The sequence below is a fragment of the Vanessa cardui genome, chromosome 10 (genome assembly GCF_905220365.1).
Source record: "Vanessa cardui chromosome 10, ilVanCard2.1, whole genome shotgun sequence".
Classification (NCBI taxonomy): Eukaryota; Metazoa; Arthropoda; class Insecta; order Lepidoptera; family Nymphalidae; genus Vanessa; species Vanessa cardui.
Genome location: NC_061132.1, coordinates 9,123,148 through 9,267,326, shown reverse-complemented (window position 1 = coordinate 9,267,326; position 144,179 = coordinate 9,123,148). Strand labels below are relative to the sequence as shown.

General features: G+C 33.3%; 9 protein-coding genes across 10 annotated transcripts in view; 5 read left to right on the top strand and 4 right to left on the bottom strand.

Moving 5' to 3' along the window:
- Positions 1-3,341, top strand: part of LOC124533259 (peptidoglycan-recognition protein LB-like) — a 5,243-nt gene extending 1,902 nt beyond the window's left edge. The window contains exons 3-5 of the mRNA XM_047108467.1: positions 128-338; positions 1,329-1,447; positions 3,061-3,341. Of these exons, the coding sequence (XP_046964423.1) occupies positions 128-338; positions 1,329-1,447; positions 3,061-3,245 (515 nt within the window). The 3' untranslated portion in view covers positions 3,246-3,341. The remainder of the gene's footprint in view (positions 1-127; positions 339-1,328; positions 1,448-3,060) is intronic.
- Positions 3,342-13,515: 10,174 nt separating this feature from the next.
- LOC124533009 (peptidoglycan-recognition protein LB-like) lies at positions 13,516-17,328 on the top strand. Its single transcript, XM_047108165.1, has 4 exons — positions 13,516-13,797; positions 14,562-14,769; positions 16,260-16,378; positions 16,516-17,328. Exons 1-4 carry the CDS (start codon positions 13,719-13,721, stop codon positions 16,719-16,721), a joined length of 612 nt encoding a protein of 203 aa, XP_046964121.1. The 5' UTR covers positions 13,516-13,718; the 3' UTR covers positions 16,722-17,328.
- Positions 17,329-20,202: 2,874 nt separating this feature from the next.
- Positions 20,203-25,109, top strand: LOC124533008 (peptidoglycan-recognition protein LB-like). The gene is made up of 5 exons (XM_047108163.1): positions 20,203-20,394; positions 21,029-21,140; positions 22,411-22,645; positions 23,386-23,504; positions 24,758-25,109. Exons 2-5 carry the CDS (start codon positions 21,065-21,067, stop codon positions 24,988-24,990), a joined length of 663 nt encoding a protein of 220 aa, XP_046964119.1. The 5' UTR covers positions 20,203-20,394; positions 21,029-21,064; the 3' UTR covers positions 24,991-25,109.
- Positions 25,110-34,280: 9,171 nt separating this feature from the next.
- On the bottom strand, positions 34,281-91,671 carry LOC124533208 (small G protein signaling modulator 2-like). The gene is made up of 23 exons (XM_047108396.1): positions 91,451-91,671; positions 87,491-87,600; positions 84,357-84,509; positions 63,212-63,375; positions 51,564-51,783; positions 51,108-51,225; positions 50,400-50,506; positions 49,097-49,221; positions 47,839-47,955; positions 47,612-47,748; positions 47,285-47,382; positions 47,062-47,200; positions 45,886-46,061; positions 45,268-45,412; positions 44,519-44,678; positions 43,859-44,051; positions 42,928-43,456; positions 41,353-41,507; positions 40,757-40,881; positions 40,110-40,289; positions 39,584-39,710; positions 38,995-39,145; positions 34,281-38,263 (listed from the first exon to the last, which is right to left on the bottom strand). Exons 1-23 carry the CDS (start codon positions 91,467-91,469, stop codon positions 38,175-38,177), a joined length of 3,537 nt encoding a protein of 1,178 aa, XP_046964352.1. The 5' UTR covers positions 91,470-91,671; the 3' UTR covers positions 34,281-38,174.
- Positions 91,672-93,894: 2,223 nt separating this feature from the next.
- LOC124532764 (vacuolar protein sorting-associated protein 33A) lies at positions 93,895-101,547 on the top strand. The gene is made up of 11 exons (XM_047107825.1): positions 93,895-94,107; positions 94,174-94,373; positions 95,004-95,183; positions 95,494-95,614; positions 95,871-96,024; positions 96,459-96,622; positions 97,000-97,170; positions 97,909-98,034; positions 98,951-99,136; positions 100,115-100,238; positions 101,136-101,547. Exons 1-11 carry the CDS (start codon positions 93,991-93,993, stop codon positions 101,417-101,419), a joined length of 1,827 nt encoding a protein of 608 aa, XP_046963781.1. The 5' UTR covers positions 93,895-93,990; the 3' UTR covers positions 101,420-101,547.
- Positions 101,331-104,010, bottom strand: LOC124532763 (exocyst complex component 8). Its single transcript, XM_047107824.1, has one exon. The coding sequence runs from the start codon at positions 103,877-103,879 to the stop codon at positions 101,834-101,836; it is 2,046 nt and encodes a 681-aa protein (XP_046963780.1). The 5' UTR covers positions 103,880-104,010; the 3' UTR covers positions 101,331-101,833.
- A 1,102-nt stretch (positions 104,011-105,112) lies between these two features.
- On the bottom strand, positions 105,113-112,842 carry LOC124533162 (neurogenic locus notch homolog protein 1). Its single transcript, XM_047108330.1, has 11 exons — positions 112,546-112,842; positions 111,656-111,719; positions 109,488-109,700; positions 109,049-109,140; positions 108,292-108,373; positions 107,828-107,919; positions 107,521-107,685; positions 107,110-107,332; positions 106,694-106,827; positions 106,023-106,170; positions 105,113-105,475 (listed from the first exon to the last, which is right to left on the bottom strand). The coding sequence occupies exons 1-11, from the start codon at positions 112,588-112,590 to the stop codon at positions 105,261-105,263; spliced, it is 1,473 nt and encodes a 490-aa protein (XP_046964286.1). The 5' UTR covers positions 112,591-112,842; the 3' UTR covers positions 105,113-105,260.
- Positions 112,843-117,314: 4,472 nt separating this feature from the next.
- LOC124532686 (protein ABHD18) lies at positions 117,315-126,038 on the top strand. Of its 2 annotated transcripts, XM_047107711.1 has the most exons (10): positions 117,315-117,613; positions 117,734-117,818; positions 118,046-118,228; positions 119,237-119,349; positions 119,806-119,944; positions 120,128-120,217; positions 121,453-121,981; positions 122,560-122,964; positions 123,981-124,116; positions 125,080-126,038. In XM_047107711.1, exons 1-10 carry the CDS (start codon positions 117,522-117,524, stop codon positions 125,141-125,143), a joined length of 1,836 nt encoding a protein of 611 aa, XP_046963667.1. In that variant the 5' UTR covers positions 117,315-117,521; the 3' UTR covers positions 125,144-126,038. The 2 variants fall into 2 exon arrangements, with proteins under 2 accessions (XP_046963667.1, XP_046963668.1); XM_047107712.1 differs by lacking the exon at positions 117,315-117,613 and having other exon boundaries at positions 117,885-118,228.
- A 1,683-nt stretch (positions 126,039-127,721) lies between these two features.
- On the bottom strand, positions 127,722-143,438 carry LOC124532688 (squamous cell carcinoma antigen recognized by T-cells 3-like). Its single transcript, XM_047107713.1, has 18 exons — positions 143,232-143,438; positions 142,338-142,447; positions 141,885-142,060; positions 141,008-141,179; positions 139,908-140,058; positions 139,429-139,505; positions 139,242-139,347; positions 138,407-138,616; positions 137,821-137,994; positions 136,816-136,927; positions 136,593-136,680; positions 134,759-134,891; positions 133,571-133,862; positions 133,000-133,096; positions 132,806-132,926; positions 131,410-131,642; positions 130,358-130,552; positions 127,722-129,193 (listed from the first exon to the last, which is right to left on the bottom strand). Exons 1-18 carry the CDS (start codon positions 143,334-143,336, stop codon positions 129,049-129,051), a joined length of 2,697 nt encoding a protein of 898 aa, XP_046963669.1. The 5' UTR covers positions 143,337-143,438; the 3' UTR covers positions 127,722-129,048.
- Between the last annotated feature and the right edge of the window lie 741 nt (positions 143,439-144,179).

Sequence of the window (144,179 nt, the reverse complement as noted above, 5' to 3'; positions counted from 1 at the left end):
TAATGTATTCGCCAATTGCCATTTTATTTATCAAAACTATAAAATAGAGCTACCATACCGCTCATGCATTTAAAATAAGCTAAAATTTATTTTAAGTTGTATTCTAAAATTCTGATTGCATTTTCAGTATACGATTTTCCGTTCATATCGCGTGACGAATGGAAGGCAAACCCAGCACAAGGCGCTACAACAGACCTAATCACACCGGTGCCATACGTGGTCATACACCACTCGTATCAGCCCGGAGCTTGCAACAGCACGGACGAATGCTCTCGTGCAATGAGATCCATGCAGAATTTCCATCAATTCGATAACGGCTGGGTTGATATTGGTTATAAGTAAGAAATATATAATATTCACTATATTGTATACGGAATTATTTACATTTACGTCCTTTCAAAACCGAATTAACCATTAAAGAATGTGAATAAGATAAGCAATGATAATAATAATAATTAATAATAATAATAATTACCTTTAAGTAACTTATTGTTCTAGTGGTTCGACCTCTTAGGTCGCAGATTCTGAGTTCAAACCCCAAGTCGTTTCGATAAAAAGCTTTTGAGTTTCCTAACGAAAAAACCGCGGTAAATACTAAGGGTTTTGGCAGTGTGCTCCGGTGTCCCAGAAAGTATAAAAAGTCATCTCTTAAGATTGTTCGCTGTGGTCGAAATCAGTCAGGACATCATTAGCATCCTAATTTCATTTCCGCAAATAAATAATAACTACTTTAAATATATTTATTAGTATAACATAAACAAATTTTAACACAAAAAATATATCAATCAAAAAATGTATTCAATCGTTAAGGTTTATTTCTAACACTTCATGTTCTGAGTTAAAACCGTTGAAGTTAAGGGTATATGTATTGTATATATCAAAACTATATTGTAAAGTAATCCAACTACAACAACAACAACAACAGCCTTTAAATTCCCACTGCTGGGCTAAAGGCCTCCTCTCCGTTTGAGGAGAAGGTTTGAAACATATTCCACCACGCTGTTCCAATGCAACCCGCAGGTGGAATACACATGTGGCAGAATTTCTACGAAATTGGTCACATGCAGGATTACTCACGATGTTTTCCTTCACCGTTGAGCTCGAGATGAATTATAAAGACAAATTAAGCACATGAATCAGCGGTGCTTGCCAGGATTGAACCCGCCATCATCGGTTAAGATGCACGCGTTCTTACCACTGGGCCATCTCGACTCAGTAATTCAGCATTTAGTAATTGATCATCTTTTAAGTGCTCAGCAGAAATGTAAAGTAATTTCATGTCGACGTTATTGAAAAAGACATCAAGAATTTCAATTATTTCTGTTCAGTTTCGCCGTTGGCAGCGATGGACAAGCGTATGAGGGACGAGGATGGGAACTGGTCGGCGCGCATGCGTACGGCGTTAATACCATAAGCATTGGAATTGTACAGATCGGTGACTGGACCGGTAAGCGAGAAAAACATAATTAGATTAAAGTATTAAACACTGATAACGCTCAATAAAAGTCGTCTGATTATTGATAATCATCAACTATCGAATCTTAAATCAGCAACGTTTGGTTGAAGGTTGTGTACGCCAGGGTAAACTATTGATTTTCCAGTGTCATATTATCTTAGTTTTTGAACGATTAGCTAAATTTTTAAAAAATTTCAATGAGTACACTGTGGTGACGAACCATCGATGGGTAAATCATATGCTCGGTTGGCGTTCGAAAAATAATAAAAAAAGACTTAATGATAGGTAAAATTATTGTTTATTCGCAACAGAAGAAGGCATATTCTTTAATACAAGAATATCTAGATGCTAAAAGAGAGTGGAGGTTTTTTATACTCGTTGACTTCTAAGCGATACATATACAAGTATTTAAATAATATAATTTTCTTTTTTTAAATGTTAAAAAAAAATAACTACTGAGTTTCTTGTCAGTTCTTCACGGTAGAATCTGCATTCCGAAACGTAGGGAAGCTTAATACAGTTTATTAATTGACGTCTCAAAGGTACTTGTAAAAAGCCTACTTGAATAAAGTACTACATAATCTCTACCATATTACCCAAGCCTTACCAATGGTTAAATAAAATAAAAGATTATTATCATAAAATTTCACATTTATAGCATTTGTATGTTAATAGAATTGATAATTTTATAAAAAACATTTTTTTGTAAACGGAAACAAACAAAATCCGTCACATAATAAATTGTATACAGTTCATTCTATAGTAGGGGATATACCATTGTCAGTTTTGAGGTGATAAAGCCTCCCTTCCTGGATTCGTTTATTTCATCATGCCACCGATTCACGGAAAACTTTTTAAAACGTTCATGTATTGTTATATCTAAATACAATCATTTATTACTTTTAAAACATTCACAGTTAAAATTGTGTAACCATTTCGTAGTAAATTGACACATTAAAACGTTATGTAAAGTGATTCATTGAACGTATGTATATATATAATATTATTGTATTATAAATATATAAAAATAGAGTTTTAATTATACACGTTATGGTAACTAATAACATATGTATAAAAAGTGTAGAAGTATATGTTTTTCTGTAATTTGAAATGTATAGAAATATCATTTTGTTTCCATTTATATCAAGATTTATATAAAAAAATATAATAATTATATATATTTTAAATAATTTATTACCAGCAAGGAAGTCGTCGACCTCTCATGTAAATAAGGTATTTTTCTTCTTAAACGGTCAATGCGCCATTAACCGATGACGAATTACGAATTTACGTGACAAAATAATTTGAGTCACGATTTTACGTTCCTTGTGCCTATAATTATATATATAAAAAAATAAAAAACCAAATTTTATTGTTTAGCATTAGAACAAGAAATGAGAGAATATATTCAGACGGGCTATGACACTTCTTATAAGGCAAAACATGTATATTGAACAAATTATTTGTTTTTATGTCAGCGAATTAATTAATTTTACATAATAGTCTACAGATACAAATACGATACTCGATGGCGGGTTCATTCTGACAAACTTTGCTTCTTGTATTTTTAACTCTTTGCTGACGATACTCTATTTCCATTGCAGTAAACGTCCCGCCTGAGGAACAACTCCAAACAACGAAACAGCTGATCGCAGCTGGCGTACGAATGGGCATCATCAGTCCTAACTATAAGTTGATCGGCCACAGACAAGTTAAGAGTACAGAGTGTCCCGGGGAAGCGCTTTTTGCAGAGATCTCAACTTGGGATCATTTCGATGCTGAATTTTAGACAAAGATGCACTTAAAACGACGTATGAGATCTCTATGACAATACTTTACATAGTATTTATTAATTGTTATTTATTAAATAAAAGACTATCATGACATCAAACTTTTTTTTAATAAAACAACATACAATAATATGAAATTAAAGACATATTTGTAAACATAAAACAAAAAAAGGAATAAGTATGCTGCGGTTCCTCAGTAAATACCTAAAACAATTTAAGATGAGAATATTTTTTACGAGCTAATTTTAAATTCATACAACCTTATTTAACACCAGATTATTTTAGCATAATTACGTAATTCTATCCATCTGGAAAATTTTTATTAATTCATTTTTAACAAAATGCATAACTCGTCTTTTTACAATACCTACCTTTTTTCAATTCTAATCCATCATTCTCAGCAGTATTTTTAAATCTTGATAAATACTGTAATCATTCTTTTTTCTAGATATCAAATAGACGGATTTTTATTATGTAGGTCTGTAAACTAAGCCAGATTAATTTAAATGTTTTTTTAAGTACGCAATTCTACAAGTTGTTTAAAAAAAATTAAATAGGTAAGTTGTTTCAAATAACAAATAAATTCTCTCTTTTTGATCAGTAAATTTACTTTTGAATTAAAAAACATCGTTTTACCACAAACGTGTATCAAAATAATATATTCTTAATAATAACTTTTTTGCAAAACAGATTAAGCAATTGAAAATGTTCATAAAATTTTCATAGTTGGCTTTTAGTAAAGAAATCGACTTTAATCAGATTTATTAACATAAAAACTCAAAACAAATTATAAATAATAGCAAAACAAAGTCGGGAAGAAAAGCTAGTCCTCTAAAACACGTAATTCAGCTCTTGGCAAGGTTCTTCCCCAGCCTTGTAGCGGTCATACGAAGATTTATCTTGACAAAAATCTGATAATTATTGAATAGAACTGATGGCTTCTGATATAAATTGTAATCGCAATATTTCGCACATATCTCACAGATAAAATATATTTATCGGAATAACAAATTATTATGAAGTCGGATTTAACTGATATATTCAAGAGATACTCATCATAAATATAAATAATGTTATTGATATAATTCTAAATAAAATATTTTGACAAAAGGCGTGTTAGAATCTTTGTGTACATTATAATTTATGACCGCGGTTTTAGTGAAGGGAGATGTTGATACCGTATACTCTTTTCTGTACAGCTAACATGTATGTGGAGTATTACAATGATCAGTTGAGTAATTAATTATATCATACATGAAAACGACTCGATTTGGAAGGACCGATGTTTGGAGCTCAATCACGCCAGAACAGTTGAACGGATCTGGATGAGTTTTGGCACATTTCTAATAATCATATTCTTTAACAATTTATCCGAGAAAGTGAATACTTTTTTAAAAGAAAAAATTTACATTAGCCAAAGTACGACAATGATGTTTTTATTAAACGTTTCAAATAATGTAAAAACAACTATAATTAAATACATAAATATATATATATATATATATATATATATATATATATATATATATACATCCTACAACATTTTTGGCGTCATGCACGTGGTGCATCATTACGACGTCCCCAAGTTCCCCTTACTTTAATTAACATGTCTTAATGAATACTGCTTAGTTTTTTGATTTCCAGGTCCTTGGGATACGTTGTTTTCTGATAAAAAAAAAAATCCGCGATATTCATCTTTCAGTCAGGCCCAAACATTTTTGAACCCCTAACCATGATGATACATTTCAGGCATCCGCGATATATCGATCATAATTAACCTATGGCATCGATTATTTAGCGTCCTCACAGGATGGACTGTATTTGGAAGTGCGACGTTGCCAGCTTTAGGTTTGTTATCTCTTTCTTTTCCTATCGCTGTTCTGTACAAACAGTTCAACGTTTATTTTGTTCCAATATTCGTAAGACTTCTACATGTATACGGATGCCCGATATGTTATAATGTGTAAATACGAATTTACTTGCTATCCTAGATTACGCCGACGACTGTTATACACATCTGACGGAGGATCAGCGAAAAACTTGGGCGATTTCAAAATGGGATTCATATTTGGTTTGCGTAAATATGATCGTGTCTCTCATTTTCGCTCTTAGCACAAGTGGCTCTGCCCATAAAACTTCATCGGAATAATTATGTCCTCTCTATCACATTATTTTGTTGTTGTATTTGTTATCTCCTGTGTTTTATTTTTCCTGTATGTCATAAAAATCTACCTACCAATTTTCATATTTACAATAATAAAATTATAGTATTTATAATAAAATGAATTTACTGGGAACAGTGCTTTCATTTTATAGTTGGTAGCTTGCAGCCACATATACCACCTCAAATAATACTGTATGCCTCAAGATTACTATCGCTCTGCTATTGTACAAGGTTCAATTTTGGGTCCCTTTCTATTTCTGGTATATATAAATGATCTTTCTTTCTATATTAAAGGTATTTGTGATATAGTGTTGTTTGCTGACGATACTTCACAGATTTTAAAGGTTGACAAAAAAAACTGACTATGACGACGTTAACGGTGCATTATCACAGATACACAATTGGTTTACAGTATATAATTTAGTTTTGAATGCTCAAAAAACAAAATGTCTAGTTATTACCCTACCCAATGTTGACCGTCTTGATGTAGCCGATACTACGGTGTTCTCAGGAATAGAATTGGATTCCAAACTTCAGTGGAGTCCTCATTTATCATCCCTAACAGGAAGACTCAGCTCCGCAACATACGTGGTTAGAAAAGTTAGACAACTAACTGATGTTGATACCGCTCGTCTAGTATATTTTGGTTATTTTCACAGTAATATGTCATATGGCATATTACTATGGGGTAACGCTGCAGATATTGAATCTATCTTTATTTTACAAAAGAGAGCAATCCGGTTTATTTATAATCATGAAGCTAGGGACTCTCTTCGGGGTGTTTTTAATAGAGTAGGAATACTCACTGTTACGTCGCAATATATTTACAACAATATAATGTATATTCACAGTAACATTGATCACTTTGATAAAATCAGTGATAATCATTGTATGTGCACTAGAACTGAAGATAAGCTTATAACGCCAAGTTTCCGACTCCGCAAAGGTAATAAATCCTTCTTGGGCCAAGGTATCCGATTCTATAATAAAATTCTGCAGACATTTTTTAACTTTGCAGTTTCGTTAATTCAAATCGTTTGTAAAAAATACATTGGTAAAAAAAGCATATTTTTCGAAACAAGATTTTATAGATAATAAAAAAGCGTGGAGCGTGTAATACCTGTTGACTTCCTTGCAGGATATATTAATTTATATAATTGTATTAACTAACATGACTTTGTATTTTTATATGTTGAAAAAGAGTAACTACTGAGTTTCGTGCCGGTTCTTCTCGATAGAATCTACTTTCCGAACCGGTGGTAGCTTGATAGCTTCACTTAATTGTAAAATGACGATTCAAAAGTGTTTGTTAAAGTCTACTTGAATAAAGTTTATTTTGATTTTTTATTATGTTTTTTTGATTGGGCGTTCATATACAGCTATTGAGCGTCCGTATACAGCTATTGGGCGTCCGTATACAGCTATTGGGCGTCCGTATACAGCTATTGGGCGTCCGTATACAGCTATTGGGCGTCCGTATACAGCTATTGGGCGTCCGTATAAAGCTAATGGGCGTCCGTATACAGCTATTGGGCGTCCGTATACAGCTATTGGGCGTCCGTATACAGCTATTGGGCGTCCGTATATGGCTATTTAGCGCCTGTACAAAGTACTAAGCTTTACGCCAGTTTGTTTACACAGAAGATTTAACAGTACAGATAGCAATCACGATTGATATAGATGTTGTATAAACTTTCACCCCCTTTTAGTCCCTTAGAGGATGATTTCGTGGATGGAAACTATCCTATCTTTATATCAAATTTAATTTAAATCAGTTAAGCGGATATAGATTCCCTGTACAAACTTCTACTTTCCTTTTTTACCTCGTTAGGGTATGATTTTGGAGACAAAATTATCCTATGTTCTTCTCTACAATGTCTCCATACTAAATTTAATCTAAATCGGTTTATGCGTGAAAAGATAACAGACAGACAGACATACTTTATGTTATTATTATGAATAATTAATATACATATTAATTATTGTAAAATATTTAAAAATTTTCTTCCACGAAGTCCTCGGGAATTCATATATTCATTATTAATATATTTGATACAACATTAAATAAGTTTCAATAACAGTTTATTTCTACACACTGATGTAAAACAAACAATAATCAAGCACCGAATAGGTATTATGCAAGTCGTAAGTGAAATGAGCGAGACGGCAACGTCGCAATTTTGGACGCCAAATAAGCGAATCCGTAGTCAGGAATTCCCTTGATATACTGTGTGCGATATACGCGCTGCGGCAGCGCCTCACCCGCGCGGTGATTTCTTCGGGAACTTTTCAATATTTTATTTCAACTATTTTAAGCGAATTTTAGCTTCCGTCGATTTTTGTACTACGGCTAGCTAGGATGAATAGGACCTCAATGCCACCGGCTAAAAAAGTGGCGTCCGGTATACGGACGCCAAAAGCAGGTGGACGCCAGTTTAAATGCATTTTCGCCTTCAGTGGACGGCCAATTGTTTGCGGGATATATATATATATATATATATATATATATATATATATATATATATATATATAGTACATAAAAATCGAAAACAGATTAAGACGCAATTTTCTTGTTGCTACTTTTTGCGTCGGACATAACTATGTAAATGTTCACAATTTCACATTAAAATATAAAAGTTAAACAGTTTTCTGTATTTTTAGATTCGTAAGCGCCGTAACAATACTTTTTTTTAGACACAAAATATCGATTATTAACATAAGAAATAATAACATCAAAGGCTTAAATATATACAAATATGAACTAAAACTAGTTACTGTATAAATTTTGACCGCGTGGAATGGTGGCAAGAATGCTAGCAGCATTTCTCCGTTGAATCGCAATTCCGATCCTCTGGGCAAAAAACGAACCAGCACTCCTGACACTAGTGGAGGCGATACTTTTGATGAAGCTTTTTGCACCACTACTCAAAGGGCCAAGCGTTTCGACAGCAAATGGAACAAAAAAGTAATTTGATATAAGACACGAATAAATAGATCTTTTTTTTTTGCTTCGGCTTTTACCGCAGCGGCACCGGCTCTTAACATTGTTTCTCGGATATAACAATACTTGGTTCTTTGTACATTGTACGATGTCGGAACTGCGACATGGTTCACTTGCGCACGCTAATAGATCGACGCAAACCGTCGGAACCGAGGACACGATTGTATGCGCAGGATTTAACAATATGACAATATTAGCGAGTTAAAATTTTGGCATTTAGAGAAAATGAAAGTATGGCTTTCAAGGAAGTTTAATACTTATTTAATAACGCATAATAGTACCGGTAGTATCAGTAGTACATCTCATTTTACAAAAAACATGTTACGACTTTGTGTATCGTGGTTGTCAATATTAGAAAAAGACAGTTATTATTCATTTATCAGTATCAATAATTTATTCTATTGTAGGCATATTTCTTACAAATGCGTATTGAAGTTAACTCTATTTTTACAAGACAAGATAAGAATCAAAGATGGCGAAATCAAATCCAGACGATTTTTTTATTATGTGCTTCATTTCTGGTAGTATGGTAAACATAATATACCAATATGCCAAACACATTGTTCTATAGTAAAAACACAGATCGAATCTGTAATATACGCTTATTAATTAAAATTATTAACACACACATATAGATAATTTATCATGTAGCTGAAATCAGCTTAAAGAATGCCACTGTCATCAGTTGATAACGTACTGCACCATGTATTTATATATGCAAAGCATTTTCATCGGCCATTCGCAAACCCTGATAGCCTGATATTTAACCTTTAAGAAATGGCTAAGCTACCTGCCTCCTTTAATATTGACATTTTTTAACACTTTTAATGTGCAAATAAGTGAAAATATAACTGGTATCTCAACGACGATACACGTTACAGAATTACAAGCGATGTAATCACCTTTTAGAATATTTTACAATCTTAGGATAGGATGATGAAAAATTGAACGCCAAAAATGTCGCAGATGTTTCAAAATTTATTTAAATAATATGATACCAACGAATATATTCGCGGGCTAGTATATGTATGTTTGTAAAAATTACCAGAATTACAATACTTAGAATGAAACGACATAATGGCTGTAAAAAATGAAACGTAAAACGGCAACTACAAGGTTCTTCCCCGACCTTGTTTATTTACCTATCGTACGATTGCAATGGATTGACAAAAATCCGATTTGATATCGTTTAATGACATGTTTCATAATAATATGTGGTATCGTAATGAAATATCTAAATTTGTTATCGATTATAACTTATTTAAATCTGATGAGGCCTTATCTGATTTAAAGAAGCTTTTTGTCATCAATAATTGTAATTTCCACATATTATGTATGTTGTTTATTAAACACCTCTAAAAAACAATCGGTCATTTCAAATGCTATATCGCGCTTATTATTTTTGTATTTTTTCGCTAAATCATTGTTAGAACTGAAGCAATACCAACATTAAAAAGATTTATACATAATCTATTCTTATAGATTGAGAGAAAGTGATCGGCAGACTTACGTTATAGTAGCAAGCTCCATATTACTGTCAGGTATACTGCTTTATCTGCTGTTGGTGAAATGGCGGTTCATTAATCCTATCGAGGTTCCTTTGAGCGTGCCATGAGGTCCAAAAACATAAAGATCGACTTTCAAAACGTGATCGCAGCAAATCTGCCCTTTTGATATCTTAAAAATATATATAGAAAACTTCAACGGCCGACACTTACTCCAGCTCCTTCTATATCTTCTATCTATATTTATAAAATTACAAGTCCTGACAGACTGATTAATCATCGCCGAGCGTAAAGTATTAAAATTAGGGACTGAAATTTGGTAAGTAGAATCAATTTACTGAGACACCCACTAAGAAAGGAATTTTTGAAATTCTACCCCTAAAGGGGTGAAATAAAGGTTAAACGTTTGTATGAAATTCCGTCATTTTTAAAGTTAGAAACATGAAATTTCATTTTTTGGATACTGATTAAAAAGAAGTTGATACCCTTTTCATCGTTTTTGGATATTCAGTCCCTAAAGGGGTGCAATAAGGGTTGAACGTTTGTATCGTAGTCCGTCATTTTTTTAGTTAGAGACATACTACTTTTTGGTATACTGCTTAAAAATGAGTCGATACCTCATTATGTATTGACTTTTAATGGGATGATTGTAAATAGTATGAAATTAATGTCTGAGTCTATATTGTGTATCATTCATGATTTATTTTAAAACATAAATTCGGTTTTATTAAGCTGCGGTTATATATTCGCGGTTTTACGCTGTCCAAAATCCCAACGCACCTCCAAAATTATGTGATCTTGTTAATCCAGCAGCAGACCTCTCTCTATTAGAATTATCATTCTATACAACTATAAGAATGCGCTCACATCGGTGCACTACAATCCTACGCATTAAGTCAATGGAAAGACAGCTAAGAGTAATTAAGAGATAATCACAATCTTAAAAAACGAATTATATTATTATATTCTTCAATTTTGATGTCTATCATTTCACAAGTATTCGAATGCTTACGACCCGTGATACGCACATATAACGAGTATGTTTGACGTAATTATGAACGTATAATAAGAGACGATTATTCATGAATCATATACTTTTAAAGTAACGTCAAAAGTACTTTGTAGATAAAATCGTATCTAACGACATATGTATGTCACCTTATCATATAAGCGTTCATTGAAATCGATTGACGCCAAATTACACAAACAATAAACAACTATGATTAGTTATCCTTAATTGAATCATACGTTTTACTAAAAGATGTGGAGATAATGGCAAGCCCCGGATGAGAAACAACAAATGTATATTCATTCATTCCGCTAACTTAACTCATACATTTTCGCCAAACAGCTTTACGTCATACTGTGTTCCAATTTGACGAGTGAGCCAGTGTAAATACAGCGAAAAGGTACGTAGCATCTTAGTTCTCAAAGTTGGTGGCGTTCAATGGAATGATTATAAATTCTTACGGCGCATATTGTCTACTGGTGTTTGATCTCTTAGTATCAAGTGGGTCATTATCCCTTCCGTCCATTTACAAGTATATATAACATACAGTATGAGTGGCACTCATAAATGAAGCCGCAGACAACGGAGTCAGAAAGCATGACCAAATATCACAGCAAATTTTCCATTACGGGTGCGTTGACCTTACCGAAAAGCACACAGATAATTATTTTACATCAAACGTTTTTATGACATGTAAATTGGAACACATTCTAATCTTGATCTGAAATAACAGCTAGGAACAACCACTCATAATTTCTTATTCCACCAAGCCACAATACACATGAAGGTTGAGTGAGCCGTTGCAATTAACGTAACACTTGACGTTAAGTAGTCAACCTTCGTGCACAGACATTGGCGTTGGAGTTTAAACCGTCATTGCGCCGCTAATTATGGTATCTTAAATATGTTTGTATTTAATCTGGCTCGTACATTTTCAAACAGTTTACAGCATAACAAACACCCCCATAGAGTTCTATTGCACAGAAAACTCCCAGCACGTAAGCAGTAAACTGTTTTGAAAAGAATTTTTATTGTTTGTAGAAGGTTTTTTTTAACATGTTCAACGTCTGAATAACGAATGAAACTGAAAATTGAATTTAAAACTTTTATATATATTTTGTGATTTCATACAGAACCACTAGAAATTTGAAAAAAAAAATATTCATTTTATTAATTCCATTCTGGTATTGAAGGACTGAAAAGCAGTATGAACACACGTCATATGGCATCTCAAACTTTGACCGATACTCTTTCAAAAGTTTTAGCGTTATAATTAAAATATATCGTTTGACCTTTCGCATTTTTATTATTTATATATGTTATACGTATGATAATATATGTAGAGTTTATGAGCGATGAGTCACCTAAAAGTCAGTCAATAAAAATCCCTCGTATGGTGACTCATGAAATACAGAAAGCGCCGTCTAAAACACAATTAGCGCCCTTCTAATATTTTTAAGAGCCTCTGGGACGCTTCATTGATGATTTAAGAAATACATATTATAATATAGATTTGACGTACATCAACGTCCACTTTTGTAGCCGGGTATTACATTCCGAGCACCCTATATTAAGACGGATCTGGGAATAAGTCATAATTAGGTACTCTTAAATTATAATCCGGTAGTAACTTGTGTAAGCCTATCTGGGGCCTATTAATCAGATGAATGTAATTATACAATCAATAATACTTAAGATTATTGTATGCGATTTGAAGCGTGAGCGAGCGAGTGTTACTACATGCACTAGGGACATAACATATCTGATAACAAGGGTAGTGGCGCAATGAGGATATAAAGAACAACTGGCTTTGTATCATTTGCCAATATGTGATTCATTTCTTCCATACCTAATCATGTATCATAATCTTAAAAATAAATTAAACTTTTACATAATATCTATATGTATTTTTGAAAGCTATGATTTGGTAAAGTTTGATATCAAAATACTAATGTTTCTTGCTTTCCTAAGATTCGAATATATATATTTTTATAATACGTAGACTGGTGACTCGTCATATACATAAATGATGATTCATAATATTATCAAACATATAACACGTCTAAATAGTAAAAATGTGAAAGGTCAAACGATATAGTAAAATTATGATATGCAATACTAAGTTTGAAAAACATCATATGTTAACTTATTTTGTAGCTTAATGGAATTGAATATAGACTACGTTGTCAATTAACATCCCTAAATGATCCACATTTAGTTACCCTCTGTCCTCTTAAGATAGGTATAGAATTTTATTTAGTAGTATCTGCTCTTTAAGCTAGTCCAGTATGCAGGATTTTTTTTTTTATTTAACACATACCAAAAAACTTATTTTAGCACGAAATTAAATACAAACGTAATATGCACATGACAGCTTAGAACCCGCATTCGGCTGAGCTGAACTCGTTCAATCCACTAAGCTATCTCGGGTCGCAATCGTGACGAAATCAATTTAAAAATAATTAAGACGATTTCGATGAAAAGATAATGTTCCAAAATATTATTGTTGAAATAACCTTTGTAAGTCCTTATACTCGCCTTATCTACAAATATAAATATAAAATTATACGGTTTGCGAATAAAAATTACTTACAATTTCTAACGTAGTACAATAGAGTACTTTTAAGCGTACACGTGGTGACTTGGTGTTTAATTGTTTTAACGGTCTCATCATGGGAAAGTACCGCACTTTGAAATTGATCATATAAGGAAGGTTTTCGTAAACAATCATCAAAGTAAGCTTGGGGGCGAACAAGACTTGGTGTTTATTCCTCTCGAACGAATTTAGTCGAAATGTCAGCTTTTATAATTTATTCAGCTTTAGTGTTATTAGTTAATGTGTATGCTGTTAATAGCCATCCCAAACGAATAGGTAAGTTTTTTTTTAATATTCTTGCCCCGAATCCTAATTATTTGCGTTTAATAATTGAATTAGATTTTTTTAATTTTTAAATATATTCTTGAATTAAAATCACCTACTACCACGGCTATAATCTTTCTGTTTTATATTTATTCATGAGTAACTTTATAGTATTAATATAAATTAAAAAATATATATTTGATTTTTTTTTTCATTGACATTTCATCTTTTCAGTTTCTTAATTATTTTGTTGTGTTATAAAAAAGATAAACTATACAATGCAAATATTTTCGCTGACAATAGAGTGATTCCTAAATTCTACTCACCATCTCTAACTTTCTCATATAATATTTTATCAAAGAAAATAAATTTATTTTATATGTGAATTTTATACACATATAAAAATTCTTCAATATTTGTATTATAAAATAATATAATAATTATTAAAAATTGTTAATGTACAAAGTATGAATGCTTGGAATGGTGGCTGGAATGCTAAAAGCATTTCGGAATTAGCATTATTATTAGATACCTACTTTATAGTCTATGTATATCCAAAACTTTGGATTCATCTATTTCAATTATAATAAGACAGTGTAAAATGTGATGTTTTTAATGTACATTAGACCAGATGTCGTATTTTTTATATTTAGATTTAGACATTAAATCAGAAAGTTATAACATTTTCATTTATTTGTCACAATTCCTAATAAACAAGTATACAACATTATGGCTTTAAATGAACTATGTGTATTTATTCATAGTATCCTTTCTAGGTGAGGAATCATACGTTCTATATTCGAGAGATGACTGGAATGCCAAACCACCAACCAACGTAGAACCATTAAAAACACCAGTACCATATGTGATCATACACCACACGTATATACCGGAGGCCTGTAACACGACACAACAGTGCATGGTTGCGATGCGATCTATGCAAAACTATCATAATTCATTAGATTGGGGCGATATTGGTTACAAGTAAGTTTTCTATAAATAATTTAATGCACACCTAAAAACAAAGAATGAAATAAAAGACAAAACAAAATAGATACTTCAAATGAGTTGCCTTTCTAGAAATTACCATTAAAAAATCTTTAGATAATATCTGAATATGAATTGAAAATTAATTAATCATTCTTAAATTTATCATACAAAAATTATGGAAGCTATTTTGACTACAATGTTTTGTAATTTATTATATTTTAAAGGTCATTATTGCTTACATTTCATCACTTGACTTATAACATTACATAACTATTTAAAAGTATTATAAATGTGCGAATAAAATTACAATAACAATTAGAACACATTCTTCAATTAATTCATTTGTTTTTGTTGAACACTTACGATTATATTTTCAACGACTATTCATATTAGTATACATTTAATAAACAAAAACATCAATAGCGTTTAGAATATACTAAACGGTTCTAAGTACAATGATATTGTAGTAAACAGATATGTTATTAACGCGCAAAAAGTGAAGACTAGAAAACGTCCTAATTGGGACGTTTGCCTTTAGTCTTTTTACGTAGTAATACGTTTTGCGTAATTAAAACATCTAGTTACCCTTTTACTTATTGTTTTTATCAAGCTATCCTTTTTTCTTTTAACGAAATGTAAAAATAAACTAAAATAAACGGTCCCCGGCGCGGCACACTTTTTTCTGTTGTTTAGTATGGATATAACATATCTGTTTATTAGAATATCATTGTCTAAGTACGTATAAAACGAAACGTAATTAGTATAGTCGTAGGGGTCACTGATGTTGTAGTAAAAATTAAACATTTATGAACTTTGATTATTTGTTATGATAATTCGTTTTATAAGTGCAATATTTAGTTAATAATTAATAAACAAGTGGCTTATTTCAACATTGCCTATATGTATTATATATTTAATACTTAAATATTTAACTTATCAAAACAATGTACTGATAAATAATAAATTATAAATTTCAACGTAAAGTATTACGTTGATATTTCGCTCGATCGTAAATTATCTATAATAAAATTGTGTCATAAAAGAGGCATTCCAATATATAATTATATTACTTTAAAAATAAAACATACAAATATTAACGTCCGACCAATAACCGCAAACGGTCAAATATTGCCATTTAAAAATACACACAAATAAACATGCTTTTTTGTAACAACACCAGGTCAAGATGACCTTAATAAAGTTTCTTGGAGTAATAAATTATAATTTAATATTCGAACAATGATTGCAATATTTTTTAAAACAACTCTAATTAATTAAAAAAAAAGGTAAAGGCTTTTTTATGGCAACATTTTTTTTCAGATTCTAGTCCTAGATTTTTTTTCCTACATTAATTTAAAATCGAAATATCTATTAAAAAATTTTAAACAGAATTAATATATGTTTTATAAAATCTCAAATTAATTATGATGCAATATTATTCATAAGTTAGGTGAATAAAATTTAAATGGAATTAATTTTTACAGTTTTTGCGTGGGTAGTGAGGGCGGAGCTTATGAAGGAAGAGGCTGGCACACATTAGGTATACACGCGGGGCCTGCAAATAGCTTTAGCATTGGAATCTGCCTCATTGGAGATTGGAGAGGTAATTGAAATTTATTACATACATAATAAATAAATAAATAATAAGTGTGATAAATAAGTAAGATTTTATCACACATTTTTTTGTTGAAATTACTGATATACAAATATATATATTATCTTAATTATGATTATTTGCAGTCGCACAGCCACCAGAAGAAATGTTAAAGACCACAAAAGCTTTGATAAAAACCGGCGTACTTAACGGTGCAATCAGCCCCGATTATAAGTTAAAGGGGCACAGTCAAATCATGGCTACCGAATGCCCCGGGACAGCGCTACAAAACATCATATCGAAGTGGGATCACTTCTCGGAAGGATCTATGTTTAATAAGGCACAACTTTAAGAAAATAGATTTTAGTTTTACGTACTTATATACCTTTACGGTATAATAAATATTTCGCATATTTTTTTGTAAATAAATATGAAATACTGAACAATCCAAATACGTATAGCTTTTTAAGTTCCAGTTAGTAGTTTTATTAAATAATGTATTATTTAACTTTTGGAATTATTTAAAAACGTTTGTTGTTTCAATAATTTAAATTTTTTTTGACAATTGATGTCCTTGTTAGGTTATAACATGTTTTTATTTTTATATCACACAATAAATTATTCTAGCGTTATTTATATATAAAAAGGATTTTTTTATTAACACTTTCAATGCGGAGCAAGGTCTAATATGCCTCGTATGTTGCTGTGCGGTTAAGAAAAACCTACTTTATTACGAGGTCCTTTTGACCACGTACCGCACACATCACATCGAGTGCTAGTTTCATAAGCGTTACGGGGTCTATTAAGCCTCGTACCGGAATAATGATTGTTTTATACGAGGTCTTAAACGCCCCGTATTCCAGTCCCGGCTCAATTCCGACAGGTAAATATATTGGATGTATTCAGTATATCTTAAACATCAACGAGAGGCTTCAAAACAAAAAAATAAAAAACTGTAAACTGTAAGAACAAATTTTTTTATTCGCTGCGACCTCCTACAGTCTAGCGGCTCATGCTCATTGGTTCAATTAGTATAGCTACGTCACTGAAATACAGGCGTACGAGCTATGCTGTACGTGCTATCCGTGGCACTTACAACATCCAAAGTCCAGGCAGAATTTTTATAACAATCCAATTACTTTTTATTCAATCGTGCCAGCATCTTCTCCCAGGATTCAGATTTGCAGCTTTATAAGGTAACTAAAGCGACGATATTTCTACCACTTTTCATAGGTACACCACTTCGAGGTCTCGGGTTCGATTTCCCGTGTCTATGTAGAAAAAAGATCATTAGTTTTATATGTTGTGGTCCGAATTTTTGTGGTACCATCATTACTTCTAATTTCCCATATAAAACACTTGACTTTACCTACTTGCATTGGAGTCGGAATAATGTATGTGATGTTGTCTAATATTTATTTATTATTTTTGGAATTAATTTATTCTAGAACCATAATGTATTTAAAATGGCAACACTGACGTCGCAATCAATGAGCTAGAATTTCATACTAACTACGATTTAAATACTAGCTTATAACAAATTGCCGCGATGACAAACAAGTATCATAATTATGAAGAGAAATAAAGGTTCGAGTACGGCGGAGTCGAGATGGCCCAGTGGTTAGAACGCGTGCATCTTAACCGATGATTGCGGGTTCAAACCCAGGCAAGCACCGCTGATTCATGTGCTTAATTGGTCTTTATAATTCATCTCGTACTCGGCGGTGAAGGAAAACATCGTGAGGAAACCTACATGTGACAAATTTCATAGAAATTGGAATGGTGGAATATGTTCCAAACCTTCTCCTCTAAGGGAGAGGAGGCCTTTAGCCCAGCAGTGGGAATTTACAGGCTATTGTTGTTGTTGTACCGCGGACTGTAATGGTATAAGTTTTGAACCGAGCTAGTTATGCAGTACTACCGAGTCTACAAGTGATAATTACTGTACGATACATAAATAAACATACTATATTTATTTATATATATTTGAGCATAGATGTGGACGGATATAAAGGTAGAGGACGACCAAGGAAACGATGGATGGATTGTGTGAAAGAGGATATGGTTAGAAAGAATGTTACTTGTGAGATGATGTCTGACAGAGGAGTATGGAAGGAGAAGACATGCTGCGCCGACCCTAAATACTATTGGGATAAGGGCAGGATGATGAGGATGATAAATAAATAGACTAAGATGGCTAATTAACTGAAGCAGCTAAAATAACATGCAGAGCAATTCATCTCGTGCGTAGTGATGAGGAAATATTTGGCGATAAAACCTTTATGTTTGAGCCACATAAAAGCGAGGGCTTATATCGACGAAAGGCAGAAAAATGTATACCTAAAAATATACACTATAATAATAAATTCATATATTAACTTGGTATGGACTTTAGGTTTGTTTCCAAGAACGCAAAGACTGAACTCAAATAGCAAACGAGTCACGAGCCTTATTGTATTCTGCAAAAAAACAAAATACGGTCGAAAAGAAATTAAGAAAGATGCATTAAGACTTAAAACATCGTCCGATGTAATTTGTATTGTTATTGAAATTATAAACTAATCTGCATAATATCAGACATAATAAGCAAACGTACCTTGATATGAGGTCGATCGTTAAGGTTAAATCTCATTAAGCGTCGCATCGGAGTCGAGATGGCCCAGTGGTTAGAACGCGTGCATCTTAACCAATGATTGCGGGTTCAAACCCAGGCAAGAACCGCTGATTCATGTGCTTAATTTGTCTTTATAATTCATCTCGTGCTCAGCGGTGAAGGAAAACGTCGTGAGGAAATCTACATGTGACAAATTTCATTGAAATTCTGCCACATGTGTATTCCACCAACCCGCATTGGAACAGCGTGGTGGAATGTGTTCCAAACCTTCTCCTCAAAGGGAGAGGAGGCCTTTAGCCCAGCAGTGGGAATTTACAGGCTGTTGTAGTTGTTGTTGTTGTTGTTGTTGTTGTCTCATCGGAACGGAATATTACATAAAAATATTCTGTGCGCTTGTATGTCACTGAACTCCTTAACCGATTTCCATGAATTTTTTATGCATTTGTATGGATTCGTAGATGGTTTACATTGGTAACCGCCTAGTAAAGTCTTAGATCATAGCTGTCATATCGGACTCAGAATAATTACATAATAAATAAAACCAGAAGATAAAGAAATTCTTACCCCGAATGAATGGGACAAAGGGAAGCGAATGATGAATGAGCATATTAATATTTAAAAGGTTTTCGTTTATACTTATTGATTTAATACGAATATTTTAGCGAAATATATTGAAATGGTTTCGTACATCATACTTGATATCGTTTTAATTAGTTAATTGAAAGCTTCATATATTCTTATTTCATTCTTATAGAGTTTAATGTTGCACATTCAAAAATATATCGTTATAAATTATAGTTTAGACTTTACACGCTTTAACTTAAAAACATTTTTGTCAAAATGTTTGCATTGTGTTAATTAAATTGTAATTGCAAATTAATTTAACCCGTGACAATCTAAATGCAAATGCTGCAAACGATTAAAAAACAATAACAAAAAAATGAATTAAAACTAAATGACAACAAAAATTCTTAATCAACATAATCAATAACGTCTTAATAATGCTAAAATTTACATTAATTTTATATAGACCGTTTAAAATATTAATTATTGTTAGATTTTAGGAATAATGATACAATACAATTTAGATAAAATTCAATCGATTTTATAATTTAATATTTAATTGTAATAATTATTTTTTCCTACTTTTTATTAAACAGCGGGGATTAACCTACGCGAACAGATGACTATATACATTCCTACCTCAGAATATAATTTGTATAATACGGTCTTTACTGTCAAAGCATGGACCGGTAGTTTAAAACAAACTTTTGCTCAAACTCGTTTCATCGTCTGTGACATTGCTAGTGTTTATTTGTTTTTGTTACACACTGTTATTCGAATTCGCAATTTAAATTATTCCTTTCTCTGATTTTTTTTTCTATTCGTTCCTCCTACTTCTTATATAAAGGTCTGTATCGATTTTAAAATTCATTTCTTTTTTTTAATAATTTGTTATGGCACAAGGGAATATGCAGTTAGGAATTTTGTTTGTAATATATTTATTAGAACAACAGATTACTTGTCAATTTTTTTTTTCTTTTAAATGGAACATTTTCACGAGTTTATTATTTATTGATAGAGCAATTACCTCGATTACAATCATAATTTATATTTTACATTTTTGCTTGATCATTTTACTAATTTATATGTTCATTATACATATTTATTAATTTAATTATTCATAAAACAATCGATCAAAAAAAGGTGCCATCAACTAATCTTCGTGACACGTGTAAAAGTAGAATGGATGGTTAATTCCTCACGTTCGTAATAATTATACAAATTAAGTAAACTGCTTTAATAGTGCGAATTATGAATGACCGATAGCAAATATACTTATGTGTACATGTAGGTATTCCGTGCGTTTGAAACTATGAATAAAATTAAACCATGTTGATGGTGATAAGTTTGTACGTGATATCGTTCGAGTACCTGTATCAGAATAATCTTTTGTAAAACAAAATATCAGAAAATCATATCGTTATACTTGATATAAACTAAACAAAAACAATTTTCGTTTTTTATTTGTGGAATTATTTCAGATTACGGTACCGGTTTTAAGCGTTAAATGTATTGGAATGTTGTCTCTTCTCGCGCTAATGCTGAGTTCACAAGGATTGGCGGCTGTTGTTGGGGCGCCGACTATGTTTACAAGTAAGTGATTATTTCTTTATTTCATATTAAAATACTTACTATTAAGTTGAAGCACCTAATAGAGTAGATATTGGATAGACATACGTACATTTTAAAATAAGACAATATCTCTTTCCCTTAAATGTATCGTAAGGAAAAATCTTGACTTTAATAATAATTATTTAATCTGTATTTTGCTATAGGTCGAAATGAGTATTTAATTTGATTAGAATTAAAAAGTTAAATTATAGTGTGACATCAAAACTACTGAACCAATATTTTAAAAGTTGTTTTTTTTAGACAATTTTTTTTTTGTCTATGCAATGACAGCAAAATGCCGGATATATAATTATAAAACCAGAATGAGGTGAACTCCCATTATTAATATATACATATATAAAAGTTACGTAGGTCGCAAGCGCAGTTGCAATATCATTATCATTACATATTATAAAACAAAGTCGCTCACCGCTGTCTGTCCCTATGTATGTATGCTTAGATCTTTGATGCAGTTTTTTTTAATAAATAGCGTGATTCGAGGAAGGTTTTTGTATATAAAACATGAACAAAATAGTAAAGAAATAAGAAAAATTCTGTACTTGGTATATTTAGCATTATTATCAGCATTGCACGCGTGTGAAAACAAACAAACAAATAATCGCAATACAACACTAACATAGATATAAGTATTTACTTTTATAAAATATGTTAACGTTATAGGAAATAAAAAAGGCTTTATTATTATTATTATTGCACACGTGCGAAGCCGGGGCGGCTAGTAAATTTTAAATATGTGTGATTGCTTGTTACCTAACCAGATCAGTATCCGGTGACACTATGACTATAATATATCTATATATTGTACCTTATTATTGTATATTGTACATATTATTTTGTTGTTGTCTTTGTGCAACTAAAGAGGTTTTATGGAACTCGATGATTGTATAATTTGAAATAAAAAAGGACTATCTTGATATAGACATAGAAATTACTATTGCAGCGCTAACGGGGTAACGAGACGCAGATTAAATAATTGTATTCGAATTTTGTATGTATGTATTGACGTCGAACAAAGTACATATTTTTTGTAACTAGCTGATACCCGCAGCTTTTCTCGCGTAGAATATGAATATCAACTTAATATTACACACACTACAAATTAATTTAAAACATTTTTTTGTACAAAAATTTCATTCAAATCGGTCCAGTAGTTTTGGCGTGAAAGCGAGTCAGACAGGCAGACAGACAGACAGAGTTATTTTCGCACTTATAATATATGTATGGATTTCAGAGGATCTCGTAGGGAACGAAGTGCAAATATACGAGTTCCCCTTTACAACGCGAGCACAATGGCAAGCGCGACCAGCTAAAGAGAAGTTGCCACTATCAGTGCCTGTGCCATTCGTAGTCGTCCATCACTCGTACATACCGCCCGTTTGCCGCGATCACAAACAATGCTGTCAGTCTATGAGGGCAATGCAGAACTTCCACATGGATGACAGGCAATGGTGGGATATTGGATACAAGTGAGTAAAAAATTACATATATTAGAAAGTTATTCCGTTTTTTTTATACATGGCCAGTAGTCGCACGCGGCTTCGCTCAAGGCGGAAAAGATGGTAGGCTCCGCCACTGACCGCTGGTGTAAAACACTTGGGAGGCTCGACTAGCGAGCCCTCCCACTCCCTCCTAGCCAACGAGGCTACTCACATGGTCCGCCCTGACGCCAACCAGGAACGTACCAGGAGCAGCCCCGTGGCGTCCTTCCCACCAGTCTTTGCCGTGGCCGACGAGCAAGCTCAAGCCGGCCCCGTTGTCCAGGGTGCACTACGAGGAAGTTACTGACATGCACCTTACACTATAATGTCCTGCGCAATTTTCTCTCGATAATGAACTTGGTCGAAATCGGATAACAGAACATCGTCGTCAATATCTCCTCTATATATTATTATAAAAACACTAGCGACCCGCCCCGGCTTCCAGGCTTGCAATACTGATACTAAATATACTACAGGATTTATTTATTTACGACATCACATTAGAAACTTCTTAATTTATCAGAATTTCTTCACTATATTGTCAATGTATTATTTTAATATATAATACCAAACCCTTCTTCTCGAATCACTCTTTCTATTAAAAAAATCGCACCAAAATCCATCGCATAAAAAATGAAATTGTGTAATTTTAAAAATCTAAGCATATATAGAGATATACAGCGGTGAGCGACTTTGTTTTATACTATGTAATGATAATGATTTTCCAGTTTTGCCGTGGGCGGAGACGGTGTGGCGTATGAGGGTAGAGGATGGGACGTGTTGGGTGCTCATGCTTTGCATTTCAACAACGTAAGCATTGGAATATGCCTGATCGGAGATTGGTCAAGTGAGTATAGATTTATCGTGTAATCAATCATGAGTCGAGATGGCCCAGTGGTTAGAACGCGTGCATTTTAACGCCGCTGTTACATGTGCTTAATTTGTCTTTATAATTCATCTCGTGCTCAGTGGTGAAGGAAAACATCGTGAGGAAACCAGCATGTGACAAATTTCATAGAAATTCAGCCACATGTGCATTCCACCAATCAGGAACAGCGTGGTGGAATATGTTCCAAACCCTCTCCGTGTCAATCACCATATATATCACCCCGATACCGTGCTTATGAAGTTTGAAATCACAAAACAATACAAATATATAATTACTTCTTCTATATAAATGATATTCTTTATTATTTGTTACAATAAGTAACTTGGTAAAAATTAAATTCTCGCATATTAAAACTATTTGTCACAACGAGTACAATTGGAATCATTCACTGTAACATAATTAGTATTTATAATTTGTCGATCGTCTAATTGCGCTTTTGTAACTGCTTCGCGGTTCACTGATTCACTGATTCATCTTAAAGACAGCGCATCATTCAGAATCATTTGTGAATTATTGCGCTCTTATAAATATAATGGAAATATATAATATAACATTTCATCAAACAATACTTCAGTCATTAATATAGAGTGACAGAAATATTGAATTACATAATCATGACGATGTATTATCGTTGATTCACTGAAGCCAAGTGTTAGAAGTCACGACAACTAAATGCGTCAACGTATTGTGTGATATTATGTCAGTGGATTTGACGATTGTCGGAGTGGCTTCGCTTTTGTATAAATTATTCAATCGAATGCGTCAAATATTAAACACGTAATTTACCTTTATGACCTTTTTTTACAAATAAAATTGACAATCGATACGTAAAAGTCAATTTGAGAGAAAAAATTTAAATATCGAATATGACAGTAATATGACACGTAAGGTTTGAATAATGCAATGCAAACGACAAAGGTTTTATATAATTCGTCTGTAATGAATACTACTGAGTTGTTGTGGATCATTGGATAGAATAGATTTTAAATGAAGATCGAATGGACTGTCAAATTTTTAAATTCTCAATTTTTTGTGATAAAATTTATTTAGTAATCGGATTGAAAGTTTTTTTTAAGTTTCTTTAAAATGTTGCCATTTGCTTTATCTGAACATTATTCATAAAATATTGACCATTATAGAAATATTTATAGATGTTAAACATTATAGACTAAGTTGCACACCATTTAATTTTAATTTTATATTCTTTATAGATTCAATTCCACCGACTGAACAATTAAAAACAGCACAAGCGTTGATCGCAGCGGGAGTTGAAATGGGATACATTAAAAGCGACTACAAATTAGTTGGACACAGGCAAGTTAGAAACACTGAGTGCCCTGGAAATGCCCTGTTCGAAGAAATCCAGAACTGGAATCATTACTCACCATTCCCTTCTTCGGAAAACGATTTACCGATGGTATTTGAACAGTTAGGATCTAGATAACAAGGAGTTACTTATTCTTATCTTTACTTTTTCAATTTATTTTCTTTTGTTAATAATTTATATCAAAGACCTCGTGTTATACTCAAAACTATTTATATTAATCATTAAGAAAAAAATCTCTACCTACGCTTAGTATAAGAAGTATATAAACTATTACATAACTACATTTATGTTTTGTTTATGTTTCAGTACAAGAAAGTAATTAAGAAAGTAATAATTAAAACGTATAATCGAAATTTATATTTAATTTATATGTTAACAATATTTTAATGTTATCTAACATCACTTTTTCTTTATTTATATAGGCATAAGGTAAAATAATTTAAATAACATAGTGTCGTGGGACTCCCGGTTGGAACGAAATTGCTTTCACTATGTATTATGTATTAAATACCAGACGCAATTAAATAAATTAACAACGTTCCAAAACAATTGAATAGTAAGAAATAAAAAAAAGTTTAAATATATCTGTCTCTTTCTGTTCTTTACGTTTTCTAAGACAAAGACAGCGAGAAAGAGATGAATATGTCACCTTGAACATAATGCATTTTCCTTACTCGACGATTTCTGCTAGTTCCATAGTACTTCGTTCCAACAAAATAGGAAGTGTATATTTTTTAGCATAGTAATTTATTTGACCTCATTATTCTGTTCCTATATCGCCTAATGAATTAAACATTATTTATGTTAAGTTGTAATCATTTACTGCGACATGACTATTGTACAAAGTAAATTCATTACTTTAAGTTTAGGGCAACATTAAAAAACTAGTAAAAAAAAGTTGATTTTGTTCTCATATTGATTATTGTTATTAAATAAATTAAAACAATTGCGTTACCTATGTATTTTATTTTATCAAAAATACTAATCTACTTAGTAAAACTTTAACACGCTCTTACTGACTACAAACGCACAACGTGTTGGGCCGATTGTTCTATAATCAAATTTTGTTATTTGTAAACTTTTTCGGTGCCATATTCGATAATAGTTGTCATAAGCCATTTTTTTAATTTATTTAACTGGAGAGGGAACGTTTTTTTATACAAGTTCTTATTTTAACATTACAAATATTGTATTCAAGTCAAGAAATTCAAAGGCTAGTTATTAATATTGCAATAAATATTTAAAATAATGTTTGTTTTTTCGGCCACTTTATCTTATTATTTTGTAGATGATTTTTATAAAAGTTAAAAATTTTCTACAAATGTTGTTCATCGCAATGCTAAAAGCACATCCATCGATATTTATCAGTTATTAGTTAAAATATCATAGATTATTAAAATGTCTTAAAAAAAAAACAATTTAGCAAACTATAACCGGAATTTGAAACAAGTTATAGAATACTGTTATTTTTTATTCCACTACCGTTACTATCTTATATGTTAATAGTATAAGGCGAATGTAGTCCTAGTGATTATGGGAGTTACACATAGAAGATCGGTCATGATCTTATTTTAAAAAGCTTCAGCCGTAGATGTACAGAAAAATAAATTTAATCTTTGATTGTACTCTATGAAATTGTTACAATTCAATAAAGAAATAATTTTCGAGATCGAATAAATGTTAATAGCCGGTTATAGAAAACTAATGTATTTGACATTCAAAATTTCATTTAAAATGGTTTCATCAGCTTTCAATGAATTTAATCAAAACAAAACCTGTCATGGGATTTGGAATACCTAAAAATTCTTTTGAATAAAGGCTACATTTCGCGGGCGACCCACAGTAGTATAATAAACATTGTAAGTAAATTAATAAATGAGTATGACTGTGTATCTAGAGAAACAGTCAAACACTGTGTATTCCACAAGCACAATCCCTTGGTATCGCTATCCATCTTGTGCAATTTATGTATACATAAATAAAAATTTTAACAAAAAGAAAAACCGACTTCAAACAAAACATTATTTTAAAACAAATGAATATGCACGAAAAAGTAATAAAAATAATTGCGTATTCAAAATATTTTTTAGAGTCCTCCTAAGTAAAATGAAATGAAAAATATTAGACTACTTAAAAGTCGATTTACGATTATATAATGTAGTTATAATTATTGGTATATTTGGAGCCGGTGTCAGCTACGGTGCCCTTGCCCCAACAATCAAAATAAAGAAGCGATACGAGCCCCTTGATTGATCCAGTATATTATTGTGTAAAAGGTAATTTGTAAAAAACATATTTGTTAAAGTATTCTCGTATTGTTTTTGATAGATATACTGTGGGGTTTTATTGGCTGACACCGACTCCAAATATAACAATAATTATAACTACATTATATAATCGTAAATCGACTTTTAAGTAGTCTAATATTTTTCATTTCATTTTACTTAGGAGGACTCTAAAAAATATGTTGAATACGCAATTATTTTCATTACTTTTTCGTGCATATTCATTTGTCTTAAAATAATGTTTTGTTTGAAGTCGGTTTTTCTTTTTGTTAAAATTTTTATTTATTTTTTGATTTTAAGTGAAACTGATGTTGACTAACTATTTTTTTTTAATATGGATAGATTAAGCGTTTCGTTTATATGAGTCAGAAACTACTTCGAGGACAATTTCAAAGGAAACTTGCGAATAAAGCAAAAATAGACTTTCGAAAATGCGGATTTAATACGTCATGCGGCGTAAACTACAAGGATCCCTCGAAAGGGCTGTAATCGACCTCAGCAAAAAAACTTTGAAAAAGACCAACTATATTTCGTACATCATATGACATCACATCACATACACAAAAATTGATTAAAGATAGTAAGAAATTCTGCCCCATATCGCACCCTAACTATGAGCCGTATAGGAGTTCCATCACTACATAGTATAAAACAAAGTCGCTTTCTCTGTCCCTATATCTTTAAATCTACGCAACGGATTTTGATGCGATTTTTTTAAAAGATAGTGTGATTCAAAAGGAAGGTTTGTGTATATAATACATGAACAATATAGTAAAGAAACACTGATAATTTTAGAAGTTTGCGATGTGATGTCGTAAATAAACAAATTCTGTAGTATATTTAGTATCAGTATTGCACCCGTGCGAAGCTGGGGTGGGTAGCTAGTTGATTATAATATTCGACAATGATAATTACATAAACATAATCACATTACGGAAGGTGACTCTAATATCCAAATAACCTATAAATAAAAGATTCGACTGAATATCGCTAACGTGCTTCTCAGAATTGTTCCGTTCCCTTCCGTTCCGCTACTTTATCATGGATCCTGTGCTCAGAACCTTACCAAACTTTCACCAAATTACCATTGAAGTATATATTTTATAATAAAAAAAGAATTATCAAAATTGGTTAACGTGACTTTCAGTTATTCACCTATTTGTCGCGCATATACATAATGCAAATGTAAGACTTATGTCGTTTTCATACGGATACCATCATCGGAAAAAAATAAAAAAAAAATGGGACCCCACGGGAAGCACTACCTTTCAAACAAAAAAAAAATAAAAATCGGTCCACCCAGTAAAAAGTTATGAGGTAACAAACATAAAAAAAAAAAAAAAAAAATACAGACGAATTGATAACCTCCTCCTTTTTGAAGTCGGTTGAAAAGCAGAGCCGGCAAAATGTGCTTTCCGTGATGAAGTTGTGAACGTTAACGATGCGCATTTCATGGAGTTACAACCCAGTACCTTATAGTATGCAATCTTATAATTAATAAGATACATATACATAAATTAAATTGATCCACAGATTTGCCTTCAAAGCGCTTCGATGAGCTGCATTCATCGGCCACGTTGAGATTTAACTGTCAATTGTTATAAATACTATATTTTTACTAAGTCATCGATGTGTTGTCCTCTACTAAAACAAAATTGTCTTAATTTATATACAGATAAATTTATTTATTGTAATTTAAAATCAAGCCGTCATGGGGTTCCCCTCGTAAAAGAGAAAACACGTGCGAAATGTCTTACCTAGTTTTGTTATATATCAATGTACAATTAACTTTAGTATCTTAAACTAAGGTTGAACAACTTAATAACCATCATTTCTTTTGTTTTATCGTATAGGTTGGCGGACGAGCAGATGGGCCACCTGATGATAAGTGGTCACCATCACCCATAGACAATGACGCTGTAAGGAATATTAACTATTATTCCTTACATCGTAAATGTGCCACCAACTTTGGGAACTAAGATGTTATGTCCCTTGTGACTGTATTTACACTGGCTTACTCACCCTTCAAAACGGAACACAACAATACTGAGTACTGTTATTTGGCGGTAGAATAACTGATGAGTGGGTGTTACCTACCCAGACGGGCTTGCACAAAGCCCGTCCACCAATCATACAAAAGAAAAGACATACCGAATATAATCACATCACATATTAAGAAATATATTATTATTGACGACCTCCGTGGTCAAGTGGCGAGTACACCGGTTTTCATGGGTACGCCACTCCGAGGTCCCGGGTTCGATTCCCGGCCGAGTCGATGTAGATTATAATTAGTATTCTATGTTGTCTTGGATCTGGGTGTCTGTGGTACCGTCGTTACTTCTGATTTTCCATAACACAAGTGCTTCAGCTACTTACATTGGGATCAGAGTACTGTATGTGATGTTGTCTCATATTTATTTATTATTATTATATTAACGTGCTAGCTACCTATCCCGTCTTTGCATGGCTAATTTGCGTGCTATTATTTGAGCAATAAGATGTAATCAGTCGCTAACCAATTTTTCTTCAATACTGTGTAATAACGTATACCAAAATTTTCTTTAAATAATAATGAAAATCGTATCAAATTCCATTGCATGGTTACCAAGTAAGCTGAGAAACAGTAATGATGAAGACAAGCGCGGATAGTGACCTTGTTTTATACTATTTAGAGATATTTTAAGTGTCTCAGACGCCATACCACATGAAATTTCGTCTTTCGTAAATCCCTTGATTTATATGTCTCTGCTATCCAGAGTCTTTATGTTAAATATCTATAATTATATCAATACAATCAGCTTCGTAGTTTTGTTAGGCAAGCGAACCGAATAGCTATTGCCTTTATAATATGAATTATAATTTGAAAATTAAATAAATATAAATATGAGACAACATCACATACATTACTCTGATCCAAATGTAAGTAGCTGAAGCATTTGTGTTATGGAAATCAAAAGTAACGACGGTACCACATACACCCAGACCCAAGACAACATAGAAAACTAATGGTAATCTACATTGACTCGGCCGGGGTCGAAAACCGGTGTACACACCACTCGACCACGGAGGTCGTCGAAAATCTCAGAAACTTCATTACCAAGTTGTGTTGTGTGTCACTTAACAACAACACAATCTATGGGACTGGCGTACCTGTGCAGGACAAAAGTTCAACAATAAAATAAGATAAAAAAAGGTAAAAAGACCATCCAAGAAAAGAAATCTACTCTACTTTATACTTACCTCAGAATTTGAGCAAATAATATCTATGTGTAATATACACTGAGATATAAAAATAAAAATATCTTCATGTGATTGAATACAAACGTAATCGAGACTTCACGCGGCAGATAAAATAATGTTAAAGTCGAAATTATTAAATGACGTTTCACTGAAATAACAATAAAATAGTAATAATTAATTTTCATAAATAATATTTCATATACTCTATCGCTACTTTATTCATTATTTATAAATATGTTTACGTTATTTGAAAGTACTAAAACACAAAAAAAAGTGTGAGAGCCTCGAATATAAACATTATCGAAGTTCAACCTTCTAAAGTTAGGGCATATTAAAATAATTCCTAATTAGCAATTGATAAAACTTTGTTTTTAAAAAAGTTTTTTTTTATTTTTAATTTATTTTTTACTTTTTAGTAATGAAACTGGCATTCGTGTCCTCAATACGTGATGTCACCTCTGTATGTGATTTATTCTCAGCAAGCCCTTTCTTTTGATACTTAGTTACTTTGTGGTAGGGCTTTGTGCAAGCCCGCCTGGTCAGGTACCACCCACTCATCAGTTATTCAACCGCCAAATAACCGTACTCAGAATTGTTGTGTTCCGGTTTGAAGGGTGAGTGAGCCAGTTTAACTACAGGCACAAGGGACATAACATCTTAGTTCCCAAGGTTGGTGGCGCATTGACGATGTAAGGAATAGTTAATGTTTCTTACAGCGTCATTGTCTATGGGTGATGGTGACCACTTACCATCAGGTGGCCCATACGCTCGTCCGCCAACCTATACCATAAGAAAAAATATCGTAGATGTGCTATAATAATGCAGGATTTAGAATGACTTCACATAGTTAACCATGTATTGTCATCCAAACGGAACGTGTATATAAAATTTCAGTTCAATCGATTAATAATCTCTTTAAAATAATTGTCAAGATTTACCAGTACATACTTACAAGTTAAGTAAAAGCTCGTAAATAATGTTTAAAATTAAGGGGATTTCACCAACTTAAAGTCGATGACACACAAGTGACTAACCAATAAACTAGGTCATTGAATCTTAATCAATCTTGTTATATAATTGAGATGAAGTCACTCAGTCGCGTATCTTGTCAGGAAAGTACCTAAGATAGTTCGAATTATTTCAGAGTTCAAATTATAATAAAAGTGATTAACATATATTTGAATTAAAATTGCATTTTTCTTAAATTACTTTAATTATATAGCTAATATATACAACATTTTTAATATTGATATCTTATACGTACCAACTACATATTAGTTATTATTATTTTGTTCTCATGCATTTTTTTTTTCGATTTTAAAAGTAGCCCATTATTTAGTTGAACTTGGTTCTGAAAAAATAGAGTTTTGTCATTAAGCATGAATTTTACCTGGTGGTAGGGCTTTGTGCAAGCCCGTCTGGATAGGTTAGGTAGAATAACGATGAGTGCGTTATTCTACCGCCAAATAACAGTACTCAGTGTTGTTGTGTTCCGGTTTGAAGGGTGAGTGAGCCAGTGTAACTACAGGCACAAGGGACATAATATCTTAGCTCCCAAGGTTGGTGGCACATTGACGATGTAAGGAATAGTGAATATTTCTTACAGCTTCATTGTCTATGGGTGATGGTGACCACTTACCATCAGGTGGTCCATATGCTCGTCCGCCAACCTATACCATAAAAAAGCCCTTTATAATAGCGATATAAAGACACCAGTTTTACTACTTATCTTTAATACATACTTACTAATTTATCAAACCAATTAGATTTAAAGGCGTAAAAAAACAACAGATACAATGGAATGGATATTTTTAATGATTAGATGATTTCACAAAAATAGTCGTTTATTACAAATCGTTCCAACTATCCATTATACAATTACACTTACAATATCTCATTGTTACTTACACATAGACACATAAGAGACAGGTATGTGTTCACATAGAGTCAGATATCTATTTACGAAGTCAATCAAAATATAACATCTTATTTACTTATGTCAATTCTCAAAAGTTATTTTATGTTGGAATTAAAGTCAAAAATCTTATTCCTTGTACACTTACAAACAGTGTTATTGTGTGAGTTACGATATCGTATGTGTATTGGACAATATAAATCAAACTGTGTTCATAAAAACACTACACGATCAAATTTATTATATTTATTGACAAATTCCTGCACAGTTAATAATTTAATTTAACATATATCTTTACTCGAAAATAAATTTGCGGAAGGAAACAATACTGAAGTGTCATTGGTCAGTTGTTTAGTTGTTTGTTTAAAAACAAACTTCCGGCCAAAACTTAACAGCGGAAAAGATTGTATAAGGAAAATAATCACGACAACGAATAAAAATAACAATCAAAAAATTTTATTCGAAATAAATACACATTAATTATAGAAACTGTTGAAGAAATAAAATTATTTGTATGTTTGATTACGTAAAACAAAGTACAGTCTTTTTTAATCTAAATCTTTCAAAAAATAATCGTAAAGCTTAATGTATGCATACAAATAGCGTTTCTAAATAAAATATGGCCATAAAAATATATATCAGATAACAAATAATAATTCGAAATCCTCCACAGATAAATAATCTTTTTCAATTATGCATTGGACAAAGAGAAATATACCAAAAATTATTAAACATGTGAGTATTGTTTTTTATAAAAAAGCTTAATATAGAACAGTAAACAAAAAAAAAACTTTTGAGAATTTAGACATTTACATTTATTACTAAATGAGCCGTAAGTGTTTATTATATTGATATTATTAATAATCCCGCTATTTTGCTAGGAATGTTCAACAAGTTTTGAGAAGACAAGTCTCTTTAATCGATCAATTCAAATCAAATTGCTCACTGGTAACTGTCACTGTACCTAAGTGTTGAAGAACACTCGAATCTTCCCGAAACTTCTCGAAAATTCCAGGACAACTCACGAAAAGGAAATCGGGACATAATAATAATAATAATATTTGTATGATAGGAGATTCACAGGTTTCAATTTAGTTTATTATAATTAGTAATAAACGTACCCACAGTTTTGTTTCAATACAAAATATTAAAAGAAAACTATTGAAATTTCTATCACTGTACATTACACGAACATCGGTAAATATAATTTTCTTAGATAACAAGTGCGAATTATTAAAAATGTTTATCACATACAAACATTTATTTAAAAACATTCAATATAGTATTTATAATCTAATTTAATAGAAACATTCAAATTTGACACCAGTGTGTTTGTAACACATTCACGATAAATATATATATATGTATATAATATTCATATATATATATAAAGCTTCGCTTGTTTGGACGTAGGCCTGTGTCACACCGTCGTACTAACCGTTATAATTATAGTTACTTAAGCGTATAACAATCACAAATATTTGGAATTAAACATTAAAGCACGGACAATAAAAGCCTTAATTGAATACAATATACATATTTGTATATAAAGACAATTATATAGCAGCCACGAATACGCATTTAATACATAAATAATTATATTATTAATTAAATAATTGCAATTATATTTTGTTATGTGCTTGCGAATTTTGTAATTGTTTAACAGACGAAATTCTATAATAAGATGTTGGAAGCTCTACTTTATACATAAATACTCATGCATTTTTTTTACAAAACTACAATTCATTAGTTTTTTTCGTCTGCAAATTGATTCACATTTATATTTTAGGGCCATGTGGTTTAAAATATAGTATATAATTTTGAAATTAAGTACTCTGTAAGAACTAGCGCGCACTGGTAACTTTTGTCACGGTGACTGTTTCGTCACTCTTGTCGAGTCAATGAATATGCATAGAGTTGCGCGCACATTACGACGTGACATTTGTGTACATATTCACGGACTCGACAAGAGTGACGAAACAGTCACCGTGACAAAAGTAACCAGTGCGCGCTAGTTCTAAGTTTAATCACGTAAATAACATTTTATTTTTTATACCAATTATACACGGCTGAACTTATGAACAATGTTTAGCGAGTATTTGATTAACCACTTTGTCTCTTTCTTCCGTCTTTGATTTAACCTTCGAAAGAGTGAGACAACACTGTTTCACCCAAACGAGCATAAGTCGACAATTGTCTTGAATAATTTAAAAACAAATTTATAAATTTCTATGCCATTCTCATTTGTAGTTTACGCAGAATCATAATTAATTTTATTAACTTTATAGTATATTCTATATGAATTAAATAGTAGTTATATTTATTAACATCAATAATTTGTAAACATGTATTTATACAATTTCAATATATCAAGGATTAGGGTAAATATATTAATTTGGATATTATCTGTGGAAATACAAGGCACGGGGGAAGAAGACGATATGAACATTGGAATAACATTGATATCATAACAAGCTGTTTAGTTTAACTTAAACATATTATATTTTCTATAAATTACATGTAATTTTAATTACGGTGCTTATCAAAAAGAATATATACATTATTTGAAAAAAGAAATGTATATTCTTGATGTACTTTAATTAGAAAAATAACTTGATTTGACAGAATTAGCCAATCCCATATTATCTAGTTTGTAGGCTTTCGACTGGTTAAACCAATAATATTTTATTAGTACCGTAAACATTCGTTTTGAACATAAAGAAATATTGTACAAGACTAATCGTAATGTTTTTAATGTTAATCAGTAATACAACAGTTATTACGGTGTAAATGAGTCCGGTATAGTTTACTTTAGTGAGGCGTGTTTTAAAATTATTCGTATAAAACAATAACTATAATTTAAAAAAAAGACGTATTGATAACCTTCTTTTTGAAGTCGGTTGAAAATGCTGAAGAACTCAACAATGTGTATAATCTATATTCAGAATCGGCGGTAGTTTGATATTTATTCTCGTCTTTGAAATGTGCTTGTACGAAGTTTTTAATAAATAAATAAATTAACATGTCAACAATCGTTTAGCATTCTAATAATTTTATTATGAGAAGACTAAGGATGTCGCATTAAATTATTTCGATTTGAATCAATGTCAATTTCTAAAATTTATTATAGTAGGATTAGTTTCCGAAACATATTCTTGTCCGTAGTTTCGCCAGCATTTAGGGCGGTCGTAGAGCTTAGGTATAAAAAATTGCCTATGTTGTTCTGTGGGATTCTAACTTATTTAATACCAAATTGTATATAGTTTGGTTAAGTGGTTTAACCGTAAAAGCGTAACAGACAGGCAGATACAATTTCGCATTTATAATATTAATATATATAAGGTAAAGTAATTCCCAGGGCATCGCTTAATCTAAATGGATATAAAATATAATAAAATTTGCATATATTTTGTATTTTTTTTTATCGTTTATAAAATATGATAATATAAAATAAATTAAATATCTTAAGATATATCTCAGGATAGGAGCGTCATTTTTTTAATCACAGTTTAAATTTTATATTTTAATATGATAGTTCCTACATTTGAAAGAGGTTTTGTATACGCGCGATTCAAGTTGGCCGGTCAACAAAAGGGGGAAACGTTGAACAAGGATAGATGCATGTACAAATATGATCAACAGAGAAAACTTGATCACATATATTGACAGCCTGAGAAATACATACGTAGAACTCTTATTGGCTAACGCAGGAGCGTCGCCATTAATATTCCAACATCTCCAACCATCATCATACGTCAGCCGAATTACAAAAGACATTAATACAGCAAAACCTTCACTAATTTTTGTATCCGTCCTTTAAATTTACGTACAGACAGACAGGGACAGACAGGGTTTCGTAGTAGTCTAGTGATCGCCCGCGACACTTCTCGCGTTTAGGTTAGGTATTAAGTCTAATAAATTAATATTTATCTTTCCTTGTTCAGGCTTGTTTCATTGCTTGCTTCAATATATTTAATCAAATCCGATACATTGGTTTAAAGCCTACAAATGGAGAGAAAGAGTTACTTATTCATTTTTTTAATATTTTTAACCTGCCAACTTGAATTGCGCGTATTGAAACGTTTAATAAATATTGTGATTTAACTAACAATATATAGAATATAAACGACTTAGACAATATATAATTATGTATATATTTGTTTTACATAGTACTGGAGTACGATGAATTTAATGTAATGTATTCTTTAACCTAACAGGTACAAATTTTGAAAATATCTTAAACTATATTTATGAAGATTCGGTGCAACGACACTACCTATATAAGTCCTGAAACATTATTTATTTGTACCGATAAGATTCCTTTTTTAGTTATATAATATAATATATAAACTTGGAAAAAAAAATTCAAATTCAAAATTAATCCTCAAAAAAAAATTAAGATTTAATTTTTACTAATCCTCAAAGAAAAAATAAGTTCGAGGTTTTATATCTCTAAATTAATTGACATAAAACCTTTTTTGTCGTTAAATCAATAGTTTGAGAATCATTTTATTTGATTTCGAATTTCATAATCATTAAAATATATTTTTAACGATATTTTCAAATACTTATATAATGTCCATGAATGTGTCTTAGTGATGTTTCGTATCAAAATATTATATTACTACAATATCAAATATTTGCGTTGTCCTTTTTTTATATCTTATTGCCTCTTTATAGTTAGGCTCAGTGCACATTGCCAGTTTAATAAAATTAAAAATAAATAAACTTGTCTCTTGAGTGAGTGGCCATTTTAGTACAATATATTCTGTGTGATGTATTTTTGGTTGATACTATATGGCATTACGGATGAGAGAAATGCAATTTGTGTGTTACTTTATTAATGTTCTACGTTCGTTATTAAATAAACAGATAAAAATAGTAACCATTTTACATTTGGGAAGGAAATTATCGCCTTTTTCTATTCATGTTTAGTAAGTGAAAATAACATAATTGTCAGAAAAAGACCCGCTGAGTTTCTTTCGTTCCTCTCAGGGTCAAGGTATTTTCTTTTCCGAACCGGTAGTTGTGGTTGATGTGACTACCAATAAGTAATGCTTCCATATTGAGTAAAAGAATTTGAGTTTGACATTCCAGTAAAAGTATGTGACAATCTTAGAGTTTATGATCGATAGCACACCTTGGGAATGTAACGGTAACCTCCTGGCTATTTCATTTCATATTAAATTGCTTATATAGTATATGAGGCAATAAAAAAAACCCGCTGAGTTTTTTTCGCCGGTTCTTCTTAGGTCAGTGTATTTTCTTTTCCGAACCTGTGGTACTATTTTAATTGACCATCAATAAGAAAGTGTAATACTTATATATTAAATAAAGTAATTTGAGTTTGAGTTGAGTTTAAATTAAAATAGTATTCGAAATCTTTCACCATTATCATTCCATTCTATAAGTCTTAAAAATTAAATGCTTAAAATGTTTCAATTGATTTGAATGATTGACAACATGTGAAATAAAAATAGACGCTAACATATAAAAACATGTATATTACAGAGATCCTTCTAAAAATACAAAATCAATCTTTAAATTTCAAAGCTTAAAGAAATTCATCAACGGCATTTATCATCAACCTAAAGCTTCAAAATTAAATTAAATAAAAGATTTCGATATTAGCAATGTGCACTATGCCTTATTTAAGACTACACAGAGTATAATATTAGAAATAGACGCCGCCACATCGAACATTAGGAATCGTCTAATAGAATCATGTTAACAGTAGAATTGCCTATTCGTTATTTACGATAAGTCTAATAGGACCTAGCCTTCGAAAATTTGTTCTATGAACCGCGACCTATGAATCACTATATTAATGAGATGCTAGTGTCATTATATTTTGAACTTTATTTATTTTCAATTAGAGTTTGAACTTGTAGGACTAAGTCCCTAGCGAGAGATAACACGGCGGAAGCGTCGTGACGCTCGGCCATTTCTGAAATGAAAATGTATTACAAGTTTAGTAAGCTAGTATATGAAGGCCTTCATACATATTTACAATTTACATCCATTTATGCAAGTCCGCCATACTTACTACTGTGTTATACCGTAAAAAGATGAGTGAGCCAGTGTAACTACTGGCACAAGGGACATAACATGTTAGTTTCCAAGTTTCGAGGAGGACTCGTAAAAAAGCTACTAGGTCAGAAGCCTAATCGACAGTCCGCCTACACATGACATATGAAAGGAAAGATAGAGTCTTATTTTACCTTGCTGCTCCAATGCGATGTGATTGGATACATTCATCATCAAATTATCGTCCTACTCATACAAATCCTCACCATGTGTTTTGGTACCAACAACAACGACAACAATAACAGCCTGTAAATTTCCCACTGCTGGCTTCCTCTTCCTTTGAGGAGATTTGTTTTTTTGGAATACACATGCGGCATAATTTCAATGAAATTAGACACATGCAGGTTTCCTCGCGATGTTTTTCTTCACCGCCGAGCACGAGACGAATTATAAACACAATTTAAGCACATGAATATTCAGTTGTGCTTGCCTGGTTCAAACCCAATTATTTATTCATTCATCGGTTAAGATGCATGCGTTCTAACCACTCGGCCATTTCGCCTCTTTCTTTACCTAGCACGAGATGAATTATGAACAAATTAATCAAGGCTAGCTCATAGGATATGTATTTTTATTCTTAAATATACACACCGTTGAAGAACTTGATGATGTCAGTGAAGTCCATGGCGTTAGCGAGTATGACATCGCGGTAGGTCTCGAGCAGAGCGAGCGCTATGAACAATACCATATGCTCGGAGGCCACGTGACGCGCCACCCATATCAACTCCCAGGCCGAGAAAACCTTCCGAAACAACAATCATCAATAAATACCACGTATTTAAAAAGCTTATTGTTTTAGGGTAACGACAATATTATTTAAAAACAGGAAGAATTAAAAAACTAACAAAACGATTGACGATTTAAATAATTGTTTGCTTACATTTAGGTTTCCTAATACTTTTTAACTTGTTAATATTATACCTAGGCCCTTACATGGTATCAATTACAACAACACTTTGATCCCAGTTTTATAACATTTAAACTATTTCATTAAAACTATCAATACCTATTCTATCCTACCTATGAAAAAAAATTAGATTTGAGATCAAAGAAAAGTAAGAAAGATAAATATAAATTGAATTTCGAACTACACAAGAATATAGTTATCTAAATATCATGTAAGCTGTATTCAGAAGCAAATGAAAACGAGTGATCCGCAAATGTAATTTGAAATACTCACATCTTGGTAGACAAGTTCCCTCTTGAAGTCCAGCAGGAACCACCGGTAGCAGAAGTAGAAATGAGTGTAGTCCCCATGCGCGTGCATCAGCTCGTATAGCTCGCAATCCAGGATTTGAATGAGTGACCTAGTGAAACAGATTAGTCTTACTTCGAGATATTTCTTCGAAAAAGTCTTTTGCATCATTCAATCATTCCTTGAATATTCATTGCGCCATCTGTCTTGGAAACTAAGTTAATATATCATGCCAGTTCAAGCCTTGGGTCCCACTCACCCTTCATACCGGAAACTAACAATGCAAAGTATTGCTGCTTGGAATATATGATTGGGTTGTACCTACCTAGATTGTCCTGTACAAAGATCTACCACTAAATATACATATAAAGTAATAAAAAATACGAGGTTGAAAACCTTAGAATTTGTTTGAATCGGCTGAAAATAAAAGGACAAAGAATAGCGTGTACGTTTTGGGTACTTTTTAGAATTTTGATTATATAAAGAAATAAAAATTCCATTTGTCCCTCACCTCATGTCTGCAAAATGTGCATCCATGGCTTGACCAGAAGGAAAATTGTCCCTCGCCCTGTGCATGAGCCTCGAGAACAGCGCATGCGCAACCGCCTCCTCCTTCATGATCACCAGCAGCGGCGCCACCAGGTCGCACATGCCCTGCATGTATCCTGTCTCCAGATGTTCCCAGACATACCTTTTAAAAGTCAAACAAGTGGATAAAAGATAACTGTCCAGTATCCATATATTTAAAAAATCGATACTAATTTTGTAATTCTGCCTCCCTATCAGTTTGTTACGCTTTTACAGCTCAACCGGTTTTGATTAAATTAGGTACCAAGTGATCTTAGACGATAAGGAAGGACATATACGACTTTTAAATTCAACCTTTGAGGAGAAAATTTTAATGAATAGCAAGAGAAAATTGAAATACATACATACAATAAAACATCATTCAGAAGGAATAGTGTATATATTCAAAAAGCAGACTTATCGCTGAGAAAAGGATATGAGATTAAAATGTATAGCGGGAAGGAGACACAGATGGAAAAGTAATAAAATTATAAATAATATTTTTTTTATAAATGAGGAAAGTAACGGTTTTATATAATTGTAGAATAGTAAAAATGATGACTGCATAGTTACTATATGAATAATACTCACGTGCACATAATATTTCTCAGTTTATCCAAATTTTCATCAGTAAAGAATGGGTAGTTCCTGTCGCATCTTTGCACGTCCTTTTCAATTCTATGTAGATTCAGTGCGAAACTCTCTACTAATTCGTTCTAGAACAATACAAATTTTAAATTAAAAAAAAAAACATTTTTATATAATATAATTTATATATATATATATAATATGAGGTATTTTTAATATAACAATAAAATATCTATATATAAACAGATGATACATTTCTTCAGTATAAGTAAGTTTTACTAAAATTATAAAATGTGTGTATTCTGTTTATTTAATATATCATTCAAAAGTATGTTTTGAAGTCATTATAGATTGACTCAAACTATAAATAATTTTTAAATTTGGTACATATAAAGAGAACACAGGCTTTCCTAAAAACTCAGCTAGTATTTATGTATAATAATAATATTTTTCTTAGATTTATAAATAAAATGTAAACTTGATTTACTTGCACATAATAACTTCAATCTGTTCTCACCCTTTCTCTAAGATAAATTTCATAAAATCGCTTTTCATAAAGTCCATAAATGTCCCAATTCGTAATAGAGCAATCAACTCACGGAGTAGACGCCGCCGTTGGAGCTGGCGGGGGACACGCAGTTGGAGCGGTTGTCGGGGCGCGCGTCGCTCGGCTCCAGCGTGTCGAACGACGCGCCCGCCGACTGCGACTCCTCGCGCACCACGCCCAGCGGGCTGCGCGCCGGGCTCACGTTGGCTGCGGGCACACCCACGCTCACACTCAGGCCACTAGAGCCACACCAAAGCCCCTCTAGAGGGCACACCCACGCTCACACTCAGGCTACTAGAGCCACACCAAAGCCCCTCTAGAGGGCACACCCACGCTCACACTCAAGCTACTAGAGCCACACCAAAGCCCCTCTAGAGGGCACACCCACGCTCACACTCAAGCTACTAGAGCCACACCAAAGCCCCTCTAGAGGGCACACCCACGCTCACACTCAGGCTACTAGAGCCACTCCAAAGCCCCTCTAGAGGGCACACCCACGCTCACACTCAGGCTACTAGAGCCACTCCAAAGCCCCTCTAGAGGGCACACCCACGCTCACACTCAGGCTACTAGAGCCACTCCAAAGCCCCTCTAGAGGGCACACCCACGCTCACACTCAGGCTACTAGAGCCACTCCAAAGCCCCTCTAGAGGGCACACCCACGCTCACACTCAGGCTACTAGAGCCACTCCAAAGCCCCTCTAGAGGGCACACCCACGCTCACACTCAGGCTACTAGAGCCACTCCAAAGCCCCTCTAGAGGGCACACCCACGCTCACACTCAGGCTACTAGAGCCACTCCAAAGCCCCTCTAGAGGGCACACCCACGCTCACACTCAGGCTACTAGAGCCGCACCAAAGCCCCTCTAGAGGGCACACCCACGCTCACATTCAGGCTACTAGAGCCGCACCAAAGCCCCTCTAGAGGGCACACCCACGCTCACACTCAGGCTACTAGAGCCGCACCAAAGCCCCTCTAGAGGGCACACCCACGCTCACACTCAGGCTACTAGAGCCACACCAAAGCCCCTCTAGAGGGCACACCCACGCTCACACTCAGGCTACTAGAGCCGCACCAAAGCCCCTCTAGAGGGCACACCCACGCTCACACTCAGGCTACTAGAGCCACACCAAAGCCCCTCTAGAGGGCACTGGCTATAACGAATCCAAGCTGACCTAATCTATTAGTAACAGCCCGTAATAAGCCGATACAATCAGTTTTAAAGACAAGATGACTTAGTGTTGCTAATATTTGGTAAGGATTTGGGTACGAATAATATCCACGACTGAATTAATAGTCAGAAAATAATCTGAAGGGTTTTTTACTAAATTTTCGGTGTAGGGCAATTAATGTACACCATCATACAACAACATAAGTTAGAAAGTAAGTTACACTCAATATTGCACCACAAATTAAAATTGCCTAATTTCAGTTGCCAAGCCGACCGTGTAAATATTTTCGAAACCTACGAAGATTTTAAAGATTAGAGGTATTTTAAATTAACAAATTCTGCAGCTTTTATGGTAATATTTCACCAGTACTCGGCTTGATGAGCTTTCATACTACACACAAAACTCCTATACTACATTTAAGCACTATTCTCCTTTTAAAATTAATGTATTATACCTGTAGTTCCGCCAGATGCTGGAGAACCGGACGGAGCGAGATCAACAGACGGATTCGTTATGATAACGCTCGTGTGCTGCTGATGCGTGCTCGGCTGGTATTCATCTATTGAGGACTTTAAGTCACTCCCATTAAGGTTGACATTGGCACTGTCGACACTGCACAATAATCCTCTTCCTTCACCCTTCTGTACGAATCCCTCCGCGAGTCTCTTGATCTCGGCTATACTCTCCCGCCTCATATCCGGATTTTCAACGACACTCTTAATGTATACTTCGTCGTCGTCGTCCAATTCATTGAGACTGTCTACGTCCCTGCTGTCATTTGTCTCCGTTTCCGTATCTCCGTTGACTTTGGTGGAATCCTTGCCTCTCTCCTCTGAATCCATTTCAATGTTGTCAACTTCATCTATACTCGGTGCTCTTGATAGTATGGGTTTCGATTCTGGTTTCCTTTGTTCGTTATCACTGGGCTCAGGTGAGACGATTGGTGGATTGTCTGATATAACGCTACAGTCATCTTCAAAGACCTGACACATAAAAAATAATATATTAGAAATTTATTAATTTTTTTTATGGAATATTTTGGCGGACGAGCATATGAGCCGCCTGATGATAAGTGGTCACCATCACCCATAGACAATGACGCTGTAAGAAATATTAACTATTCCTTACATCGTCAATGCGCTACCAACCTTGGGAACTAAGATGCTATGTCCTTTGTGCCTGTAGTTACACTGACTCAATCACCCTTCAAACTGGAACACAACAATACTGCGTACTGTTGTTTAGCGGTAGAATATCTGATGAGTCAGTGGTACCTACCCAGGCGGGCTTGCACAAAGCCCTACCACCAAGTAGAAACAAATCGAAATCAGACTGAATCATTCAAAACGTTGTATTTAACAACGTTATCAAATGTTAGCACTCACCTCGCCAGGTTCATTGACCTCAGGTCTTGGTTTTCCTGAAGATTCCGTGAGTCGTGCAATAGACGCAGCGGTAGCCTCTCTGTCTCTCTGTCGCACGATCGCTTCAACGCACAACCACTCTGACATGGTCGTTTCGTACTGTCGTCGGTACGCTACGTCTTGTTCCATTCTTTCCTCGGCCGTTGAGCCAAACCTAACAGAATAATATGAAATAAGTATATACATTGGAAACAGATACAGAAACCTAAGATTCCAATTTCTTTAAGAAATCCTATGAGTTGAGATATTTGAAAATTAAATAAAGTTATTTTCCCAACGAAAGTACGTAGGTGCTACTAATAAGAAAGTTGAAAGATTTTAAAGTTAATATTCGTTCCAGAAAATCCAATAATCTTTCAAAGTCTAAGAAACGTATATATGTATATGTTACAAAGAATAAATAACGAATGAAATCGTTTTTGATATTAGTCTAGCAGGTCTTTAGTATTGAATCCTGTTACTCTCAGTACAAAAAAAAAATTGAAATTAATTATACTACATTATTTTCAAAATATTTTATAACATTTTCAAACCGGGTTAAGATCAATATAAAAATATTTTGCTCTATTAAATCTTTCTAACAGAAAAATTTCTACTCATTTAACAGTACTAATCACTTACTCGTAATATCCTAAGAGGAACGGCCAGACCTCTCTTCTAATGTCGTGTTGAACTCCGCCGTAGTAGACTATCCTATACACCTCGTCCTTGTCAATCACGACACCTCGGTTATCCATCATGGAGCGCCACAACTCTTCGGTTAAACCAGTTTCTATACCTTCTGAAAGAAAAAATACAAATATGTATTTATAACTTTATTTTTAAGTCGAGATGGCCCAGTGATTTTGATAGTGATTTGGCGCATTGGAACAGCGTGGTGGAATATGTTCCAAACCTTCTCCTCAAAGGGAGAGGAGGCCTTTAGCCCAGCAGTGGGAATTTACAGGCTGCTGTTGAATTGAATACTTCTCCTCAAAGGGAGAGGAGGCATTTAGCCCAGCAGTAGGAATTTAAAGGCTGTTGTTGTTTGTTGTTGTTTTATAACTTTATTTTAAATAAGCATTGTGTTTATTTCATCGTTATCAAACAAAAAAAACCATCACGAATTTAATCAAAACGATAATATGACAAGTTTTGTAAAATTCATTTCAAGATAGCTCAGATATTGTTTGGCGGATATTTTTCTCTCTTTCCGTCATCTGTTGTTTCATATTCGTAAGAAGAAGACCCAGCATTTATTACAAATAGTATGTATATAAGTTCAAATTCGTACGGGAAATGCCACAGATATTTAAAGAAAATCAATATAAGGCGAATCTATATTACTATGTTATAGTGAAACGATATTAGTGTCAGTCTGAATATCTTACCTCTTGATACAATATTCGGATTCACTAATCCGCTAAGATGTGTCCGCACTGTGGAAAGATGTCTGCAGTAAGCGAGCCAACCATAAAACGCCCGCGAGATGATCTGTCGACGCATTGTACTACAGACCAATTCGATCGATGCAACCTGAAATTAATCATTGATATTCTATAGAAAAGTAGTTCTTATAAAACAGAAAAAAGTTATCAAAATATATGTACTTTATACAAATGGGCTTTAATAGGAATTTTTAAATCGTCATTTAACAACAATATTAAGTGAAGCTACCACCGGTTCAGTATTTACATTCTTCCGAGAAGTACCGGCAAGAAACACAATAGCTACTCTTTTTCAACATATAAAAAAACAAAGTCATGTAATTATATACCGTAACCTTATTCATGATTCCTCTGTCTGTTTATGAAAACCACATGAAAATCCGGTTAGTAGTTTCGGAGTTTATCGCGAACATACAGACAGGCAGACAAGGCCGGGTGACTTGGTTTAATAATATGTAGTGATAATTAAATAAATTATTCAATAACTGCAGGTATCCATTATTGATGGCACACACACATGATGACAACAATGACAATATTATATCAACAATGGCGCCTTACCTCTTCCACAATAGGGTTCGGTGCGGGCAAAGCCGTGTGTCCGTTGAGTCCGGGCGGGGGAAAGTCCACGGACATGGTGGACGAGTCTGATGACGTGGTGGACGTGGAGGCCAGCGGGCGGCGCGGCGTGCGCGGCGGCGACTGCACCACGCGCTCCAGTAACGAGTAGCGCATAGCTAATAGTGGCGATGAGAACATTCATTCTAGTGTTTATAGGGTCTAAATCAATTACTCTTACTTTTGGTAATTAGAATTGCAAAAAATAATAGACGATGGTCGTTCTGTAATTATACTAGCGACCCGCCCCGGCCACGCACGGATGCAATGCCTATTTCGATCTATCTTGTACGGTACAGGCAGTCGTAAAAAATGTGTTTATTTAGTAACAGCCTGTAAATTTCCTACTGCTGGGCTAATGGCCTCCTCTCCCATTAAGGAGAGGGTTCGGAACATATTCCACCACGCAGTTCCAATGCAGGTTGTGGAATGCACATGTGGCAGAATTTCGATGAAATTAAACACATGCAGGTTTCCTCACGATGTTTTCTTCACCGCCGAGCACGAGATGAATTATAAACACAAATGCAGCACATATACATATAGTGGTGCTTGCCTGGGTTTAAACCCGAAATCAACGGTTAAGATGCACGTGTTCTAACCACTGGGCCATCTCGGCTGTTTATTTACGACATCGACAATTATGAATATCTCTTTACTATATTGTCCTTGTATTCTACACAATAACTTTTCCCTCGAATCACTCTATATATTAAAAAACCCGCATCAAAATCAGTCGCATCATTTTAAAGATCTAAGCATACATAGAGACAGACAGCGGTAAGAGACTTTGTTTTATACTACGTAGTGATGAAGAAATGCCTTTTTTGCGTAACATTTTTAGGATAAGTAATGATAAATTTAAGCCGCTTTAGCATAAATTTGGTTAACGTATTACACAATAAAGCACTTTGAATGTTTTAACCCCAGGGCATTTATCAAGTTACGAATACTTCACTTTACATGATATTTTTCACATGGTAAAAAGTATAAACAAAGTCTTACACCATCAAAGTTGTACGGTGAGATCTAAAATGTTACAATCTTTTTTTTTAATACGGCTATAACCAAAGACAACCTACTACCCATTTAACTTCAAAAACCAACATTAGATAATACCTTCTCTATCAGTGATGGCATTGTTGACTATTCGGAACACGTAGTCTCCCGCCACCTCTTCCCAATCAGGTTCTTCCGTCTCACCACTTTCACATAAGCTCGGCAAAGGTTGCCTGCGGATTTTGCCACGACCGAACACCTTAAAGAATATATTTTTTAAATTTTAATTCTATGCAAAATACTGTAAGCATTAGTGGTAGAATAAATGTAAAATATACTCAACCTTTCCCGTTCCTCGTTGCGACCAAAGTGGTGGATCGAGTTGGCCGTGTGGGAGTAAGCCTGTCTCTAAACTACTCAGAAATGACAGCAAATGTCCTCCTATAAAAGTAATAATAATAAATTTAAATACCCAAACATTCCAAACTTAATTGGATTATTGGCATTGGTATTAAATGGTCTTGTAATTTCTTTCTAAAATAACAACTCAAAATTAAACATGGTACGTAGCTTTGCTATTTGTTGACGAATTCAAATATTTCAGATGTAAGGGATACATAAGTTATCTAATGCTGATGTAACAATAAAATGTAATGTAATCAAAACAAACCTTTTGGAAAATGTATCGGAGGTCGCTGAACTCCATCTTGTCCAACCAAAATGAGAGCATCGCTCTGTTTAGATCGATGGACATGAACATATACCACTTCCCATACACAAACTTGTAGAGACATCGCCCAGTATACGCTGGAAAGGTACCAAAAAATATGTGAAGAAAAGCTCAATATTTAAATATTGTAACAAATACAAGCAAAGACAAATCGAATCTACACATACCAATTGATACAAAGCGAACCAGCACATCTTCGTCTATACACGGTGCAAGGCGCAGCACTGCACAGAATACACTCATGTGGACACGCCGACACATGCACTAGGTGCCAACGAAACTGACTACACATACACAAGCATACACTAAGAGGTTCAAACTTAAAAGGAACACGGTACGCCCAAAAATATAATTTAACTTAAATTTAAATAAACAGTGTATAGCTACGCAGCTACGTCAATGTAGACAACGTGGTCGCACGGACCCCGTCGGGTCACAGGTGATACTTTTATTTCAACATAATTTTTCAAAGACGACCCTTGCAAATGTAAAAGAAAAATCCCCACTGAAAAAGTGCATTATTTTTACGGAAACCCCGTGTAATTGACCGCACCTATGTTATAACAAAATATACATATATCTTAAATGAATTTTAATCCGTAGAGTAAAATATATCAAGCTTTATTTCTTTCTTTCTTTATCAATTACCCATAGTGAGCTTCCTGAGGTTACGAGTTGCACTGTCCATACAGTTTAGCCATTGCGAAACGGCAGAACTATTGACTTGTTACGAAAGGTTCAAGAGGCGAATAACAAATAAAAAATAATGTACCTCTATGAAATACATTAAATACCTACTTACAATAAAATATATAAATGACAATTAGGCACAACAAATTACATTTTGAATATATCATGCTAAGCAAATGATAACAATTTAATATAGAAAAATTTAATCTTGGGAATTCCGTTGACCTCGGCGCACTCGGCGCCCTGGACATCGGAGGGCCCCACATATCCCCCCACTTAGCACCACTGAGGGAAGAGCGTAACGCGTTTTTACAGCGAGGAAAAAAAAGAGAGGGTACGACATAAGCCCAAGGGGTCAGGCTAGATCTAGCAACCTTAGACATCGCTAGGGGGTTTTTAACTATTACTCTATAAAAAAATATATAAATGCTAAAAAACAGTCTTATAAATAATGGTCACCTTTGTTGCATATTATTGCTCTGGAATTATTCCAAGGATTAATTATACGAGCAACGCGAGTTGACAACAGCTCGATATCAGTTCTCTGATAAAGGGACCGTCAAAATATTATATTTGGGCGTAACGCATACCAAACAAAATTATATCTACATTGTGTCAGATTACAAAGTATGACATCACAATAAATTAATAAAAATATACACAATTAATCAAACACCACACAAAGAAATTTAAAGCAACTACAAGTATGATACAAAAATTATTACGTTATTTTACCTTTTATCAATTCCTTCGCTCTCGGCGTAACCGTTCATAAGTTGATTGGGAGTCCACTTAATAACAAGTCCAGCCGCTGTTTGATGTAAGCTCAAGTAGCCAGCCATCGGCTCTTCGACGTCTTTCTAAAATTCAGAAAATTGATTTATATTACTCAAATAGCTGATGAGTCGAGATGGCCCAGTGAGTCGAGATGGCCCAGTGGTTAGAACGCGTGCATCTTAACCGATAATTGCGGGTTCGAACCCAGGCAAGCACCGCTGATTCATGTGCATTCATGTTAATTTGTCTTTATAATTCATCTCGTCTCAGCGGTGAAGGAAAACATCGTGAGGAAACCTGTATGTGACAAATTTCATAAAAATTCTGCCACATGTGTATTCCACCAACCCGCATTAGAATAGCGTGGTGGAATATGTTCCAAACCTTCTCCTCAAAGGGAGAGGAGGCCTTAGGGCAGCGTGGGAATTTACAGGCTGTGGTTGTTGTTGTTGTAAATAGCTGATTCCTTCGTAGTTCTAGAGGCTAATTATCCGTAGATTCCAAAGTCCCAAGTGCCAATATTTCAGGCTAATAAAAATTTTACTAAATAGTTTTGCCGGAAAATCTCAGGAGCAGAAGGGATTGTTTACATCCATGTACTCTTTCCGGACGTGTCGGATTCCCCATTCTCTTGGATTATAAGAGTGAGGGCAATGTTTGCGCATACACTTGTGAAATATAATATGTCCAGCGCAAATGGCTAATTTCTCTTTGGATAGGCGCTTTGATTGAAATCGGTCTAGAGTACATATTATCTAACTTCCCAACTTTACTCTGTAAATTGATTTTATTTAAATCTATCACTTGTTTAAAGCTGTAATTTAGTGACCTTTTCTCTCATCCACTCATCATATTGTACTATATTCTTTGCTATATTCCAAATAGAAGGATGAGTGAGCCAGTTTAATTTCATATATTTTGACGACCTCCATGGTCGAGTGTTGTATACACCGGTTTTCATGGGTACGCCACTTTGAGGTCCTGGGTTCGATTCCCGGCCGAGTCGATGTAGATTACCATTAGTTTTCTATGTTGTTTTGGGTCTGGTGATTGTGGTACCGTCGTTACTTCTGATTTCCATAACACAAGTGCTTCAGCTACTTACATTGGGATCAGAGTAATGTATGTGATGTTGTAAAAAAATAATAAAACAAAGGTCTCCTCTAATTCGAGTATAATCCACAAAGCTTCATAACTTACTAAGCTTCATATCTTCTGCAACAATATGCAACAGATAGAAAAATAGATATTTCACACTAACCGGCTGAACCCGAACATTGTTTTTGCCGTATAGAAGTGTCGCTCTCGAATTCTGATGTAAGCTCTCAACATAATCCTTAGCGTTGGACGCAGTTGCATTCGCTGTTCCTGTACAATTTAATTAGTTACTTCAAAACTCTCAAGATTTTGTAAAACAAGCAGATTTCATAAGATCAAGAACTTTGCTCCTTACAAACTTGTAATACAGAGATTTGTAAAACAAGTTTGAACTAGGAAGTAAATATTAGTAATTCAATACTTTGAGGATTAAATAAGTAATTCTGTAAGAGTAATATTCCAGTGTTTGGAAAAAGTCTCCACTTTTTATGATGGTTGTCTACATCGAGGAATTCGAGAAACATTACAAAAAAGGAACAATAAATTATTTTTTGATATTTTAACCCGTGACCTGCATTGCATCTGAACCAAGACTTTTATCTGCATTTCGATATCAGAGTAGACCTTTTTTATTGTAACTCTATAGGTGACAATATATTACCGGAAAGTACCTCTGTCTGTCTGTCTGTCTATCGCTCTTTCACGACCACACTGCTGAACCGAATTTGATGAAATTTGGTATGAAGAAAACTTGAACTTCAAGAAAGAACATATGTCACTTTTTTTGCCTAACACATGACAACCAACATTACTAGTCATTTATATAGCATGTCTTGCTACCTAGTAGCTCTATATGTAGAAAGTAGTTTACCTGTAGTTACTGTACTGCCGTCATCTGAGGACGCATTGAGACTTCTCCTAAAGTTAAGAATTGGTCTCCTTACAGAAGGCGGCGTTGTCGTACCGGCAGACATCCTATGTCTCTGAACCTTTAAAATAATTTTATAAATGACAAAGAGAAATTCAAAATATTTAATTAATAAAAAAAATAACAAAATAGGAATTGGAAAATTATTTTCATCTCGTGCTCGGCGGTGAAGGAAAACATCACACTGACACATGTGTATTCCACAAACCGACATTGGAACAGCGTGGTGGAATATGTTCCGAACCTTCTCCTAGAAAGGGAGAGGAGGCTTAAACCCAGGGAAATTTACTGGCTGTTGTTGTTGTTTTAGGTAACACCTATAAGTTCGTTAACGACCAAACAGCCACCATAATATTATTGCTTACATGTCAATCAATTTTAAAATATTAATTTACTTACCAGTTCATCAGCGGGAGGATCTGTCCAAAAGCAGGCTGGAGCTTTAGCTTTGGAGTATTCCAAGGCACAAGGACCAACCAGTAAGGAGCTCAGGATACTACCGTAGTCAGGATCTGCTACCAACGCTTCCCTTTCGTAGTATCTACTGGCATTGTTGACTAAATGTTCAATAATTTTAGCCAATTGACGCTCGAATAGAGCTATTCGTATCCATAGGTACCTAGGACAAAATAAACGGTTTAAAAGTAAGATAAAGTTTCAATTCCCTACAAATAATACGTTTTATTTTACTCTAACAGCCAGACACACACAGAGCCAGCCATGTAAAGATAAAAAAGCTGTTAAAGTTGTATATAATGATATTCTGTCATCATTACATAGTCTAAAGTCGTTCAAGGCTAAGCATACCTAGGGGATATTGGATATTTGTCTCTATGTATGCTTACACATCTGATTTTGATGCGGTTTGTTTTTATTAGATAGTGATCCGAGAGAAAGATTTTTGTATGTAACACATGGATAATAAAGAAACATTTATGACGACTGAAAAACTGTGAACGTTATAAGACATTCTGTAGTATATTTACTGCCAGCATTGCACCCGTGCGAAATCGGGATGGGCCGCAACTAGTGAATATACTACAGATTATTTATATTATTTATATACAACGTTCACAGCTTTTTTATTATTAGCAAACAAACCGCTGTGTTTCAATAATATAATAATTTATTTCAATCTGCATTTTGAATCTATCCCATCCATTAATATCTACCCAATTACAGATTACATACCGTAAAGGGCCATGTTGGTCTATATTCCATACACAATGAACTTAAGGATTAATGGTGTGTTGCTTAAAAACGCTTCGTAAATAAGCCATTATTTCTCGTAAAAGTAAAGGATAAAAGATGGTTATTGTAGATTAGCCCTAAGAGATGAACATATACCATTCCGGATTTTTTGTAGACCTTTTTAGGTGTAAAATATTGTTATACATTATTTTGATCTATCTCATAGGGTTCAGCCAGAGTTTGCTATGTGAGCGCAAAAATGTGTTCATTTACGACATCACATTAGAAAACTCTAAAATTATCAATATTTATCTGTTGTGTATATACACATAATATACAAAGATACATGTAATATACATAGATAAATACATACTTAATCTTGAATTGCTCTATCCATTAACAAAATATCAAAAATCGTTGCATTGTTTTAAAGATCTAACCATACACAGGAACAAAAAGATGTCGGGAAGCGACTTTGTTTTATACTATGAAGTTCAAGTGAGGTGTTCCAACTTTGTTTAGAAATATATATTTCGTCATAACTGATACATTGCAAATCATTGAATATATTTTTTTTATGTCTGTACCGTGATATCTAATAGGACAAACTAAAAACTGTTAGCTCAGAAAGTTCTTGAGCCCCAAAATATTTAATCAATGAAATATACGTCATATCCAAGCAAGTGATCATATGTATACAGAGATATTTTTTTATAGTATAGGTTGGCGGACGAGCATATAGGCCACCTGATGGTAATTGGTCACCCATAGACAATGACGCTGTAAGAAATATTAACTATTCACACCCTTCAAACCGGAACATAACAATACTGAGTACTGTTATTTGGCGGTAGAATCACTGATGAGTGGGTGGTACCTACCCAGACGGGCTTGCACAAAGCCCTACCACCAATAATATGTTCACTTAAAATTGTAATTTTGAAATCGTAATTACGGAAAAACTTGATAAAGATAGTTTATTTGACACACAACTTATATATTCACAAACAACGAAGATACAAGAAACAGCTACCAAAGCAAAACGGCAATACATAATAACAAAACACATGCGGCGGTGCTTTGCCCAATTAATTCGATGACTTCCTATATCGCTTTTCCTAATATTTCTACTCTTCATTACGAATCTTCATTATTATGATATATATGATTAGATCTTTAAAATTACGCAACGGATTTTGATGCGGTTTTATTATTAGATTCCAGATGTATGTTTTTGTATGCAAAACATGGACAATAATAGAGAAACACTGATAATTTTGGAAGTTTTTATGTGATGTCGAAAATAAACAAATTCTGTAGTATATTTAGTACCAGTATTGCACCCGTGCGAAGCCGCAGCGAGTCGCTAGTTGTAATATAAATTTTTAAAATCTCTAAATTCTTTTGAAATACTTTAAGTTTACTAGAAACCATGACCTTGATAATCAACTATCATTGTTTTTTAGCATCTTTAGACCGAACAAATAAAAAGTTAATGAAACGTAATGCTCATTATTGTTTTTCATTTACGACTGGTCATAAACTGGCAATAAAGAGGAACAGACTAACAATGTTATCTTGTTTTATTGCTAACGAAAAATCGACTTTATACTGACAAACATAAGGTTTATAGTATCAGAAGCGTTTGTAAGTCTTCGGGGAACGAAACAATCTCATAAAGGACGAGTGTTAAAGAACAAGATTTTTCGCGACAAAAAAGGCTTTTCAATTGAAAAGGTATTGTACAGAAAATAAAACTGTCAGGTATTACAAGGATTCCCATTAACACTGCTTTTATTATTGGGTATAATTAGGTCATTGGTATAAAAATACTTGTTTTATTTTGTTAAATTTTAAGAAAATTACTTTCTTTTGTGGTCTTTGAGCAAACGAATAATTTCACTGCATTGCGATTTTGTAAGAAATCATTTCGTATCTCACTCCTGATATATTGACAACTGACTAACAGACTTACGTCATTTTAAAACGATTATTATAGGCACCGTGCGTAGCGATGACTCTGCCATCTCGTGACTCATATTCAAAACTTTTATCCTCAATGTTAGAAATTTTACTGTCAAACAACGAAAAAAAATTCTGAATTTTCGTGTTAATTTTTGTTAATTTGAGCTATCGAAATGTATTGTTGTAGTTCTGGATGCTGTAATACATCCAAAAACATTTTTAAGGGTGTAAAATTTTACTGTCACTCCTTTATCATAACCCTGTAATTGTCGTACGGTTTGCCCTATTCTTGTGCGTAATTAGTTTTCCATATTATATTCGACCTTCTACAGAATTCACGTAATAAACTAAGGCACTGTCCTGATAGACCTTCCTTGCATTGACAAATTGCAACTTTGATGTTCCTATTGCAATTAAGCTGAAAAGAGAGGGATAAAATAAAAAATAGAAATAATGGTTTTCTAAAGATACTGTATTAACAATTAATTTTAAAAAGTACTTAGTGTTATCTTAACATTATATACATTTGAAATTTTTGTCTGAGCAACAATTTTTCCAATTAATATTGTTTCTTGTTCTTGGCCAACTGTTTCTGTGACATCGAAAACATGTCCTGACTCGAATAGCTTTTGGCTTTTGATACATTTTGACCTTGCTGCCGATCGTTGTTTATTGGTAAAAAAACATATTTTATAATTTTAATCATTGTAAAAACATATTTACAGACTTGACAGCTGCCAGTCTGCACTAATGTGCCTGGGAAGTTTCTGTTTTTACTCGCACGGTGTCTCTACTGTTGAAATTATAACGCCCTCTATTGTTTCTGCACGGTGCCTATAGTCAACGTCGCATATAAAATTCTGACATTTCAAGCTTGGGTGAGTAGCGAGATTCTTGTTACAGAAAAGCCTAATGGTACTTAAAGATTCCGTAACTCTTTCAGAGACAATGTTGACAATCTCAGTATCGATATTTAAAAACTTATAGTGAAATTATATATTAGAACTAATGACATTTTATACAAACTAGTCAAAGTAAAAGTAAGTAGTCTTAAATTGAAATGCGAAGTAAGAAAAGCCACTGAGAGCTTTTGAATTATTTGGCCTTGATAAAAAAATATTTATCACATATCCGTTAACGACCTACTTCTGCCTGAGAGTAATCACTTCTCGTGGAGATCTTGTTTTATCGCGCTGCTCTACTGCGTGAATGACATAATTCGTCAACACTTGTAGGTTTTCTCACGACGCTTTATTTTACCTCCGAACACGAGAGGAATAATAAAAAATCTAGAAATCTACGAAGTACCAACCCATTGTTTGTGTAGTACATACAATTTTGACCATTTAATTTATCACTACACTACACGTGTTATAAAACAAAGTCCGGCCGCGTCTGAACTCCAAAACTATTGATCGGATTTTCATGGGGTTTTCACTACTAGACAGAAGGATTCATTGGGAAGATTTAGCTATATCTCTTATTAAGATTTTTTTGTATATAAGTTGAAAGAGAACGACAATTGTTAAACATGTCGGAAAATAATGTATAAATAAAAGGTAAAAATATAAAAAAACCTTATGTCCATCCGCGCGAATCCGGGGCCGGGGCGCTTAGATAATAAATGAATTAAAATTTTGCAAGCTGAAGCTATAGTTATATTTCAATAATTATTATTCATTCGACCGGACGTTCAATAACCTGCGTATTTTTGGTATTTCAAGACTAGCTAATATTCTCCTGGCCGATTTCGGCTACAGCGGCTGTTCTCAAGGGAGACAAGATATCCGCGCAGGACATATTATATAACATTCTCATACCCTCACTTTCACAATCCAGTGGGCTGATATATCCGACCCAATCGAAAAGAGCTTAGGCAAAAGACGACCTCCGTTACCGAGTAGTGTGTACACCGGTGTTCATGGGTACGCCACTCCGAGGTCTGGGTTCGATTCCCGGCTAAGTCGGGGTAGAGAATTCATTAGTTTTGTATGGTGTCTTCGGTCTGGGTGTTTGTGGTACCGTCACTACTTCTGATTTTCCATAACACAAGTGTTTTAGCTATTTACATTGGGATCAGAGTAATGTATGTGATGTTGTAAAATATTTGAAAAAAAATTAATAAAGCAACTGATTTATGTGCTATCTGGGGCACAAGATTGTATGAAACTATTAATGTCTAGCTTATACACATACATAATAGGTTGGGGAAAAAGTTTCTTCGTATTTTATATAAAAATTCAAAAAGTTTTTTTTATAGTTTATTTATATTTGACTAAAGTATGTAGGTGCTATTTTGTTCCATACCTTTTTGCCATCTTGTTGGTAGTGACATGATCCCATTGCTGTAAAAATTTTGGGGCTTCTGATCGAAAAACTGTGACAAGTGGTTTTGGCAGTCCTCTCGTGATGTTAACCTGACACTGCCTAAGGAATTCTGCAGAGACCGAAACAGATGAAAATCTGAAGGTGCAAGGTCAGGACTATACGGCGGATGCATTAATACCTCCCAGCCAAACTCTCGTAATTTTTGTTGAGTGGCTAAAGATGTGTGAGGTCTAGCGTTGTCATGGTGAAAAACCACACCCCTTCTGTTGATCAATTCTGGCCGCTTTCTCTCAATTTCTTGCTTCAATCTCATCAATTATTCGCAATACAGTTCTGAATCGATGGTCCTGCCGGGCGGTAACAGCTCATAATGAATGGTGCCCTTCCAATCCCACCATACACACAGCATTACCTTATTGCGAGTTAATCCGGGTTTTGCCACAGTCTGTGAAGCTTGACCGGCCTTTGACCACGATCTTTTTCGCACGTTCTTGTCGTATGTGATCCACTTTTCATCACCAGTTATCAGCTTCTTCAAAAATGGTTCGGTTTCGTTACGTCGTAATAAAGAATCACAAATGAGTACACGGTTCATTAGGTTTCTTTCAGTGAGTTCATGAGGCTCCCATATATCGAGCTTTTTTGTGTACCCAGCTTTATTCAAATGAGTCAAAACCGTTTTGTGGTCAATTGCCAGTTCTTCAGCTACATCGTAACTACTAATATGCTGATCTTGCTCCACTTTTTCAAAAATGGCATCAATTTTGTCCGTAACAGGGCGACCAGAGCGAGATGCATCTTTGATATCAAAATTTCCGGCTTGAAAACGCTTAAACCAAACTTGCGCTACTCTCACAGATACTGCATTAGGTCCATAAACATCACAATTTTTTTTCGCGGCTTGAGTTGCATTTTTACCTTTTTTATAGTAAAATTTTAAAATGTATCGAATTTCTTCTTTAGATTCACTCATTTTAACAACAACAAAAACAAATGAAAATCACACAAATTCCTAATTTGAATTTGGAAGTGCCTTCTTTAAAATTAAAACTTTTTAATGATACCAAAACCAGCCAGATACCAATGGTATAGCCAAAGAGATTTTATTACAAGTTCATACATACTATATGCGAAAAGACTTTTTCCCCAACCTAATACATACATTATTTAACAAAGACAACTTATTAACATGTTAAGCTTTATCTAAACTATAGACTAATTGTTTTCTAAAGTAAAATTGTAGTTCACAAGCGACAGACAAATTTAATCAACGCGTTGGTATATACTCGTAGTGAGGGAATGTATGCGGTGTTTTCTAATTAAAACGTCACAGAGTTTCCGAACAGTTTCCAGCGTTCGTAATTGGGTTAGTTTGCTTTAAGGTAAAATATATTTTTTCTCTCATTTACAAATGGATTTTAATGATAAGAGACAAATGCATAGCGTAATACACCAGTGAAATTTTAATAATCAAAATGTTGATTTATTGAAAAATATTACGATATCCAAACATTTAGTAGGTACGTAGCTTCACATAATATAAAAAAAACGTTAAATGACGATTCTTAAGCTTGTAAAAACCTACTCGAATAAATTTTATTATGATTTTTTTTCTGATTAGATACACGGGTTAAATTTTTATCACCGTCGTATTTAATCGCGAGTTTTATCCAATAAACGCTCGGAAACGAGATTTATCATTCCGGTAAATTGATGCAGTTCGCTATAATTTCATAAAACATGCAACACGTAACGCTTCGCTTTCGCGCAATATTTTTCGGAAACAAGTAGTTTATGTCACTTGCCAGTATTTAAATATCTATCCAATAAAAATTATCTCCTGCCACTCTGAAATTCTCGCCCGTAGCCAAAATTCTAGATAACTTACACAGGGAAAATCCACTTATATAATAATAAGTTATGATTTATTTTCCGGGTAAATTCATTACAAATGGATAAGTAAAAGTAATAAAAATATTATACACAATAACTGATAAGAATAAGGTCAAGAATATAATATAGTCTACTTTTTTTCTCTCTGTTTATTGCTTAAATTCCTTAATGGAAACCCGAGCTCTTTGTGACATGCACTCAGGCCACGATCTTTTTGTATTCCTTTCAGTGTATAAAATGTCAGCGTATTTTATCGACTAACCTCGATATATACACGTGGCGGGAGAATATTTCATACAAATCTATGCTAGGCACGAGTGACGAGAGAATTTATTTCCTATAAACTTACCAACTAAATTGAAATAAACCAACAACCCTTTTCCATACATACTACAGTCAAAGACAATTTTTTACCTTTTTATATACAACCTACTTTAATGGCATAAATTAAAAACAATTTCAATAAAATATAGAACATCATAACAGATTAGGTAAAGCTTAAAAAAATACGTCTAAATATATGTTTTGAAACTGTAAATCACACAGGAATAATATTGTGTATTAATAATTCGGTTTGCTGAATACAGTTTCATTTGGACTTCACTTTTCAAAACATTCACTTCACATTAGTTTATAATTGAAGTTCACTCTAATTGAACTCTATAATGTTGCTAACAAGACAAGCGACTGCCAGACAACAAGCGAACATAATATAATTAAAAAAAACGAAATGTTTTAGTTCTTTCTTAATACGAATAAACAATCTGTTTTACTTTTATTTGGCCCTTCTAGCCTGACTTCAACTCCGGTGCAGACAGCCTCACGATTAGATACTTCTCGGTTGAGAAGTGCCCACGTGAGGCCTCGGACTAAGTTAAACGCGCTTTTTTCTTACAATTGCCTTGTTTTTAAAAAGTTTATATGTATGTAAAAAAGCCCTTTTTCTCACTCATATATAAAATATTTAAAAGAATTCCTTATATTGTCTCTTCGCTGATATAGATCGCGCCTTTCATTTCATAATACAGAAATTCGAATATCGAAAAATTAATATCTGTTAGTGTATTTAAAATAAAAGCATCGTAGGCGTGAGACAAAAATCAATATTCATAATAAACATTGACATAAAAAAACAATATTGGCAGCAAAAATATATACTATAAGCCCGTCGTTATTTCGATACTGAAATTCAATCATCCCTGTCCGTGCAAGCGTTATGACGTAGTACTACTTTTAATTGGATCCGCGTAGCGCTGCCGAACTTTAAATTACAAAACTTGTGCATGCTGTTTTACGGTAACTCGATAAATTATGCTTTTTAAACTTCGTTTCGGTAATGAGATCAAAGAGAGATTAAAATTAATAAATAACAATTTTCCAAAACAGACGTAATTTAATGACAATTTCATAATGACCCAAAATTTACATTTGTTTTGCCACAAAAATACTATTGAAGATAAATATCTCTTAATGAATTTCCATTTCTCGAACTTTGTAACTTTTTGAACATAATACAATCGTTAAATTCATTAAAAATATGTTATAAAATTATATTATAACGAAATAGGTCGCATATAAAGGCACCATAATGCCGGTAGAGAAAAAAATAACAATCTCTAAAATAACAATCATTTTTCGATTAAAATCTTTATTCTTCGCCAAAAATACTTTCGTAGTACAAAAATTTCAAAAGCGTCTTTTAAAGAAAATAATAAAGTCAGAATCTGACATATTTATTTTCCTATTTATCAATTTATATAAAAACAAATACAATAAATAAATAACAGGATAATACAAGAAACAACACTTGTTTCCTACTCTACGATAATTTAAATCTGTTTTTTTTTTGTTTGTATTATCATGAAGTGCTTTGAAAAGTTTCAATTCAATATATTTATATGTTTGAAATATATTTAAATTATATTTTCGTTATAGAAAATATCCAATAACTATAAGTAAATCCTTCAGAGTAATTTTCAATTCAACCGAGAAATTTATTAACATCGCAAATAAAAACTTTTTAAATATAAAAGAGGTCTATAACTAAAGCCTTAATATTGAAACTTAACTAATATTCCTTAATCGGCAGTAGATTAAGTATTATCTGTACCTTTATTAAACTTTATATGTAACTAGTGATCGCCTGCGGCTTCGCCCGCCTTTTAGGGTGTCGGTCGTCATGTGTCAGGCAAAAAGTAGCCTATATCCGTTATTGGACTTCAAGTTATCTTCATACCAAATTTCATCAAATGCAGTACATCGGTTTGGTCGTGATAGAGCGTCAGACTGACAAAGTTACTTCCAAATTTATAATATTAATATAGATGTAGAATCTAAAAACAGAGATCAATATTTGTGAATGGTCTTGTAGGTTTTCCTTTTGAAAATATCTCAGAAATTAACAGAATTAATAATAACAATCTTAATTTTTTTGCGCTTCGAATTTAACTTCATATGAATATAATGTTAATTAAAATTATATTTACACGACACATGTTTCAAACCTTTATTTTAAAGTCAAACCGCGGAATGTCTCTTTCGATAAACAAATTTTAAATCAGTCGAAACCTCTTTTTTTAGATGTTAACTTTCAAAATCTTCGTAATGCTCATTTACCAAATTCCAGTTTATTACCACGTTTTGTACAAACATTGCTTCTCTATTTATCCCTCATAGATTTATAATAATTATTTATATTTTCAACTTAAAAAAGGAACGCGTTTTTGAGTTTGCTTGACACAGCTTGACTATTACACAGATTTATATGACATGAGACCCACTGGCAATGAGTATGCCAGCATAGCCACTAATAGCCATTGGTACGGTCGCTGTTTCTTGGTTGGCGCCACAGTATCATTAGCGTATCATTTAGCTTCAACTATGCATTAAAAAACAAACAGTAAATATATTTGATTTTACATATGACATAGATTACTACAGTAAATCCCCTATATCCTAACCTAACCTTTTGTCTAACCTTTAACCCTGTGTTAGCAGTTACAACAATAGTCAAGCTTCAAGATATTTAAAGATACGAAGGATATATTTAGGTCGAAGTAGTCTTTTTGACAAGAGATTTTTGTAAAAAATTAAAAAATATTTAATAACCGAAAACATGATCGCAACGCGTAAGGGCGGACGCTGACTTTAACGTCGTTATGCGGTCCGTTGATCGTTTTAAGTCTAAATTGACGGAATAATTAAATATGTACACGGACTAAAGCGCTTACAACTAAACTGTACACGATTTCCTTAAATATGAAAATATATTTATTTATTGAATATATTTTTATGTTTTATACCTCTACTATTATTAATTTTACTCGTTTGTGATAAACGAGTAAAATTAATAATCGTATTAGTTTAAATTCTGTTGCAAAAGGTAATTAGTTAATTGTGTATATCAAAACCTACACAGGCCAACCGGTCGAACGTAATAAAAGCATGTAATATAGCTTTCATATAAATACATAGTTCTAATATTTTAAAACCATAAAAACAAGCAAGGCTACACTTCATTACATGGTATAAAACGTATTCGCTGACTGCTATTTGTCCCTATGTATGCTTAGATCTTTAAAATTACAAAACTAATTTTGATACGGTTTTTTAATGGCTTCGAGAGGAAGGTTTTTGTAAGATAATTTTAGATGTTTCTGATGTGATCTCATTAATAAAAAAAATCCTGTAAAATATTTAGTATCATTATTGCACCCTTGCAAAGCCGGGGCGGGTCGCTAGTATACAATAAAATACCGACCAAGTGTTGAGAGATAATTTTCTCTTATGGTTCCGTTATATATGGAAATACGATACTATTAATTTATATATTTACATTTACCTATAATAGAAGTTATACAATACTTGATAAAGAACCCTGTAAGAGAGAGACAGAAACACGCAGCATAGGTTCTTTAGGTATGGTCCTCAATAATAGTCATAAAATGAAATGATGAATAATGTTCATTTGCATATCTGTCCGTACTGTTAATAAAAAAAAACCTACAACAAGATCATGCATGTGTTATTGAATTACAATGAATTAAGAATCAGCGCTGTTGTCGAGATTGCGTTAAAATGAATGCCTATCCGCGGCGCGACTCACGGACTATTCAATTTTCCTAATCAATTATGTCGGGGAAATTATTTGCCGTCCGTTTAAATTTCACTCATTCCCTTTTACTAATGAATCGCAATTTTTTACTTTTTATCCTTTATTCGTTTTAAGTATTTATTTAACTACTTAGTGGATTCGTAATGATCGAATTCAATATGGAAGTAAAACGATTTTACGACTTTTATATACGAATTTTATATGGTTTTGTTAGGAGCCGTTTTGATCATGCTTAATTTTAAACGGTTTTTACTTAACCATGTTAATAAGCCATTATATAAATTGAATTACAGTATATTTTTATCAATATTAATTATTATTAAACGTTAAGGAATCTAATTGTGTCAGAGGATATTTTGCCGTATTCACCAAACCTCATTATAGCGGCGTTATGGAATCAGTTTCAAACATTCTCCTGGACAAATAATACAGGTCATTGAACAGCAGTAAGACAATGAAATCAGAAATAAAATAGAATGAAGAACTTATATTTCAAAAGAAAACAGTTTACCGAAACATAAATACTGATTGAATTACAAGAAGGTTTACAACTTACTTTGATTGTGGTGGTGGCTGCGATAGCAAAGAGCCAGATCCTCGTTTATTAAGCGGAGGTCGTGGAGCTGACGGTCGCCTCTCGACTCCAGAAGCCGATCGCGTTGCTGGAGCGCCTTCGGCAGCCAAAACTCGAGCTGATACTAATGCTGCTTCTGGACAGTTCTATAAAAAAAAGACTTTTTTTATGGTATAGGTTGGCGGACGAGCATATGGGCCACCTGATGGTAAGTGGTCACCATCACCCATAGACAATGACGCTGTGAGAAATATTAACTATTCCTTACATCGTCACTGCGCCACTAACCTTGGGAACTAAGATGTTATGTCCCTTGTGCCTGTAGTTACACTGGCTCACTCACCCTTCAAACCGGAACACAACAATACTGACTACTGTTATTTGGCGGTAGAATAACTGATGAGTGGGTGGTACCTACCCAGACGGGCTCGCACAAAGCCCTACCACCAAGACTTCGTATAAACATTACGTAGAATTACATGTAGAAATGTTTAATACATTTTGTTTTATTACACGTTTATCCAAACGTAATACGCACTTAAAGTCATGAATAAAAAACAAACTACGTTTAAGTAAGAACTGGTACACTGGTAGGTAACTTTTGTCACGGTGACTGTTTCGTCACTCTTGTCGAGTCCATGAATATGTATGGAGGTGCGCGCACGTTACGACGTGACATTTGTGTCTGCATCTGTACATATTTACGGACTTTACAAGAGTAACGAAACAGTCACCGTGACAAAAGTTACCAGTGCGCGCTAGTCCTTATACTTTAAAATTCATTGGTATCAGTTTCAATGCGATGTTATTACGGCCATAAACCACATCTCGCTGTAATTGAGAAATAACGGACACTAAACTAAAATAATAATATATTCAATCTATATTTTGTATTTGTTAATGTAGGTTCTACCAAACATGTACAAACGTACAATATAAAAATAAGCTTTAGAAAACATTACTATTTTTATAAATAGTGCTAGTCGTATTTATAAACATTGTATAGCGTAATTGGTATTTTATACAATTTATGTAAATTGTATCTAGTATACTTTATTTGTGATTTTTTTTATTATTATTATAATGTAACGCAAACCCAGTTAGCTATTATATAAGCTATAGTAAGTGTTCTCAATCCTAACTAAAGATTATAGATTTATTTTTCAAGTACCTTTTTAATATGTATTTAAATTAATGTCGCGTTCGACGGTGAAGGATAAACGTGAGGAAACCTTTATGTCACGGATAGATTTTTACTACATTTGTATCCGAACCCATTGAAAAATCAACTATTATAGTAGTTAGTAAACTACCTACCATAATAGTAGCTTGTAGTACTAATACAACTTACTCAAATTAAGCAGTTGCAATAAGATATACTTCCAAAATAAATTCCATAACAAAACAATAAATATTTTATCATAAAGAAGATTGTAAGGTTTCCTTAAAAATGTAATCTTTGATCTCGGAGATATTATTCCTAACTTGTTTAAAAGTTAACGAAGGCATTTGATCAGTCGCTCGGATAGCTCTCAAGGTGAAGAGTACTCTGAAACTAAATTCAATATAAAGCGATCTCTACAATCTAAAAGTTTAAAATAATTTGAAGTGCTTTTAAAGATGGTATCGACGGCTTAGCCTTTGAACTGGAGGTAGACTTCGATAGGTACTTTAGTTCGTCGTTTGCATCGAATGCAAAAGCTCGTTTTTGTAACGCAGCTTATAATATTTACCTTTAAACGTCGAAAAAAGCTCCAATCAATTGTCTTTGATATGTAAATTGTAGGATGTACTGTATTCAAAATCATTACCATTAATTATTCATTATCATTATATAATACAAAACTTATTACTTAAAGTCGCTTACCGCTATCTGTCCCTATACGTGCTTACTTTTTCATTTTCATCTTGATTTTTACAGAATAACCTTACAGGTAAAAAAAGTTTAAAAGTATTAAGGCATTGTTTATATCTCTTGCCAGTATCAAAATCTATCAACTTAAGTTATTACTGCTCACAATTATGACTTTTTTACTACTATATAAAAAAAAGTTCACATATGTTTTTTTTACGTAACATAATGAGCCAATCTTATCATAATAACTATAAATGACGACCTCCGTGGTCGAGTGGTGTGTACACCGGTTTTCATGGGTACGCCACTCTGAGGTCCTGGGTTCGATTCCCAGCCGAGTCAACGTAGATTATTATTAGTTTTCTATGTTGTCTTGGGTCTGGGTGTTTGTGGTACCGTCGTTACTTCTGATTTTCCATAACACAAGTACTTTAGCTACTTACACTGGGATCAGAGTAATGTATGTGATGTTGTCTCATATTTATTATCAATATACTAAAGCATCCGAATATAAGTTAGATAGCAGTGAGCAGAACTATCAACGTTAACACTATGTAGTTTCAAGTACATATATTTTCGGATGGAAAGCAAATAAAATATACTACGTAACGTATTTGGATTACTTTGACCTAAGCCGACCTGACTATCCGGCACGTCGCAACATAAAAGTATAAGTATTTATTTTATTTCTCATGTTCCATACAAACTAATTGGATGATATAAGCTGCATTTTATCCACTGAAATTTGGGCTAACAGGTTAACCATCTAGGCATACTGATTGGACAATATTTGGCACTCTTTTATAGTCTACGAGGATCATACTGGTGGTTCTAGGGCCGTTTTTGGCCTATGCAGCACGGGAATCAGCATGCTCCATCGGCACTCATCCAATCGCTCCGTTGCCCCATCGCGTTTTTCTTATTATAATAAATAAAATAGTAAAGCAGTCAACCAAACAATTCGCTACTAAGAGCAACATTACATTTGGCATAAAATAAACGTAATAAAACTAACAAACTAACTTAAATGTCTGTAAAAGAACTTTAGTTTTATGACGGGTAAGCAGCTTTCTTAGCCCACTCTACTACTTTATTTTATGCTTACACTAAAAAATAGAAAATAAAAATAAAAATTAAACCTACTTCAACACCAACGAAAAATGAATTTAGAAGCATCTCAACTGAGGTTTTTACAAAGAGGTTTTATATCTTAATGGTTTGAAGTTCGTGCCAAGCTTATTATGTTTCATTTAGCAATATAAACATCTGTATTTTACAACGGATACAATTATTATAAACTAAGAAAACAATGCCGTTTGCTTTTATTATATTATAAGACATCAAAAATATTTGTGGTGCGCAAACATTATACGTTAGAAAGGGTTAATGTTACTGCAAACTTTTTAGCTTTTTCGTCAGTATAAGACACGTCTTTGCCATAAAGCAGCGTCTTTATGTAAGTTTGTATATAATTACTTCAAAGTTATACAGCGGGTCTGTACGGTTACGTTCGTAAAAAGAACAATATTAATTAAAGAACGACATGTTTTGTCTGTGTTCTCGAGTCATTTTCTTTGGAGAAAAATACGGAAAAATATATAACCCTCTTGTCTTATACGTTGGCAAAGGACATTGGTAAAATATTTAAAAAGTATAAATTTTGCTTTACATTAGTTGAGTATAGTAGTTGAGCGTTTAAATCAATCAATTTAACTATTATTTCCAAATACAAAATACACTATTATTTCCAATGGGTGAGATCGAAAGAAAATGAACAATTGATGATGAAACAAAACAAAACACATTTATTATCTGACCTTACGGCTCTGTGAATAAATCTTGCTAAGCTATTATTTTGGAATAATTCTATAGGTCCGGCAGGCTTCCTGCTAATAAATGGACAGGACTTTTGATTGTATCTACTTAAAACCAAAAAGTTCAAGAATAAAAATTATAACTCAAACTGATTCCAATCGCTAAACAGCTAAACAAAACTGATACATCCGCAAAATATATTATTATATTAGATATTAATGTAGTGCATGTGGTTTTCCGTATATATTAAACACAGAATACAAGCGATAGTTTTGGGTAAAGACAAAAGTAATTTTGTACCAATATCTTCAGAGATCTTCAACACGACTCTGCGTTGAAACTCTTTTGTATAATAGATATCTGTTGGTCTCAGATAATTTGTTGACTACAAAATCAAAAAATTGTTGACAAGCATATTAAGATTGAAAATAAAAAAAAAACTAGTTATTAATTGGACTTTTATTGATCATATCACTAAGATGATGTTGCTTAAAAAGCCTACAAAGTGACATGCTTTTAAGAAATGTGTCATAACGTTCGAAAATTCCTACATGCTGCCTTTATACTAAAAATATTTGTCTTAAAGTAAATGTGAGTGTAAAATTTTTGTCCTTGTATTCAATTACATAAAATAAAGAATACATTCATAAATTCACGTAAAATAAAAATCTAAAGAACCAATAACAAAAAAGAAAGCCATCTTAAATTAATTACGTCTAAAATTGCTTTCGTCAATGAAAGGGACAAAATTAATTGATATTTCGAAATAACAATATCTACCACAATTTGAATAATTTCTGTTATAATTACTTCATTTTTTATAACAGTAGGCCTTCACTCAATATTGATAAAAATAAATAATCTTTAGAAAACAAATGAACCTTGATTTATTTGGTCGATATGCAATATGTACAAAAGTAATTTTAAAATTCGTTTTGTAAAGTAACAGCCCGTAAATTTCCCACTGCCGGGTTGAGACCTCCTCTCCCATTAAGGAAAGAGGGTTTGGAACATATTTCACCACGCTGTTCCAATGCGGGTTGGTAGAATGCACATGTGGCTGAATTTCAATGAAATTAGACACATACGGGTTTCCTCACGATGTTTTCCTTCACCGCCGAGCACGAGATGAATTATATACAAAAATTAAGCACATATATATAGTGGTGCTTGCCTGGGTTTGCACCCGAAACCTCAGACTGGGCCATCTCAGCTCCTAATTCAAATTCCTTTTGCTAGTATTGTATTTGGATAACTTGATATTTTTTTATATAAATATATTATATATTATGTGTGTTTGTGATTTACACAGATAGATAAAAAGGTACAGAAGGAGAGACTTACTTCTAAGAATGTAAACTTTAATGTTTAGTATCAAGCCAATCACGTATTTAGGTAGCTACACTGAAAAACATAATAATTATTTAAGAGAAATTTGTTTATTGTTTTATATAAATTGTATATTTATAATGAATATCAAAAGTTTATACAATTTTGTATTGTTCGCTAACTTGACACTGAATATGAAAGAGATTCATTCAAATTGTACATACAAAATATTGGATAAGTTTGTTTGAAATTCCTACTTGTAATATGTAAAATTAGCTATTAACCTACCGAGTCTGGAAGTATTTAATGAGAGCCGGGTTCCTCTTTGGTTTAAGTACCTACGTAAGTTTAAGTGTCTACCGTGTAAGGTACAATATGTATTATTTAGAAATACTTTTCCTGAGATATGATTATGATTACAAATTGTATGAATCTTAATTATTAATATACATTACAAATACTTTAATTACAATCAAGAAGATTTTAATCTAGCTCTTGAAACACGTCGATGAATATGTTAATTTCTAGAAATGTCAATATATTATCAGCGCAGGTGTAGTCACCGGCGATGAGCTAGTAAATTATAATTGTCATTTATCGACTGTTTGGTTGCGTTGTATCGTCAAAGCCCGCATACATCGCTCCATTACGTTATTAAGGCATTCAACAACATTAAAGCAATTCATTGCACGATTTATCGTTACTCCGTTTTACTTTTATAGCTAAAACGATGAATTTATCAATCACTTAAACCCTAATTGAAGTTGGATAACTTACTCTCAATGTGTATACTGTATTTACAATGAAATTAAATATCAATAATATTATGACATAAAATTGTAACGTTATATCAAGGCAATCGATTTCTTCATTCAATAGAGCTATTTAATTCACCCCAGGACGCGATCACGAATTGTAAAAAGACGTTAGACGACATTTACTCCAATAACTATACATTTATGATATCAAAAAAGCCTCACGTCAAACCTCAAGTCGATTTTCACATTTTCGCATGTGAAATACGAAATGAATTCTCATAGACTAACATTGATGTTATAATACGTGTTATCGCTCCGACCCACGACTTTTTCTACGAAAGTTTGTTCAAGTAAATTGTAATCACTAAAACTATCCTATCAAAATGGTACCGTGTAAACGAAAGTTTAGCTTTAAATCTTAAAATTCTTTTTTTTTATAATTTTTTTGTCATGATAGTCAGCCTCTATTCAATCAAAAAGTAAAGAATTTCATTTGTACTCAATTTTAATCGTATATTTTAATGTATATCTTTATTATCTATTATATAATTTTAGTTTAAATAATGTTTTATTTATATTTTCAATAAAATGCACGTTGATACTACCTGTAAATAGCAGAACTTTTACTTTGATAATTTTGAAATGTTATTTATTTTTCATGTGATATTGTATCTACTTTTGGTTGTCCTAATAAAAATAAAATAAAAATAATACTCTTAATCTCACTATGTGATATAAATTACGAAATTAAAGTAGTCGTTGATTTCATCCCATTTATTGAAAGTAAAGTTGGAAATCAGCCGATCTTTCATACTAACTTTTCGGTTATCTCTTATAGATTTGGCAGCGCTCTACGGACCGATAATTTTCTTTTAAGTTGACACTTTTATCTTTTAATTTTCTTTCGACTTGACACTTTTATCTTTTAAATTTTAACATTATCATTAAAAAATAAGTACGTCTTTAAACTATTAATTTAAATTCAATAGTACTCGCATTCACATTTCTTGTGCAAAGTCAAAGAGGTCAAGCAAAAAAGAATGAATCCGCCTTTTAGTATTGATTTTAAAAAACGCTAACTATATAATAAATAAATAAATATGAGACAACATCACATACATTAATTTGATCCCAATGTAAGTAGCTAAAGCACTTGTGTTATGGAAATCAGAAGTAACGACGGTGTCACAAACACCCAGACCCAAGACAACATAGAAAACTATTGGTAATCTACATTGACTCGGCCGGGAATCGAACCCGGGACCTCGGAGTGGCGTACCCATGAAAACCGGTGTATACACCACTCGACCACGGAGGTCGTCAAATATATTATATGTATAATTCAAACGCTTCGCTACGATTACTTTCTCCTATAATAAACTAACCATCGGAAACGTGTCGTTAATAATAATACGTTTACGCACATATCAATTAAGTAAATACACATTGTTAGTGATATTGATACGATTGAATGAGATTTTGTAATTATGACCTGCGGCTATCGGAAAGGCAGATCCGTTGTCAAGGCTACGTACTATTTAACATCGAACATGTTTCCTAAACAATGTCGAAATTGTATTCCCTTGAATAAATACCAATGAGATTCTTCACACGAAAGCTTTCTTTCTTATTAGAATATAATCTTTCGAATACAAACAAACATAATAGCATCATGAATTAATTTGAATTTGTTCCTTTCTGATTTCGATTAGCTCTGTGGCTGAAACACGTAAATCTTAATCTTAAGTACCTAATCATACGGCTAATTATTTTCGTGTTCTGTGTTAAAGAAAAATATGTTTCTGATAAAATAAGCTGGTACCAATCTAGATTTGGGTTGGTTGGTTGGTCGTTATTTCACAATTCGATGTGAGATCTAAGCTGCAAATTATTAAACCCATTTTGAGATGAAAACATGATAGAACCATTCTATAGGCGTCTATAGGATCATATAATATGTAATATCATTGTCACAGTGTCCGTTAATACAAACAAAAAATATGTCAAATGAAAAGTAGATTAAAAAAAGATTTGACTTGTTCGAATTCGAATAGTTAGTTGTTTATCTAAGTAGATATTGAAATATATAATAATATTTAATGACATATGTACGATAAGTATATACCTATCATATCGATATACTTACGTACGTGTATACTATCCCTTAAACAGAGCTTAAAACAATTATTTTACGCTTTTTTTATTAATAATACACCTAGAATATAGTGTTTATGTTAAGTTTTCAAATTTACTTCAATTTTACTAAGTAAGCTCGTATTGTATAGTCTTTACTATGTCATTGTTCTTAAATGTTACTCCACAAGCTTACATTGTCAACAGTATAGTGTGATGTAGCTTGTATCGTATCGATTTTGTATAACCAGCGCCATGCGTATGACGTATTGGTGAGAATGTATTAAACCTCATTGTTGACTTATACATAAATGTATATACATTATACATGTAGTATTATACATTCGAAATGATCAAAGTAAAACGCAGACTCACATAAATCAATTGATTTTCTCTACGCCAGTCATAATTGTTTCGTTAGCAAATTTATGTATTTAAAACTATCGACCCGCCCCGGCTTCGCACGGATACTGATACTAAATATTACCTACTACAGAATTTGTTTACATCACATTAAATTAAAAGTAAAGTAACAGCCTGGTAATTTCCCACTGCTGGGATAAGGCCTCCTCTTCCATTAAGGAGAGGGTGTGGAACAAATTCCACCACGCTGTTCCAATGCGGGTTGGTGGAAAACACATGTAGCAGAATTTCGATGAAATAAGACACATGCAGGTTTCCTCACAATGTTTTCCTTCAACGCCGAGCACGAAATGAATTATAAACACAAATTAAGCACATATATATAGTGATGCTTGCCTGAGTTGATGAGCCTGGGATACACGCGTTCTAACCACTGGGCCATCACATTATAAATTTCCAAAATTATAAATGTTTCTGTACTATTATTATTCATGTATTATATACGAAACCCTTCCTCTTGAATCACTCTATATATAGGACCAGACAGTGGTAAGCGACTTTGTTTTAAACTACGTAATCTAGAAATTAGAATTTCATCTGTAATTTAGGAAAGACCGAAGCATTTTGAATTATTCAACATCAGAATAAAAATGTTTTTTACTCAAGTATGCTTTTACAAGCACTTTTGAATCGTCATTTAACAACTTTTTTTATGGAATAGCTTGGCGGACGAGCATATGGGCCATCTGATGTTAAGTGGTGACCATCACCCATAGACAATGACGCTGTAAGAAATATTATCTATTTTTTACATCGTCAATGCGCCACCAACCTTGAGAACGATAGGATGCTTTGTCCCTTGTGCCTGTAGTTACACTGGCTCGCTCACCCTTCAAACCGGAACACTACAATACTGCGTTCTGTTGTTTAGCGGTATAATATCTGATGAGAGGGTGGTACCTACCCAGGCGGGATTAAGTAAAGCTACCATCGGTTTGTAATGTTGATTCAAATGAGAATATGCGGCAAGAAACTCGTTAGTTGTCTGATCTTATTCAACATTTAAGAAAACGTCATATTAGTCATATTAAATACAATGATATATATCCTGACTAGAAGTCGACAAGTATCAACTTCACACTTTTTTATCGTCTGTATAATCTTATATTGTATATTATAAACATTAATCATTGTAATTATCATCACTCTTATCCACGCCAGTACCATCTATAGACATTCTTATCACTTGTTATGAATAGGTTTGTGAAAGTAAAACTTCGTAAACGCCCACTGTTGAGAAAAGGCATTTATTGTTATAAGACTTAGATCTTTTTTAACGAAGGTGCTATAAAGGGTTGGTGGAGCAAACATTACCCGACACACGCCGAGTATGAAATTAATAACACGTCAAAATTTAATCGTTACTTAGCTTTGAAGTCTTTACAATCAACATTATATATTCATATTCATAATACCACATAATACGATTTGACTTTGATTTTGAAAGTATTGATCGATTAACTCTTAGGTAATATGTAATGGAGTAACGTCGAAGGCGAATTGCTTCATCACTACATAGTATAAAGCAAAGTCGCTACGCAACGGGTTTTGATGCTTCTTTTTTAATTGAAAGAGTGATTCAAGAGGAATTTTTTTTTGTATATAATACATGGACAATATAGTAAAGAAACACTAATAATTTTAGAAGTTTGCAAGGTGATGTCGTAAATAAACAAATTCTATAGTATATTTAGTATCAGTATTGTACTCATTCGAAGCCGGGGTGGCAGCGCTAATAGACAATAAAGTTTGTTACATAAGGAAAAAGAGTGAAAAAAAATTCCAAGAAATCAATTTCCATCAAAGCATAGAACATAAGTTATTGACGAGTATGTACTGCAACAATACGATGAAGTAGAAAAATAATGTAAATATTCTTGCAGAAATGTGGATTCTCAAAGTTCAAAGACTGAACACAAAGAATTTTCCATCAAAAGAAATATTTTATTCTAATGGAAAAATAGTAACAGAGCTTATAATAATAGACAATAAAAAAAATCTGACTTAAATTTTCTACGTCAAATTTTAATGGAACCAAACGGGAAGTAAATCCTTCCAAGCAAAAAAGAAATTTTCATATCAGCTCATAAATAACGGACCTCTGAAGTATTTAAAAAAAGAATAAGTCGAGAAAAATGAAAAATATCATTTTAGCTCAACTTTTACTGCAGAGTATAAAATCTTAATATTTTACAACATTATAAGCGTTTTATGTAAATGAAAATTCCATTCGCACTTTAATATTTCAACCGGAATAATTAAGTTAATAATTGTAGACACATAAGTCAATAATTTGCTTGACAACATGAAGATCACTTGATTTGGTGAATATTTGTTACTTTTTAATTATCTAGACACGCGGTAGCGTGTCAGCCAAGTTCAGGTTATTAATACTAGTCGTATAATTAATAAAAAACTGTAAATAATTATATTATTAAAAATTTTACTTATTAAAAAATGTAATTTCGTAATTGAAAATTGAAAGTTATATCTAATATTTTAAGCAAGCTATCAATTAAATTTTTATTTACTTTTATTACCGTTTCATGTTTTTTTTAAGTTATCAAACTTTTAACAAAATAAATGAATAGTAAAAGTATTAATATTTGTAGTATGAATAGTAGAGTATTTATAATATATTTTAATAATATTTAAATATTTTATTATATTCAAATTATACACACAATTTCATGGTTATGTATTGTTTTTATGGTAAGTTTGACTTAATTCAGACCCAGAAGAAAGTCCATATTATCAGTCAACAGCTTTGTACAAAGCAGGTACCACCCATTCATCAAATACTCTACCACCAAGCAGCAATATCTTGTATTGTTGTGTTCCGATTTCAAGAGTTAATGAGCAAGTGTAACGAGAAGTACAACGGACGTAGTGTCCAAAGTTATTGACGCCTTGGTAATGTAGGCGAACGTTAAGAATGTATATTTCTTACAGCACCAACATGTATTGGGTGGTCGTGACCACTTACAATAAGTTGGTATGCTTGCCCGTCCACCCACACACATACTCCAAAGTTCATATTCACAGTTAAAAAAAATCTGTTTTGGAACTCAATCTACATGAATTGACAATATCATAAACAAAAGGAAATTGTTATAAACAAAAACGTAGTTAAAAAAATGCATTCAAACAATCTGAATACAGATATTTTAAGCAAACAAATCGTAACATCGATACATTTATTAAGTTCACTCTTCAGAATGAAATAATATTGCGTGTTACGATATGCCATTTATCATCCCCCGGATGATATATGAGATTTAAATGGAAAGTCCATTAACGTTGCTTGCGGTTTTCATTAGCAGTGAGCTATTAAGCTCTTTTAAAACCATATTTTTACTATTTCTAGCAAAGACGTTGAGATGAAGTGAATAACATAATTTAAAGTTAACCTATTGCTACGTTAATGCAAATTTAATTATACGAAAAGTACAATTTATATTCGTATAATTTAGATGGATGTATATAAAATATATTTTATATTCGAATAATGCCATGACATTGTAGAAAGTTCGGAAATAGTTTTATTACGTTTGAATACAACAATAGGCGGCATACGAGTTGTATCGGACAACTGTTTTCAAATTAAAGAGTCATACCGTATGCCTGGCATACTCTAGTCATGTTATACAAATTTATATGTGATATGTCTATTGTCTGACGGACCTGAGTTACATACCTGCTTAATTAATTACGACTATCTCATTTAGTACCAGTAGATTAAGTACTGTAATAATTTTCGCGGCGCACGCCAGTGTATCGGGTTGACACAATTGTTGCCGATATCCACAAAAATCATCATGATATTTCAGGAAATTTACACAAAACATTCATAATTAGGCATATCTCGACCTACCTCATGAATCTGTAAAAATCTGTTCAACTGATTTTGAGTTTCAATTCCAACTTCAAATAATATTTATAATCCAATTATCCTTATAAATATTGGAGATGGTTTACTTAATAACTTTATATGTACCCTTTGAGTTATCCCGACGCTCTGGATTCAATTAATCGTGCCAATAAAAAGTTATTGTGTTTTCCTTTCAAGAAATTCTCAGTAGCCCGGAGTTTGCTGTAAGCTGGGAATGTTTACATTGCCGTTCCTTAGAATTAACGTTTTTCTAGCGTCTGCATCAGATTATGGGATGAAGAATAAAGAATGGTTTTTTGTTTGCATGCACACTTTCTTCCTGCGAAATTGGCTGGTGTCTGTGATTGAAATTGTAAACCGTTGGCGAAATAGTCCAAGGGGATACTTTTACAAATAGGAAAGTAACTCTGTACCGTTCTCTGTTGCGCTTTCACGGTTAAACCTCTGAGCTGAATTTTATCAAATAAGTTATGAAGTAAGCTTATGCCGCAAGGATTGTGAGGAAAGTACCTACCACCTTCGAAGACATAACCCCCCCCCCCCCCCGCTTTCCCAATCATGCGGCCAAACCCGCTGGAAAAAACTACTAAAATATTTATGGTTGAACATTTTACACTACTATTATTATAATATTTTTGTAGACATCACGCTAAATCCTCAAATATACATCATTTAATTAAAGCCATGGAAACAAAGAAATAATATGCTCATAAATTGTTCTTGGCAGTTGAAATATACAACAAATCAGGAAAACAGGCATCACTAATTACAATAATGCCAATCAAAAAGGTTAAGGAAACAAACAATCCGAAAGAAAGTTATAATATAAATGTAATAATAAGTCGCTTAAGCCTTTCTGTAACGCCAACAACGCCCTATGCTTATATTAGTTATGTATAAAGAACCGTTATCCAAAGAGGCTTATTTATTTAAAAGATTAAAGGTGACTGAAGAATTAGATAGCGGGATTAGCATGCTAGCGCTATGATTACACAGTAGTGTACAGCAGTCATTTTTAATATTAATTTTAATTTTTTTTTGTAATCTAGGTATATATACTTGAATAAAACCTCAATATAAATAAATGTTATGAAATACAAATATATTTTTTATCAGATAACATTAAACTGAGAACAAACAAGCAGTTATTATTTTTACTAGTCAAAATCAAGGTTTACACTTGCTTACTGATAGTCAAAAATCTATCACTGGTTCGGAAAGTAACACCTGAGAAGAACCGGCGAAAGTAACTCAGTAAGACTTTTTTTTTAATTCCATTTTCACATATAGATTTAATCATCAATATCATTACTTATTATAAAACATAGTCTCCGGGCGGTTCTGTCTGTCTTTATGTTCGCGTTGAACTCAAAAACTACTAAAATGATTTTCATGCGGTTTTCACAAACAGACAGACAAATTCAAAAGGAAGGTTTAGATATATAATTTATTCAGGTTTTAATGAAAAGAAGTTGAAATAGAGCGACAAAAAGCAACAACAAAAATATAAAAGAAAGCCGGGACGGCCCGCTAGTGTGTAACAATAAGAAATATAATGTTTTCGTTATTTGAATCAATTCACATATAAATATCGCATATAAGAAAATGTACTGTAGGTACATATATATCCTACAAATCAACGAATAAACAGAAGTACCTAACGTACCTGAAGGTAATGCCTTGACAGAGAACTAATTGTTTCTTAGAAATTAGAGCTAATGTCTCTCCAAGGTTCTCTTGTGATTATTTTTCTTGTAACTTAAGCTAATACAGTGTTAAAACAAACTTCTCAGTATTAATTGGCACCTACAGACACTTATATCTTATAATTAAGATTTTATAATACAATTACATATTTTATCAACACGAATGAGCATTTAATGTAATGTTTTTACTTTTTAACACAATATAAAGTTATATTTCTTGTAAAAGTAACAAATCTTTGAAAATAATAGATAAAAATAATAAAATAATAGATAAAAATCAATCAAGTTTCCACTGCTAGCTAACACTTAAAAAAATACAGACGAATTGATAACCTCCTCCTTTTTGAAGTCGGATAGTAATTCAGGGGATAGTAATTTGGGGAGAGGAGGCTTTTAGCCCAGCAGTGGGAATTTACAGGCTGTTGTTGTTGTTGTTGTTGTATAGTAATTCAGACAAAAAAAGAACACAATATACAATATCAAATGTACTGACATACTATTTTAATTTTAATAAGTAATAAGTTATTCAAGTTAGTGGCACATCGACTATGTAAGCAATCGTTAATATCACATACCGTATGATATTAACGATTGATACGATGTCTGGGTGATAGTGATCACTTAACGTGGCCCAATTCCAGTGGCATAGTTTAAAAAGCTATATATCTCTAACTAACTTCAAAAAAGGAAGAGGTCCTAAATTCGACAGTATTTTTTATTGTGGACAGTATCTAAATTTTCACAATTTTCGTAAATGTATTTTAATACAATTAGATTTGCATGTTAGTACAAGAGATATTTTATTTTCTTTAGTCTAGCGCATTTTTAAAAGCTAGGTAGAATTTTGTATAAAAATATTTCGTACTTTACTTAATGTAGACTGTGAATTAATTATATAACCTCTTTTGAAATTTATATACCTTTATAATTAAACAGAATATTATTGAATAAACAAAATAATTAAACAATCGTGTTGAACTTGTAAATTGGTTCGTAGTTCCTGCTATTGTGTCTACATTCTGATTTATCAATCGAGACCACAAAATATTGTATCCAATTATTTTGTATTTGCGCGGCGCGAAATGAAAGCGGAAATAGAATAAACAATTGTTGGGGTAGAATCGCAAAGTAATATATAAGAAAAGCTATTTGGGACACAGCCTTGAACCTATTTTCTAGATTAGATATTATTAAAACTACATGCAATTGTTGACATAATAATGATACCTGGCAACATTATTTAATTTGTTAATTAGATAACGTTATGAATTATATTAACTTAAAGAGGCCACATTATTAGTGACAGTTACAATTTTTAATGTAAAGTAAATTAAAACTCTAAAATATTTTATAAGGTTGATATGTAGAACAACATAAACAAATCAAAATTAAAACTAAAGAACACTTTAATTATACTTAAAGTATTTTATTATAAAACAGAACAACCTAATTCATACTTTATTATCTTTAAATCGGCTTAAGCTAAACTTTATTACTTTACATGAAATAAATGTGCATTCTTTTCCGTAAGCTTTCACAAGGTCAGCCAGTATTGAAGTCGACATGTATTAGTTTTACCAGCGTTATACGGAAAAATGCTTGTATCCTCTTTTGTTCAACTTCATCTGTTATTTATAGGTCAAAACTTGCAACAGAATTCTAAACCACTTTCCACCAATTGTGCAAAAATTTTACACACGCTTTTATTACTGGCAAAGATAATAGTAGGTATTTTAATTTCATAAATTATGTATAAGTATAAAATATTTTGAGGTTGTTAAATTTATAGTTGTCTAATACAGATAGTGAAAAAATTTATGCAGTAAAAAGATTAGATACGTAAAATACATGCTTCGTGCATTAACCTGCTAATACGAATATAACTGATAATTTGGGTTCCTAACATAATCATATAACATAACAATGTATAAAATAAAAATAAAAAAGATAAATGTTAGACTAATAGATGCATCCTTTAATAAGGACCATGAAATCGAGGAATGATCATCATCAATCCAATAGATTGTGGATTGGAATCCACAATCCATTCGCAATTGAAATATGCGACAATTTAGATCCCGAAACAACATCACTGATTACGAATAATACCAATGAAAACAGGAAATTAACACGACCATATTACAAGACACAAACGAAACAGACAAAAAGAAAAAAAAATATTATATAAATATTATAATTGTCCAAAAAGTTGTAATGTATAAATAAAACCTTATTATTAGGACCTACTTATTGAACAATAAAAAAACGATCAAAATAAAAAGGAAAATGTTTATACAAATATCAATCAACCACAAGTTCGGAGATATCAGATCTAAAAAGAACCGGCAAAAGAAAATATCATATTTTTATTTTAAAATAGATGCTCTTAATAATGTTAAGTAACAACATCCTTTTCCACTTAACTTCATCGTGTTATTTCAACAAAACATTATTTTGAGTGATTCTTGTAGGTTCTCGGTATAAGAATGTTTTTTTTTATATTCAACTTTGTTATTGCGGCTAAAATGCTTTTAGTTTTGTATCATAAATTGATCTCTACTGGACAAAGACTGTCTCTCTTATTGAGGAGGACTTGCATCGGCTGCTTGCGTTTTGTTTGATAGTCGAAATAAATTTTACTAAAATTATGAAATTAGTGCATACATGTGTAGCTTCTACTTAAATATATTTATACTTATATATATTTAGGATTGTATAGATATAGCTGATTCTAAACTTTTCGATATTGTGTTTATACGATTGCTACATTTCATGATAATTGATAGCGGGTGATTGAAATGTATCGCTTGTAAGTTTATTTTGCACTTAAAATACTCGAATGATCCAGATAATTATATTTTATTTTTAGGCTAGCGGTTTTTTTTTATTTTTCGTATAACAAATTGATAAAAGTCGTTTAAATCAATTATTATCGTATAGTATTAGAATTCCTGTTAATAATTTACATTCAATATTTAATACTATTTTATTAATTATTTCTAGTGTAAACAGACCTGTAATAACATGATAATTAGTATTAAAATTATATTTTACATGAATATATATTATCTGTGTATTTATGTATCTGTCAACTTGAGTGACAGTGACACACATCGCAGAAACCGCGGGAAAATAAGAAAAAATTGGCTTGCGATGAAGACGGTACGTGTGCCCAGCGACCTGGTATTTAAATATAATATATATTTAATGTACCTTGTAAATCAATCTTACATGTAAACATTATATATATACTTGATATTTTTTGTAGAAATTACACAAACATAAACTAGTAATTCCTTGTACCGAACTACACAGAGTTAATAATTCTTTTGTGGGGCAATGTATAGGCTTTTACGCAAAACGTCGTCCGAGAAAACGTTCAAAACTTTTCTAGTCTTTGATTCTTTTCAGGATTGTATTGTTACTTTTGAAGTCGTTGATAAAATTTGACAATCAATAACAAAGGAATACTTCTATTTTAAATAAAGATATTTGAATATGTGGATTATAAACTTTTATACAAATTATGGCTTTTAAAATTTAGTTTAGACGTGGTTTTCAAATAATTAATTTGAGCTTTAGATTAACGAGCGTAGTATGGTTTAGTAAAATTAAATTTTGAGGTCGAAATAACTAACTTTATGTCACGTTTTAATTAAATTAAATTCATTTGATAGACGAATATTAAATTATCTTTTGTGTAATTTTACCATTTTTCATCAAATCATTAATTTTAATCAATCAATAAATTTAATTAAACTCAATTTAACAAAAAATATATAAAATAAGTTACGAGAATATTGGATGTTTATAAAATTATATCTAAGGCACTCTTAATTCTTTTTAATGTTATTTTTTCTTAATGAAAATAAGTGTATAAACATAGATTATTCAAGATACTCAACGATAAAATATTTAAACATACATTATAAAAAAAAATATGTTGACTAAAAATATTCTCTACATTTTTTTCATTTTTGTGATTACGTCACACAACAACCCAGGCAAAGGTTGTCAGTCACGAGGCTAAAAATGATGCAATATCCTGCCGTATTAATTAGTATTTTCATAATAGACTGAGTACTACAATGGTGAGCTTAATATAATGCTTTGGTAATTACAACAGCTATTCATATGTATACGACAAATCTGTATACATAATCATGCCTGTACATATACCACGGTAAGATTAGGGCTTTCTAAGGAAAAGTAACTTCTTAGTCTTTCATATATTCATATACTTATCCACCAAGGATGCAGTGGAAGATTTTCATCCGGCACATGAAAGGTTTCCTTACGATTAGTTCCTTTATGAACCATCGAGTACGTCATGGATTATGAACTCAAATTACTGTCACAAAAATTATTTAGTGCTTCGCCAGAATACACCAGGATTCCTCAGGTAAGATTCACAGGTTGTAGCCTGTATGACCTCGGCTCCAATATAATTTAACTAAAAATGAAGACTTAATAAGCCCCAATATAAAAAATAATAATAAAACGATAGTCCTAGAACTATAATAAGTCTTTTGAACTAGGTTACGAGTCCCAGGCCTTGACCCGTCGTAAGTCCAGCTAAAGCCTGCTTTATCACGAACCTTCTCAAACCTTTAAGTATTCAAAAATGCTCCACAATTGAATGCAACAAGTTCTTAGAACATTTCATTTGAAGCCGCACTTTTAATTCAAAGCTTTACTGTAACGAATAGCTTTGTACCAGAAGTTGATTAAGCCGATAAATAAAATGCAAACGCCATTTTATTTTGCATAATTACCAAAAAAATTGTTGCATTGCTACCGTAGTGATATATGTTATATTAAAATACTTATGTTACCAGCGTAAGCCTATATACACTATTTTTAATGATATTAATAGGCGGATGGACAAATTTTAAACCTGATGGTAAGTGTTCACCGCAGCTTAATATTATTATTAAGCAGTCCTAACATGCCAATGCGGGACTAAACTTAGGAGTCATGATGTTTGTTATGTCCCTTGTGCCTGTAGTTACACTGGCTCACTCAACTCGCCTTTCAAACCAGAACCAAACAACACTAATTATTGCTTCACGACTCAATTAATAATGATTGAGTGGTACCTACCAAGAAAGACTTAAGTACACAAAAGTCTATCATCAAGTACATATAAATACAGGAGACGATAACGGTACAAGAAGAATATAAATTAAATAAATTATCGTTAAACTGGTTTCCGTCCGCGGCTTCACCCGCATGTGAGGAGGATACATGTAAAGTAAGTTTTTGTTTGGTTATATAGTTTAGGTAGATATTTGTCTGTAATCCTGAAAACGTATTGTTCACTGTGGAAAATTAATAGCGTTATAGACAAACCAATAATTTCGTTTTCGCACTAATATTATTACAATAAGTGACGGACGAAAGTATAAGGACGTCTAAAGCTCAAGTACTAGGAACCTGCCCAAAATAAAGCGACAAAAGTAGGAATTGTTAATGGAATTACTTAATACCAATGATAAGTAGGTATTACTCGTATATTTGATAATACACCAGAGGGTTATGTGTGAGTAGGGTCTGTGCCGGAAGCCTTTACAATTATAAATACGTCTTATATATAAAGCATTAAGAGATATACGAGAATAGAGATTCATTGTGATAATAATATAAAAGATATCTACAATAGTTCAGTAGGAGCGTCTCGACATTGGACAAATACAATAGTTGTGTAATAGCATCGCAAAATGTAATTAATCCTGAAATGGGACGCGCCAGTTAATGGCATTATTCAAATATGCATGAATTGCATTACGGTAGATCTGTTTCAGCCTGAGAATATCCCACCTTTTGTGGAATGAATATACATAAAGCAGATACTATATTCCCAATTAACTTACCTAGAACGATTCTTTTAAAAGGCAAAGTAGCTAGGTTACATGCGCCGAAGGTATTTCGGAAGGGGTTATTTTATATAAATACACATATATATTTTGGGTTGTATCCATAGATTAAACTTAGAAGGGTTCGAATGGCTTTTGATATCTCACCAAAAGTCATTCGACCAAGTTTGTAAACTGAAAATTATTTGCAATGCTAGTAAATCAAATCAATGGACTTATTACGTAACTACAATCGGTAAGTAATATTGTTGCTCAAATAGCTGTTCCTCATTTTAAAGTAGAAAAGTAGCAGCCCGTAAATTTCCTACTGCTGGGTAAAGGCCTCCTCTCCTATTAAGGAGAGGGTTTGGAACATATTCGACTACGCTGTTCCAATGCGGGTTGATGGAATGCACATGTAGCAGAATTTCTATGAAATTAGACACATGCTGGTTTCTTTACGATGTTTTCCTTCACCGCCGAGCACGAGCGAATGAATGAATACGTATATATATATTCTAACCACTGGGCCATCTCTGCTCTACTGAGCCATCTCTGAACTATTGATTCATTTTAAAACATCTATTTTGATGTTCAAGTATTCATCGGCTTATGTCATCAATAGTATAAAAGATCTTCAGTCATTTCGAGGTACCTATCATATAAACGCGTTAATTTATGTTTACAGTTTGTTATTGCTTCCGATAGCATTGTGAAGAATTCATAAAAAGTTGTGAAATTATCTGTCTTGATCTCATGGTTTTGTTTAATTCTAGTATCTATTATATTGAACAATTCGCCAGAAGACTACGTTAAAGTTGGGTCTATGGCGACATATTCTGCAGTATCAATATATAGCGTTATGAGTAGTTTAATAAGATAATATTAATACGAAGAAACTAAAAACGAAGAATAAAATTTAATTAAAATATTAGGCGACGTTAGAACATTAGTTTCAAAACAACAAAGACAGTTTTAAGTCAATCGGCGGTACATTTATAAATCTTCCCTTGCGAGTGTATTGACAATGTATGAACGTATAATTGTGTATTTATATAAAGAGGCAGATAAGACCTTTCATTATTAAGTAGTTAGTTATTTATTTTAATTCATAATAGTGGGGCAGTTTAGCAGATCACCTCCACTGCCCATAAATTGACATAAAATCTTTTGTGTCTGTAAACTGGTCAGCTCACCACGCCAAACAACCATACTAAGTATTAATTTTTATTTCCAAAATAAGTTCTGAGTACCTAAACAGCCGGAATTACGGAAAGCTCTAACACCAATTATATTTTTTGGGTCATTTAGGTATACAGACAAAAAATAACATTAACAAAGTCACTAACGAAAAGGCTTACCTTAGCAATTTTATGCAACAGGGCGGTAGTCGAGCTGGTCTTGAAGAGGCCGAGAGCGCGGCGTCTGAGACCTTGACCGAGGCATGCTTCCACCGCGCCACAGAGTGCAGTCACCCCTCCACTTTCTTCGTGAACAAATTTACGCGTAACAGCCTGTCATGAAAATTTTCTAATTAACACCCTTTTAAGCCTCCTTAAACATAATCATACAATTGTTGAAAGTCATTCAACAAGGGAAATAATTGTTTCATTGTTCTCTAAATCCCCAATTGTTTTTGTAATAAGAATAAAGGTCTTACTCCATTTGTAAAAAGGTGCATGAATAGGTCTTGTTTAAATGAAATTCGATAAAAGTTCATCTTAAAAAGTGAGAAACGCTAAACGAAGCCATACTCATCTCACAATAAACTTAAGATCCAATTGAACAAATCAAATCAAACCGAATCAAAATGCTAACTTTACTACAGTAAAGTAATTCTTGTACTCGACTATAATTATTATATCTACTTTCCGAACAATGAGAGCTTTTAATTTAATTCAATACTGTAACATGACGATTTAAATGTATAGTTCGACAAAACTTAGATGTAGCATTGGCAAATTCAATAAAAGCGATTTATACAACCAATAGAAATAGCTTCCTATCGCGCCATTCGACACTATTCGTCGCTATAGATTCTCGCGTCTGTTCAACCCGAGAAAGCAAGTGCATGTTAATCGACGTGTCAAATTGACGAATATATTAGGTGACATGATATTACAAGTCATTACGTTTGGTTAAAGATCATATTCACATAAGAAATAAATATTGATAACTAGCTTTTGCCCGCGACTTCGTTCGCGTGGACTTCAGGTTCGTCCCGTCTAGTCTAGTAATCGCTTAAAATCGCTTCGTAAATAAGCCATTATTTCGTACAAAGTAAAGGATAAAAAATGGTTATTGTGGGTTATTCCTAAGAGATAAACATATACCATCACGGACTTTTTTGTAGACCTTTTTAAGTTGTACAATACTGTAGTACATTGTTTTGATCTATCTTGTAGGATTCAGTCAGCGTTTACAATGTAAGCGCCAAAAATGTGTTTTTTTACGACCTCACATTAGAAACCTCAAAAATTGTAGCCTATGTGTTATTCTGATGTATAAGCTATATTGTGGTAAAGTTTCATTCAAATCCATTCAGTAGTTTTTACGTGAAAGAGTAACAAACATCCATACATACAAACTTTCGCCTGTATAATAGTAGTAGGATAGTAGGATTTGGGATAGCGTACTTAATTCGGATGTGATCGGTTTTACGAATTTTGCCGATGCTACATTTAAGTTTTGTCGTAGTATACTTATTGGGCTTAATTGAATAAAGAACAACACATTTATATATTTATACTGGATTGGCAGTCGCCTTGTTTATTAAAATTACCTATTTTTATTGTTTCAAAATTACAACAGATAATATATCAATCGCTCAAAACAAGTTATTGTGAATATGTAGAGCGTTAGATTAATACCTGTGGCCTTGGGCGGTAAATTTTCACGAGGTGATAAATTAACAGGATGAGAAAAAATAAATTTTCGCGTCATCGTAAAAGCCTTCTTTATCTTTCAAAATAAATAATAATAAAAATATAACTAGAATAAAATTTCTGCCGCTCGTGTATCGAAATTTTATATATTTTATGCTAAATTTCGATAATGCGGCGATATTTATACAGTGCCCAGGGGCGGCGCTAACGTACAAACCGACAGTGAATACTTAAGTATAAAAATGTACATAAAGTAACAACAGCAGATCGTAATAGCATTTCATTGTTACTAGAGTAAATAGTACAGTCATTTTTGTATACTTAACATATAATATACAAGAGTATACTACGAAACCGAGTCGAGATGGCCCAGTGGTTAGAACGCGTGCATCTTAACCAATGATTGTGGATTCAAACTCAGGAAAGCACCGCTGATTCATGTGCTTAATTTGTCTTTATAATTCATCTCGTGCTCGGCGGTGAAGGAAAACATCGTGAGGAAACCGGCATGTGACAAATTTCATAGAAGTTATGCCACATGTGTATTCCACTAACCCGCATTGGAACAGCGTGGAGGAATATGTTCCAAACCTTCTCCTCAAAGGGAGAGGAGGCCTTTAGCCCAGCAGTGGGAATTTACAGGCTGTTGTTGTTGTTACTACGAAACCGCCAATAATAATTTATAATAAATTTAATTTTATGAAACTAGTTGTTGCCCGAGGCTTCGCTTGCAGTTTAGGGGTTGATTGTCATGTGTCAGGCAAAGAAAGTAGCCTACATCCTTCCTTGGAATCAAAATTGCTTCACACCAAGCTTTGTTGGTCAGGTTTGGTCGTGTAATGCACTGCGCGCAGTGGTAACTTTTGTCACGGTGACTGTTTCGTCACTCTTGTCGAGTCCGAGAATATGTACAGGTGCGGACACAAATGTCACGTCATAATGTGCGCGCACCTCCATACACATTCATGGACTCGACAAGAGTGACGAAACAGACACCGTGACAAAAGTTACCAGTGCGCGCTAGTTCTAAGAGCTTCAGACAGACACAGTTACTTTCACATTTATAATATTAGTATAGATTGTCGCGAAATAAAATAAACATCTTCATCTCATTCCATAGCTTTTAGTAGTAAATAAATATTACTAAAATGTATATCAATTATACGATTTTTTTTTTCACCCTTACCCTTGGGTGAGTGTGGGGATGAAAAAAAGAGAGGATACTCATCGGATTTGTTGCTTCTTATTTGTATATTACTCGATATACTCGCCGATTGGAAATTGATTGTAGTGCTTTATTTTTCTCTCTTCGAAATCGAACCTAACTCTACATAACCTCGTGAACTCATTACAATAAGATATCTTTTTTGAAAAGAGTTTTGTTATTGAAACGTTCACAATAACCATCAACTTACTTAATCCAACTTCTTAAATATTATTAATATTATTAATTTGGCTTACTAATATATTGGTGGAAGATAATTGATTACTTGATACTTTCGTATAAACATAATCGTCTTGGCATGACATTCATCAATGTCACGTACATAAATAATAACATTACATATGAAGTACCAAATATAAATAATCTTTAATAAAAAGGCATCTACCTCTTCCATCAACTGCTTAACTTCTTTCTTCACGGCGGCTATCAATCGATCCTTTTGTTCCGTGCTCGGGTCAGCCGACGTCGCCGGCATCTCCTCCGACCCACTTTCAACTGTACAAGAAAAATATATTAAATAAAACCAAATTAGTATACAATGGAACGAACAGATAATACCCCCGGGGAGTCTATTTCATTTACCGAGATAGAAAATATCCAATATGTTGCCTTAAGATTTTATCTATAATTCTGAATTTCATTAAACACAGACAACCGAACGATCGATAAAGGGCAAGGGTAGTATCGAATGTTGTGATTCTTCGGTTCTTAGGCGATAATAAAGTCTGTAAACGAATCTATTTTCAGAGAATTACATTAGTCAATGTAAAACATAAGTGTCACCGCTTACCACCTCTGTGTATATAGCCCATATCATATATAGCCCTATTTAAGTAGCAGTGTTGGGATATAGGCTTCCTAACGATGTTTTTTCACCGTGAAATTGATATGTGGAGAACGCAAGATTTTGAAGCCGGGGCCTTCTTTAATGATCAGCGTATTCCATCCACTAGGCGATATTCACTGCTTATAAAATGCAAAATATAAAACGCAAACTAAATCCCTCTCAATCTTTTAAAATGCAAGTTAAAAGCTCTTTGTAAGCCTCAAAGCATCGACTTCAAGGTAAGTACATGACGACATGATTATAAAAATGAAGTGCGCTTCTTCTTAGCGTTGAAATATGAAATTCTATTATCATAAATATAATACTTATTTGTAATAGCATGGATCAAAACCTAAAATTAGTCACAAATACAATATATTCTTCTTATATTCATTGAACATAATACCACACCTACACCTTCACTAATAGGAAAAACGGACGAATAATGACTAGCCTGGTACATATTTGATTCAAAAATTTCATTGATAATTCCAGATATTATAAACTGACGCTCTTTAAACTCATTGTCATTGTAACAACAATTCATTTGCCCTCAAAATAAATATACCTAATTCAATGAAGCTTGCAGATAACAGGGCGGAAAGATTATATTATGTTAGTACCTATGTTTGTTTACTAATCGAATATTATACTCTATAATTATTTTTTACTTTATTGTTTTTAAAAATGGGATAGACGATAGTTCGTCTTAATTAAGTTTTCCTAGTCAACTAAATAACGCATTGGGTTACTATAATATTAGTTATAAGTTTTTTTTTTTTGTAAATAAATAAATATTTTTTTTATTCTATACACTCTTTACTACATTCCTGATATCGTTATTTTACATACCCGGACATGTACGTAAAACATATAAACGTACATAACTATACGTAACTGACTTATCGCAGTTAGATTATAAAATCGAGTGTATAATTTGTACTAAACAAACGAATAAATAAATAATCTTCAGCCCTGCGTTGGTTCCTTTATAGCGATGGGATAAAATATGCATAACATCATCATTTAATAAGTATAATTTGTATAGTGACGATATATATTAAATGGAAGCTAGTATACACAATTACAAATATTGTTTGCAAAAAACGGATTTGAGGTTAATGATTAAAATAAAGACAAATAAATACAGAGTAACAAAAAACTACCAAATATGTAATATACTTTATAAATCAAATCATATCGAAATCGTTTTTTAAATGTAGAAGCATCAAAATTACGTAATGATTGGTAATAGCATTTTGGTATTTCTGTGGATCCTTATATAAAACTATGTTCATTGGCCTACAAAATGTCACGGGCTCTATGCGGACGGTACTTTAGCTAAATTTGTTACACAGTATGCAATGTACTTAAATAAATAATTCAATAGTCTCCTCTAAATAACATTTTCTACCTACACTTTGCAATTTGGACTAATGGTCTCAAATACATTACAATGGTTTTAGGAACCCGTACTCTGTTTTATTACATTGCTAGATCTAGCTATCATTCTGATCGTATTGTAATTATCTAAGTCTAATGATATAAAAAGATTATTTTAGCCCAAAAGTCGAGGCTGGTAATAAAATATTAAGGTACAGAACAGCTGCCCCTCCTGGTGCATCCCAGGCATGCCATGACCAAAGCAAGACAATGACCAACGAAAGATGCGACGGCAAAGTCATTAAATTAATTCCTGGTACATTTCATTCCGGTCTAAAGATTCCTCAGTGGCTGTTTTCAAGACCCTTGAGAAACGAGCAGAACATCTATAACATTTGATTCCTACCTATCTCAGGAGGTTCACTGGTTCCTACAAGACACCGGTCTTACCGCTTGCCTAGCCAATGAAGCAGAATCACTCATGGAGGATCGTATCGAATTACTGGACTTGAGGATCTCCGTCACAAAAACAAAACCATGGTCCTCGTTAGGGCCTTCTCGAAGGGCGTATATCACCGTCGCAAGATTTTCTGTACGCATGTTGGAGCGGTATTTTGTACAGCTCAGCCCAAGGATATCAATGCCGCTGCGGTTCCGCGCCGCCTCCTGCCTACCCAACGTGGAAAAGCCTGGAAAATTGTGGTGACGAGTACAGTACACCTATTTCAGTCGACTTTCTTACCGTCCGCAACAGTGCTCTACTTGAGAAAACGCAGATAATAGCGATGACAGCGATACAATGCTACCGCACAGTGTCGTAGCCATCCATCTATCATACCGCTACATCACTACATATGAGGTATCAACACTGAGAACTCCAGGCGGTGGAGATTGCGGACGTGTACTTCCGGGTGCAGACGCAAACAAGCTGTAACCATCCAGGGTTAATGGAGATGCAAAGAGTCATAGCTCTGGCCTAGCAAACTTTGATTCATAGGTGAGTATATCGGTAACCGCTTAAAACCGATGAGTCCCACATAACCGCCAAAAGATTTTTCCGCCGCAAGAACACTGCAGAATCCTTGTGATGGTTTCTGATGCCACTAGAAAACACTTGGGCAGCCCCTTGAGACACCTTTTAAAGGATTTCCTAAATAATGCAAAACATATACTTTGTTTCTTGGATATCTTCAGGAACTGAAAGTAAATTAAACTTTTATTCATTCTTAATTAAGTATTTGCATCGTCTGTTATAATAAATAACTTGTATAATATATCATTGCACCAGCATTTGATGACGGACTTAATCGCATTCAACGATTATACCATTACCTATCTACAAACTTATAATAAGGAGTGAAATGAAATGTGAAATTAATTGCTTCAATAGAGTGCTCGCTTCAACAAATAAGATTCAAGGTCCGTTAGAAAACAAATTTATTTTTCTAAGCCATGTTAAACCGAACTTGGATACCGGGATACTAAGATTAATGGCTTAGTACGCGTCAGCTGCTCTCGGTCTAACGAAAATCTTAAAGGATACCGAATCCTTAAAGATATTAATCACGTCCTTTACCCATATATCATTTGTATTAAAACATGCGAAAGCTATTATATTACAGATATATATGACCAAGCATTTTCGTATAAATAATAATTAATCATATTTCCCAACGCCATCTTCTATTCATCGTTATTTACTCTTAAATGTGTCAGAAGGATACTCTTATGTTACAAAATATAAATATGTTTTGACTAAAGATGTATGTAGTATAGCTATCGTAGTTCAGCAATTTACCGTTGCTATGACTTAATTATTTATATAATTAGTGAAAACCTGTGAAACAAACAGCAGCTTTACACATATTTGTGTATGTAAACGTACGAATACCCGTATACACAAATGCATGAAACTTTATCATCGAACATAAAACACTTTTAAACGTCACATGGTCGTACTCGCCCACAGCCGCTGTTATCATTATGTCAAAGCGATGTTATACTCCAACAATTAGAATGCCCTACAAAACGTGGCCTTACTCTATTACCATAATATTTACATTACAATAAAAATGGTATGTGTGCCAATTTATACATTATTTATTTTTTTTGTTTTTAAATTTAACATATACGTACCTTTATTTTGAGCGGCCATTGTCGTTAAAAGCCGACCGACTGTAGCGCATTATTTACGCGAAGAACCACACATATCTCACTTATCTCGATTTTATTATTCAGAACCGTACAGAACGTGTTTACAATCTCACTGATGGTTGAAAATGGCTTGTTTAGTGGAAAAATCGATGTCGCGCCGCGCGCAGTCGGCTGCTAGCGGTACGTAAGTGAATAGGTCCTGAAACAGCGAACATAACTATCGTATGATACTCTACCTACTCTGAAATTCGGGCACGTACCGAACAAAAAATATTTGATTGGCTAGATTGTGAAGCGTGTTGTTTAAAATACTAAACCAATTCTATACATATGCAATTTATATAAATATAATCCTATCCTATACACCCTTTCAATTTTTTTTATGACTGTCAGCGGGTCTCATGTATGTGCCGAATTTCAGCACCATCAGGTCCAAGGTAAATGTAAAACGAATAATAAAAACAAATACACTTTGATAAAAAACTTATTTCGTCATATTAATTTAATTTAAATGAGCATGTGTTTATACTTCGAGGGCTTCATAATAATTGCCGTTAAGGGAAAATTCCTTTTTTTTAGTTTTTTGCTAGTATACAATTAAATCTATGTACCATTTTAGTATAATTTTAGTTCTAAAAAAACATATATATTATTAGTCTATCAAAATAAATACGTATAAAGATAACATAGATATAGAATGCATTGAATAGGTGTAACTAAGTAACAATCACCATTAAAATGTTTAATTTAGATGAGATTTATAAATACTACGCTAAATTTGAGAACTACAAATGCGTTTATAAATAAAATGAAACATTAAACTTGAATTATTATTTGAAAACAATGGAAGTACTTATAACATACTACTTCAAAACCGCGGCTACACACGCGTTTAAGGAATGGGTCGTCAACTGTTAAAAATAAAAATTGCTTGTCCTTCCTTGGTTGATTCATACCGTTTTTTTTTTAAATCAGCTTAGTGGTTAAGCGGTTAAGGAGCAGCGGACAGACAGAGATATTTTCGCATTTATAATATATATTTATATATTATATCTATAGTCCGATAATTATATCGAACTACAGATTTAGTCTTACTAAAATGATTGTATTCAGTATTATTTTATATTCTAATAAGTATCTATACACTTTTTTGTGTTTTAATAAAACAAATATTATATGATTTATACTCCTATTGTGAATATACCTATGTTTTTCGTATATAATTACGAGATCTTTCCAATTGTAATCTTCCCAATCAGGCGTAATTAATGTATTTTAAAAATGTAAGACCTGTCCAAACTTAAAAGTCACTCCTACACATATTTTATTTATAATGAAATTTGTTTTATCGTTTATCGATAATCTTATTTCTCTTTTAACCTATAGATATATTATGAAGCCCTAAACACGAAACATGCACTACACCTACTTAAACTTAGTAATTATTTCAGATTTCAGTACAATGAAATTATATTAATATTGTTTATATACACATACTGTGTCCTTTTTTTCTTTCACATATAATTCGTGGTTATTGTTTAATTTATAAATATATAGATCGAAATTGATGGCTCGAGTTACGTTCATAACTGTGGTTTGTCCGCAACGAGAGTAAGCCCTGTTTTTTTATATATCCTACATCCTTCTACCTTCATATTTTACATTAAATTCATAGTTATTATTTTTTACTACTCTTAGTTATTACTCTTTTTTGTTTATTTAAGAAGTTAATTGTTTAATATTTTTAATATTCGGTTGTACCTACAATTGGTATAAATATCAAAATATAAAACTAAATTGCACTTTTTGAATACGAACATGAACGATAATGAAACTAATTTTGACAATTTCTTTTTATACATAAATGCTGATAGTGTAACAATAATAAATACCTTGTTTTTATATAATTAAGAAAGTACAAGAAAATTTACATACTTTTTCTATAACATCTTTAAAATTCCCGGTAAAAACATTATAAAATGATGTATATAAAATAAACATGTCAACTTTGATTATAACAATAAGTTTTAATCAAAGTTGACATGTTTATTTCAATTTTTACTGTCACTAAAAGAAATATTTCACTCAAAAATATTGTCTGCTTCTTCGGTCTTTATACTTTTGTCTCAAAAATATGGACAATATATAGCTCAATTTTATCAACCAGTATCGTCTTATTCAACTCTGTAATTAGTTGGCTCTTATACGATATTAAAAATTAATTCACAAATTATTTGAAACTATACCATTACCAGAACTTATCAATAATTCAATTACTATTAAAATTGGTCCACCTTAGAACCCTATTTATTAGTAAGTAAATATAACTTAGGGAAATTGATCTAATTTACTAAAGAATTGGCTGTCTGGCTTAACACCTTTACCCTTTCAAACACAAAAGAATGACACAATGTGTCAGTGTCATGATTTTCAGAAAAGTCAAAAAATATTTAGTAAATGGTAAACAGACAAAGTACCTTTAAATAAACTGTAAAGAATAAAGTTTGTTAAAGTAACAAAACATGAAGGAGACAAAAATGTGTACACATTTATCAGGTGGTCGATTGAACGTCGCAATACTGCAAGAAACGATGAGAAAAGAATTATTAAATCTCCTTCAAATGTGCGAAGGAAAAAAAGTAAGTAAATTAAATTTATGTTCATTAGACTAAATTAAAAATAAATCTAACTGGTAATTATTTCAGGTAATAATTTGGGATGAATGGCTTGCTGGTCCAGTTGGTCTGGTAGCTCAATATTCACTATTGAAAGAACATGAAGTAGCTGACATGTTTCCCCTTAGACCAGGCAGTCTGCCTACAATATCAGTCAATCACATCATATTTATCGCTCGGCCTAAGCTTGTACTAATGGATCTTGTTGCAGATTACATTCTTTCTTTAAGGTTTGTAACATATCTAATAAAAAAAATATATAAACACTGTATTGGTATTCATCTTGATTAATGATCAGATTCAGTTCAAAGGGAGTGCTCTGTGAAGTGAATCTAGAAATAGAAGGGCTGACACCACAAATAGTTAATTAATAAATAAACAACTTTTAATTATTACTATAAAAATGAGATATTGCTGGATTAATATTTACAGCTGTTTTCATTAAGAACTACACGTGATTCAACACCAGTAGAAAATTAAGATAAAAAAAGATTGCATGAGAATCCATGTATCGAAACCCAATGTTGATGAACACAAGAAATACACGTGAAAAATATTTTGTTACCAACTTTTTATTCTAATTAATAGTTTTTTTATGTCATTTTTAGAAAAAATAACTAATTCATCACAAGTAACAAATGAAACATGATTAATATTCATTAAGCAGGTAGCATACCAGTGATAACACTAATAAATAATACACTGTTTTTGCACTTAAATGCAATATTCATATTTTCTAATAATGTTTCTCTTCAACATGATAATTGTAAATAAAACTATCTTGCTAGCAAATTTAGAATCCACAACATCCAGTTGAAAATTCACATTAACTATACCATAATGATATTTGTATTACTTAGGTCAAAGCAAAGTTCACGAGTTGAATTTCATCTCTTCTTTGTGCCACGAAAGAGTGAACTCTGTGAAAAACATCTGAAAAACCGAAGTGTATTAGCCAATCTTTCGCTCCAGGAATTCAAGTGCGATATATTTCCTTTCGACAGTGATGTTATGTCATTGGAACTACAAAATGATTTCAGGTAAGGTAATCATAGTAATCTGCTATTTTATTGTATATATCTATATTAATATTGTAGCTAAGTAACTCTATCTGTCAGTCTATCTGTTGCTATTTCATGGACAAACCAACCAAAGCCCAATTTCATTAAATTTGGAATGAAGTAACACCTGACAACCTAAATACAAGTACAAACTATATTCTATAATTAAAATAAATATATAGATATGTAGGATATATGAAATAATATATGAAATGTAGGCACATAATATCTTAACTATTCTTATTGTCATATTATGTTGTCATATTTACTTGTGACATTTTGATTTTAGAGAAAATTATTTGGAAGGAGATCCCACATGCTTATATAATGCAGCGCAAGCACTCCGCACTATACAGCATTTGTATGGTATAATTCCTAGAGTTTACGGAAAGGGGCAGGCTGCTAAACAAGTATGGATCCTTTTTTTAGTTTCATAAAATAGATTTTACACCATCAATGTGCCACTAACCATTTAAATTCAGATGTTGTGCCCCTCCAACTTTTGTATAAAACCTTAACTATTTCTTATATCACCATTGGACTGCATACCTTCGTAACTAACATACTATGTCCCTTAAGCCTGTAATTCTTTACTAATTACTTACTCACACTTCAAACAAAAAAAAAAGGATTATTTTATTTAAAAAAAAAAATTGTCTATTATAGGTGTGGGACCTCCTTTGTCGCCTGAACAAAGAGGAGCAAGGCACAAGTCCGCGGGGCGTCTCCACGTCTTGTATCGACCAGCTCCTGCTCTTAGACCGTGCTATAGACTTCACTAGCATTATGTCTACTCAACTCAACTATGAGGGATTGATTGGTAAGTTTGCCATTAGTGTATCCGATATTTGCAAACCCCTCTCACGGGGCCCCTTTCGATAGGGGCCCCAGATCAAATTAAAATCTGCATATTGTTGAAATTTGCAAAAATTTGAAACATTCTGAATTACTGATGGTAATAAATTAGTAACTATGTATTTCAAGAAAGCATTATTTATTCGCAAATTGAAGAACAATGAAAGTTACTTTGTCTATTAAAAAAAAAAAAAAAGTTACTTTGTCTATTCTCACAAAATAGTGTTCTATCAAAGTCATAGGGGCCCCAGTATTCTAATATGGCCAGGCCCTCCAATAGATTAAAGACGACCCTGGATATTTGCATAAATTTTCGTCTTAAATTTGTTGAACTTTTTTTTTCAAAAAATTGCTGCTGCTCTTATTATTTTAAGGACGATTTTTGTATACTTATTATAGATGAGCTATACGGTATAAAGAGCACAACAGCAACATTCCCGGGTCACAAGTTCGTGAGCCCGGACGACGCGAGTCCCGAGGTGACCGCGCGTGAGAGGAAACGCATAATACTTAACTCCGGCGAGGAACTGTTTACAGAACTAAGGGACTGTAACTTTACCGCGGTAAGTGTCTGTCTTAGCTTATATTACCTTTAAGAAATGCTTTGATTGATTGATTTGATTTTTCTCTTAGTAATTGCCACACAAAACATAAAAAGTTACATATTTTTACAAAAGGAGCCAGCTCAGTTCCCTTTACCTTGTAAAATAAACAAAAAAAAAAAAAAAAAATTAAGCCAAAAATATCAAAAAAATTGGAATTTTTGCATTGATTAAAAGTTATTAGTAACTAAACGTAATAATTGTCTATGGAATTTAACTAATTGTATAATATATATTTCACAATATTCCAGAGAATAGCGTTGCTAACGGTACTTATTAGTTCGTTCCATAAGTTTCTATTCTACGAATTTTGATATTTTAATTTTCTCCAATTTTAGGTCGGTGCGGCGTTATCAAAGAAAGCTCGCGTTATCAAGACACAACTGGACGAGAGACACAATGATAAATCTGTGCAGGAAATAAAACAGTTCGTGTCGCGTTTGCCGCAAATGTTGGCCAATAAACAGTCATTGGCCGTGCATACTGCGATTGCAGAATATATTAAAGAGGTAATAAAAAATATTTATTCTGGAGTGGCAAATTTTTCTTAATATAATATTGTGTTTATTGTAAGTGAAATATTTATGAGGTTAATAAATCGATGAAGGTATAGTACGACACAAGTTAGATGTAGCATTGGAAAATGCAATGGAATGAAAATAAAACCGATTACTGCCGATTTACACAACCAATAGAAATAGCTCTATCGCGCCGTTCAACGCTATTCGTCGCTATAGATTCACGCGTCAGAGAAAACAAGTGCATGTAAATCGACGTGTCAAATTGACGAATATAATAGGTCATATGATATTACAAGTTATTACGTTTGTACAAAAATCATATTCGCATGAGAAATAAATATTGATAATTTGGGATCGCAGACTCAATTCGGATGTGATCGGTTTTACGAATTTTGCCGATGCGACAACTAAGTTGTGTCGTACTATACATTATAGTGAATAATAAATGTAATGTAATTACCAAAACAAGTCAAATAAATTTCTTTGTTTGCTCTACCTCAACAATACACTAGCTCTCTTGTTTGAATCGAGACTTCAGCCCTATTACAATCTAGACGCGATTTCTACTGGATAAAAACTTTATTTATACTTTCGGTTTGACGTATGTAACCAGCCCACTGACAAATTCAGCTTCTTTATTCTATAAGAGTATATTTTCCGTAACTTGCTAAATGACCTTGGCCCAATGAGCCAGGCGTTGGTTAATTTATAAATATTATTTTACAGACTACAGATTCATTTGAATTTCACGATACAATACAATGTGAAGAGGATTTCTTAAACTGCATTGATAATGAAAAAGTATGCCCGTTTATAGAAGATCTCATTGCGCAAAAGGCACCTCTAACTAAGGTAAAACATTATATGTTTTATAAATTATTAGAAATTTATAAAGGAATTTTAAATAACTTACAAATATACTGTACAAAAACTTTCTGTAGTCCATAGTAAATACTATTACGACAATCAGATAAAGTTCATTGTAACGTCAGAAAAACAATGGCTTAAATTTGATAAAAATAAATAATAAATTTATATCTTAATATTTATAGCAATAAAAATATAAAATTTATCGTTTTTGTAAGAAAGCACATAATGAAAATAATTACCTAATTTTTTTTTTGTTTAGAAACTACAATAGCAAATTTTATTGCTACACTCAAAGCTTTATTTCAAATGATAGACCGACTTGCTTTTGCAATTCAAAAATTCCTCAAGCACGATTCGTTTCTTAAATTCATTTCAAATCATATAAGATAAACTAACTGAAAGATAAACAACTTCTATGTCGCTGCTAACAGTACTCACAGACGTCAATTAATATCATGTGGTACTCCAACACAAAAAGTCCAATCTTAAGTGCAAATGAAACGAATCATACATCCTAACAAAATATAGCAAAAACTAAATAATGCTTTCTTATTTTAATTTGAATATAATGAAGATGGCCCAGTGGTTAGAACACGCGCATCTTAATTTCACCATCACCCGCAGATTGCGGGTTCAAACCCAGGCAAGCAACGCTGATTCATGTGCTTAATTTGTGTTTATAATTCATCTCGTGCTCAGCTGTGAAGGAAAACATCGTGAGGAAACCTGCATGTGACAAATTTCATATAAATTCTGCCACATGTGTATTCCACCAACCCGCATTGGAACAGCGTGGTGGAATATGTTCCAAACCTTCTCCTCAAAGGGAGAGGAGGCCTTTAGCCCAGCAGTGGGAATTTATAGGCTGTTGTTGTTGAATATGTGAAATACATTCTAGGTACTTCGATTAATCTGTCTCCAGTGTGTGACTGGATCAGGTTTGAAACCAAAGGTATTAGAATATTACAAACGAGAACTCGTTCAAGTGTATGGACTTAATACTTGGCTGACCATCTGCAATCTGGAGAAGTGTGGTCTGCTGAAACCTCAGACAGGGACCCGACAGTATGCTGTATTAAGAAAGGTTAGTTTTCCTTGTCCTCATTAGTAAATAAATTTTAATGCTGAATCTTTTATGCTATGTGATGCGTTATCTACGTGGCAGAATTTAATCCGACACAGATTCCTTCATGATGCTTCCATTTACATAGTTTTGGGAGTCGAGATGGCCCAGTGGGAGTCGAGATGGCCCAGTGGTTAGAACACGTGCATCTTAACCGATGATTGCGGGTTAAAATCCAGGCAAGCAGTGCTGTTTCATGTGCTTAATTTGTGTTTATAATTCATCTCGTGCTCAGCGGTGAAGGAAAACATCGTAAGGAAACCTGCATGTGACAAATTTCATAGAAATTCTGCCACATGTGTATTCCACCAACCCGCATTGAAACAGCGTGGTGGAATGTGTTCCAAACCTTCTCCTCAAAGGGAGAGGAGGCCTTTAACCCGGCAGTGGGAATTTACAGGCTGTTGTTGTTGTTGCCGCACAAAAAGATATAAATTATTCACACTAAGCATGTACAATGATGTTATGGATTATTCCGAGATCACGCAAGGGATGCAAAACATCCGAACCTTGGAAAGATGAGGTGCCCCAGGGCTTTTTGAGATCAATGCAATAAGAAATAATTGTTGCTCTAAATTATGCCATATAAATAAATATTGGACAACATCAAATACATTATTCTGATCCCAATTTAAGTAACTAAACCACTTGTGTTATGGAAAATCAGAAGTAACTACGGTACCACAAATGCCCAGACGCATGACAACATTGAAAACTTTTTCTACATCGGCCGGAATCGAACCCGGGACCTCGGGAGTGGCGTATCCATGAAAACCGATACACAATACTCGACCACGCACTCCAGTGCTTGTTGTGATTAAGACGTTTCTCTACGAGTCTTTCCTAACGGTTTTGATACAATTTTTTTAAATTTTTAGTTCTTTGAAATGTAATTGTTTGCAACCTTATAACACAGTAATCATTTATTATTCTTTCCAGACTTTACATCTCACCGTAGATGAATCGGATCTAGATGCAAAGGAGAAGAGTTATCTCTCGAGCAAATATATACCTTTGACTGTACGCCTTAGTGAGCACATTGCAAAAAATAAGGGGTGGACAGGTAATCATTATTATGTTTTTGTAATATACTATTATTGGTTTCATCCTGGAGTCAAGTCAGGCAAGCACCGCTGATTCATGTGCCTAATTTGTCTTTATAATTCATCTCGTGCTCGGCGGTGAAGGAAAACATCGTGAGGAAACCTGCATGTGACAAATTTCATAGAAATTCTGCCACGTGTGTATTCCACCAACCCGCATTGGAACAGTGTGGTGGAATATTTTTCAAACCTTCGCCTCTAAGGGAGAGGAGGAATTTAGCCCAGCAGTGGGAATTTACAGGCTGTTGTTGTTGTTGTCGGTTTCATCCTCGTACAATGTAAGAATTGTACTATAAAATACTGTTTTAAATCTTACCCGTAGAGATGAGGGCGTTCAAAGTCTAATTGTGTTATAATTTAATCCTATTCATAAGCTCTGGGTGCTGTTTTAATTTACATACAATACAGCAACATTGAACTCAACTAGTTTTTTTTTTTGTAATATTATGCCTGAATAGCAGAACCTGCTACTTTACTCGCACGAAATTTTTAAATCATTATCTTCCAACGCTCGTTTTACCCTCTCAAGATTCGTTAAGCTGGGTAGTGGATGCCTACGCACACATGAACAAAATTCGGACTGACGTCGGTGTACACATATAAAATATACTAAAACTAAAATGTTAAAAAATAAAACAGTAAACTGTATTATTTTTTTTTACAACGATAATTGTATTATAAATAACTCGTTACTGATTAAATGTTATCAGAAATATAACAACTGGTATTACAAAACATTCCAATTATTCTTTTGATGTTATGACTCATGTAATCGAATAAATGATGACGTTATGTTATCCTCATTATGTAAATTTACTAATTAACCTATTTAACATTGTAGTGTAAATTTTTTTTAGGTATAGCAGATGTATTGGGTTCACTTCCCGGTCCAATGCTAGATGAACTACAGAGTCTGCAACCACGTATGATCCGGCGCAACTCCATATCGAGTGAAAATTCATCATCTATAGAAAACCCGAAAGTTATCCTAGTCTTTTTTATTGGCGGGTGCACATACCATGAGATATCCGCATTGAGGACCATCAGCCAACAAGAAGACTCTAATGTTGAATTTGTAGTGCTTACAACTAAATTGATTAATGGCAACACTTTTATTGAAACTTTAATGGAAGCTGAATAATCTGTGTCTGTTCACTTGTAATTTTTTTATTTAAGAATATATTATAAAAAAGTAATAAATTATTATTTTATAGTCGTTCATGTAACTACTACAACTAAGACAAAAATAAATACATTAATGAAAAAGTATTTTGCATTTTAATTTTTATAACATAAGTTGACTAATTAAAACGATAAGATTAATTTATCTATGTTATATAGATAAATAGATAAAAACAAAACCATTGTGAACCATGAGTTTGGTTTATTAAAATTTCATATTATTTAACTTGCATATAATATAAATTTTAATTTGATCGGTTTAAATAAACTTACAAATATCTTGCATGCTTACTTATCTATATATTACATTATTAAAGCTTCAGCGTAATAAAAATAATTTTCACACACCAACGGTAATTGGACTTGACTGTTCTCATAAATATTCATTGCTTGTGTACTTTGTGATGTTCTTTGGTGGTGCTATATTGACACCAAACTTTTTTGCTAAATCTAATAATTTCTCATTTTCATAACCAACCTCTTTTTTGTAGTTTTTCAACATGAGTGGCATTACTGTATCCAATAAAAACCTAAAATTCTTCTGAGCGTAGCTCGTGTCATTACTCAAAGAACACATGAGGCGTGAATTAAATATAGCATATATACATTCATCGACAACATCCATCATATCCTTTGTAACAATTTTTAGGCCAATATTTTGTATAGTTAGAATTGACTGTGCAAACCAGATGGTACTACTTGATAAGTCCACCCACGTTTCATTTATAACATACCTAGCTAAGGACAAGCCCAGATTTTCCATTTGTAACACAAATTTATTGACTCCTGCTTTTGTATGCATATTAACCGGCGTCCACTTGTCCTCTATTACCTTAGTCTTCATTGAATCCACAATTTTTTCCTTATGTTCTCTCATTGTTTTTATTATCGGCATTCTTAAACAGCTATTCATCTGAAATCTTAAATCTAAACCAAACTCACAAAACAGATTACATTGCTCCCTCAAACTTTGTGCACACTCTAAGACTGACTCTAAAGCACACTGTGGTGTAAACACTTGTTTAATAATTTGACTCATTAGAATTCTAAGTTGCATACTAGCCCACACTATAAAAGCACTTAATTTATTTTTAGGGAATAATGAAATAAATTCTGTTAAGGCATCACTCAGTGAACAGAAGAACACTTCTCCCACTTGTTTCACGTAGCTATGGATAGAGCCCTCGAGCTGTACCGACTTAACATGAGCTTTGACTGTGTGACTACATATGTCTAGAAACAGTTCACAAGCTTGACTAGTCATGTTAAACTTATTGAGTATTAAAACTGGGTGACGTGAAGAACGCAAACCCCCTCTTGGACTCCAGTTATGAGTGACATCTAGTTCTTTAAGTAAAATTTCAGTCAAAGCTTTCTGTTTCTGCTCAATCTTTTTTAAAATATCATCCCTCTGGGGATGGTTTATAAATTCTTCTGTACTTAAAGTCTTTTGAGCAGACAACATCAAGTCATAAGTTTTTTGAAAATGTCTCTCCACAATCAAAACATCTAACTCCTCAGTGACATCAGCTAGCCAATCGGGAAGGGGTGTGACTTGTGGAGAGGGTATCTCTTCCACAGAAATACTAGGTGATTCTAGAGACTCATGTTTAACCTTCTCTTGTGAATCCTTTTTCTTTTGTTTTGAATTTTCTTTCTCAATGTGCATTTTTTTTGCTATGTCAAATTGATCGAGCCAGTCTTTTTTTATTGCTAAACTGTTACATTGAAACACTCTAGTGTCAGGAAAAGCTAGAACTTTAAATGCTTGCCTCACAGTACCTAAATCACGCACATTGACTACAGCTAGGGTACTAATAGGGTAACAGGTTTGAAATTTGTATCTCATTGGCCCACGTCTATTTGAAATCCAAGAGGTTAACATAAGGCAGTCATTGAACAAATAAACATGCATTCTTTGTAAAGCAGTGTTCTCTTCAGCATCAATCTCTAAGAGGTCACCCTCGTGCAACAAATGTCTTTCTGGAACATCCAGTAAATTAATGCAACTTTCAACCTTCTCAGATATCAAAATTAGCTTATTCTTTCGTTCTTCTTCAGCTCGTTCGGCTTCTAAGTCATGATTATCGAGTGACTCTCGCGATAACGTATTTTCATTGCCTAAAATCGAAGCTTGAGATAATGTTGTAAGAACAATTCGTTGGTCACTTAACAAATGCGAGAGTTTGTACATTTCAGTTTCTAAGTGGGATATCTCCGTGGCAGTCTCGATGAATTGCATATAGTTTTCGTAAACATTTTTCTTCAGGGCACTTGCGGTTTCTTCAGCTAAATTTTTGATTTTCTCCTTTTGCTGGGCTAGCTCCTCCCCTCCGACACATGACTTTGCCAACTCTTTTACGTATCTTTCGGGTACAAATTCTGGTACCGCGAACTTTTCCATGTTAACATCTGACATGGTTTCGCATATATATTTACAATATCGATAAATATTTTATAATAAAAAAAAAACACTGTATCTCACATCATTCGATAATCGAACGACAGGACGTATCAATCATCAAATCAACCCATCAAACGTCAAATTACGTTTCGTAACTGCAAATATCTTTTGCGTCAGTTGTCACAAAGCCTAATGTCACATAGCGTTTTATTTTACACGAGTTATTAAAATTTTTGCTGTACTACGTTTGATCTACCAACTTACAAAAATGACGCAATCCGAAACATATGGTCTAATTAAATATATAAATATAATATATTTTTTACTCCGCATCAGCTCGATTAAGAATTTTTCTTCTATTACTGCCGCTATACACATCGTGACCAAAATTCTAAATTTACAGTCTAATTATTTCAGTCACACTGAAAAACAGTGGCTTAGGTGTAATTTATTTCTAACAAAACATTTATAATTACAAATGTCAATGTCGTCTACAATAACTTATTTATTTTTAGCCTTTTGGACTAAGACTTTTAATGAGGATTGACTCAAGGCTTCTCAATGCTTAACGAACAGTACAGAGACAAGTTTCACGACGATATGACTTCCTTTATAGTACACATAATGTAGGGTACTACTGTTCTGTTCACAATACCGTTAGTCTATAATAGGCTAAAATCTTTTCAAGCGTTACTTTAAGTGTGGTCAATAGGTAGGTCACATTAGTGAAGTACTAAATACATTAAAAGGCAATTCAGTAAAATTAATAAACTGACATGTCCAACGAAAATGAATTATTAAATTAATGACTATAAAAAAACTTTAATTTAAATGTCCTAAAAAGTATGTAATATAACTAATATATTAAATTTAAGTTGTATACCTGTGTTATAAAAGCTTGTAGCGTTAATACATAATACTGTTATGTATTTTTATAAAAATTCACAGGAATATTCTCATTAATTTTTCCAAACTCTTTAAACTAACTCTTTACTCTAGTTTAAAGTGTTCCTCTTTCAATGAGGACCTATTTTTTATTTAAAACGAAAATTCAGTCGCATTGTACAATCGAAGATAACGTTGAACTGATGAGACAGATTTAGACTTAAGAAAAAAACACTGTTTTCTCAACATCGACGAATTGTTACCGGAACTTTGGAAGTAAAATAAATGAGGACAGAAGTATCTAGTCTTTTATAACATTTGATAATGAATACATAAATTCGGAAAGATAATAAAACATAATAATGAAATCATGAAAAAAGTTTATTTAAAATCTATTATTTTTATCGATCACATGTTAAAGAAAATTAAGTCAGACAATAGACAATCTAAAACATAGGATCAATATATTTAATTCGTTACAGTTATTGTTTTACAGGTAGGTGCGGGCAGTTCATTCTTTCTTTTCAGCGGTCGATTCAACTTTGTCAGTTGATTCAACTTTGTCAGTCGATTCAACTTTGGCAGTGTCGATGGGGAGATCAGTTTGGATTGCCGGAGACTCTACTGACTCAGTAAAGTTTCCGTTCCGTTTGTATCTGTAGTAACGAGTTGATGCGGCTTCAGAGTGAGATTGGTAGCAGTTTACCAGGGCATCTCCATGGTGATCTGTTGAGAATAAAAATAATATTAACAAAACATTAACAGTATACACATAAATTAAAAATATAGTTAAATTTTACAATTATTAAGTTAATTTATTTCACAAAGTAGGTACATAATTAATGTTCAAACTTTCTTTTAAGATTTGAGTTTGGAAATATCTAGAAACAATAAGAAAAGCAACCTTATGTGATTGAGTACATAAAAAAATGACACGCTTTAGTCCGGAAATATTCGGCAAATAAGCACAGAACCATGATGAGTCAAATTGATCGAGCCAGTCTTTTTTTATTGCTAAACTGTTACATCGAAACACTCTAGTGTCAGGAAAAGCTAGAACTTTAAATGCTTGCCTCACAGTACCTAAATCACGCACATTGACTACAGCTAGGGTACTAATAGGGTAACAGGTTTGAAATTTGTATCTCATTGGCCCACGTCTATTTGAAATCCAAGGCAGTCATTGAACAAATAAACATGCATAAAAATGATGACACGCTTTAGTCCAGAAATATTCGGAAAATAAGCACAGAACCATGGTGAGTCGAGTTACCTCCAGGGCAGGTGCAGACGGCGATATGCCGGCGCGCCATGCACACGGCGCCGGAGCCGCACTGCGTGTTGCCGAGGCACGGGTCCACGCACTGGTAGCCCACGCACGCCAGGTGGTCGGGGCACTGGGAGTCCAGCTCGCATTCACCCTGTACAGTGCATTCGATTTAAAATACGATAGTGTAGAGATCCGAAGTATATTCCACCGCAATGATATTGCCTCTTTCACGATCTACGACCATATAGACTTCAGTCCCTTATATAAAGCGCATGTATATATTAATAACTAATGGACCCCGGCCTCGACTGGGTGCATTCATTAGTCAATAAAAAGTGTATGATACACCCAGGAATAACTTAGCCTTCTATCAGTGAAAAAAATTGAATTGGTTGGACATACAAACAAATTTTATCTCTTTATAATATTAGTATGGATTCACGCAAATTCACAAACGGTGCAATTTGTATTACTGCAATACTCGCATGACATTTAAGCTCATCTTTTGCGTTCCATAAGATATAGGTGTTAGTTTGCCAATTGTGTCACAACTGCCTTGTAACAAATTGGGTAATCACGATCATGAAAGGAGACATAATTGTTAGGGGTCAAGTGGTTAGACCTCGTTGCAGTCTTTCGTCGCAGTTTGTCGAGAGCTTTGTGTCTGTGTATACCTTCTCGCAGGCGGAGAGCGCGTTGCCGATGTAGCCCGCGGGGCACGTGCACACAGGCCGCTCGGCGCCCGTGCGGTCATGGCCGGGGGTGCATTTGGCGTTGGTGCCGCATGGGTTGGGCTCGCAGAGGTCACCTGCATACGATTATGATTTAAATGCCCGTTTCAATTTGTCGATTTGTGAAAAGATAAGTTGTAGTAGCATCATTAAATAACCCTACAACTAACCTATGTACATAAATACAAAACTTCTTTCATAATATCTTTTTTAATAACATTTTTACGTTAAAATTGTTCGTGGTGCGACATAATCAAAAATAAAATAAATAATAATACTTCCTATTCATATTACATTACTTTTAAATCGCTATTTATGGTATCGATTAACACGGTATTACTCATAAGCGTATTACTCACGCGCTTCGAAAGGTCTGCAGAAGGTGAATGGATCTCCGGTCATGGTCTTAGGGCAGGAGCAGACGGGCGTCAGTCCGCGCAAGTTGCAGTCGGCGTTGACACCGCACGCGTTAGTGCAAGGGTTTATACATGCGTTGTACACGCAAGCTGGCTTGTAGCTTGGGCATTCGCTGTCAGATGAACATTCAGCTGTGCAGATACGGTAGGGATCGCCGTGGTACCCCTGATATATAGACAGATATATTTAATTGTCTTCATTTCTTCTTACAACGTATGTATTTATATGCAAACAATACATCTATATTATTGGGAACTGCACCTGCAGGGAACATACACAACAAAACAAATTCCCATTATATTAATTACTGTATGAAATATTTAAAGGTTTAATTGATTTAGTTCTCCACTTACTCTGGGACACTTGCAGACGGCCCGGTGCGCGGCGACGGTCTCGCAGTCGGCGTTGACACCGCAATCCTTACAGGGGCTGACGCACTTGAAGTCGCGACAAGACTGTTGCGTGCCGCAGTCACTGTCGGAGTCGCACTCATGTCTGCAGCCGCTCAATGGACTGCCCTATAAGGAACGACGTGTGAATCGGTCGAAATTTATACAAAAAAGTTTATTATGATCGTCAAAAAACAGCCCAATAAAAAAACTTGCTAAAGGCAAGATCTCTCTACAAAAATTAAAAAAAAACGAGTATTATTTTACATACCCGGTATCCAGGAAGGCAGGTACAAATAGCCTGATTATTGGCAACATGACACTTGGTGTTTGGTCCACAAGGAGACGGGTGACATGCTTCTTCTGGAATTTTATTATTGTTAAGTATAATTTATGTTGTACTTACATTATAAATATATAACTGTCGCATTATTTGTTTTGTATATTGACGGTAATCTCTAGCACACTGATATTAAACTTTCTAATATGAAAACTTTACCTATTCATAAACTGGTTTTTAATATAAATACGTTTTATTCAGTAATCTTAACATTTTATTTATCAAAACTCTACGAAGCTGCCATAAGCTGTATATTATTAAAACTACATATTTATTTTATAACAACTACCAATTTTCAGTATAATATATTATGATTATTGTAGTAAACTTGATAAAAAAAACACTTATCATTAAATTAAAAAAATATCCTGATTATTGTCCAAAAGTATATTTACCGGGATCAGCAATACGGCACTCGACGAAGGGGTTTCCGGTGTATCCGGCGGGACAAGAGCATACTGGAACGTGTTGTCGAACCTGAAAAACCGATCTATAAGCACACACTGGAAAACAAAAATCACCTATTCCTAATTTATATCATATGTATCATTTGAAACCTATTATTTTAAAAGACTTCAACGAGGAAGCTACTCTGCTTCTTATTTCAGTTTTTATTGGACTAATCGAAAGGAAATCGACTAATTCTAACGGATCTAAGATTAAAATTAGCTCTTGTAATCTAAGATATAGGGATTGTTTTTTATATATAATAATACAATTTATAACGACACTGACCTCGCGAGTTACGACGAATCAACAGTGGCTGAATTTAAACATTTACGAAGAAATTAAAATATTTAATAATTAGAAAAAAGCAACTAATACCTACAAAATTGAAAATAGACACACAATAAATTATTATTGAAAATAGACACCTGTAAATTCTTTAGATTAACATATATTTTTATAATAATTAGTCATATATATTAATATTATAAATGTGAAACTAACTCTGGTTGTCTTTCGCTCTTTCACGACCAAACCACTGTACCGAATTTAATGAAATTTGGTATGAAGCAAACTTCAAGTTCAAGAAAGGACATACGCTACTTTTTTGCCTGACACATGACAACCATCAACCTAAAATGCGAGCCAAGCGGCGGGCGCCTACTAGTCTATTCTCTATTATAAATATTCCAAAATCGTTCTTACGTCACAATTAGCGCGGACTCCACAAGCTCCTTCACATGGGTTGATACAATGTTGGTTGACACAGGATTGGTGTCCACGACATTCGCTGTTGTCTGTAGACAAATTAAAATTAAATAAAATGATAACACATATACAAATGAATCGAGAGAATAACAAATAAAATATCATTACATAGTATAAAACAAAGTCGTTTAAAGCTATCTGTCCCTATGTATGCTCAGATCTTTAATATTACTCAATGGATTTTGATGCGGTTTTTTTTTTTTAATAAATAGAGTGATTCGAGAGGAAGGTTTTTTAAAACACATAGACAAAAATAGAGAAAGATAATTTTAGAAGTTTCTATTGTGATGACGTATATAAACAAATTCTGTAGTATATTTAGCATCAGCAATGCCCCCTTGTGAAGCTTGTTTTATTCACATATATGATTGCTTACCAACGCATTCGATTTTCACACACTGGGACAGCGGGTCTCCGGAGTAGCCTGGCAGGCACGCGCACACAGGCCTCACGCTGCCGTGCGTGCAGTGCGCTCCTACTCCGCAAGTGCTGGGGCCGCACTTGACGAGCTCGTCCGAGATGGACCTTCCGTGCTCGTACAAGTTGCGCCCGTAGTAACCACGTGGGTTGTAATTGTAATAACGTTGGGCTAGAAAAATAATTATGTTTTAATTTAATGTTTCTTTTGTGCAAGGAATAATGATGTCGATCGCCTACTGAGAGGCTTCGGTCACGTGGGCCTTTTTTACGAAAACTAACATTAAATGTGTGCGCATTACACAAGTGCACTCTATATTTTCTCATTGGATTGACACAAATGGAAGGGCAGGGCCGGATTTAGGGGAGGGCTAAATAAATTTAGATATAGCTATCAATAATTACTGTTTTAAAAGATACCGATACAAGTAAATAAGTATAAGCTTACTGATTGAAATATTCAAATTAATTCATCACTACATTTGTTTCCTAAGGGCCTCCAGACCTTTAAATCCGACACTGTGGAATAGCAATCAAATATAACTAGAAACAACGTACCAGTATCTTAGGCTGACACAATATTTATTTATTGATCGACCCAGAAGTTGATCATCAAGATCTCAGAAACTAGACATGGGAATCGAACATAGCAACTACGAACCTACAGCCGGTGAACTGACCACTCAACCAATGAGGCCGCTAAAGTCCGTCCCAGCCAATATCAAGCAACGCAAGCTGTTTGCATAATCACATTACATTACGAGATCGTGAAGCCTCAGTGCTACCTTGGGATAGCCGTATAAGGGTGTAAACGAGTTATCGCCCACACAGGACCTTTTGTCCTTGTCCGCGCAGCGGACCTCGGAAGTTTAATGTAACAATACGTGGCCGATTGATTAACGACGATACAAATACATATGTAAATATTATTGTTCATTAGTATCGTGGGTGATGAGTATGATCAAACACAAAAAATAGTAAAGCTCTTATTTCATCATCGTTTGTGTTTAAGATTTATTTTAGACTAGCCGTGCCCGCGACCTTGTACGCCTTTGAATTTAACAAAAAAAATTGTTGTGGCCTAAGGAACTCCTTATTAAATCAGTTTATCTACCAATGAAAGTCCCGTCAAAATTGGACAGACAAAAATTGTAAAAAAATGTTATTTTAATAATACATATGAATTGATTAAAAAAGGGCTATTTTAATATTACAAAGAGATACCCCAATTTAATTATATCAATAGATTATATACATATAATTTTCGCAGGCATAGTTTACCTGTTAAATATGTATTACCTTGGTGCAACAAATTATTATAAAAAAATATATAAGTACATCACGACATAAATCAATATTCAGAATTACCGTTCACGTTAATATTGTATGATACTCAAGATTTTTTTTTAAATTGTATAAATTATAATGAACAACGGCTGAATAAATAGAATGATTAAAATACTAAATAAAGCAGTGTCGGAGAATAAAAATGTTCTAGTCAAGCTTGCATAAAATATGAGTACTACGGACACAAAGACATATAATAATGATTGATTATTTATTAAATAATCCATGTGGGTCGATACAGCGTGGTTGTTTGCTAACGTGTGTTTTGCAAAAACAACATATGTTATGACAACGACATCACATTCCCAAAAAATATGTTATTTGACCCTAGTAGGTAATCAATAGTAAGCAAAAAATTTTTAGTAAAGGTTTTAAATCTATGTACTTAATATTTATTGTTAAAAGAACTGCAGAACAATATGTATTTATTTAATATCGTCAATTTCAGCAACAAGAGTACAAAAGTCGAATAAACAATATTTGACATAGAATTGAAACGTAAGTAATATGTTATTAAGCGATATATTTCATTAAAGATTTGCAAAAAAGTTTTAAATGACAACATAGTTGTAATTGAATTTTTGGATGTAAAATTAAATTGGCTATAGGTATGTAGTTAAGTGTAATAACCTGGTATTATTAATAATCTGTCAATGTTGTACAATATTGCTAATAACAAATCTTACATCATACAGTGTCGGATACGTGAATATGAGGCTTGTATATCTTAATTATTTCTTCGATTAGAATATACTTATTCATATAAATGTAGGTACTTACCATCAACACTCTGGCCGAATGCCAACAGCGCCAGAGACGCTAAACAAAAAAGTTTCCCCTCCATCTAAAACAAAAGGTAACGTTTTCAAAATTATTATTTAAAATAATAAATATTAAAAAAGTATACAAAAAATTAAAATAAAAACTGAACTGTGGTTTATAATTTAATGATATATGATAACGCTATTTTTTGCATATTAGCATATATATTAGCACGTGCTGTTATCCCCACAGTGCTTAAAAATACGTACATAAGCACTAAATATTTTCATTTGTTTAATTAGACGATTTATTTGAGTTACTTTATTCATTGTTATAGGAAAAAACCTTTAAGGAATTGTTTAAGCGACTTTATCCGTGAGCACAATGGTTGGCTAACCCATAGCTATACAATTAATATTTAAAATGGTACGTCAATATGAGAATAATGAATACCATTGTACTGTTTAGATATATAATGTCGAAAAAATAATATTAAAGACAGAGAAATAATATGAGACCTGCACAGTACCATTCGCTAATATAGGAAATTAATTAATTTAATATATTAATATTTCTTGTTAACGCAGTATGCAACTTTTTTTAACTCAATTAGGCATTAATCGTACATAAAACGCGTAATCATTAATAACATACCATATTTAAAAAAAAACTACTTTATTAACTATTAAATACGTAATAAATATTATGAACCAAATTAATAAAACTTTATTTATATCTAACTAATTGAAACTTTAAACTAAAATTTAATTAAACTTTTAAATCTCTTAAGTGACAAAAAAGACATGGATTCACCTCACTTCATTATACTTAGCCAAATTTAACGCACTCGAAACACTTATAAAAATAATATTATAAAAAAATATCGTAATAAACAAACAGCGACTTACACTTGTCCGTCCGTGTGTGTCGCAAGGAGGAAAACGTGCCTTCATCTCTTAGACAGTGTCCTTATACCAGCTGGCGGCGCCTACGCATCGCGAATTCGACTGACTAACTGCCGCCAAAATCTGCATTTTAAAATATCATTTCATATCCGTCAATAATTAATTATTCACAGTTCCTTTTATTGTTAAATAGGTTTTAATAAAATGATGATCTAATTGTTGTTATTTTTTTTTATTTTATGTATTAAATGTTTTGGAGTTTAGTTAAAAAGGAGCGAGCGTATTTATACTACATATTCACTTAACAAGACAACCTATACATGAACTTATAAACAAGGTTAACTTCACACAATTCCGGGTAGAAGTGAATGAAGCAATAGCTTGCGGAATTTATATATCTTATGAATTAAATTAATGATATATAAGATTACACATAATACCTAATTAGTTACATCTAGTAATAGTCAAATGTTTGAATTTATCACTTATTTGTATTTTTATTTCCAATTGTTTTACTTTCTAAATAAACTTCTAAAAGTATCAGTATTTCTTTGGTATATAGTATATGTATTATACACAAAAACCTTCCACTCAAATCACTCTATCTAATAAAACAACAACAAAAAACCGCATCGAAATTCGTTGTGTAATTTTATAGATATAAGTAAACACAGAGACAGCCAGCAGTAAGCGACTTTGTTTAATACTATGTAATGATAATGAAATGATGATAACTAACAACTAACCCCTACAAAGCGAGCGAATAACTGCAAACTTTTATTTTATATACTTGAAAGTATATAAAATGGCACGAAATTATGTATTTCTTCAAAGCTCAATTTGGGAATGTAGACAATATGAATACAATTAAATAATATTTTTGTAAACTTATTTCCGACCGGGCGGATCGGATAAATAAAAAAAAGCAATACACTAAAGTAAAATTTTCATATCATAAATATATGATTGATACAAATGTTTTAATTATTACAATGAATCATAGATAGGTATATAGATAATAATAACTTTATATAGTTATATGCCTACCTAAGAGTATTTTGCCAAAGGTTACTTAGTAAGTACCACCCACATATAGCATATTCTACCGCCAAATAGCAATACTCAGCCTTTTTGTGTTCCGGTATGAAGGGTGGGTTGATGTAACTACAGGCACAAAGGATATAACATATTAGTTGACAATATTTACGACACATTCACCTGAAAGGAATCCTACTAATATTATTAAAAATTAAATAATTCAATTTTACAGTAATATAGGTTGTACATCAGAATAACACATAGGCCACAAATTATAATGATTTTATGTAATTTGGTCATAATATAACGATACATATCAAGTGACCGTGAGAATCCAGGGCGGGACGCTAGTAGGTACTTAGTTAATATTCCTTAGTGGTAAACACTTATCATCAGATGACCCATTTGCATCAAATAAATAAAAAAAACGTAGGAGGTATTTTCTTGTTCTTAATATGATAATAGACATTTCAACAATATTATATAATCAATTAAAATCAAAATATACTTTATTAAAGTAGGCTTTTAAATCGTTATTTAAAGAATTGTATTAAACGTAAAGCTACCGCAGGTTCGGAATGTATAATCTACCGAGAAGACCCTGCAAGCAACATAGTTATTACTCTTATCCAGCATTTGAAATACAACATTTTTTTTATAAGATCAATTTTTAGAAGAGTTATTTCAAATACAATTTTTTAAACTTTTTCATTAAATATCTCAGCAACGATCAATAAAAAATTATATGACCTAAATTATATAGCGTTCATACATATACAAGGCAAAAAGTATAATCACATTGCATTGTGAGTTGTAACGGAGAGTCAAATTATCGCTAAAAAACAAAATGCTATTTTGGAAGAAGAAGCTTGATCGGCAATTTCAAATCAAGCTTTTCTCAATATCTAAAAAGCTGCCATTCCGACGTAGGTATTTACAAATAAAGGTTTATTTGTAAATATACAGTGAACTAAAAGTTATAATTAAATAAGTATTTTTAAATCAGATCGTCAATTAAGATCCTGTTGAAGTTAACATGTTAGTGACAAGTTAAATGTTCTGTGTGCTTTGAAAAAACTATTGACGTAGATAGATCACCGATGTTTGCGGTGCCGCGCTTATTTCCGTTTATAAAAAAAAAACGAAAACGTATGTCTTTTCAACGACACGTAACAAATTTAAGAAACAAAGTAGGAAATCGGAAACGTATGGCAACTGGTAAAAGGCCTCCATTCCTGTTAAAAGGAACTCTCTTACTACATCAATTCAGCGTGTTGAATTTAACTATAAACATATAAAAGGACATAGATGAAATATTCTCCACGGTGTTTTGCTTCACAACTAAGTTGATCACGAGACAGATGACAAACAGTAATGAAGCCAAATCCAAAAATTAAAATTTATTTTTTACTTCGATTATTATGTACAGATAGGTACATACTTACTATGTAATAAATTGTACCCTGTAAACTTGTGAGTAATTTCCATTTCTATTATTGAACGCATAACGTACATTACACAACTCGTTTATTTTCATCATCATCATCATCATCAGCCCGTTTTCGTCCACTGCTGGACATAGTCCTCTCCAAGTGTTGTCACCAAATGTCTTTTATTTTACCTTCTAATAACTTTGGAGGTAATCCGGGTTATTACCCCTTTTTAAGGAAATTAGATCGTAGAAACATATGTAAAATGTTTATTGGAGTTAAAAAGCGCGAAAACAAAAATAATTACAAAAACTAGCCTGATTGTACAAAATTTTCTGTCAGCTATGTCATAAAATTACATAGTAATATTTTATTTACCCAGGAAAATTTTAACATTACTGATGTTTAGGGCTTAGGATGATAAGGACAATAGTTCAATGGGCCATGATCGAATCTGCGTCATCTAGATCGTTAGGTGTTTTGTTGACTATTGCTCTTTTAACACTTCAATCAAATGAATCAATTAAAACTATAGATCCACGGAATATGCATAGCAGAATATTATATTTCAATAAGGAATATTTTACGAGAGGAAAATCTAACTATGTTTTTTTTGTTTTGTTTAGACTGCATAGTAAATGAATCTAGCAGGTATAAATAAAATAATAGGCCAGTATATTATATTAAACGTTACAGTATCTTATTTTATTATTAACTGGTCATAAAAATGAATGATATACAAATCATTAATATTACCCTGATATACATAATAAAAAAATAAAACAAATTCAAAGAAGATCGGTTCAAAAAACCCGCCTAATGTCCAACTTAAATACCAACATTACCATGAATTTATGGTTATGGACTTAGAACAGATTGTTTTTCTTGCTTAGTAACTGAGTTATTCGACCCACATAGATTACGTAAGTCTTTGAAATAAATTACCATTCTAAAGAAAAGAATAACAATCTATTTTTATTCGTCATTTCATTTGGAATTAATTCAATGATCTGTTTATGGTTTAAGTATCTTAAACCAATATACTAACCGATTAATTTGGTTTCACTTGTCGTATGGATCAAAAATATAATGGAATGCTTGAAGTAGCATTCGTTTCCTTATTTTCTCAATCATTTATTTACAATTTATTTAAAAAATAATTTAAAACCTGCTGCTATTACCTATTTACAACTTACACGAACATACGCATTTTCATTCATACATAATCAATATACAAGCGCAGATATTGTAAGTCTTTCTATTTTCTAATCTTTGTCAGTGGATATCGAAATCCGGTCTGGAAGACATTAATAAAAAATTTGAATATACTGGTCACAATTTTGAGTACCAAAAATCCTCATTCAAAGTTTAGAAATAAACTTGTTAGATTAGTAAGTAAATCTTAGTAGGTACAAATAACTATCAAATAACGCAATATAACTACGCTATCATAGAGATGGGGTACGAATAGGTCACTATCATAGTTACGACAATTAGGTCAATTTATTATCGAATCTTTCGTCGTAATTGTCTAAAATAACTATTATGTCGAAAAGACAAAATTTCATCTTACAAAAAATAAGCCAATTTTTAGTTATGAAAATTTTGAACTTTATTTGGTCCGGCGAGATATTGCAATTTCGAAAATAAAAAGTACCTAATACAAAATACTACCATTAAATTGAATATAAACTTCAGAACATTTTTGTTAGATAATTGCTTAACTATGTATAAACGTATATACTATATTATAATTTAATTGTATAATTCTCATACAAAAATTTTTAAAAGACATTCATGACGTTAGATAATCTGAGTACATAGCACTATCAGTCTTATTTTATAACCGCCAATGTTATCGAGCGTTATTGCTCATTACAAATTTATAAACATTATGTAATTACTTATTTACTACAACCTCTCCAGTTTAGAAAATTTTCCGTTGAGCCTTTATAATCTAATACTTTTCCTTTTAAATACATTAGATATAAAAAAATATCCTTTAAATTAATTGCCTGGCTTATCTTCGCTAGTGTACTGATAAATGTAAGTTCAACTAAGTTGATATTCATTATTATAATTTTAAAATAGAGAAGACTGCCTAATATTTCATATTTTATCTCTCTATTAATATCTATTTTCTATGAATTATATAAACAGTGACGTAATATAAAAAAAAATACAATAGTAATGCAATTAAAATATACTTTATCTATTATTTACAGAATAAAGTAGACATTTAACATTAATGAAACTTTCTTTAATTACAATAACATTTAATTAAATGTTCTTTTTGCATTTTAGCAGTTAATAAACGCAAAACAAAACATCGGTAAACAGCTGACTTTAAATCTGGTATTGACACTGACAATTTCATTTTCCCAATTCACAATATTGACATGAATGACAATCCTATGATATTTTCTCTAAAATAAATTGACGGATAATGAACGGCGTAAAATCTGTTATAAATTAGAACAATAACTTCTGCAACCGCCCATTAGCTAAAAAATGTCCGCCAGTAAATTAGACGCCGTTTACCGAAGTATACTCCTGACGAAATTTTTTACAAAGGGTTGGGGGAAACCGGAAAATTTAAGAAGGTAAGAGCGTTTACTGTGTCGTTGACGTAGTTTTTCTCATTAATTCAGCTAAAACATATATAATCAGCTCAAGTTTCTGTATCTATGACAATCTTACAAATTTCATAACACATGTTTTAGGTTATTTGAATTCAGGAAGATTGTGTCAAATCGTGATGAATGTTTTAAATTAGTTGACAGAGACTATCCAGTTACAATAACTAAGGTAAGACTTAAAGTAAACTTAAAGTTAAATGATGGACCAAAAATACTTAAATAAATTTTATTCCAGGTTTCGACTTCCAATTATGGGTTGAAATTAAGCTAATTACTAATAAAATAAAAATTAAAACTTTTGTAACTGCTAAAATAACTATTTATTTAAAAACAATTTCAAATGAAAGAAATGAAAATAAAACTTAATTCTATTTATTTCTAATTCAAATCTTATAGGAACAAAACCTAACAGACTGTCATCTACTGGAAGGATACTTTTTAACGCCATTGGAGAAGCATTTACCGGGTATAGTACCAGAAATAGCACAGAAAGCTCACTTCCAAATTTTGTTGCCACTCCACTGGCCTGACCCTCACTGCAAACCTGTTTGCTTACATTTAGCGGGGACAGGTGATCATGTAAGAATAGCAATAACATTGATAATCAACTTATATTGAATAAATTACTCTTTATTATTTTATGAACTTTTAAATAATGTACACAATTTAAAATAATGACAATTGTTTTTTTGTTATTTATCATTGTTTATTATTAAATTAACACCCGAGATTAGGGAAAGTACCATGCCACACTATATTAATAACTACTGTGTAATAGTGTTCCGGTTTTGAAAGTTGAGTGTTATTACGGCCACAAAATAACATAACATCCTAGAACCTGTATTTGTTCATACGAGAAGTCAATGTGTTGATCTTAATTCCTAAACATTAGTTTGCCACTTATATCTTCTGCAATAACATTTTTAATGAAACACAAAAAAAAAACTCTTATTAATTTTTACATAATTTGACATAATTGCAGCTTTAAACATTAATTATTTATCAAAAAAATGAGCTAAAAGTCCAAATTAAGAAAATTTGTAATTTTACAAATGATTATTACACATAATCGCTTTCAAGAAAAATATTTAATAACTAAAACATAATAATAAAAGTCACTAGTCAGTACATACTGTTTTCAAAGTTTTAATGCAATATTTGTACACTTACAGAATCACAAATCTGTCATTTCTCTATCGTTGCATAGATAAGCTTTAACAAATTATTATTTTCTTAGATCTACATAGGCAATTTTAATTATCTCAATACTATAAATATTTTATTCTGTTAGAAAAAAAGGTTTGTTTTCATACAATTATTTCATATTGAAAGTGCAAGTGGGAATGCAGATATTTTTAGGTTGTTTATATTGAGCAGCAAATAGAAATATTTGGCTCACAATTTGATATGTGTGATAAATAGCTTATAACACACGTTCCTGTAAATATATGAGTCATATCTATACATATGAATAATAAATAATATTGATTCGATTTTAAGCTTGTCATATTGATTGCAATAGCTTTTTTATACAACCTTTTTCGATTTATTTTAGTTCAGTTTGATGACTATGTAATTGTTTAATAGTTTTTTTGGCGACGGAGAAACCTAATGGTAAAACCATTAATAAAGGAAGCAGGTATCGGTGGAATTATACTTGAGAATCCATTTTATGGCCTCCGTAAGCCGACTGATCAAATGTGAGTTATTCTTAAATAAATAATAGTATGTATTTATATAGTCGAGAGATATATATAAGAGTCGAGATGGCCCAGTGGTTAGGACGCGTACATCATAACCGATTATTGCGGGTTCAAACCCAGGCCAACACCGCTGATTCATGAGCTTAATTTGTCTTTATAAGTCATCTCGTGCTCAGCGGTGAAGGAAAACATCGTGAGGAAACCTGCATGTGACAAATTTCATAGAAATTCTGCCACATGTGTATTCCACCAACCCGCATTGGAACAGCGTGGTGGAATATGTTCCAAACCTTTTCCTCAAAGGGTCAGGAGGCCTTTAGCCCAGCAGTGGGAATTTACAGGCTGTTGTTGTATGTATTTATATGAAATATTAATCATTGGTTATTAGATTAGATGCTTGTCTATATAAAATGAATTAATTATTATAATTATTATTAATCCCTTGTATTATAGACGATCATCTTTACACAATGTTTCGGATATTTTTGTGATGGGCGGCTGCCTGATATTGGAGTCGTTGGTGCTATTTCACTGGTGCGAACGCAATGGACTCGGTCCTCTCGGTGTTACGGGACTTTCCATGGGAGGCCATGTAAGAATACAATCATCTACAATTATATATAGCATCATAAATAGAACTAAGCATAGACAAAACCGTTTCAAGCCTTTCCCCTCTTTTTCGAAAACAGTTTTTGACTTGCTATAGAAAAAAATCGTGGATTATTCTTTATGATAATTAATTACGTTTTAATAAAATAAGAAACCTTTTTTGAAGATGGCGTCATTAGCTGCTACGAACTGGCCGAAACCATTGGTTCTTGTACCATGTCTGTCATGGTCAACTGCATCTGCTGTATTCCTTCAGGTAAATATTAGGTCTTTAGCTTTAAGTACCGACGTGCATTTTTTGTAACGTTAGTACCGATGAGTGGTCTGAGTGGCCGCTTATATAATATCAGTTTTTTATAACAAAAGTATGAGTTGAATATTTATCCTTGGATTATGTTGAAAAATAAACGGTTTACGAAAAAATAAGCATAGAAATAAATTCTACTTCATTACATTTACATTTAATTATAACACAATGATCTTATTTGTCTTCAATTTTGAGAAAAACTTAGACCATTCGATACAAAAAAAAGACATTGCTCACTTACGACTAATATAACTCTTAGATAAGAAATAATATAGGGACATAAATCTTTTGAAAAAAAAAAATCCACCGTCCAACCACTCCTTAAATTTTAAGCCCCGCCAGGTGACACTTGTTTAGCGCACTACAAACAAACGTATTTATTACACGAATAGTATGTATAGATCGATTTTCTTTTGAATCTAGGTCGGTATGAAAGACAAGATGAAGCTGAGACACAAGTCTTGACTTTCACAGCTTCAAGTACCCTTGCCATACTCATTCTAAGTTCACGGGCAATCTTAGGCTACAAAATCTTCGCTTTATATGCTCTAGTACTAACTGTTGATTTTATTTTACAAATGTATCTCTATCACAATGTTTTCTTATATATATGATATCTTAAATTTGGTAAAAATTGACATAGGCCACTGTGTTGCTCGGCGACTGCAAATGTAGGTACCTGTGTATACTGCATAAAATTTCTTAACTACGCCGCCTTTCATACAATTATAAAAACTTGTGATTTTATTTTGGCTTTACTGTTTGTTTTCTCACTATGAAGCATTAATTAAGTTAAAACGACTATTTTTCCGTTCTACGGAAGATGAGAGAGATCGTTGAATCCTTTGTAAAACCAAATAAAGTGTATTATTATGTTAGTAGGCAAAAACCCTGGGGGATATTTTTCTTCTTATTTAATTTGTCGCAATACTATTTCCTATTTATAAATAGAAAAACTTATGTTAGCACCGACGTGAGGCCTGCGAGGCCGCGTCCGAATTTCAAAAGGTCAATGAGGGCGCTAACCATGCAGCTACTGAAAAGCTAGGTTCGATATTGTGCAGGGAAAGGGGTAAACTTACAAGTCGTCAATCTATCGGGGCCTGTGAGACCGCACGTCGGTACTTAAAGGTTAATATATATTTAATGAATAGAATTAATTATTAAAATCAATTTTATTTTAGGGTGTGATGTCTCATTCCATAAACTGGGATCTCTTAGAAGATCAATATCTTTCCGATGGGGCTTACAGAGAAAAGCTCTCCAAGATGGTAACAATAGTCGACGAAGCTTTCCTCGCCGGAAAGAAATTCGCTCGAACATATTCTCAAAACATGGATAATAATTCGAAGCCAAGCGTTGATACGAAGCCTCAAAACGCTATAATAGATTCATTGGATTGCAACTCGCTTAAAAAGGTTGACATTACTTACAAGGAGGCTGGCGGTGATAAGCTTAGAGATGGAAACGAAGACTGCAACAAAGATATCGTAACGAAACCGAACGTGCCTTTTAACACCACACGGATATCAAATAAGGATGAAGAAAAATTGAAAGAAAACTTAAAAGTAATGCTTGAAAATAATAAGATCACTGAAGTACTTTATAATAAATTAACGTCGAATAAGAATTTTGAATTAGAGCCTCAAGATATAGAGAATATAAATAAATTAACTGATGGAAGGATTAAATTGTTGTTACTTAAATATAAAGGTAGGTTTCTTTTTGTTTAATTAGAACCCGCCCGGCGTCGCAAGGGTGCAATGCCGATACTAAATATACTACAGATCTTTTTCTTGTTTCTTTAATATATTGTCACTGCTAGTATTATATATAATACTAGCAGTGCCCACGACATTGTACGCGTTTGAATTTAAAAATATATATATTATTGTAGCTTAAGTTACACCTTATTATATCAGTTATCTGAAAGTCCAGCCGTTCCAAAGATTAGCCTGAACAAACAGGCGGACAGACAGACAGACAAAAAATAGTAAAAAATGTAATTTTGGTATATATACCATGTATACATATGCATTGAGTAAAAAAAGGCTATTTATATTATTACAAACATTTACTCCAATTTTATTATATGTATAGATATACAAAAACCTTCCTCTCGAATAACTATCTATTTAAAAAAATCGCATCAAAATCCGTTGCGAAATTTGAAAGCATGCATAGGGAAAGGCAGCGATAAGCGACTTTGTTTTATACTATGTGTATATTTGTGATTGTGATATTATAAATCGTATAACGTACATTAATGCAAATTATACTTGATTTCACAGATCTGGAAAAGGAAAAAAAGCAAATAAATATAACAAACGAAGCAGAGTCCAAAACTGTTAATGATAATAACAGTGGTCACAAAGATATCAGTTCAGAGCAACTACTTGAAAACGCTTCAAACAAAATAGTGAAGCCGAATGCATCCGACGTTGAAATTAAACCAACTGAGAGTTCTGAATTAACAATTGCAAACAACAAAAAAGATAAAAAGCCTTGGACCGTATCAGATTTTACATCGGATCTTTGGGTGAATTTGCCATTTTTTAAACCAAGCGGGAAAAAGATAGACATAGGAAAAATCCATTGGAGAGATAGAGAGGCGTTACAGTTCATGCGAGGGATCATGGACGAATGCACGCATTTGAGTAATTTCTCGATACCTTTCGACACTTCATTGATCATCGGTAAGTTTATATATGATCAAATTTATTATTGTTGATTGTAAAAGAAATTTATTTGAACTATTCAGATTCATTTTTTAGTTGTGCTGTAACATACTAAATGTTTTCGTATATTTTTGATAAGTCTTCGCTAATCTGGATGGGTTGTGATCATGCGCTGTATAAATTAAAAAATTTTCATGATATTGATTAACTTCAGGCTATTACGAGGTATATTACGACACAACTTAGATGTCGCATCGGCAAAATTCGTAAAACCGATCACATCCGAATAAAGTACGCTATCCGAAATTATCTATATTTATTTCTCACGCGAATATGATCTTTGCACAAACGTAATAACTTGTAATATCATATGACCTAATATATTTGTCAATTTAACACGTCGATTTACATGCACTTGTTTTCTCTGACGCATGAATCTATAGCGACGAATAGCGTCGAATGGCGCGATAGGGAGCTATTTCTATTGGTTGTGTAAATCGGCAGTAATCGGTTTTATTTTCATCCATTGCATTTTCCGATGCTACATCTAATTTGTGTCGTACTATACCTCTGACCGAACCCAATATTCACTCTGAGTTCAATACACTCTTTATTTCTCCTGAGAGACTGCCCGATGCTAGCAGTTAGCAGATAATATATCACCCGCCCTGGGAGAACAACAGAGGTCCCAAAAGTGACCCCTGTGAGACTCCACAGGATATATAAATTTTTCCATATTACAAATTCAAGCTCTGAAAGATCACGATTGTATGATTGATATATTTATATATTATGTTTATATCTGCTCTGTACACCCCTTTTTCTATATCTGTTTTCCTCTACCTTAAAGTTGCCTGGAAGAGATCGCTGTGTTAGCGATAAGGCCGCCTCTTGTACATCTTTCATCTAACCGTGTATATGTGATTTATTTACTGGTGTACAAGAAAGAGTATTTTGATTTGATTTGATCCCGATCCAGATTAGCGGTACTGTTCTGTGTGTGCAATTGTTATTGTGTGTGATGTGTGTGGCAGCGGTGTGCGCCAAGCACGACGCGTACGTGCCGCGCGACGACGTGGGCACGCTGGAGGAGATCTGGCCGGGCGCCGAGGTGCGCTACGTCGACGCCGGACACGTGTCCGCCTACATCCTGCACCAGTCGCTCTTCAGGTCAGCGCCACACCCTACACGACTCCACATTTACGTCGCCCTGTGTCTATAGCATTTAATTGTAACCGACCAATGATATTCTAATAAACAGATATGTTATACCCATACTAAACAACAGAAAAAAGTGTGCCGCGCCGGGGACCGTTTATTTTAGTTTATTTTTACATTTCGTTAAAAGTAATAAGTATGGCTTGATCAAAACAAAAAGTTAAAGAGATAACTAGATGTTTTAATTACGCAAAACGTATTACTACGTAATTATGATGTATTATAACGTATTACTACGTAAAACTAAAGGCAAACGTCCCAATTAGGACGTTTTCTAGTCTTCACTTTTTGCGCGTTAATAACATATCTGTTTACTACAACATCATTGTAACCGACGCAATGTGTCGCCTACCACACTGCAATGGTATATAAAATGCCGTTAACTAACATCTGATCGATTTTCACTTTTGATGGCATATTAATAAGAAAAAATATCTCTATCGACATATATACGCAATTTTTTGATGTCTTGATTAGTTTTGGAAACAATTTTATGATCTTATCATCGATGACTTACATATCTTTCCATTTTTACCGCGTTCTTTGCTCATAGCTCATGATTGAGTTACAGCATAGCAGAGTCACACCCACTCCCCGTGACAAAGCATAGCAGAGTCACACCCACTCCCCGTGACAAAGCATAGCAGAGTCACACCCACTCCCCGTGACAAAGCATTTTTATGACAGCCTAGTTTATCAGACAAGTTAGAGTGCTAAGTGCTCATGGTGTTATATGAGGCACTTAACATAAAACAAACTCAAAAATAAGGGGAGAGGTGGATACTGTTTTTATTGTAACAGATGTTCCAAAAGTGTGGCTCTTTTTTAATAGCGTCGTTGAGTTGCTTTTTAATTAATATACTAGAAGATTGGTGTTCGGACATTACTTGACTGACAATCGATATTAATTTACAGATCTTGCATCATGGAAGCCTTCGAGAGGTCTAAGAAGAAATGGAACGATGGAAAACATCTTTAACGAATACGTAGATGAAACAATTAGGTACAATTTAAACTGAGTTTAAGACTTTAAATCTGCCTTCAATGAAGTTGTGTCGCGAAGTCGTCGTTTGCGTAGTGACTCATACTTTTTAAAACGGTCGTTGTTATACAATTTAATTCTTCCGACATATATTTATCTCGGAAGGCGTTATCAAGTTTGCCAAGTGCTGTGAGAATAGATACTTTTTGTATCATTCGAAAATTTACTGCAATAATATTATTACAATAAATTTAGATATTAATAAATCTTTTAAAGATATAAATATCGTTGTCGCGAATATTCTTTTGAATATCGTCTACAAATTAGTTCACTATTTGCAAATCAGTAACATTATGATTAATATAAAAAATGTATGAAAATTAAATTGAAATTAATAATTTTTAAAATCGATATATCGATTATGCATAGCGTTAAGAATGATTTATTATAAATAGAGAAAAGTTTTAGTGTTCATTAAATCGACAGAGTCTTGTTGTTTGTTAAGTCATTTTAGTTTCAGTACATTATAATATTGTTTGAATGTTTTAGCGTAGCCGGTGTTCATTATTTTAGAAAGATAGTTTCCTAGTCTTAATTTTATGATTAAAAATAATGCCATAATGCTTTTTTAGATAGAGGCACAAAACTGAATACGAAATATTGAGTCAAATCTGATAAATATTACTTTTGATTAATCCTTGATAAATCTTCAATTTCCAATCCGAAGTACAAAGATTGCTTTTACTTTGAGTGTTTAGTTTAGATGGTAATTTTGTTGTGAAATGCTTAAAGATATTTATTGTTAACTATTTGCAAATTGTGTATAAGATATCTCTATTGAGATAAAAAATGTTAACTGTATTTTTATAAATAAATATATTTTTCAATTTATTTTAATAGTTTTAATGATTTTTAATATCAGTAGAATGATCTGATTCTGCACTTTGTTTTTACTGAAACTTTAGTATATGATTTCATCATACTTTTACCTACTTGTATCTACCTACTTATTTGTAACCTTCTGATCAATAAATAGTTACTAGTAGTAACTTTCGACGCTTCATAGAAAATTCTACGAATAATCGTTCGAGTATAGTAACTGACCATAAATTCAACAAAAAAAAATCAACACATTTTTGGGTTATCACTCCCACGAAAATACATAATTCTAAATATGAACAATCATATACAGGCATTTCATATGCAAATACTCAATATGAAAATATTTGGTCATTGGGTAACCCCAGGCTCAAAAGAATTAAGACTACAATAAGCTCATATTCTTATACTTTCGTCCACATTTGGTCTAGTGCAGCCACTGAAAGCGAGTCTCGGGGCCGTTTCGATGAGATCAAAAACTATATAATTACATTATTGAAAATTATTTCCTAAGCCGGGACATCCCATATCCAAAAAATGCAAAGTTATCATCAAATTTCTATTAACAATCGGTATTATTCATTCATAAAAAAAAACCAGTTTCTTTATAAACTTGAGCCTCTACCCAGAGGTTGCCTGGAAGAGATCGCTACTTAGCGATAAGGGCGCCTGTTGCACCTCATGTGTACAGTGTGTGTGTGTGTGTGTGTGTGTGTGTGTGTGTGTGTGTGTGTGTGTTGCACACTTTTGTGTATCAAAAATGTTATTTTTAGTTTTAAAGTTGGGTGTAATAAAGAATAAATAAATAAACTTAACAGATTTTTTGTCGGTTTAGTCGTTTATATGAGTTTTCATATATGGAATGTGAATCCAATATTTATCAATTATTTAAACAAAAAATAGTGTACAAAGTTAGTCTCTCATTAATAATAATAAAATAGATAAAGATATACACAAAGGGCCCTACACTAGGGAAATAAGCGCCCTTGCTGCAAAATCTCAAGGGTACTTAAAGCTCATTCGCTTATTAAGCGTTTATTTATCGCTGTCACTTACGACGTATTAGGAAATGAGTAAAGCAGATATTAAAACAGTTTATACTTAAGTTTTATTCATCAATGTAACGCGTTGCAGGTTAGAATTTGAATAAAAGTAAAAAAAGTTTGCTTTCACAGAGCGTTGACATACACGTATAACTTATACAAAACAACATTTTTTTTTTCTCAACAAAACTTACAAAACACCGTCAAAACCAAGGTCAACCAACAAATCGGTTACACTTTTGGAAAATAAAAAAATAATCTTGTTACATATTTAGGAAGTTTGTTGTAACATGCCTCGCTATAATTATATAACTCGGCGTTATTTTTACGAGATAACAATTGGAAAATAAAACATTCCATGTAATTACAGACACCAAAGAAGATTAAAAAAAAAATCGGTCATAATTAGTCACTGAGTAATTGTTCAAATGTAAATCTGATGACAGCACAATATTTACATTTACTTGTAGGAGGATGTATATAAATGAGTACATAGACGTATATAGGGTTAGTTGCCTTTTGACCTCCTGTATATACACTAATGTATACTTGATTATGACGTGTATTATGCCTATCGACCCTACTCATAAACTTAGTACGAGTACACATCAGTATGTAAACAAATCATGGTGTAATGCATGTATAAAATTAGTGAGGGTATTTTTACTGAAGGTATTGATTTTGTCAGTTATGAGTACGTCTTAAATAAAATATGGAATAGTACTTGCTCGCCAGTCTCCGAGTTATAGTACGAAACAACTTAGATCTAGCATCGGCAAATACTTAAAACCGATCACATCCGAAGTAAGTACGCTAGCCCAAATTATCGATATTTATTTCTTATGTGAATGTGATATTTACATATAATAACTTGTAATATCATATGACCTAATGTATTCGTCAATTTCATACGTCGGCGTGATAGGGAGCTATTTCTATTGATTGTATAAATCGGCAGTAATCGGTTTTATTGAATTTGCCGATGCTACATCTAAGTTGTGTAAAACCTCTCTAACGAGTGTTGTGCATTTGATATGAAGAACAGATCTTAGAATCTTTGCACTTATTGAAACTTATTTTCGGCTGCTTTCGCACGATCAAGTTTTTACATTAAAATAAAATAACAATTTTAATTTTGTTCAAAGTTAATCTATAACAGTCACAAATACACAAAAAGAAATTAATATCTTACAGCTTTTCCGACACAACTGTGAAAGAACAAGTTACACATATTTAACGAAAATATTCAAAAGTATGTTTTAATGAACACATATATTTAATACTAAAAGTATATTTTCCATTGGATGTTGCAATTTCCTCATAATCAGTATGCCATGATCTCCACTGGTAATTTGCGAGTAATATCCGCAATATAGTATATTACAAGCGTCACAGAGTACAAAATATAAAGCACCCGAAAATAAGTCGAAGGGTCAAATTTACTAATCAGCGGTATGCCTGTACTGAAAATATATACATGTTGGACCTTCATGGTCGTTGAAAGACTTGGTTAAGTATGCAATGTTGGCAACACTGTAATCTATTTTGATTCTTATGTAGTCCAATCCTTATAAAGTAATAATAAAAAAAAAATAATAATTGACGTTTACCTTATTTAATTGCTTTACCTTACGGTTACCTTTTAATAGCTAACGAGAATCTTATATGTTTATACGTGAACATAGAAAATCATCGTACAGTTTTTGTATGTTTTAATTTACATTCGTTTTATTTCAAGCAATCTTTTTGTATGAATTTTAAGTCAATATCGTAATTATATGCAAAGATACACTGCATACATCAACAAATCTCCACGCAGGCATCCTTTTTTATTTATTTAAAGTTGTCTTTCGACTAAAGCCATATTAAATAATAGGCAAAGGTTCACTGAATAGTGAAATTTAACCCTAAGATTGGTCTTTATTAAATACTTAACCGTTTATCATCGTCGCGAGTGAAAAATCTTAGGTATAATTGCACTTATTTCTTAAGGAGCATGTTCTTGAAGTCGTTGTTACTGAGAGGCCGCTTCGTGTCCCCGTTGCTTTGACTTCCAGTAGAGGGCTTACTCGTCGACGGGGTTTGTAGCACCCTTGGTATAAAACTGCTCAGTTGTGTTCGTCGCCTGAAACATAATGTATAATATTATATATGTATAATTATCCAATGATGTTCTAGTAAACAGATATGTACTTAACGCGCAAAAAGTGAAGACTAGAAAACGTCCTAATTGGGACGTTTGCCTTTAGTCGTTTTCATCATAATTATGTAGTAATACGTTTTGCGTAATTAAAACATCTAGTTATCCCTTTACTTATTATTTTTATCAAGCTATCCTTTTTACTTGTAACGGAATGTAAAATAAACGGTCCCCGGCGCGGCACACTTTTTTCTGTTGTTTAGTATGGATATAACATATCTGTTTATTAGAATATCATTGATCTTATCTCATAATTTTCTCGTAAACAAGACATTCGTAGATAATATCGAAATATCGAGCTCCACCAACTAAAAATAAAAACCATGGTTAATATACCATATTTAATAACTGTATAACTCATAATAGTTCATATTTTTATCGATTACACAATTGGTTATTCCATTGTAATCTATACGTCACCGTAGGATTACAAAATTCGTTAAATTACAATCTGACGAGACAGATTTTAAACTGTCGAAATATTGTGAACTGTGACATATGATTGAAATTAAACGTATTATTTTTCGCTTATTTGTAATCTGACGAGACAGATTGTTATCTAAGCAATTTTATAATCTTACTGTGACATATACAGACATAAGAGGATCTTTCAATGATCAACTAATAAAATAGAAAAAACGTGTTGGTATTCTTACAAGAGCTTAAATAAAGAATATGTCAGTTCATATTGAATTTAAATGCAATGTTGGAATGTGTTATAGCAAAAAGTTTCTACTTGAGAATTTTTATGCAACGCTTAACTCATTTGCGAACAGAAGTTTCCGCTTCCTTAAATAAAGTAAAAAGTAAAGTAAAGTAACAGCCTGTAAATTTCCCACTGCTGAGATAAGGGATTCGGGTTGGTGGAATGCACATGTAGCAGAATTTCGATGAAATTAGACACATGCAGGTTTCCTCACGATGTTTTCCTTCACCGCCGAGCACGAGATGAATTATAAACACAAATTAAGCACATATATATAGCGGTGCTTGCCTGGGTTTGAACCCGCAATCATCGCTCCCTTAAGTAATCAAACATTGAATAAAAGAAGAAAACAGTTGCCATCTGAATCTAGGATTTTTACTTACATTCCTCCTCCTGTATCCCTCTTAGGGATTCCCAGAATGGCACTCGTGGAAGGTTCCTGTCTCGGCGGCGGAGCGCTCACCGACACCTCTATGTTCCTATCCGCTACGAGCAGACCGTTGGTCTTCTTTATAGCTTCGGCTGCTGAATTTTCGTCCTCATAATCTACATACGCCAGACCTTTCGGCTTGCCGTCTCTGTGGAGGGAACAAAATTTTATATATTAAGGCACGTTACCAAAATTTAATGGTAATAAATATATTTTTTTAATATAAACATTTTTAGCCGACTGGCAATACTTTGACAATGCGCTACCAACCTTACAAAATAAGATTTATTTATTTATAATGCAAAACTGTATACATATCATTGCAGGACGTTGTCTCAATTCGATATTACAGCATGTTAAACAAAAATTTTTAAAATATCTATCTATGTTATAATATAATACTATCTATGTTATAATATAATACTATCTTTTTTCTAAATGATATATTCCAAGCAGCAATTATTGTGAGTTCACTCAGGCTGCAACAAAAAAAATCCACCCTGTCTGCTATGACATTGAGAGTACGTAACGTGCGCGACAATGGCGCTTCCTTGAACAACTTGTTTATTTGTTCACACAAATACTACTATCATGAATAGTGTAGCTCTATCCAGGCGGGTTTTGAAGTAATTGATGTAGGGAAACGAATCGAGATGGCCCAGTGGTTAGAACGCGTGCATCTTAACCGATGATTGCGGGTTCAAACCCAGGCAAGCACCGCTGATTCATGTGCTTAATTTGTCTTTACAATTCATCTCGTGCTCAGCGGTGAAGGAAAACATCGTAAGGAAACCTGCATGTCACAAATTTCATAGAAATTCTGCCACATGTGTATTCTATCAACCCGCATTGGAACAGCGTGATGGAATGTGTTGCAAACCTTCTCCTCAAAGGGAGAGGAGGCCTTTAGCCCAGCGCTGAGAATTTACAGGCTGTTGTTGTTGATGTGGGGAAGATTATCAAAAAGTCCTACAGAGTAATATTTGACATTGATTTTTGACTCACTTGAAGGTGACAATCCTAACATCCTTCAGCTTGCCGAACTTATCGAATATTTCCGTTAGGGCCTCCTTAGTGCAGTGCGAGTAGGGCAGGTTCCGTACGAAGAGCTTGTTATTCTCGACGGTCATCGCGTATTTGAAGGTGGGCTTCGTCTTCTTCGACGAGTACCGCGACAGGAACATCGGTCGTCCGTCCAGCGGAGTTCTGTCTTCCTTCAGAGCCTTCTCGACTGACTCCTATAAAAGAAAGTTTAAAGTAAAGTAAAAAAGTAAAGTAACAGTCTGTAAATTTCCCACTGCTGAGATAAGGCCTCCTCTTCCATTAAGGAGAGGGTTTTGGAACATATTCCACCACGCTGTTCCAATGCGGGTTGGTGGAATGCACATGTGGCAGAATTTCGATGAAATTAGACATATGCAGGTTTCCTCACGATGTTTTCCTTCACCGCCGAGCACGAGATGAATTATAAACACAATTAAGCACATATATATAGTGGTGCTTGCCTGGGTTTGAACCCGCAATCATCAGTTAAGATGCACGCGTTCTAACCACTGGGCCATCTCAGCTCTTATGCTCAGCAAAGAAAGTTTAAAAACATAAAATTTTCTTTATTAAACAATGATGTTCTAGTAAACAGATATGTCATGAATGCGGAAAAAGTGAAGACTAGAAAACGTCCTAATTGGGACGTTTGCCTTTAATCGTTTTCATCATAACTATGCCAGTAATACGTTATAATACATCATAATTATGTAGTAATACGTTTTGCGTAATTAAAACATCTAGTTATCTCTTTCACTTATTGTTTTTATCAAGTTATCCTTTTTACTTGTAACGAAATGTAAAATAAACGGTCCCCGGCGCGGCACACTTTTTTCTGTTGTTTAGTATGGGTATAACATATCTGTTTATTAGAATATCATTGTTATTAAAGTAATCTTTTACGAACCCTTTTAGATCATCGTATAACAGAATTGTGTCAGACGTAAATTTATCATTGGTTTGGAATGTAGATTCTATTATAGATGAAAGAAGAACCGGCAAGAAACTCTTTTTCAATCAATCACAAAAACCAGTAACGAAATAAGCAATTAAATTTTCGACAAATTGTCATATTTATAAAACTGAAGTCCATTAAAAACTTCGACGACGACCTCCATGGTCGAGTGGTGTGTACATGGGTACGCCACTCTGAGGTCCCGGGTACGATTCCCGGCCGAGTCGATGTAGCTTACCATTAGTTTTCTATGTTGTCTTGGGTCTGGGTGTTTGTGGTACCGTCGTTCTTTCTGATTTCCATAACACAAGTGCTTCAGCTACTTACATTGGGATTAGAGTAATGTATGTGATAATGTCTAATATTTATTTATTCTTTTATAATCACGAAAGATTGGCTTACCGGCGACTTATATTGACAGTAACAAATTGATCCACCAAACGCTTTGACGCCGGCTTTCACTCGTAATGAAACAATGTCCCCAAATTCAGACAATTTCTTCCTCAAATTCTGTTCATTTACTCTGAAAATATATCGAACATTAGAAAATTGACAATTTTAATGATTAAAATTAAAATGAGCATTAATATATTCACTTGAAGTCAAGGTTGCTGACGAATAAAGTGCTGGCCTCTCTCCCAGCGCCGGTGATTTCTGTAGACGAGTCTCTTCGTTGCCGCTTGTTATCTGCCGCTAAAAGAAACATGCAAATATATAAATAACTTACGGTATCTTGTAACGTTTGGTACCCTTAGCTAACCGTACCCGTTTTCTAAGTATAGAATTGTGGTAACGTCAACTTACTACCTACTTTTCCGATCTTTGAAAAAATCAACGATATATTCCAGGAAATGTACATGACCCTAATAAAGTATAATTACATCTAAATCTTAACATTTTAATGAAAAATAATTTTGCAGTGTTTTTAATTCTCATTTCCTTCCTTCCTCTATTTCCTCTCTCTCTCTCTCTCTCTCTCTCTCTCTCTCTCTCTCTCTCTCTCTATTTCTCTGTATATACAGAGAAAATCTTATCTCATAGTCTAATGGGCTGGTAAGCTGCGTTCGGAATGAGATCGAACGAAGGATTACTCCTGCTGACCTCAGAAATTCAATCTGATTAAATAGATCAGTCATTATGTAAAGTTTGCATTTTCGTCAGTCTTACCTTCTGTGTCGTCGTCGTGTGACCGTTTCACCCCTCCCCCCGCGTCGCCCCCCCTGTCCTCTTCGCCATCTACTTCCATATCCGTTTCCTTCTTTCTCTTCACCTCACTGGCTTCAGAACTGGACTGAAGTGAGCTGTCGGACTTTCTCTTCCCTTTGGTCGGTTTCTCGTCCTTCTTCTTTTTGCTGTCGACCTTTGATTTCTTGTTCGCCGCTTGCTTCCCTTTCTGTTTCTGACCCATCATTTTCTCCTTCATCGCTTGGTAACTTTGACGCCACTCCTCAAGTTTTTCCTACCAACATAGACTAAATTTTACCCTGTGTAAATCAAATCAAATCAAAATACTCTTTCTTGTAGACTAGTTAACACAGTCAAACTCAAACTACTTTATTCAATATAAAAGTATTACACTTTCTTACTGATGGTCGATTGAAACAGTACCACCGGCTCGGAAAACAAAATACCCTGACCTAAGAAGAACTGGCAAAAGAAACTCAGCGGTATTTTTGGGTCTCATGTATTATATAAACAAGTTAAATGAAATGAAATAGCCAGGCGATAGTTTCATTCTCAAGGTGTGCTATCAATCATAAACTCATTAATTGTATAATAAACTTTTACACACAAGCGTTCCTTAATATTTTTTTAAATTTGGCAACAGAGGCATTTTGAACGCTTTCTGGGATCCTGTTGTAAAACCATATACATTGTCCCACAAAGAAGTTACTGACTGAGTTAGTGTTTAATCACGTTTCAGAAAGATGCACAAGAGGCGACCTTATCGCTAAAACAGCGAACAAACCTCACTAGTGAATGTAAAAGTATTAATTAATATTTAGTTATTGAGTTTTGACCAAGAGTCGAGATGGCCCAGTGGTTAGAACGCGTGCATCTTAACCGATGATTGCGGGTTCAAACCCCGGCAAGCACCGCTGATTCATGTGCTTAATTTGTCTTTATGATTCATCTCGTGAAGCGAAGGAAAACATCGTGAGGAAACCTGCATGTGACAAATTTCATAGAAATTCTGCCACATGTGTATTCCACCAACACGCATTGGAACAGCGTGGTGGAATGTGTTGCAAACCTTCTCCTCAAAGGGAGAGGAGGCCTTTAGCCCAGCAGTGGGAATTTACAGGCTGCTGTTGAGTTTTGACACATTAGATTCATTGGGCCAGTGTGTGGTACCTCGCAGAGCTGCGCGCACTCGACGCTGGTGGCGAGCTTGCCGTGGTCGCGCTCGTAGTCCGTCCACAGGCGCGCCACGGCGGGCGGGTAGTCGCTCACGCTGCGCAGTGCGCGCCGGTGCAGTTCGCGCAGCCTGCGCCACCGCATCAGACATGGAATGTACAGTCAGCATAAGAAAAGGTTCCCTATTACCTTACCTTAAGACCTACTTTCCTGTGCTCAGTATGAGCAATAATCTGTTTTGCCGATTGAGAATGTAGTGTTGTATGTTTAAACGACAACATGTAATAAATAAAAAAATAAAAAAAAATCATTGTGTGCTACGTCTCCCAAGAAGACGACAAAAATGATTTCCAGCGAAGATCTGCTGATGTTTAGTATAAATATAAAACGCCAAAATGTAATTGAATATAAAATGTAAAAAAAGGTACGGGCATCTGCGAGCCTGTGGATGTTGTATTTTAAATAAAAAAAAAAAAAAAAACGACAACATGTATTTTGTTGATATTATATTTTAAATATGAGACATCACATACATTACTCTGATCCCAATGTAAGTAGCTGAAGCACTTGTGTTATGGAAATCAGAAGTAACGACGGTACCACAAACACCCAGACCCAAGACAACATAGAAAAGTAATGGTAATCTACATCGACTCGGCCGGGAATCGAAACCGGGACCTCAGAGTGGTGTACCCATGAAACCGGTGTACACACCACTCGACCATGGAGGTTGACAATGAGTATGACAAAAATCATCAAATTATTGCGTCATCTAAACATCAACATCATGTTGATGTTTAGATGACGCAATAATTTGATGTATAGATCCAAAAGGTACTAAGAGTCTAAGACTTGATAAAGGAATTAATTTGAAAACTGACGAAGGTATTCTTCAGACTGTACACACATAAACAAAATATACAACTATATTGAGTGAAAATACCACCGGTTCGGAAAGTAGATTCTACCGAGAAGAACCGGCAAGAAGCAGTGGTTACTCTTTTACAACATTTAAAAATACAAAGTCATGTTAGTTAAATACAATTATTTATATATGTATAATATATCCTCCTAGAAATCAAGTATTAATTCCAAACTTTTTTAGCGGAGGAGAAAACAAAACAAATTTGACACTGAATTGCTGTCGAGATCCACAATAATCTATGATTATAAATGCATTACAGATTTGCGACAAAATTACATTTTGGATGTCGCCGAAGTTATCAAAAGTTTGGATGTAAAATTCAAAGTAAGAATAAAAGTAGTAAAATCGAATAGCGTTGTATTATATCTAATCTATGTCTACTTTAAGAATATATTAAACAATAAATGTATATATAGCTTAGTTTAGCGGTGCTAGAGGCACATGAAATATATAAAAGCATGATTTGTTTAGCGCTACTTCTTCCTCGAATGGAATAATATACAATATACATAAATGTATCCCATAAAATTTATAAAAATTAAATAAAGCTGCTGGAGTTAAGCGATGAAATTGACATGATTAATAGATAATAAGAAAATAAAATGGAAGGGGGCTGTCAGATATCCTCATCGAGAAGACTGAAACTATTCTGTTAAACAAATTCATAAATCCCTATGAATAGACTTATAACAGTTAATTTCTTAATTATGTAATTATTTTATTTAATACGGTATACTTATCGCAGACACACATAAGATAATTCTTACTTCTACACAACCCATGTTATGAAATGTACAAATTTCATCAGCTCTTAAGAAGGTATCTTAAAAAAAAAGAGTGCGTTATATCGCACTCCTACAAAAAAATACATTTGTTTCTCGAGGAATATAACCAATAGTAACTAACCTGCGCTCGGAAGCTGGTGGGTCGCGCGTCATTTCGAGATGAATTAAAGCTTCCCAGTACTTGGATAGGGTTTTGTTTTCGCCGTATTCTAGACAAGAAATTATTACTTTATTAAATGAACCTCATTTACAATACAAATATCACTACACGGTGTTATACACAAAGATCTTACGACTTTTCGTTGAAAAAAAAATAAGACATTTGAATTATATCCATTACTTACTGAATATTTCTTCAAAAATTTCTCGCCCTTGTACTGGATCCTTTATTCTTTTGTATTCAAGTCGCGCCCAAAATAAAGGCACTTCACAATCATTCGCCTCCTCACCCCAGGCCTGCACAAAAGAAAAACACAATAAGCATTCTCACAACGAATCGTAGTTGTTGTTATACTTAATAAGTAGAAGACAGCAGTGGAGGCGATAAACTTGGTTTGTTTTGTTAAAACGCAATGTATCGTAGCGCAAATGATATCATCGTGCCCACTTATATTTCGCACTACAGGCATCAAGAACATGATCTTAATTAGCAAGGTTACGTATGCGTATTTTTTATGATACAGGGAGACTCTACTGGGCTTATTTTATAGTAGCGGCACGCTATGATGGCCGTTTTGACGTTTGCCCGCTCATGAAGTTTCGTATTTAATAAATAATTACATCAAAGGAGCAAATTGTTGTTCTTTATTGTCAATAGTGACGTGCAGTTAGTCATAAAATTTATGACTAAAGAAGAATGGGAAAAGGTTGTAAATAGAACTATTAAATTAACAAAGAAAGATTATGAAATAAATGTGAAAATAGATAATATTTTAGAAAATGAACTTATAATTAATGTGAGTGACGATAGCAGTGAGAGTAAAAGCAGCAGTATGGACGACTCCGATTAAATATAGCCACTAGTGTTTTTGGTTTCTTTTTTGTATCAATTTATTTCTGGTATGCAATGTGTTTATAAAGTTATTCATTCTAATCCCAATTTTTGATTTAAATTGATTTAGTTATATATAACTTAAACTTATTTTATATATTTTTTTATTAAACCTTTTAATCAGATACTACTTGCAACAAAAACTTGAAATAAATTACTTGCAAAAAACAACGATTTGAATATATTATATCGATAATAAATTTACATTTCACATCACTTTTTTAATGTGTCAAAACGGCCATAGTATCTTGCCGCTAGAATAATAAAAAAATAAACATATTGGTTCGTAGTCTCTCACCTCGGCTAGAGAGTCCCAGGCGAGTCGGCACGAACGGCGCAGGCGCTCCACAAGCGCGGGGTCGTCGAAGTCAGTGCAGCGCCGCGTGTACTCCAAGTAGGCCAGCCACAGCGACTCCGCCTGCTTGTACGACTCCATGCCCTTCGACAGCGCCGACTCGAATATCGACTTCACCTGCAAAGACTCAGGTCAGCGATACGGTATTCAAAAATATCACGTATAGTACGACACAAATTAGATGTAGCATCGGAAAATGCAATGGAATGGAAAATAAAATCGATCACTGCCGATTTACACGACCAATAGAAATAGCTCCCTATCGCGCCATTCGACGCTATTCGTCGCTATAGATTCACGCGTCAGAGAAAGCGAGTGCATGTCAATCGACGCGTCAAATTGACGAATATCGGTCATGTGATATTACAAGTTATTACGTTCGTGCAAAGACCACATTCGCATGAGAAATAAATATTGATGATTTGGGATAGCGTATTAAATTCGGATGCGATCGGTTTTACGAATTTTGCCGATGCTACATCTACGTTGTGTCGTACTAGGCTCCGGCCGGGCTGGTCCGTGCACCGACCTCGTCGAAGTCCTTCTCGTCGCGCTCGGCCTGCTGCATGCGCAACACCCAGAAGAGTGCGCGGCGTGGCTGGCGGCGAGAGCACAGCGCCAGCACGCGCTGCAGGCCGGCTCGCGACGCCGTGCGCTGCGCCAGACGCGCCATGGCCGCCAGCAGAGCACCCGCCGCGCCGCCCGCGCCGCACTCCGACGTCGCGCGGTCGTACACCACCTGCCACCCCACACAGCTATAGTAGTCGAAGTAGTCTTCGTAGTCGAAGTTCCGTTCCCTTCCGTTCCGTTACTTTGTCATGGATCCTATGCTCACAACATTACCAAACTTTCACCAAACTACCCTTGAAGTATATATTTTATAATAAAAAAAGAATCATCAAAATTGGTTAACGTGATTTTCAGTTATTCACCTATTTGTCGCGCATATACATAATGCAAATTTAAGACTTATGTCGTTTTCATACGGATACCATCATCGGAAAAAAAATAATTAATTGTTAAAATGGGACCCCACTGGAAGCACTATCTTTCAAACAAAAAAAAAAAATTATGAAAATCGGTCCACGCAGTGAAAAGTTATGAGGTAACAAACATAAAAAAAAATACAGACGAATTGATAGCCTCCTCCTTTTTGAAGTCGGTTGAAAACGAAATCGCTTACTTGTCTTTATGTATACCTAGATCTTTAAAATTACACAACGGAACGGAAAAGAACGAACGGACTCCGCTGTCCCACCGAGACAGGGCGACTCTGCATTCATTATAACTATTACATTTTGTTATACAATCATCTAGATTGATAATAGATGCAGAAAATCGATATTCTCGTCACTCATTCATACCTTCAGTATCCCATTGCTGTCGCATTCCGCATATTTATCTTCTTTCGATAATTCTTTTATCGCATCTATGTACTCCAGATAAACCTTACATTTCTCTTCTGGGTCTCTAAAAAATTAAATCAACGAATTAATAGTCGTAAAATTAAAAATTAAACGAACACAATATAAATCGTATGAAAGTCCTCACTCTAGAGTTAATAATTTGTCCTCGAATGGTGTTATTTTCTGTAGATACTCCACAGCCGCGTCGTGTTGTTTTTTGACCTGCAAATGAGTTGAAAGTAAAGTAAAAGTAAAGTAAAGTAACAGCCTGTACATTTCCCACTGCTGAGATAAGGCCTCCTCTTCCATTAAGGAGAGGGTTTGGAACATATTCCACCACGCTGTTCCAATTCGGGTTGGTGGAATGCACATGTGGCGGAATTTCAATGAAATCGGACACATGCAGGTTTCCTCACGATGTTTTCCTTCACCGCCGAGCACGAGATGAATTATAAACACAAATCAAGCACATGAATCAGCGGCGCTTGCCTGGGTTTGAACCCGCAACCATCGGTTAAGATGCACGCGTTCTAACCACTGGGCCATCTCGACTCAATGAAAAAAATACAGAGTTAATTAACTTTCAAACAACTAATCAAATATTAGAACAGAGAGGTGAGGTACCTTGTCTACGTAGGCCTGGTCGTGCACGGCCAACGCCAGCTCCTGCAGCGGCGGCCAGGCCTCGTCGCCGCGCAGCAGCGGCCGCGACACGGCCTCCTCCAGGCACCACAACACGCGCAGCCGCTGCTCCTTGTAGTCCGGGTCCGCTTCGCTGTTCGGACCGCACAACTTTTTAACCACTTTGGCCAATACGATGACACGAAAATTCGATGAGGTTTACAGAACAGAACAGGAGTCGAGATGGCCCAGTGGTTAGAACGCGTGCATCTTAACCGATGATTGCGGGTTCGAACCCAGGCAAGCACCGCTGATTCATGTGCTTAATTTGTCTTTATAATTCATCTCGTGCTCAGCGGTGAAGGAAAACATCGTAAGGAAACCTGTATGTGACAAATTTCATAGAAATTCTGCCACATGTGTATTCCACCAACCCGCATTGGAACAGCGTGGTGGAATATGTTCCAAACCTTCTACTCAAAGGGAGAGGAGGCCTTTAGCCCAGCAGTGGGAATTTATAGGCTGTTGTTGTTGTTGTTGTTACAGAACTTCTTGAGGCCTCTTTGAATTATCCATTTATGATTTTTGAAACGTTTTTATATACTCATTAAATGTTAATATTAGTGTCTGGCAGTAGTTTAATTTGTACAGTACAACACAAATTAGATGTAGCATCGGAAAATGCAATTGAATGAAAATAAAACCGATTACTGCCGATTTACAAAACCAATAGAAATAGCTCCCTATCACGCCATTCGACGCTATTCGTTGCTATAGATTCACGCGTCAGAGATAGCAAGTGCATGTAAATCGACGCGTCAAATTGACGAATATATCAGGTCATATGATATTACAAGTTATTACGTTTGTGTAAAGATGATATTCGCGTAAGAAATAAATATTGATAATTTGGGATAGCGTACTCAATTCGGATGTGATCGGTTTTACGAATTTTGCCGATGCGACATCTAAGTTGTGTCGTACTATACCTAATAATAGTCGGTGTAATTTTATATTTTGAAGAATAACAATAAACAGCCTAAAAGAATCATAGATGTTTTTCATTTGCTTGTCTACTTTGATACAACAATCTCAATAAAAACCTCATAGTCTCGAGTTTTGCCTTTTCCAGTTCGAGCTTAGCGTCCCAGAAGATCTTTCCGGAGAGGGGGTCAGCGCCGGCGCGCCGCAATACCTCGTCCAACTGCTCGCGCGCAGACACCGCCTCGCCCGCGCTCAGCGACCACGAACACCACTCGCTCAGGATCGGAATGGCTGAGGAGCATTGTTTAATATATAAAGTAAAGTAAAGTAACAGCCTGTAAATTTCCCACTGCTGAGATAAGGCCTCCTCTTCCATTAAGGAGAGGGCTTTGGAACATATTCCACCACGCTGTTCCAATGTGGGTTGGTGGAATGCACATGTGGCAGAATTTCGATGAAATTAGGCACATGCAGGTTTCCTCACGATGTTTTCCTTCACCGCCGAGCCCGAGATGAATTATAAACACAATTAAGCACATATATATAGTGGTGCCTGCCTGGATTTGAACCCGCAATCATCGGTTATGATGCACGCGTTCTAACCACGGGGCCATCTCAGCTCTAATATATAATTATATTTAATTCAAGCTTAGTGTCTGACCGAACCTCTCCACTATAACAAATTACGTCAATATTGACAGAGGTCAAAGATTTTCAGTTAACATCCAAATAAAGCAAACTGTTAGGATTGCACGAGAACACAATAAAACAGGTAATATGCAGGGGCCGAAGGCACACTGAATGATGTGCCATCCCACTTGGTTATCTGAATAATTATTTTTAATTAAGAAGTTCTTGAGAAAACTATAGACTATGCTGTATATATTTCTGCACAATGTAATTTTAAAAAATAAATATTTACAGTTATTATTAAGTAACTACAGAATATAAATAATAAAATTTGTATATTAATAATATAAGTAACTTAAAACTTACAGTAACAGTCTAGTGTGGCTTCTTGAAAGAGTTTAGCAATGTGTTCCCGGGACTGGGGTGAGTGTGCCAGAGTCTCCTCTGTCTGTAACCTTAGGAGCCAGTGCTCTGCACGTAATAATGATAGCTGTTGCAGTCGGTCAAAGGCTGCACGCCATCTATCCAGCTCTGAGAGACTCCTACAATGGATTACATTTTTTTAAAATAATTCTGGTTTAATTCAAAATTAATGACTTATCACTAAATAATTTAAAAAAAAGAATAGTATTTTTAAAATTTAAATATAACTTGGAAATAATTCTATATGAAACACTTACCAAATTAATTACATAAAAAATTGCAAACATAGGTATAAATTAAAAATTCCCAATGCATACATAGGCATGCAAGCATGTAGATGCTTAAGGTATATACAGAGCAACTAACTTTATTATTTACCAATCACAAAACACATACCAGAGAGCCTGAATCAATTCAATATGATCATTGTAATTATATGGATCTTCTGCTATCCGTTGCTCTAAATCAGTAACTTTTTTCTCCATTGCTTCTTCATCGTCATCATCCTGTAACAGTTTTAAAAGTCACAAATAAAACAAATATTATGTAGAAATAAGCTATAACATGAAAGAAAAAAACTATTGCATTGCAAAAAATATTTTTCATGTTGTATTAGAAAAGCGTGCCTCAAGCAGTATGCTTAATATATCTCAAATGTTACACCTTGACTATGTCAGCTTTACATTTTCGTAAAAATTCGATCTTCCTAACCAATCCTAAATAAACTTGAAAATTGAATTGCAATTGCTCAATGATTTAGCCTTGATTAGACAGAGGGACTCTAACATTTGTATTAGTCTATATTAATATAATAATCGCAGAAATAAATATGTAATGTATTCCTGGTTGGAAGCATGAGGATCAATTACTTGGGCTTCTATAATGAGACAACATTCATAAAAAAATATATATATTTAACTGCTATAACCTATGGTTGTTTGGATAAGCAACAGACAGTTTATATTTAAAAACCTACATGATATTTTATCTAGGTCAATCATAATTTTAAGTATCGTTTTATGTTTATGAGTTTTTATATTCAATTATAATAAAATATTTACATTTCTATTTATCACCGTTATGTGGTTCGAGTCCAGCAAACGGAAACTTCTTATAAGACTACAAAAGCACTAGTTATATATTTTAATATCTACGACGAACTGCCAATATACAAGATATCGACTCTAGATTTTCATTTTTTTAAATTAAGGTAGCTCAATTTTTTTGGACAAACGGGCAAATGTGAAACAGTAACCTTACTTAATCGAATTGAAATCCAAAAATGCTTACGTCTGAATCATCAGAGTCCTGTTCACCGTCGTCTTCTTCAACAACGACTTCGATTTCGTTTTCTTCTTCAGATCCATTTCTAACTTCATCTTCAACTATAGCCATATTCTTGGATCAAATGATCTATAAATAAGAAAATTGGACTGTTTGATAACATACAATATAAACGCTATGGCGGTCCTAAACTGCCAAAATCAATTATTGACATCTGACACTCATACATTATTGCTAGTGAAAATAATCTAATAGCAGCCCATTTTAATTTTAATTTTTTTGTGTGTTGCAGACCTATACTAGCAAGAAAACAATTACAATTTTTACTAAAGTATAATTTAGCGGTAAGTATATAGTATATACTTATTACGATCAACTGAATGAGCACGAAGAAAATCCATATTTTACAAGAATTACATTTAACATTACGGATACATAGGTTTTCTTACAAAATTGTAACTTAGTACTTTAGTAAAAATTGAGAATTATTTTTGTACTAGCTGTGCCCACGACCTTGTACGCGTTTGAATTTAACAAAATATAAACAGGGTTATTGGTAATTCGATGAACATCCGCTAAGAGGTGATAGGAGTGACTATTTGCAATATTTTGAACCCATGCATGATCCAAAAGTGAACCATTTTCGAGTTATCAAGTTTTGTAGGCTTTTTCAAAATTTGTCAAAAATGCAACTTCAAAAGTTTATTTAGAAAAAATATCAACAAATTTTTTTTTTTCTTCTGATTTATAAAAACGAATAAACACTGGATATTTGTGAATATTTAAACAGTCATTATCAGCCCAAATTTAAAAAAAAGGAAAGGAAAACGATATTATTTAAATATTTTTAAAATGTTGTTGGAACGATATTATTTAAATATTTTTAAATTATGGAATTTGTTCTGCATATTCTTTTAAAAGATAACCGATTTCATAGCTTTTTAAAAAATGTAT

What these genes read in the sequence shown, in the direction of transcription:
- LOC124533009 (XM_047108165.1), top strand. Translation starts at nt 13,719, where the DNA reads ATGTCAGCTTTTATAATTTATTCAGCTTTAGTGTTATTAGTTAATGTG. An exon ending in TAGCCATCCCAAACGAATAG is followed by an intron (nt 13,798 to 14,561) that starts GTAAGTTTTTTT and finishes TATCCTTTCTAG; the next exon opens with GTGAGGAATCATACGTTCTA. An exon ending in CCTCATTGGAGATTGGAGAG is followed by an intron (nt 16,379 to 16,515) that starts GTAATTGAAATT and finishes GATTATTTGCAG; the next exon opens with TCGCACAGCCACCAGAAGAA.
- LOC124533008 (XM_047108163.1), top strand. Translation starts at nt 21,065, where the DNA reads ATGTTGTCTCTTCTCGCGCTAATGCTGAGTTCACAAGGATTGGCGGCT. An exon ending in TGGTGGGATATTGGATACAA is followed by an intron (nt 22,646 to 23,385) that starts GTGAGTAAAAAA and finishes ATGATTTTCCAG; the next exon opens with TTTTGCCGTGGGCGGAGACG. An exon ending in CCTGATCGGAGATTGGTCAA is followed by an intron (nt 23,505 to 24,757) that starts GTGAGTATAGAT and finishes TATTCTTTATAG; the next exon opens with ATTCAATTCCACCGACTGAA.
- LOC124533208 (XM_047108396.1), bottom strand. An exon ending in TTAAGCAGTTGATGGAAGAG is followed by an intron (nt 84,510 to 87,490) that starts GTAGATGCCTTT and finishes TTTTCATGACAG; the next exon opens with GCTGTTACGCGTAAATTTGT. An exon ending in TGTTGCATAAAATTGCTAAG is followed by an intron (nt 63,376 to 84,356) that starts GTAAGCCTTTTC and finishes TTTTTTTTATAG; the next exon opens with AACTGTCCAGAAGCAGCATT.
- LOC124532764 (XM_047107825.1), top strand. Translation starts at nt 93,991, where the DNA reads ATGAAGGAGACAAAAATGTGTACACATTTATCAGGTGGTCGATTGAAC. An exon ending in TTGCAGAATATATTAAAGAG is followed by an intron (nt 97,171 to 97,908) that starts GTAATAAAAAAT and finishes ATTATTTTACAG; the next exon opens with ACTACAGATTCATTTGAATT. An exon ending in AAAAGGCACCTCTAACTAAG is followed by an intron (nt 98,035 to 98,950) that starts GTAAAACATTAT and finishes AATACATTCTAG; the next exon opens with GTACTTCGATTAATCTGTCT.
- LOC124532763 (XM_047107824.1), bottom strand. Translation starts at nt 103,879, where the DNA reads ATGTCAGATGTTAACATGGAAAAGTTCGCGGTACCAGAATTTGTACCC.
- LOC124533162 (XM_047108330.1), bottom strand. Translation starts at nt 112,590, where the DNA reads ATGAAGGCACGTTTTCCTCCTTGCGACACACACGGACGGACAAGT. An exon ending in TGTGAAAATCGAATGCGTTG is followed by an intron (nt 109,141 to 109,487) that starts GTAAGCAATCAT and finishes ATTTGTCTACAG; the next exon opens with ACAACAGCGAATGTCGTGGA. An exon ending in GAGTCCGCGCTAATTGTGAC is followed by an intron (nt 108,374 to 109,048) that starts GTAAGAACGATT and finishes TCGGTTTTTCAG; the next exon opens with GTTCGACAACACGTTCCAGT.
- LOC124532686 (XM_047107711.1), top strand. Translation starts at nt 117,522, where the DNA reads ATGTCCGCCAGTAAATTAGACGCCGTTTACCGAAGTATACTCCTGACG. An exon ending in ATCCAGTTACAATAACTAAG is followed by an intron (nt 117,819 to 118,045) that starts GTAAGACTTAAA and finishes CAAATCTTATAG; the next exon opens with GAACAAAACCTAACAGACTG. An exon ending in CATCTGCTGTATTCCTTCAG is followed by an intron (nt 120,218 to 121,452) that starts GTAAATATTAGG and finishes ATTTTATTTTAG; the next exon opens with GGTGTGATGTCTCATTCCAT.
- LOC124532688 (XM_047107713.1), bottom strand. Translation starts at nt 143,336, where the DNA reads ATGGCTATAGTTGAAGATGAAGTTAGAAATGGATCTGAAGAAGAAAAC. An exon ending in GACAAATTATTAACTCTAGA is followed by an intron (nt 139,348 to 139,428) that starts GTGAGGACTTTC and finishes TTAATTTTTTAG; the next exon opens with AGACCCAGAAGAGAAATGTA. An exon ending in AGGGATACAGGAGGAGGAAT is followed by an intron (nt 129,194 to 130,357) that starts GTAAGTAAAAAT and finishes ATTATGTTTCAG; the next exon opens with GCGACGAACACAACTGAGCA.